Raw genomic sequence first — 122,385 nt, 5'->3', positions numbered from 1 at the left:
GGAGCAGCCCCCACCATGCCTGTCTGAGAGCCAACTTTGCCATCAGACCACAGGGATGAATGGGAACCCAGTCAGCCACCCCAGCAGGTGGAGCTGTCTGGACCAGCAGCACAGGGGCCCAGAGCCTGGGCTGCTTTAAAGTCACATGAGCAAGGATTCTCCTGGCTGCTCTTGGCCTCTGTGTCAACCACAAGCTCTGTGGTACAGAGTACCCAGGGTGGTCGTGACAATTACGTGAGAAAGAATGCAAGGTACATTGGCTGACCTTGGCAGGTGGAGGGATGGTCAGTGAGGACGATGGTCCTCGGTCGTGAAGGGTGGTCAGTGAGAACATGGACTGCTTCTCTGTGGGATCGTTTGAGGTGGAGTAGGAGTTGGGTCCTAGAAGCTTGGGTCTCTGTTCCCCAGATAGAAGGTTCGAGCTGAAGAAATTCCGAGGTAGGGCTGGAACAGGGCCGTTTCTGCTGTGCTTGCACCATGAGAAAGTGGGTCCCACCGCTAAGGGCTCGAAGGGTCGAACTCATTTGAAACACGATTAGTGTTGAGTTTGTGTGGTCCTTGCTCATCCCAAAAGCAGGTATCACTGTCCCATATTAGGACAAGGAGGCTGAGCTTCAAAGGGAGGAGGTGGTGGGGCAGGCGTGCTCTGCTGTGGGGAGCACACAGCCCGCACCCCAGCCAGCCAGACCTAGTTCACTTTGCTCACTGCAACAGAGGAATGGCTTCTTTTCAGTTGGTGTTATAGGTTAATATTTTTTCCAAGCACCTAATAGGAATTTTTCCCCCAACTCTTGCTCTGGAGGGTCCTAGGGCTCATGCAGTCAGTGTTGCCATGAGCACAGTGTCGACCGTCTCCACTCGACTCCAGTGCCCTGCAGCTGGCGAGCCATGGGGGCTGCAAGCTGTTCGCTATGTCTGGGTGTGCGCTGGCTTCCCCTTGGCTTGCTCACCTTCCACCAAGGAGAGGTCTCCCCTGGCCTGGGTGGGCGGGTGGGCGATGAGCTCCTGAACAGCCTGCCCTGGGCCTGTCAGAAGCTCTCCCATGGGCTGTGCTGGGCTGGCCAGCGTCTGACCGCCCTGCCCAGGCCTGTGTTTCGTGGTCATGTCCTTGCTCTGGGGCTTTTGCTCTCGCAGGGTCTGGGCTGGGGGTGGTTTACCAAGAAAGTGGGCGGGGCGCAGGGGCGGCTGACATTAGGGTTCTGTTGGCAGAAAGACAGTCTGTGCTGGGTGTGCAGGGTAAGCGGGAGCAGGGCCAGGGCTGATGGGGAAGAGTGACGCGGGGGGGGGGGGAGCCGAGGGGAGGCCATGCTAAGGAAAATGAGGCTGAGGTCCAGGGGGCCCGCTGTGGATGGAAAGGCAAGCTGCAGGCAGAGGGAGGGCGCCTCAATTCACGTGAGCATTGTGTGGCTTTGTCTCACTGTGACCACCTGGTCTTGAGGAATCCCACTTCTCATTTCCTCTGTACTTACTCTTCAGACTCCTTTGCTAACTCTAGAACATTCTTTGTCCCGTATTCCAGCCCATGAATCCTCTCTGCATCGTGATCTTTCTACTGAGTGTTCTTTTTGGAGGAGAGAGGGGTCATTTTTTATTGTAGTGATGGCTCTGTAAAACAGTTTCCAAGCCTCTGCCTGGTTCTTTTCCATGTGTCCCAGTGTCCTGCAAGTGCCCATCCCTGCTTTATGGCATATTTCAACCCCCCCACCCCTGCCATTGTGGCTGAAATTTTCCTTCCACGTGTTGTGATGTCATCCTCTGACCACTCCACTTGCTGTTCCCTTGGGTGCGAATTTGGTCTGGCTGCTGCTGACCTGCTCCTGGGGGTGCCGGGCTGAGCGTTATCTTTAGACCTGAAGTTCTGCCCCAGGCACCTGGCCTTAGGGGAGAGACCTACCCCCAGTGAGTCCCTGAGGGAGTGGGGGGCACTCCTGAGGCAGGCTGGACTGCACAAGACACTGCCTGAGGGACCCTAAGACCAGAGAGGCTCCCAGCAGCATGGGGCACTGTGTGCAAACCTGCAGTCTCCTTCCTACCTTCCTCGAGTGTCTGCTCTCCTCACAGGCCCACAAGAGCCACTGCTGGAGGCCATTGCCATCCTCTTTCTGGACATCATGCCCCTGGCTCCCTGGACACCGCTCTCCCACCTGGCTGGCTGCTCCCTTCTCCATCTCCAAAATGCAGCTGTTTCCCAGAGTTCTGTCAGTCCTGCAAGGGTCACTACTGCCACTTGCCACCCCTTTTAGTGCACGTGGTGGGAGTGGCTGTGCGGGCCCCCCTGCTCCGTGTGTGCCCTTGCCATGGCCAGTGTGAGCCCCTCCTCAGCTCTCACTCATCTCTGGCAAGATGTCTGGAATGTTCCAGATGTCTTCTCCTTCGTCAGCACGGATGGCCCCAAGGAACCACAGCAATGGGAAGCCCACCCCACTGCCCGTCTATAGCACGCAGGAGAAATCCCCCTTGTTGAAAATGTTGGTATTTCAGAGGGTTTGTTGCTGGAGAGTGACTCCACCTGTGGCCGAGAAGCTGGTCCTGAGGAGGGTGCCTCTCGATCAGAACTGGGGACACGTGTGCTGTGGTGTGGGGCGGATGGGGCCGTGACTGGGAGCTGCAATGTTGCCAAGCTGTTGTGAGGCGATGGAGTGATATGGTCAAGGCCAGCCCCGGTGACTCACGGGCAGATGGTGTGTGAGGCGTAGCGGGTCTGGTGGGAGCAGCAGAGTGTTGGGCACGGGCGGCATCAAGCAAGACAGTAGGAGGGGAGGAGCTGGGCCACGACAGTATTCCGGGGTTTCAAGCAGCAGGGAAGAGGAGTGGCAAGAGGCTGGGAATGCAGGGCCTCACAGGGCTGGGAGCACTGCAGCTCGCCCCAGAGAGTAGCTCGGGGCCAGGACAGACCATGACAAGGACAGTGTCAAGGATATGGGCATCGCTCCCCAGTTGTGTCGCTTCCGCAGAGTTGGGAGAGAGTAGGCAGGCGCAGCTGGGCAGGAGGGAAGCCGGGGCCCAGCAAGACACCGTGGCCATGGCCGTGGAGCTGCGAGCAGATCTGCATTTTTGAGAGTCAAACTGCTGAAGAGACCAAGAGCCCAGGACTAAAAAGTGTGGGACAAGAGTCTTGAAAACCACCTTCCCTTTTGCAGGGAAAAAGCTGAGAAGGCAGCTCAGTACCCTTCCCCCAACCCAGGGCTTTTTACTTGACACCTGGTTCAGGAAGAGAATGGACCCTCCCAAGGGCAGAACCAGGGCCACAGAGAGCCCCCACTGGCAGGACTGGGTCCCTTGCAGGGTGCAGGGTGCTGGGATTGCTATGTGGGGGCGCTGCTGGGCGCCTCCCATGTTCTCCCTTCTGCAGGTATGTTGCTACAGTGGCCCTGTCCCTGTTCCCTGCAGGACAGGTGACAGGCCCAGCTCACAAGTTTCTGGGTTGAGTGGGCCCCACTTAGCCCTGGTGCACAGCCCTACATTCATGGAGACCACCGAGATGCCAGCTGTGGGCTGCACCATGACAGCAGGGGGACAGGGCCGTCTCCTTGGGGAGAGGGGGGAGGGTCTAGAGTGCAGAAGAATCGATGGGCTATTGGTGACCCAGCGGCCAGGTGTGGTGGTGCTGGGGTTCCTGGCCCACCATTTCTGGTCCTCCCATGTCCCGCCCCCCTATAGAGAGCAGGGCTCTGGGCCTGGGACTGGCCAGTGGCGCTGCCCTATCAGGCTGGGCCCATGTGCTATCGTAAGCAGAGCCTGGGCTCAGCCTGTGGTCTCAGTGGCTGCCTTGCTCCCACAGCCCACTGCTTAGTCAGTCACCTGTCATGGCAGACGCCTGAGTGGAGTCCCTGCCTTGTTTCCCCTTCTGGGCTGCATTTGTACCCGTAGCTTCTGCTGCACCTGTGAGATGTCTGCGGCCCCTCGCGCCTGGTTATCCAAGACCAAACTCACCCCCACCACGCACCCCTTTTTTCACTCCAGGTTGGGATGGGGGCCACTGCTGAGAAGGGCCCAGATCGAGAATGGTGGCAAGTGACAAGTGGTCAGCGGGGAGGGAGCAGAGGCCTGGCCCATGAGAGGGCAGGGGTGGCCTACTGCAGGTCCTTAGAACCCCAGGCTGCAGGGCAGGATCTGGGGCCTCTCAAGGCAGACTGAGGAGCGGTGGAGCACAAGGAAGACCCTTTGGCCCCCTCAGTCTTCCCCTGTCAGAGGACAGGCCATCCACAGCCCTTGGCCCCCACCCCAGGGGAACCCACTGCCCACAGAAGATGAGTCGGGTGAACAGGCTGGGAGGTTGTTTGCAGAGTGGAGGTTTAATGGGACAGTCATGGTGACCCTGTTGCAGAGGTCCCCTGGTAGCCCAGCTTGGACTGCCAGGGCCCCCAGGCCTCTCCCAGCACGGTGGGCCTAAAGAGAGCACCAGCCCCACCTGCCCTCTTCCTTGTGGGGTGTTACAGCCACAAGACAGACTGTCCTGTCCCACTTCCCCTGGGGCCCAGGACCCCGTGTTCCCTGAGGGGCTAAGGCTTTCTGGGGACCCCTCCCCAGGGAGGTCCACCCTCTCCTCAGTGTCCCCTGACCCTATGCTAAGGGCATGTCTGTGTCCTTGTCCTCTGCCAGGGGCCAACTGAGACTGCCGATCCCCGGGGTGGGGTGCAGGGCTCCGTGGTGTGGAGGCGTGCTGTGGGGACAGGGCAGCCTGGATGTCGCGGCAGATGTAAGGCACAGTGTGGCAGTAGCCGTGGGGACTGTGGGGCTATCACCCCAATGGCAGTGCCCAGCGGTCAGTGTCAAGACAGGGAGGCATGGCGTGTGCTGGCTGCTGCGGGCCTGCAGTGCAAGAGAGCTGGGGGGACCAGGTCCACGGGCAGCGCCAGCCAAGAGGAGGTCCCTGGGAGAGTCCGAAGGAGGAGGCATGGGCCCCGGGGAGCTCCTGGCCAGAGTCGAGGCACAGTCATGGTGTGCCCGGGCCACAGAAGGCACAATCGTGGTGTCTGGGAGGTCAGGGCTAGGCAGACACGTTGACGTCCCTGAGAGATATGGCGCTGCTGGGGGCCTCATCACCAAGCAGCAGGGCCGGCGCGTCTGCGTCTACCTCTGAGTCCGCTCCGGCACCCGCATACTCCACGCTAGGCTCCGCGCTGGGGCCCAGGCCCTGGGACAGGATCTGCTGGATGGTCCTGCGCAGGTTGGGGTGCAGCCGGCCCTGTGTCTGGTAGAACACCTCCAGGGCAAAGGACTTGAGCGCGCCAGTGCAGAGGTCCTCGTACAGCGGGATGGTGTACATGCGGGACATCTGGGGAGGTGGGCACACTGTCGCCCTGGCCCCGCCCCAGCCCCGCCCAACCCCCCACAGCCAGCCTGCCAGCCAGCTCCCAGCCTTGCCCCCAGCCAGCCCCACCCCAGCCCCGCCCCCATGGCCAGCCTGCCAGCCAGCTCCCAGCCCCAGCCCCACCCCCAATACCAGCCAGGTTCCCACCCCCCCACCAGCCTCACCCCCACCGCCTGCCCAGACCCGCCTGCCCTCACTCATGCTGCCCAAGGCCTCTCACCTCATACACCGCTGTGGGCCTTCTGCAGAGGCCTCATTTCTAGGGAGCCTGGACTCAGGGGCACTGAGGGGGACAGCCCGTGTGGAACGGGGGTGGGGGGGTCTAGTGCCCCTGGAGGCCTGGGATCCTCAGACAGCCCTGGGACCAGGTCAAGCATGGGACTGCCTACAGGCCTAGGGTCACGGAGGCCTAGACCTCCAGACTATGCTCCCAGCTCTCCCTCTGGAGGACTGATGGGGTCCAGGCTCCTCCTACCTGGTGTGCCGCCCCCCATGGCAGCCCAGCAGTGTGGTGGCAGTGTGTGTGGGGGTGTTTGTGCAGGGGGCTCGCACCTGGCTCTCCAGGAACCGCCGGACCCGGTGCAGGTCGGGGTAGTAGTCATTGCGGACCACGATCTGCAGCCAGCGGATGCGGATCTCGGCGTTCATCGAGTCCAGCAGGGACGAGTAGCACTTGGACAGGCTCATCACCACCTCTGGGAGGCCACAGGCAGGTCAGGGCTGGGCAGGCACACCCCACCCCAGACACCCTGGCAGCTGCAGGACCCACCCTGGGGCAGCGGGGACCCATCCAGGAGCCGGTCCAGGAACAGCGCTGTCTGGAAGGTCCTCCACTTGGAGATGTCAATGGCACTAGCTGAGGCGGCTGCCTGGTCCAGAGGCTCCGCGGTCCACAGCTGGAAGAGGGCTTCCACCGGCCGGGTCAGGCTGGATCCCTGAGACAGGTCCGGCTCGGCCAGTGGGGGGCCCGTGGCATTGAGCCAGCGCTCAAACTCCAGCCCTACAGGGGAGAGAGCGTCCTGGCATCCCCCTCGGTGTGACTGTCCCAAGGCCTGGGAGATAACATCCTGGGGTCCCCACCCAAGCCAGGAGACCCAGATGCCGAAGGTGTCCCTAGGTGTGGCCGTCCCAGGGCCTGGGAACCCCAGGGAGAGGCAGCTAGGGCAGGCTGGGGTCAGCTCTGGCACCTGCCACATTAAGCCACAGGAGTGGCCTCTGTGAAGGAGCATGAGGGGGTGGTACAGAAGAATCAGGCTGGTGAATAAGGTACCCCTGTCCCTCCATGCCTCTCATGGAGACCAAACAGTGAGGCACTTTAAACACAACCCTGGCACCGGGGGTGTGGTGGGGGGCCATGTGTATGGGGGGTGGTCTGCACCATACGGGGACTGGCCAGCAGCCAGCTGATAAACCGACAGTATGCTCTAAAACCCTGGGCCACTCTGGGGGCAAATGCTGCCCAACCGCCACCCCCAAAACTCTTGGTGTACTTATGAGCCACCTTGTCCAGACGGCCAGCCACACCTCGTTGCTCTCCACCAAATCTTGGCCTCTCCCTAGATCTCAGACCCCAGTCTCTGCTTTGGGACCCCAGCCCTTAGAGCCCAGAGACATCTTTATGGGCATCACACAGGTGGGCCAGGCCTCAGACAGCCCCAACACAAACCTTCCCCTGCCCAAGCAACCATACCCCAAGCTCTTTGCACATACTGCCTAACTCAGTCTGCTTGACCTAAGTGGTGCCTCCTCAGGGAAGCCTCCTGGGCCCCACCAGGATAGGAAGCACAGGCTCCTCTCCGCACCCACGGTGTCCCCAAGTGTGAGGCTCACACCATCCGGCTGAAAGAGGGACAGCTGAACCCAAGGGGCCTTTCCCTAGGCAGAAGCGGCAGCCTGTGCAGTAAATCTCCGTCATCCTCACATCCCCTCTGCTCCCCTGGTGGGCCGAGGGCCAGCTGGCCACAGACACAGGGCAGGCAGTGGGCCTCACCTGCCCGGCAGTCCACGCTTTGCTCCTTCAGCTCTGGAAAGAAGCTCAGGAAGGAGTCCAGCAGGTCCTGAGCTACCACGCTGGTGAACTTGTACTTCTCCACGTAGGCCTACACAGGTGGAGCAGGGCTCAGCAGGCCTCGGGACTGGGCATACCATCCCCCACCAGAGCAGGGTGGGCACAGAGGCACTGGGTGGCTGTATGGGCCTAGTCAAGTGGCTGAAATGGGGAGGGAGCTAGAGAGAGGAGGTGGTGTCCTGCCCTGCTGCACCCAGAACAGGAGGCAGCCCTGGGAGATGGGGAGGAGCTCAGGGTAAGCGGCGGGCAGGGCCTGTCCTGGGGAGAGCGCTGCTTACCCGGAGAAAGTCGTCGAAGCGCTGGGGGTCTCCGCAGAGCTGGGACAGGTAGTACACGAAGCAGTAGCCCTTCTCATAAGTAAACAGGTTCATCAGGTGGCTGGGGTTCACCCCTGCAAGGGGAACACCCATGGGTCTGGGCAGTGTCCCTACCCCAAATAGGTCTCCCGGGATGGGGAGAGGGACCTGGGGGGGTCACATGCTGTGAAGCAGGAAGGGCCAAAGGCCCTCACGTACCTGGATGCCCAGGAGTGCAGTAGGGGTGCCTGCCCTGCCCAGGGAGCCTTGGCAGAACCCGAGGGCCCACATGACATGGTGGCCAGTGCTCAGAGAGGGTGGCAGGCTGAGGGAGCCTAGGGTACCTGGCCTGGCCTTGGCAGGGATTCAGCTAGAGACGCTCTGGCCAGAGGATGCAGGGGGTGGCAGGGTAAAGCCCTGCAGGGTGATGTCTGCAGGACCTGGGGCGAGGCCTGTTGGGAGTGGGTACCTGGCTCCAGCTTGACCTGCAGCTTGCTCACTGGACTGTCCTCCCCAAGGAGTTTCATCTGCCTGTGTAGGGCATCCAGGCGGAAGGCCGTCTCCAGACAGGTGAAGGCAGCCCCTGGACGGGGGCAGGGGGACAGTGCAGGCAGCCTGAGCACCTGGGCAAGTTTGAGGCTACTTGCCCCAGCGGCTCCACCCTGAGCCCCATGGAGCAGACCCAAGGCCACCCTGCTGGACACACACATGCTGGGGGACAGGCTGGGCTCTCAGCCCCTTGGTGGCACCAGCCTCCTGCTACCCACCTCCTCTGCACCCCACCCCACCGCCCAGGGCCGGTCACAGGCAGTACCATAGGTCTCGGTGGTGATACGGCGCTGGGCGTAGGTGGCCAGGCCCTCACTCAACCACATCTCCTCCCACGTGGCATTGGTGACAGCGTTGCCGAACCAGCTGTGGGCCACCTCGTGGATGACATCGATGACCAGAAACTCGTCACTCTCCAGGATGGAGGAGATGATGAAGGTGAGGCAGGGGTTCTCCATAGCCACGATGGGGAAGGAGGGAGGCAGGAAGACAATGTCGTACCTGTTCGGGGTGGGAGGGTGGGCAGATGACCTGAGACCGCTGTGGGCCTTGGTGGTGCGTGGCTCTTCCTCCCCAGTAGGCCCCCGTTCACCCCTTGGGAGGGCGGGACTTGCCCTCTGCCTCCCCGGGACATACCTGCCCCACAGGTACGGCCCATACAGCCGCTCGGCTGCACTCAGCCACTGCTCCACTGCACCTGACAGCTTGCTGGTGGCCGTGGGCAGGAGGCACGGCTCGGCCCACACCCGGCTCCTAACACAGGGCGGAGAGGGCGGGCAGAGGCTGACCGGCCCCCCAAACCCGCTCCCCGACCAGGCCTCCCCTCTCCTATGGGCCCAAATGCCCTGCCTCACTTGAGGGCTACCCCCCTGCAGGCCCTTCCCATGGCAAAGGCCAAGCCACATGCTGACACGGGGGCTGGGATTCTTCCATCACTGACTTGAAAAAACCCACCCAGGCTGGAGGGTGCGTGGGGCTGTGGTGTGGCTCTGGCAGGGGGACAGGCTTGAGGGGGACCCTGAAGAGGCCAAGAGCCCCCAGCTTCTGGGTCGGGGATGGGAAGGTGCGAGGGGCCTGGCAGGGATGGGCTCTAGCTGAGGCAAGACAAGGTGGGGGGTGGGGCTGGTCCCCACGCTGCGGGGTCCCCCCGGGGCAGCCACAGGTGCAGGCCCCGTGCCCTGCCCATGGCAGGACTTCCCTAGAGCCTGGGCTCCCTCCGCGGCAGCCACCGCAGGAAGCGAGCAGCAGTGGCCCTACCTGGGCCCGATGTCTGCCGGCTGGAGGTCCCCGGCCACGAGGGCCACGAGGTAGGCGGGCACGGGGTGCTCCATGTGGAAGCGGTAGACGCCCTCCTCCTCCACGTAGGTGCTCTGCGTGGCACTCATCAGCACCTGCACCCCCGACGGGGCCTGCATGCGAGGAGCCCCCACCCATCAGGGCACCCTGCGTCCTGGATGGGGAACCCCACGCTCTGGTGGAAAACCCTACAACCCGGGCCAGGGAACCCCAGATCACAACTAGGAACCCCAAATCCTCCAATAGGGCACGCCCTATCCAGGACAGGCAATCCCATGCCCTCTGTCAGGGTGACCTATGGCAACTAAACACCCCAGGTCAGGAAACCCCATTTCCATTGCAGGGAGCCCCACATCCCCGACAGGGAGCCCCGTGACCTGGGCTGGACAGCCATATCCCCGTCAGGGCACCTCTCATCACAAAGAGCCCCCATGCTCTGCTGGCAACCCCTCTCCATCTGCCTCCTCCCACACTGGGCTTCTTCCTGGAGGGTGGTGAGGAGGCAGGCCAGGCCGGGGGATGCTGACCTTGACAACGGCCGAGTAGGTGCACTTGACTGCGGGCGTGTCGAAGCAGGGGAAGAAAGAGCGGTTGCACACAGAGTGGCCCTGGGTGAAGACGAAGGGCTTGGCATTGCCATAGGTCAGCTCAGGGTCCAGCCACCAGATCTGCAGGCAGGCGGTGAGCAGGCCATCAGCTGGGGCCACCCTCCCTACCACAGAGAGGCACGAGGGCCCCTGTCCCACGGAAGGGGTCACATGGGGATGCCAGGACCTCCCTGCCAACCATGCCTCACTCCAGGAAGCTGGGCAAGTTTCCTGGAAAGAGCAAGGCCTTATGAGCAGCCCCAAACCTGTGGTCCTGCTCAGGCTTCTTGGCCCAGAGCCTCTGGGGGCAGCAGACAGAGAGGAAGACAGCGAGGGCCCAGGAAGAGATGGCCTGCTTGGGCTCCTCCAGGGCCAACAGCTGCTCCTGGTCACCATCGCCTACCCAGCCCTTAGTGGACCCAGAACGCGGCCAGCAGGAGGCTGGGCACCCAGAAGCCAGCCCAGGGGGGTCTCTTGGCCCCAGCCCCTGTTCCAAGCTTCCGAAGGGAAACTGAAGCAGTGTCAAAGACTCAAGTCCAAGTTCTTACAGGCCGGCAGCAAGGAAAAGGAGCCGAGAACGTGAACATGGGAGAAACCGGTGCTTCCTGATGACCCCACATACCGGAAGGGAGCTCCTGAGCCCAGGGCCACCCCTGAGAATGGGACCAGGCACTTGGAAAGGATGGGCCGGGTGGGCCAGGAGTGGCCATGGGAGGGCTGCTGGGGCCTATGTGTGGCCCCTGACTCTGTTCTCCCCACATTCCCCTCTGCTGGCATGTGATCACTGGAGCAAACTAGATTGTTCCTTGTCTGCTCCAGTGACCAAGCACACAAGCCTCCACCCAGGAACTACCCCCCACCCAGCCTCTGCAAGTGATGAGACCGTGGAATCCATGGCTGTGGGCGTTCATGCTGAGATCACAGGAGCAGTGGACCACCAGACCCAGGAGGGGCCGCCACCCTCCTCCCCCGCACCACCACCACAGACCACGGACCCAGGTGGATTTCTAGACCAGGCAGGGCTGCCTATCTGGTTCCGGTCAGATCCTGGCCAATGTTCACCAGTTTCTTTTGGAAACTTCCTTTTGGCTGCTACGTCTCTGTCCCCTCACTTCGGGAAGCCAGCAGTTGTATGTTCTTTTCTGCTGACCCCCCAACTCCTACCCCAGGCTACTCCATTTGCGCAGAAGGCCTGTCCAGGGAGCCTGTTAGAAACTGCAGAGTCCTGGGCCCCGCCCCAGAACCACCAGGGACCAGCACCCAGGAATCTGCGTTAAGGAGACTCTGCAGCAGATCCTGCTTCAGATGGTCCTTGGCCCATGCTGGGGATAGGTGCCCACAGTCCCCCAGACCTCTCTCCCACCACAGCCTCCCCTCCCACTGACCCTCCCTTCCTTGGGGCTATCTGCAGGTGGCGCCCAGCTCTGGCTCTCTGTTCCCACCACCAGCATCCACTTCTCAGCCCAGCCAGAGGGCCCAGCCAGCACTGCTCTCTCCTTAGCCTAGTTGAGACCAATGGGGGCCACTCCCTCCCTGGGAGCTGGGGGCTGGCGCAGACCCCGCAGGCAGACAAGGCCCGGCCCTGGAGGTGAGCCATCAAATTCTTTCAGGGTGCAGGGGCCAAGGGGCTGGGCCCAGGCTGCTGACTCTGGACGCCGCAGGGCAGGCAGAAAGCTATTCTTGCTGGGGTGGGGGCAGGGTATGGTGTTCAGGAATGGGATGCAAGAGACAAATTGCCTCTGGAGGAGTGGGTCCCCACTCCCAGCAAGCTGCAGCCTCGCCTGGCACTGGGACAGGTTCAGGGATCTAGGTCTGAGTCCTAGAACAGGCTAGGGAGAGAAGAGCCTGAGCCCTGAGGTATTCCTGCAGGATGGTGGGGGCCTGGGGTCAGAGGCCAGAGCCTCCGTCCTCTGCAAGTGACCCAGATGGCGGGCCACGCCCCAGTCCCCATGCCCACAGCTGCATCATCTGTGGGGACCATGACGCCCCTCTCCGCTCCAGTCACCCAGGGATGACGGCTGCTCTCACTGGCCTGCCCCAGTCTCCAGCGGCCTGGCGTGCGTCCCGGCCCCACCGTTCTACTGGTCATGGTCTTGAGTGGACCAGATGCAAAGGCTGCAAGCTCCCAGACTGAGGTCAGGGAGAAGCACGTCTCTGTGTTCTCACTGCCATGCGGGAGACACATCTGCCACCCGTCAGAGCCCCAGATTACCCGTGCAGGCGGCAGGGGCCAACCAAGCAGGCCAGCAAGCTGGCACACTCGGGGGAGCTCAGGGCACGCACTGTAGTGGTGGGGCCTGCTGAGGGTTCCAGGAAGCCCACAGATGTGCGTCTGGTCTGAGCTCTTCCCATCTGGATGTCACCTTGGTGGCTCCTGGCCAGATGCCACCACCCCACCTGTCCCTTTGCATGATACAGACAGTGACAGATGGAACCCCCAGGGCCTCCCAGAGCTGTGTGCACGCTGTGTCCGTGGGGGGAGAGCGGTGTCGCATGTGTGCTGTCCACATGGGAACCCAGGCAGGCTCCATGCTGCAGGAGTGAAAGGGCCTGCTCCGTCTTAAGGGCCTCATTGCGGCAGACCTGAGCCACCCGGGCTTTCTGGCAGAGCCTCTGGGGCGGTGGGTGCTGGGCGCCCAAAGCCCTGCAGAGCCCATGTGCCTGTCTGCGGGGACACCCAGCAGCAGCCCCCACCCCCACCCCAGTCCTCACTCACAAGGCCCAAGGCACAGAGCCAAGCCGGACCCTGTGTGGCTCTGGCAGCTTGGTCTCTCTCGCCACCTCCAGAGAGCAGATAAGCTGCCCCCAAGCGCTCTGAAGACCTAGGTCACATGGAGGCCCTTGTACGTCTGACACCACCCACCGGCCCGCCCCTGGTGCCAGGCTCCGGCAGACCTCAGGACTGGCTCGAACCCACTGGAAGCTGTCCTCATTCCTGGGCAGGGACAACCCCAGCACTACTGAAAGGAGAGGTCTCCTTGGGTGGCATGCTGTCCCTTGCCCCCACTCCACTGGGCCAGCACCAGGACTCTCACTGTTTCTAAGGCTCCTAAAAACTCCCCAGGCATCCGCTGGCAATCACTGTGGGCACCTGAACAGGACTCCGGGGCCAGGTGGAGGGGTGCCAGGCTGGAGGGCGCAGGCTCCCTGGGGCCGGGCTGGCCCCGCCCTCTCTGCAGGTGCCCCAGGGGTAGACCGCCGGTTAGGGTCCCCTTGGCTGGCAGCGCAGGGAGAGGCCGCCTGGAGACCACCCTGAGCCCTGGCCCCGCGGACTCACGGCGGGGGCGTCCGTCGAGGTGTAGCGCAGGATGACCTGGAAGGGCTGGTGCGCCTGCAGCTCGGGCGGCAGCGTGACAGTGAGCGAGGAGCCGTAATCGGTGAACGGGTCCACCCTGAAGGCCAGCGGGCAGCAGGCGGGCTCGGCGCCGGGCGCCTCGGGGAAGGCGGGCAGCGGCGGCGGCGGCGCGGGCCCGGGCTCGGCGGCCGCGAACGCGAAGGCGCAGGGGGGCTCGTTGGCGGCGGCGGCGGGGGCGCGGCGGAAGGCGGCCGAGTGCAGGCGCAAGGCCGGGTGCGCGTCGAGCACGAGCGCGCGGGGCGCGGGCCGCAGCGCGCACAGCTCGAGCACCAGGCAGCCGGCCAGCTCGCGCGCCTCGGGCCGCAGCTCCAGGCCCAGCTGCAGGTGGCGGAGGCGGAAGAGCTGCGCGCTGGAGGCCGAGGCCACGTCTAGGGCGGGCGGCGGCTCCGGCGGCGGGCGGGCGGGCGCGGCCTCGGCGCCGGGCGCCTTGCAGCAGCAGCACTGCGCCGCCATAGCCGGCCGCGCTAGGTGAAATCCATGGGCGGCGGCCGCGCCGGGCCGCGGACAGCGGGCAAGGGGCGCCGGGCGGCGGCGGTGGCGGCGGTGGGGCGCGGGCACAACAGGAAGTCGCGCCGGGAGCCGCCCGGCCCGGCCCCGTGCCGTGCGCCGCCCCGCTCGGGCTCCGCTCGACCGCCGCCGGGGGCGCTGTGCGCCGGGCCGGGCCGGGGGAGCCGGGGACGCGGAGCGCACGGGACCCGGGCGGGGGCGGGCGGGGGAGTCGTGCTCTGAGGATACTAGGTTGGGGGCGCTCTGCTTGGGGGCAGGGCCGGGGAGTGGGTAGAGGGAGGCGCCGTGCGTGGGAAACCTGGAAGCGGGGCCTGCATGTACCAGTGCGCGGGCCATGTAGGGGGTTCGCCCGGCTGGGAGCGGGGGGAGCTGTGCGCGGGGCCGACTAGCAGACCGGGGGTCCTGTGGGTGTGTTGTGTTCTGGAGGACCAGGGCGCACAGCGGCATGGGGGCACCGGCTGGCCAGGCGGCCTCCCAAGCCCCGTGCTCTTCTGCCTGGACTTCTCAGGGTTGTTGCGTGCGGGTTCCTGGGGGTAACGGCTGCCTAGTGCAGTCTCTGCTTCTTCCAAGCCAGGAAGTACATACACGCCCCCCCCCCCCCCCCATGAGACCAGTGGTCTGTGTTGTGGCCCATGCTGGAGCTTGGGGGCCTTAGGGCTGTGCTGTCTGATAAGGTGGCTCTAGCCACGTGTGGCTATTTACATTGAAATGAAATACAATTATAATTTTAGTTCCTCCCTGGCATAGCCTGTTTCAAGGTCTCTACGCGTGTGTAGGGTACTGGTCAGTGGCAACTGTGTTGGTCCGAGTGGATAGTCCATCTTCACAGAAAATGCTCCAGGGCCCCCTGTGGAGCAGGTGAGTGCTGGGGCCTTAGCGGGATCCACCCTGCTCCCCACCCCACACTGCAGGGTTGTGTCCGGAGACCAGGGTCCTGTCCAGAGACCGGGGCCCAGAGGAGAGGGCTACACACCAGGGAGGCCTCTACCTGAAGCCATGGAACGAATGAGGCCACCAAGTTGATGCTGTTATCATGATGGAAGAATTCAGATCTCCGGGGAAAAGGGGCTCTGGGGCCTGGAAGGGCATCCAGGAGCCTCACACACTGCTCTCCTCTGCTCATCCTGGAGTAGCATTTAATCCTCCTGGACTCTGTCTTTGCCTATAACCCAGGCGGTGGCTCCTGCCTTCCTCCCTGGGAGCAGGGGAGGTGGTGGGAGCGAAGGCTGGTGGGAGGGAGGACCATCTCCACCGGTGTGGAGTACTTGCACTGAAGCATTGCTTCAATTTTCCCATGCATCCTCTTAGTTGAGGTAACACAACTCCGGACTCCCCAGGAACCCCAGGGCTCCTGTAGTCACTTGGAAGAGGAGATCAGTTCTATGTCTAAGACTCAAAAGAGAAGAGAGCTGGGGTCTGATTGGTCCTAATTCACATGGCCCAGCGCCTGCCCATGTGGCATGGTCCTGAGGCACTGGGCAGAGGGTTTTAGATTATACTCCCAGATTTAGGAGCTTTTCTGAGCCCCTTCCCCAGGCCAGTTGGCTGGGGCTGGAGGAGCATCAGGACTACACGTAGGTACCCAGATGAGCCTGCCCAAGTCCCTTCAGTCAGGTTGACCAAGAGCTGGTGCCCTCAGAAGCCATCAGGGGCTTCCTGTCTTCCCAGTTCCCTGGACTTGGAGAAGCAGGAGTTACCTCTCATCCCTTCTCTGCTGGAGGGCCCTGCAAGGGTCCCCAAGGTCAACTCTGCACACAGGACGGGTAGAGTGGGGCAGCCTTGCTGGTCCACAGCTGTTACCCTCCCCCCTTCTCCTGGGGTAGGGATGCCTGCTACCCATTTATGAAAGGAACCAAAACAAGCCAGTTTTAGAGCAAACAAAGCTGTTTTGTGGGACCAAAGTCAGCCCACTGAGGTACCTTGTGAACTGTGAGGCCCACAGGTGGAGGGGTGTGGTTGTCCTCAGTCTCCACCCTGTCCCTGTCCTGCAGGGGACAGTGCCTTCAACACAGCCCTGTGGCCCTTCCCTGTAGCCAGTCTGTTCCCCAGCAGCAGGAGGCAGCATTGCACTCCAGCCTTCTGGAAAGCCACTGTCTAGGGGAGGGAGGTTGGGGGCGGCTGCAATGCACTTCTCCCCTCTCCCCACCCCGACCTGACCCAGGTTGACGAAGGCAGAATCAGGGCTATCAGACGCTGGGGTTTCTCCCATGGAAACTGTCTTCTGGTGATCAAATCCTGGCTGGCTTGGGTGGGCTGAAGCAGTTGACACTGCCTATGCCCTGCCTTCCCCTAATGCTCACTGGCACCCCCCTCTAGGGGCACTGTGCCCGGGAGGGGTCAGGTCCCTGGCCTCACCTGCTGGGAGGCAGATGTGGAGGCAGGCAGAGGTCCTCAGGAGAATGGGGCCTCTGGTGAGAGTGTCTCAAACAGAACCAGTGGGTAAAACACAGACGTCTTTCAACCCGGCCCAGCACTGTCGCCCTTGCACCTTCGTTACCCAGAGCCACAACAGCCAGCCAGCGGTGGGAGGGTGTCCCAGCAAAGATGCTGTGAGTGTGCTGGGTTAAAAACTTGGACTCAGGTCCTGGGAAACGGCTCGGCTCACCTCTAAGCCACTGTAGCCTGGCCTGCTGAGTGGAGACGGTGATGGCAGCTTCCTTATGGAAGGGGTTGGTGGCAAGGCGATGTGAGCACTGAGGTGCCTGGAGAGAGGTGGTCAGCAAGTCCTGTAGAAGGTGGTAGAATGTGGCTTGGCCGAGGTGAGCTGCAAAGGGGTCATGACAGGAGCAGCATTCAGGGGCGGGAGCTGGTGACGTGACACTGTGAGGGGCTGGGTGTTGGCCTACAATGTGTGGTATATGCTTGCAGCCAGGGACCGACAGAGGCTGTCATTCCTGCCACAGTCAGGACCCAGGTGCAGGTCTAACGGCGGGGAGAGGGGGCCCCTTTCACGGCCATCCCAGTGTCTTACAAGCTGTGAGCTTCCCATCCCGGTGACTCTGGGCTCTGCTGGGTCTGAGGTTTTGTTCCCAGCTATGACACTTCTCACCAGGGACACAGGTGTCCCCCAAGATGGCAGGCTGACACACCACCTGGCCATTCTGAGCTTTTCAGGCCACGGAGGCAACATGCACATCAGGGGCTGCTGGACTGGGTGGAGTGACTGGTCCTGATTTGAAGGAGCAAGGGGGCTGGGGCCAGGAGGAGTGTGCTGAGCTTGGGACATTCTCCCGATTCCTCCCATCCTCCCTGCTGAGGACGTGAGGGAAGCCACAGCCCCAGGGCCACCCCGGGCCCTTTGGAATGGAGCCTCGAGTCACCTCACTGGGAAAGACCAGGACCAGTGAGGTGCAGGCTGAGGAGAACATAACACGAGTAGTGGGGATGGGAAACAATACACACTAATTACGATGTTTTATTAATTACATTGATGTGTATAGAGAGGCATATATTAACCAGGGTCTGTATTATCTGTAATTCACATTGTAACCCGGTTTCCCTCCCCCCCATCTTATTTGAGGGTGTCGATGGTGATTACTTTTCTAGGACAGCCTGTAGACCCCAGGATGCAGGTGAGTTGTGTCTGAAGCCACGGGCTCAGATGCACAGGTGGTGAGTGCAACTGTGACGTGAGGCCAGGGCTCGGTGCTGTTGTGGAAGCTGTGAGGTCAGTATGGCCGGAGGCGGGCACAGGTGCTGGGCTGTCGCTGGGCAGCCTCACATCCTGGCCTGTGTAGCAGCATTTCCAGGCCGGGTCCCATGCTGGATTCTGATGGGACCAGGTGAGGTTTGGGGCAAGCCATATGGCTCCAACAGGTGGCAGGCACAGGCTTTGCCAGCAGAGCTGGTGTCCTCCCGGGAGTTGCCCACATCAGTGATGGGCAACCAGGACTGGGGAGGGGGAAGGGGTCTCCATGACTCCTGTACTTTCCTACCTCTCGACCTTGGCTCCCTGGCCTTGCTCTGTGTATTAAATACCTTTCTGCCTAAAATTTCTCACGTGGTTTTGATTTTCCTGACCGAAGCCCTATCTGGTAAACCTGCTGACCCAGGAAGGGACGCTCCCAGTCCCCTCTTCAGGGAACACAATCCCGCAGTACTGTCAAACGGGCTCTAGCTGCATTTCAGGAAGAAGCAGAAAATGAAAATTCTGTGCCACAGGAAGGAGGACAAAGACCCCTTCTGGTCGGCGCTTCAACTACCTCCTATTCCATGCGCCCCGCACTCGGGGCTGGCTCTTCTCCAGGGACTGAAGGGCTAGGGCTCATTCTGGAGCTCATCTCCTCCCGTTCCGGAGCACGGTCCCGAGGGCTCCATGGACAGGCGGGGCAGGGACTGCAGAGCCTCCTCGTACTTCTGCAGCTGAGTCCAGAAACCCGGATTGGGCTCGGCCACTGGGCGGGCGCTCTTCACCGCCTGGGTACGAGAGGCAGAGATTGAACGCAGCGCCACAAGGTCCTCTGAGCCCCTACCCCCGGCAGGCCCGCCCCACCTGACGCCTCCCCCACCCCCCGCCAACCTGGGAGGCCAGCCCGATATGGGAGGCCAGTCCCATCTGGACGGTCCGCCCCACCTGGAAGGCCCCCGCCAGGCTGAGGCTGCGGTGCCGCATGAGGTAAGCGGTGCAGACTGCGGCCGAGCGGCTGCGGCCATTCTTGCAGTAGACCAGGCAGGCGCCGCCGGCGCGCACCGCGGCCTCGATGGCGGCGCAGGTGGGCTCCAGGTGAGCCAGCAGGTCCTCGGCCGGGTCGTCAAACACGGGAACGCGCAGCTCGGCCACGCCGGGCGCGCACGGGCCGGGCTGCTGGCGCGAAACGTTGACGCACAGGGTGACTCCCGCGCGCGCCAGCAGCTCCGGCGCGGCTGCGGCGCGTGCAGTCCCGAGGAACAGCGAGGGGGCGACGCGCACGAACGGCGGCGGAGCGGGCAAGGCCACCCCGGGGACCTCGCGGCGGCCGGCTGGTCCCCGGTCCATGACCCGCGCCCGGGTCGCGGCACAAGTTTAGGCGTTCGGGCGGCCCGTGGGGCACCCCCGGGGTCCTAAAGGCCTCTGAGGGTCCCACCCGCTGGGCCCTGGCCGCCTCCGCATTGGCCGGGCAGGGCGGGCTCGTCTTCTGATTGGCGGCAGGTGGGGGTGGTGGCCATTGGCTGGGCTCGTGGGCGGGCGGGCGGGCGAGTGGGATTGGCTGCAGCGTGGCGGGCGGGGCCGGAACAGGGGATGAATGGGCGGTTCCTGGGGGACTCGGAGACCCGGGAGCTGCAGTCCGGCACCGGAGCGCGGCGCTCTCTCCGGCTTGCTGGGCTGGGCAGGCAGCGGCGGGGGCGGACCTGCAGGGCTGGGCTTCTAGAGCTGCAGTGCCTGACCCTGCTCCCGGGGTTGGGCGTTGGGGGTAAGGGGTGGCTCACAGATGTGGCCATCTGTCCCGGAGCGGTCCGGCCGTGGAGGAGGCGGGCAGCAAGGCCCCAGCTGGGCGCGGGGAGGTGGGCTTCTCCTCCAGCTACCGTGCGGAGCACAGGGGGTCCGGTCCGGTATCCTCCGTATAGTTTGGTTAGTAGGCTGCCTGGCTTCGTTTCCTCTTAGGAACTAATAATTGTAATGCCGGTTGAGGTGCCTTTTAGTACAGCGTTATGTTTGTTCCCTTTTCTCTGCTTCCTAATTGCCCTTTGTAATTTCTGCATTTTATTTTCCCTTTTATTGTAAAACAGTTCATTGAAATGAAACTGTTTGCTATTAAATTTTAATCATTTCTTCAAATAGCAGTGTTTTTATTTTTCTTAATTTTTGGTTTTCTTAATTTTGGTTTATCACTCTAACTTTTAAAAACTAACATCGTTTAGGGGCTCCTGGGTGGCTCAGTGGTTTGTCGTCTGCCTTCAGCTCAGGTCAGGATCTCAGGGTCCTGGAGTAGAGCACCGAATTGATTTCCTGCTCAACCAGGAGTCTCCTCCCTCTCCCTCTGGCAGACACGCCGCCCCCCCGCGCCCCGCCCCCCCCTCCCCCCCCCCCCCCCCCCCCGCTTGTGCGTGGTCTCTCAAATAAGTTAAAAACAAAACAAAACACATCGGGGCACCTGGGTGGGTCAGTGGGTTAAGCCTCTGCCTTCAGCTTGGGTCATGATCTCAGGGTCCTGGGATTGAGCCCCGCATCGGGCTCTGCTCAGCCGGGAGCCTGCTTCTCCCTCTCTCTCCCTGCCTGCCTCTCTGCCTACTTGTGATCTGTCAAATAAATAAATAAAATCTTTAAAAAATATATATTAAAAAAAAGAACCCACATCATTTAATGTTGACATGAGTAAGAAGACTTATTCAGGTTTTTCTGATGGCCGGTGTCATTCAGGGATGTCTTTCCCGGATTGGTTTCAGTGAAAGTAGCTGTCTTGCAACTCTGTATAAATGATATTGCACTTTGTTTTATTCTAATAATAGTAAACGTTTTTTCTGATTCATCTGTAACAAAGCATCACAAACTCAGTAGCTTAAAACAACAGAAGTTTATTTTTCCCTTTCTGTTTGGATTTTCCAAATTTCCCTCTTCTTATCAGGACACTTCGTCATTTACTTCAACACATATCCTAATCCAGTATGACCTCTTGGATTATTTGCAAATACTCAGTTTCCCTATATGGTCATTCACAGGTACCAGGGTTTAGGATTTAAGCTTAATGTTTTGGGGGATGCCATTCAACCTGCAACAGATGGTATGGTTTACCAAGTTTGTAGGACTTTACCATCTTTCTCTCTTTCTTTCTTAGATTTTGTTTATTTGACAGAGAGCGAGAGAGGGAACACAAGCAGGGGGAGTGGGAGAGGGAGAAACAGCCTTCCCAGTGAGCAGGGAGTCTGAAGTGGGACTTGATTCCAGGACCGCTTAACAGACTGAGCCACACAGGCGTCCCTCTTTCTCTTTCCATAGCAAAGGAATTTTATTTTATTTTTAAAGATTTTATTTATTTTAGAGAGAAAGAGCAGGAATGGGGGGAGGAGTAGAGGAAGAAGCAGGCTCTGTGCTGAACAGAGCCCCATGTGGGGGACTCTCGATTCTACCATCCTGAGATCCTGACCTGAGCAGAAATCAAGAACCAAAGACACCTAACCCACTGAGCCATCTAGGCGCCCCCCAAAGGAATTTTAAAGACAGTCTAATTTGTGCTTTAAATTCCCAAACCCACAATTGGAGGGAGTGTGGCAGAGAGATGGGACCTCGGGGGAAAGATAAGAGGTAAAGAGAGAGGGGATCCAGGAACCAAGGTGGGTATGAAAGAAGAGATGAATTGGGAGGTAGAGGGCTGGAGGAAGCACTCCAGAACCCTAGCCAGAATCTAGCCACAGGGAAGGGACTGGGCATGGGCTTTGTGTATCCCTTTCCTCTTGCAGCCTGGGCCTAGGATTCCAGGCCCCGCGCCTGAAGAAAGCCCCACCCCTCTCAAAGCCTCCACTGGCTTCAGTTGCAGAAAGCCCTTGAGCTGTTTCCCCCTGCTGCGCCTCTGCTTCCTAGCCCGATTCCCTGCACTGCGCTCTCTCGGGAGAGCTCCCGCGCCGCCAGAGACCCGATCCAGGACTCGTCCCTCCGCAGTCTTCTCCAGTGACGCCTCGGTCCACACAGCGAATCCTTGTCTTCGTGACCTGGAGCACCTCGGTCGTCTTGTCGCAGCAGCGGACAGCTCCCGCTCCATGTCTGCTACAGTCTTGCACGGAACCGACGAAAATCGGCTTTGGAGTCCGGCAGAGCTCCATCAGACCTTGGCTCTGCGGCGTGCGGGCACACGGCGCTGGGCAAGCGAATCTCCCTGTGCCTCGGTTTCCTCCTGTGTCCCACACGCACAGTCCCCGTGCTCTGTTCCCGGAGGCGTTGGAGCTTTTAGCGCTAACCCCCGGGGAAGCCCTGTCCCACAGCTTGCTCCCCGCGCTCTGCTGGATGTGGACGTCGGGGTCCGCGGTGGAGACCTGGCCCGCCGGCTCGCCGCGCCTCTTGCTGGGCTCAGAAGGAAGCCCAGCAAGCGCGGGAGCGCGCGCTCGGGGCCCCGTGAGGTCACAGAGGGACGCCCCTGGGCGGGGCCTGGGCGGGCCGGGCGCGGGGATTGGCGGAAGCCGAGAAGCGGTCTCCAGGGAAACCTGACGCTCTGGGCTGCGGGGCGCGGCGCGGGGCTGCTCTGAGCTGGCGGTTCTGGGCGGACCAGAACGCTGGGTGCGAGCACTCCGAGCCTCGGTGTGGCCCCGCGACAGGGGTGCGGTCGGGATCCCGGCGGGAGATCGTGGGGGCTCGTGGGGGCTCGTACGGAGCTCGTGGGGGGCGGCGGCGGAGGCCCGTGCCTGGGACCCGACGCCCCCTGGGACTGGTCCTCTGACCCCCGGCCCCGGGCAGGCAAGCGATTTGGGACCCGGCGGGCTTGAGAGGCTGTGAGTGTGAGGTCTGGCGAGGGCGGCGTCCCTGCACTTGTCGGCGCATCCTCGCGGGCTGGCTCCAGAGGCCCATGGAAGAGGGGGCGCCCGCTGTTTGTGGCCCCTCTGGGGCCATTAGCAGTCATAACACTGAGCCCAGCACAGGACCCTAAGATGTCGTGGGAGGGTGGCTCCAACCGCCCTTAATGTGGTTCCCGCCCCACAGGAGGGACCGGGACCCCTAGGGGCGCTGGCGAAGGTTTCTCCAGGAGTTTCCAATAGGATGGGGTATCAAAGTTAGGGGGAGGGGGCTTTGTTTCTCTGAGGCGGATGGGGGCTGGGGACCAGTCCCTGGATGTCGCCAGGAGCCCTGAGGGCGAATGTGGGTCCGTGGCTTTGTTTCCAGGTTCGAAGATAAGAGGCATGGAGAACAGTTATTCCTCAGCCTTCTATTTCGAAATCCCAGATGTTAACATCTATGAAAATCAGCCGGTGGGGAGGGGCATCGTGCCTGCTGCCACCCAGGACCAGGGGACCCTGGAGAGGTCCAGGACAATGGAGACGCTCTTTACCAAAAGGTGCGGGGTGGAGTGGGGGCTCCCACGGGGGGTTCCAGCCTGACCCTGGGGCCACTTAGCTGGGAGCCAGCATTGGGGCAGGTGTTAAAAACCGCTAAAAGTTATTTTGCTCCTCAAAAACTCCTCTCTGGAGAGATAGGAAAACCTTAACATTGTATCAGCAACCACTGAGGAAAATTACAACAGTTGGTAAGGAGCCCCCTGCCTGATGTCTGCACACTCCTCCTACCTCACCCACTCTGCCTTTCTGTGTCACCTCCTCATGGCCTTAGAAACATTGGCTTTATACTGTGGCCTTCCCAAGTTGGCACAGCTTCTTCACAGTATGATAACCGTGAGAAGGTCTACTTTGGGCCAGACGCTGCCCTCAGAGCCTTATCTTGGCCTCCTGTGAAACCCACCCTATAATCCTATTGTATTTGTTCCTGGTGCAGACTGAACTGTGTCTCCCTGGTTCTTCCCCGGCACCAGAATCCATGTTAAAGGCCTCACCCCCAATGTCATGGTGACTTGCATTTGTCAACAGAAGCCCAGCACACCCTCCCATGGATCAGCTGTCCTCCATGCCCCCCACCCAGCCCTCAAGATGGGGGGAGTAGATTTAGATGAGGTCGTGGGGTCCCGTGGTACGATTACTGCCCTCATAAGAAGAGGAAGGAGCTAAAGCTTTCCCTTTTGGCCTCACCAGGACACAGTGAGCAGGTGCCGTCTGTGAACTAGGAAGCTGGCCTTCATCGGGAACAGAGCCTGCAGGCACCCCCAGCCTCAGGGCCCCCTCCAGACTGAGAAGCTGGGAGTCCAAGGCCCCCAGTCTATGGGGCTTTGCAATAGTCTGAGCGGACTGACAGAGCCCCCCTTTTGCAGAGGAGGCAAGTTGCTGAGTCATAAGAGGGGAAGGGACCAGTCTAGTGGCAGAACTGGGTGGCCAAGCCCTTGTTCACCTTGCCAGCTGGCCGTCTCCGGGGACCCTGCCTGCCGCAGGCCTTGGAGCTGACTGGTTGCGTTAATGATGCTCCTGACTGATCTTAAAATCATCTCCATTTGTTTTTTAAAGGAACATTTCCCTTGGTTCCTATTTGTTGAATTAAGCAACTAGGGTAGCCGAGTGGGAGGAGAAGTGGTGTAGGAGTTTGCTGGAGCTGCGACAGGCTAAGCAGCATGAACACAGGAAACCTATTGTCTTTCAGTGTGGAAGCTGTAAGTCCAGAGTCAGGGTGCGGGCAGGGTGGTTTCTGTTGACGGTGAGAGGGAGACTGTGCTCCAGGCCACTCTCCTTGGCTTGTAAGTGGCTGTCTTCTCCGTGTGTCTACATATCACCCTCTCTTCATGTTCTTCTTTATGTCCACACTTCCCCTTGGCTGAAGGACAGTAGTCTCACCGGCCCAGGCCCATCCTAGACTGTCCACCTGACAGTGGCAGAGGTCCGTAGACCAGAGACACCAAGATGCAGCATCTCCAGAGAGCCCTTTCGACTTGAGAGGGAGGCAGAGAGGGGGGCCGTGTATGTGATAGGGGGTAGGAGTAGGTCCTCTTTTAAGTCAGGATTTGTACTTTTAGATAGCAAGAGCAAAAAAAAGAAGCAAACTCACCTTGGTGCCCATTCTCGGCCCCATCTCTGCGGCCATCTGTCCGTCTGTCCTACGGGTCAGCTTGCTGCTCCTCTCCTTCGTTAGGCCATTCATGGGTCCATGCAAGTCTGCCATGTGGCCACCTCCTGCCCGGCTGTGCACCAGCTGCCGGCTCCTGAGAGAAGCCCCTGCCGGGAGCACTCTGGGCTGGTGGAGGGCACAAGGCTTGCCCCACAAACAGGTGGAGCAGGGCGACTGTCAGCCTCCAGGTAGCAGAGCTGGGCGTGCCTTCAGGAAACTGGCAGCCATTTAGGCACATGGGACAGACACAGGGTTACACACTTCCTGTGTGATCTGGGGCCATCACTGCACCCCTGTACCTCAGTTTCCCTCTCTGCAGAATGGGGGGTAGCAACAGCATCTGCCCTGGGGGGGTTGTTGGGAGGAAGAACTGAGATGGCCTGTGGTTCTTGGCACCATCATTCCTTAGGCCTGTGTCAGTGTGGGTCCTCCTTCCTCTGCTCTTCACCTCCCTAGAGACATCCCAGAGGCCCCGGAGGAGGAGGAGGAGTCTGAGGGTCCCTCCGGGGAGCAGGACCTGAAGGAGACCTACATCCAGCTGGTCCAAGGCGTGCAAGAGTGGCAGGACGGCTGTGTGTACCAAGGGGACTTCGGGCTGGACATGAAGCTGGGGCACGGTGAATTCTCTTGGCCCACGGGCGAGGTAACCGGCTCCCACTGCTGCTTCCCTCCTGGCCAGGCTCAGCCAGCCACTGCTGTCTCACCTCTTCTTCTTTCTTTCTTTCTTTTTTAAGAGAGGGAGAGAGGGAGCAGGGTGGGGGCGCAAAGGGAGAGAGAGAATCTTAAGCAGACTCCATGCTCAGCACAGAGCCAGACATGGGGTTGATCTCACAACCCTGAGAGCATGACCTGAGCTGAGATCAAGAGTCAGACGCTCAACTGACTGAGCCACGCAGGCACCCCTGGTCTCTCCTCTTCTAAGAGGGACGTGAGGTGAACTTGCAGACCACTGGCAGGAAGGGTGCTAGGCTAACCTCTTTCTCACTGGAGAAGTGTCTAGAGAGAAACTGTATAGACTTCCAGGGTCCCTCTGGGGCTTTCTCCCGGGGAGTGGACAGAAATCCCGCCCTGTGCACACACATCCAAGTGACCAGAGGGTTAAATGCCTGCCCCTTGCAGTTCTACACAAAGAGTGTGCAAGTTAAGAGTTTTTTAAGTTGGGTGGACTCTGATTTGCCCCCACAAAACCATGCAAATTAGATGGGTGCTGGTGGGAGATGGACAGCCCCAGTCCAGTGCCTCTCTACTCAGTGAGTGTCCTTGTGCTGGACGGGCTCCCCAGGAACCATTACTGAGCTCACATTCAACCTCGGGGAGACTGAAAATGGCCTCTGTTGGCTATTGGAACTGAAAAGTCCATCCCTCGGGGTCATGTTGCCCTAGGCTTGGCTGGATGCATGGATTCCAATGACCTTGTTGGGCCCCCTTTCCCTACCTTCATGTGGGAGGGTCCAGAGTGACCCTCCACCATCTGGCAAGCCCACGGGAGCTGCATCACACACTCCTGGGAGAGAGAAAAGGCCCACTCAGGGCTCTGGTCTGCCTGGGGTGTGGGTCCTGTGGCCAAACTCAAGTTAGGGCTGGGGTCAAGGGCAGGAGTCCTCGGGCTGGCCAGGCTTGGTACCATGTGCCTGGGGGCTGGGGTCAGTCCACCACCAACCCCATGGGTAGTCCTCTCCATGACCAGAGGAAAGAGAAGGGACAGCAGGCCGGCAACAGTCGCCACCGCGTTCCTCCAGAGTGGTCTGTGAGCACTGTTGGACCTAGCCTGCTCCTGGTGTGGACAGAGGCTGTCAGCCATGCACCAGCAGCAGTCTGAGGGTTGGAAAGGGCTCAGAATGGGCATCACATTCTTTTTTTCCTCCCAAGGCCCCTGTAGAGGGGCAGGCTCAGACAGACCGGCCCCTGACATCTGTGGGGCTCGGCACAGAGCAGACAGAGGCCTGTACCCATGGCTCAGGACGGAGGCCTTTTTATTTATTTATTTATTTATTTATTTATTAAAGATTTTATTTATTTATTTGACAGATAGAGATCACAAGTAAGGAGAGAGGCAGGCATAGAGAGAGAGAGAGAGAGGAGGAAGCAGGCTCCCTGCCAAGCAGAGAGCCCAATGCGGGGCTCGATCCCAGGACCCTAGGATCATGACCCGAGCGAAAGGCAGAGGCTTTAACCCACTGAGCCACCCAGGCGCCCCAGAACGGAGGCCTTTTAAAGCAAAGCCACTCCAGGGTTCCCAGCCAGGGTCTATAGCCTGACCCTGGGGCCATGCAGGGGAGCCCGAGGCTGGTGGTCTCCCCGCTGCTTGGGCCAACCTGCTGCCTAGGAGCCCAGGAGGATGGAGCTGAGCCTGGGTCGGAGCTCCTGCGTGCAGCCGGCACCCACCCAAACCCCGTCCTGGCTGTGGCCACGCCTGTGCACATTCCCTGGGCACCTGGGTACCCACCCCCGAGCACCTGCTCTACGCGGGTAAGGGACCTCCTGTAATGGACCCTGTGCTCCCCGACTTGGAGGGGGCCTGTGGCTGGCGTGGCTAGCACTACCCCCCGGGGCTGCTCTGTCGCCAGCCTGGAGGGCTTCCTGGAGGGCCCTGGGGGGTGGCGAGGAGTGGCCTCTCAGGCCCGCCAGCTTGGGCTCTCTCCACAGACTTACCGCGGGCAGTGTTACCGCGACCACCGCCATGGGCTGGGCACCTACCTGTGGCCCGACGGCTCCAGTTTCACCGGCATGTTTTACCTGAGCTACCGAGAAGGCTACGGCACCATGTTCCAGAAGACCAGGCTCTTCCAGGTGAGGTGCCCTTTGTGCAGGGGAGAGTCGGGGATGCCCTGTATTAGAGGGGGTGGGCGAGGCTGCTCCACGTGCAGGGGAGGGGCAGGGCTACCCTTTGTGTCGGGGAGGGTTGGGGTCCTCCAGGCCACTGGATCAAAGGATATTTAGGTTCTGGGGAATTTTATTTGTATACTATGTGGTAGCTTTGTTATTTGTGAAGATTAAAACAGCACCAGGAATAAGATACAATATAATAGGGCTCATGAGAAGAAGACGAACCCAGCAAGAAGACAGGCCTCTCCCGGATCCCATTTTCCAGAGCAGGGCTGGATATCAGTCACTGTGTGTCCTTTAGAGTCAACTGTAAATGCACCATAAATGTTTAGTTTTTATACATAAACCAGATCATCTCACATATGGCGTCTTGAAACTTGCCAATGACATACCTTTCCTCCTCTTATGTCCTCCCAGGAAAACCCACCCACGTTGGTTTACCCCTTCTCAGGTGTAGAGCCCTGTGACTAGGACCGCTGTCAACACACAGGAAACTTCCGTCCCCTGACATGACCCGTGCCCCTTTGGGACTGTCCCTTCTCCTGCCCAGCCCTCAGCCAGTCCTCTTGCCTCTGCAAGAATGTGCTGTTAACAAAATACAATACGTAGACCTTTCACTTAGCAAAGGGCATCAGAGATCCACCTGCGTTGCCGTGAGTCCAGAACTCGGTCCCCAGCGCTGAATACTCGGGCAGCGAGCGTCTGGCTTGGCCACCGTTGTCCCCCCAGCCGATGGGCGCTGGGCTAGTTCCAGCTTTGGGCGCTTGTGAATCAACCTGCTACACACATTTATGCACGGTGTCTTGTGCTCGCATGTGGCCCCACCCTCCAGTCCCCCATGACCCTGAGATTCAGACATATTTGCATATGTCAGCAATTCCTTTCTTTTACCAGGAAGTAGTATTCCATGGTGTGCATATGACACAGTCTTCGTTGCTTTGTGGAGAGCCGCATGTTTGAGTTCTTTCCAGTTTTTGGTTCTTATGAATGAAGCTGCTAAGAACACTGGATTACAAGTCCTCATGTGCCTGTCTTTTTCTGCATTTGCATAAATCCCTGGGCGGGGATTGCTGGCCGTGTGTTAGGTGTGTGGCGCATTTTACAGGACACCCCCCAGTGGTTTTCCAAAGTGGCCGTGCCACGTTCCATTTCAGCCCATCAGATGCTAACGTTGTCTTTGCTCCACGTTCTGTCAACCCTTGGTGTCATCTGCTGTTTTCATTTCAAATTTTCTTTCCTAGCTCTTGCTTTTTTTTATATCCTAGTTACAGAATCTTAGCTTAACCCAAGGTGACCAAGACTTTTTTCTCGCCTCCATGTTATGGTCTGGGTGCTGACATTCAGGTCTGTGACCCATTTTAAGGTAACTTTTGCATTTCACGCGACACGAGGATTGGTTCTCCTCCCCTCCCCTGCCCCCAATGTGCTGGTGTCCAATTGTTCCCGGGCCGTCGGTTGAGAAGACTGTCCACTGCTGGCCTTCGCATCGTTGTCAGAAACCCCATGCCGAGACACAGGTCTGGTTGTCTTTCTTCATGCAGTGTCAGGATTGGCCGGTGGGGGGCGGGGTCTGCAGTCCCATTGCCTCCCTTTGCGTGATTTTGGAGAATATCAATGACCATTATTTCATGAGAGGCTGCAAGACGGCGACATTCTAAATCTACAATTCCTCCTCCTTTTATTAACCAGAATTCCTTGATTTATGACACCCTTCATCAGCTGTTTGGTTACTTGGAGGTAGTTTAATGGGAAAAGCAAAATGACCCCTGACCATTTCCCTTTCTTTGCCGGTTGTCAGAGTCATAAGGTGATTACCGTCTAACATTCTTCAGTGGTGATCCCTGGAGCTTAGGGGAGGGGTTTCGTGTCTTTATAAACTCATGGATTTTAACAGATCTGGTTTCCCTCTGTACATCGCAGTTGCTAAGCTCTTCGATGCCCGGTTGGTGCTCTTCGGCCCACAGGAGCCTCTGGGGTTTAGCTCTTGCACTTGACACAACTCCAGCTGGCTTTGGTGGTTTTCTTGCATTTTGCTACGAGGAGTCCCCGGCTTTTCCCCCTGGTTTTTTACTCAACAGCCACGGTATTGTATTTGCATATCTTTCTTCTCGGTCTTAAAAATCTTCATTTCTAACCATTAACATTTCTTACCTGTTTTATATCATAAAACACGTATGACAGTTTCAGAATAATGACATAGCATTGTGACACCCACTGTGACTCCTGAAGGCAACTCGATGTTCGTTTGCCTTCCTTTGGTCCCTGCAGCTGACCCCACAGGAATGTGGAACACAGTCATGGAACAGAATTCCTCTCTGCTCAGTTAATGCAACACCTGGATGTAGAGCTGCACTCACTTGCTTTGCTTTCGTTTTTTAGGATCTGATTTTTTAAAATCTTGCTTTAATCTTGTTTTGTACTTATGTAAAAAACCTGATTTTTTTCTGAAGGCAAACCTAGCAAATGGGGTCCACCCAGAGGAACTGGGCGTCCATCCCTTCTCTTCTCTTTGGCGTCTGCTCTTGTCATTGGTGATTGTTTCTACTGCTTTATTTTCACATGGGCACACACGGGCCCAGGCGCGGTCCTCCCACTTAGGCGGTGGGACGTGTGCTCTGCCCGCCGTTTCCCGTCATCCGGGCATCTTGTGTCCTTATAGCTGGTTGGGAAGGACTGACCAACATGGGAGCTTTTCTCCAGTCTTTGTTGTGCCAAAGGGCCCAGCGGCGAAGCTCTCGCTCGTTAATCATTCTGTGCTTTTATTGGCGATCTTTCGGATACATTCATTCCTAGAAGGGCATTGTTTGATTGCAAATAAATGTGTATCAAAGACAAATTTTTAAGCCTGTGTCGTGTTGCATCCTGTAGACGTGACCATTATTTGGATTGTATTTTATTAGCATTGTAGCTGTTAGTATTATTATGGTCTGCTGCTCTACAACCGTTGTGAATGTATGTGTGACCATAGCTTAGAGGACGTTGGGATTATTTCCTTTTTTTGATAGATTCCTAGAAGGGGAGCTCTTGGGTCAGCTCTTGGGGTATGAGCCTCTGGACTCCTCATAGATCGGCAGCAGCTGCTTTTCCAACTGATTGCCTCCCTGCGCCTCTTGCCTTGCCCTGTCCCCAGTCTTTCCCTGCCCATCCATCATGTGGCTCATGCCTCCTCAGTGACCAGGAGCTTCTAGGCTGCATGTGCACTGCCCACCCCCCAAGCCACTTTCACAGACTGTGTGACACTTCCTGCCCTGTGGCTGCCCCGCAGATTCTTCCAGAAGTCCTCTCCCTTCCTCTTCCCCTGAAACTCCTGCACAATGAAGTCATCCTCAACGCATTTTGCTCGTTCTTTTCTCATTTCTTTGGCCTGTTCTAGACTGCAAGCTCTTGTGGGCAGGGCCGTGCGTCAAAGAGCATTATATCCCACGTGCCCAGCCCTGGGGCTTGCAGCCAGAGAGCTCTGACACAGCAGCCCTGGTCTGTTTCACAGATGAGGGCACAGATCCTGAGAGGGACATAGATGCCCCCGATGGGTCAGGCCCCTGCAGCTTTGCCCAGACTGTTTCCTTGGCCCTCCCGGTGACCTCTGGCTGTCCTTCAGTGCCAGCCCAGGTGACACGCAGCTCTCCTGGGAAGGGGGGTTTCTCTCTGAGCTCCCTGTGCCGGAGCCCTTCTCCTAATTTCCTTGTGTGGGGGGGTTGGCATTGTCTTTCATTCAAGACCCTCCTGGCCATTCCCTCTCCATACATCCTCCGCTCAGCACAGACAACATCCCACCCAGTGGGAGCACCCAGGGAGGCCCAGGAATCACTGCGCTCTGCTGGGTTTGCTGAAAGGGAGGGTTAGCTTTCCCCTCCTCCCCCTCCTCCCCCCTTCTACCTCTCCTTCCCCCCCCCCCCCCACTCCTGCCTTCTCAGTTCATGCCCTCTGGTGTCTCTCTGACCTATTGCCCAGCAGCTCTGCCCCCCATGCTGCTGGGGTGCCAGGGCTGGGCCCCCCAGTGCAGGAAGGGGTTCCCTGTGATGAATCCACACGTGATATCCTCCACATGCTTCTGCGTGGAGACCCCCGAGTGGTATCCCCACTTTCCCAGTGAGGCTGCCCCTGACCACCCCAGACCCACAGCACCTTTCTCCACCAACATGTTCCAAGTTTAGACATTTGCTTTTGGCCCCTGGGCCTGGTGCCTGCTAAGCCTCCACAAATATTTGTTGAATGAATGCATGCATTTCTTAGGATAGTTGAGGTTTTTGATTTGAAGAAGCCAGTTGCAGAGCAGACGGCCCTGCTGAGCTGTCTGTTTGGTGCCGGTGAACCCGGCTTGCAGGGGCTGTACAAAGCAGACCAGCGGTTCGGGCCGGGCATTGAGACCTACCCTGACGGCAGCCAGGACGTCGGGCTGTGGTTTCGGGGGCAGCTCATCAAGCTCTGCACGGAGGTCCCCGGCAGCTTCTCCATACACAACTACCCCGAGTACTCGGGCTTCCTCACGCACGCTCCTGCTAGACTCAGCCTCTCAGGCGAGGAGAAGACGGAGTGGGGCCTGCTCGAGGAGCACGACCCCTTTTTCTATGACTATAAGCGATTTCTTCTGAATGATGACCTAACCCTGCCTCCAGAAATGTACATCTACTCGACCGACAACAGCCACCTGCCCATGACCGCCTCTTTCCGCAAAGAATTAGATGCCCAGATCTTCCTTAATGATATCCCTCCATTTGTTGAGGACGGAGAGCCCTGGTTTATAAAAAATGAGACCCCCTTGATGGTCAAAATCCAGAAGCAAGCTTACAAATACAGGTAAGTCCTCACACTGTTCCTCTTCACTAGGCACCGAGAAGACCAGCTTCTCCCCTCCTCTGACCAGCCTATTCTCGGCGCTAGGCCCCCTGGTGTCCCTGGGACCTGACTGAGTAATTTGCCGGGCTATCTGTCAGGTTAAAGCAAATGTGCTTCTCCTGTTTGATGCAAGCAACCCAGCGATGGAGGAGGAGGGAATGCCATGCTGGGCCTGTGAACTGGGACATGCTGGGTTGCTAGGAGAGGGCTGGGGCAGGCAGGTGCTGGGGCCATCAATGGTCGCACAGCAGACTGGGACGCGGGCTCCTCCCCACCAGCAATTGTTGGAAGGAGCGGTCAGGAAGTTGCTTGATGAGCACAGAGCCAGGGCGGCCCCTAGAAGAGTGTAGAGCCTGGCAAGGGGCTGTGGAAGAGGGTCAGCTCCTGAGCTTGTGGGGCTGAGTTCAAATTTGAGTTCTGGGACACTGTACATGTTTCCTCTGTGCCTGTTGGAACTCGCACACCAGCCTCTGCAGGTTGCGTGTGTGATCAGGTGTCCCATACGTCGGGAATCTGCACGAAGTCCATGCAAAGAGAGGGAAATGCTGTCACCCTGATGGATGAGTATGGCTCTGAACCGAGAGCCAAGGTTGGGGAGCAGGGCAGCAGTAGCCGGGGGGCTGGCTGAGCCTCGGGCTTCTTCAGAACGGCTGGGAAGGATGGCGCTGCTCTGTTGATCGCCAAAGACCCTCTTCCTCTCCATCCCAGCCCTGGAAAAGTTAGCAGCTACCTGATGGAAACTGATCTTTTTAAGTTAAAATTTTCAAGAGTATTTTCATTTGTTTACTTAACTTTGTCCTGTGATATCACTAAACTATTTTAAGATTCATGTTTTGTGAGCGCAAGTGGCTGACTACTTGGGCATTCATGCATCTCCCCATCCCTCCCCCGTCCCTCCCTCCCCATCCATCTCTCCACCCACCTATCCACCCACCCGCCACTCCATCCACCTGTCCATCTGTCCATCCATCATGCAGACATCAGCTGAGCCAGTAATTGTTGGTAACTGGGCACAGAAGCTGCCATAAACCCATAGATTCTTGACTGTGGAGGAGGTTATGTGCACACAGGAGGCTTCAGTGTGTGCTGGTGAACAGGCCATGGGACTTGCGTGTTATCTACTCAAATAGAAAAGCAAATGAGGGGCGCCTGGGTGGCTCAGTCATCAAGCATCTGCCTTCAGCTCAGGTCATGATCCCTGGGTCCTGGGATTGAGCTCCTCATTGGGCTCCCTGCTCGGCGGGAAGCCTGCTTCTCCCTCTCCCCAACTCCCCTGCTTGTGTTCCTTCTCTCACTCTCTCTCTGTCAAATAAAAATCTTTTAAAAAAAGAAAAGAAAAGAAAACGAGCAGAGGTGGGATGTGAGGGCTTGGTGCTGGGCCCCAGACCCATATGTGTGCCCGGCCTCCTTCGGCTGGTCCTGGGAGAGCCCCCTTCACATACACATGAAGAGGCCGATGACTCAGGGATGTATGGGGCCCACGATAAGCTTGAGCATCGCTCCTGGGGGCCACGGTCACACTGCAGTGCTGCGTCCACACTAACTGTGACTGCCCAGTGGGGTAGCCCCCAAGGCGCATGGGGCCTGAGGAGTGGCCTGGAAGGGGAAGAGGAGGGCCTGGGGCTGGGCAGGGTGAGGAAGGAAGAGAAGGGGTATGGAAGGGAGGGCCCATTGTGGGCATCCAGAGTTGGGCCCTCACCACTGAAGCCCGCTGTGTTGCCAGGAACAAGAAGGCTCACACCAGCTGGAACATGGGTGCCATCTTGGAGGGGGACCGGAGAAGCTTTGCACGTCGTGGGCCCAGGGAGAGTCTTGCCGAGGGCATGATCCTTAGGGCCAGGGAAGGGAACTATGACTGGATCTACGGGATCCTCAGGGACGGTCTTGCCAGCGCCGACGTGGCTGACGCCAGGGGCTATACCGTCCTCGCCGCAGCCGCCGTGAGTCCCCATGAGGGGTGTCCCCGGGACTGTGGACCAGTGGCAATATGGGGTCCTTTCCCTTCTGCGGGACTGCTGTCCTTCCAGCCCATAAGTGGGATGTACAGGGTCAGAGGAGAGAAGGCTGGGGACCTTGTTAGTGCGGGCCTTACTCACCTGCTGTCCTCATGAGGCTGGCTTCCTCCCTCTAGGTTCACCGTCACAACAACATTGTCAGCCTTCTGCTGGACAATGGGGCCGACGTGAACAAGTACACAGATGAGGGCCTCACGGCACTCAGCATGTGCCTCCTTCTCTACTACCCGTCCCAGTGCTTCAAGCCCAACATCGCCGAGAGGACGGAGCCCAAGCCCCAGGTCAGCTCCTCGATCTGGCCTGGTGTCTGCAGCACCCATCCCCCAATCTCTGTCCCCCATCCTCCATCCACCTGTCCTGCTCTCCCGGCAGTGGTCCCCAGCCTCCCCATCTTTGTGCAGATCGGCTTCAGGTGGGGTGAAGGGACACTAAGGCCCATGGGCAGGGAGCAGGAGGCAGGGACGGAGCCAGCACACCTGCTCGGGTGTCCTGAGCTCTTGTTGCAATGCCAGGGGATCTGTGTCCCATCCCGGCCACATGCATAGTGGTCAGCTGGAGACCCTCCTGCAGGCCCAGGGAAGGAGATGTGGAGGGAATGCAGGAGGGAGGTCCCCCTTTGCTGGGTGTGAAGAGTGCTGCCCAGAAGTCCCCGGTCAAGTGTTGGTGTGAACTCCTGCTTCAGATTGTTTGGGAAGCACCCCCAGCCGTGGGACCATGGGGTCCCATGGTGGTCCTGCGTTTCACCTGTCCGGGAGCCCCGCCGCCGCCACAGGGGTGCCCTGTACACCTCTGTTCCAGCGCGGGCTGGAACAGTCCGAGGACCTGCTCTCCGCAGGGCAGGGCAACCTCCAGGACCTGTCTCCTGAGCGCCGGCTGCGGCGACCGCATCTCCACACCCCTCAGGAAGCCCTGGACCCTGAGGGTCAGCCCTGTGAGGCCGGCCGGGCCTGGGACTGACCTCCACCCAGCAAGCCTTCCATGGAGGCTGTAGCTTCTCTCCTCGTGGTCAGGGCCCCTCCTGGGTGGGTGAGGGAGCAGCACTAGAATGGTCCCTGGGTGGTACCCTTCTCTCATCTCATCCCTGTCTCCTGAATTTCTTCCTGGAGAAGAGGCTTTTACTGAGTCGTGGCCTATGCCCTGTGGTGGGCAGAGTTCCTCAGTTACCAACCCAGGGACCCTGCCCCTGCTTCTCCTGGGCAGGCCTCGGCTCCTGCCTTCAGTTCTCTGGGGGGGACCACACCAGGTCCCGAGGATTTCAGGGTGGGGGGTAGGTGGGGGGAGCAGGTGCACGCGGGAGGCCAGAGCCCGTGGTTCCCGCTGCCTGGGTGGGGAGGGGGAGCAGGTGGAGGTAAGGAGACCAGATCCCACAGGGTCCTGCCGGCCTGGGTGAGGAGGAGGAGCAGGAGAAGGGGGTTGGTTGGGGGAGAAGGGCAGACCCCACAGGGTCCCGCCGCTGGCCTGGGTGGGTCCTGTGTGCAGGCAGCAGGGAGAGGTCTCCCAGGGAGGCGGGAGCTGAGGAGCCCGCAGGAAGTCGAAGGTGGAGGGTTTGAGAACCAGCTGTAGGGTCCCTTTGCTTTTATGGCCCCATTCTCTTGTATCTGGTTTGTGAGTACTCTCTCCTTCTTGGCCAGAGGTGGTTAACGTACAGGAACAACTTTCAAGTTTCAAGGTGAAGGTGTGAACGGGGGTGGAGATCACTTTGGCCCCTGTGCGGTCACCCCTTCGTTGGGAGTACTGTCCCCACAGCGTCTCCAGGGGGACGCTGGCTGTGGGGAAACCTCATCCTTTATTGGTGAGGCAGCGAGAGCCTCAGAAAGCGTTTATTTGTGCACTTAAAATACTCGTAAAAATCACTCCTCTATTTATTTTTTGAATTTCTTACTCTGAAACCCACGACATGTACACAACGTAAGAGAGGGAATACGTGTGGGAGCGTGCGGGACGGTCCCCAACTGGGCAGCTGCCAGCAGGTGGGCCCCCCCACCGCGTCCCCAGCCTGCCACACCCCCCCTCCCCCACTGCATGCAGTTCAGAGAGAATTCCATTCACATTCACATCAGCGGGCTTTAGTTGTCCCCTAAAGACACATTCTTAGGCCACCACAGACCCCCTCATCTCACCTGAAAAGTTAAAAAGCAAGTTTTGAGTCCTCTGGGATCCCCTGGTGCCCACCCGCCCCCAGCGTTTCTGCCTCAAGGGTCTGGGGTGGGCCCAAGAATCTGCATTCTTGGCCGTGCTGATGGGCCCTGGGACCACGCTTAGACAGCAGAGGCTGTGAACCGGGCATGCAGGAGAGCACCTGCGGGCAGGAAGGTCGCACATTCCCCATTGCCAGTCCTGTCATCTAAATGTCTCTAGGGCTGGGGCGCCTGGGTGGCTCAGTCCCTTGAGTTTCTGCCTTGGGCTCCGGTCATGATCTTGGGGTCCTGGGATCGACCCCTTCATTGGGCTCCCTGCTCAGCCAGGGGCCTGCTTCTCCCTCTGCCCCTCTCCTCGTTCGTGCTCGCTCTCTCTCAAATAAAATCTTTAAAAAAAAAAAAAAGTCACTAGGAGCGACATTAAAAAGAGGTAAAACAGGTGGAATTAATTTTAGTCATCTATTTTATTTAACTATGTGTATCTACAATTGATTCTCTCTGTGTGTAAAATCAGTATCAGGACAGGGCGGCGTTGTGCTTCATCTGCGCACGCGCACCCCAGATCTGGACGGGCCCCAGGTCGAGAGCTCCATTACCACATGTGGCTGGTGGCTGCTGTAGGGCTTGGGTCTCTGTGTGATGCCCCAGATGTTTGCGTCCGTCCCTGGGTTTCTGCAAAGCGTTTTAGTGTTGTCAGCGGAGATGCCTGGAGGATCGCTGTCAGCCGTGAGCGTCGGTTCTTGCTTGAGAAGTTGGCTCAGTGGGATGGATGGGTGCTCCGACTTCTTTCTGCAGATGATTTTTTTTTCCCTCTTTTTGTACTTTCCAAAGGAAGCTTCAGATATGCCAGGAACTCCCAACCATGTCTTCTCATTCCCCGAAGTGGCCAAGGAATCTGTGTATTTAGAGGAATTGGTGCCCAGCCCCGGCAGCCAGGAGCAGAAGTCCACTGTGTCAGGCAGCGAGGAGGACCGCCTGTCTGCGGGCACCCAGCTGTCTCAGGAATCCCCTGAACTGGGGAGCAACCATCAGAAGTGGGACCCTCTGTCACCGCGGGACAGCATCAGCAACCTGGAGAAGGAGGTGGATGGTGTGGTCAGGAGTCTGGACGGGCACACGCTGGGCAGCCAGGAGACGAACTTCGAGTCCAGCATCTGTGTGCGCAACTACTCCATCATGCTGTCCCAGGACCTCCTGCAGAAGAGTGCCCGGGCCCACAGCATGCTGAAGACCTCCTCCTTCAGTGCCCCCGGCTCCACAAATGGCACCATGAGGAAGATGGCGCAGGCCATGACCGAGTAGGTTGCTGGAATGTGGGCATCGGGGCCGAGGGTCCCTTTCGGGGGTGGGTCACAGGCTCAGTGGGCCAGCATCACTTCCCCAGCTGCCAGGAGGAAGCATTTCTAGAGGTGTGTGTCCCACACCCCTGATCCCGCAGGGATGCCGTGGGGCCTGTCCTGCGCACGGCCTCCAAGGTGTCTGTGTGGCTCTGGGTCAGGGGCCTGGCTAGGAACTCGGGGACAGTGGCAGTGAGAATCCAGGGAGTGTGCTCTGGCTGCTGCGGGGCGGGGAGCACCGTGCAGGGCCCACACACATGCACCGGTGCACACCCACAGACATGCTCACATACACATGCCTGCACACACTCACTCCCCCTACACTGTGTGACACATTCACACAGGCACTCGCACACCCGCTTACACAACTCATCACACACTTGACCCCTCACTCTCCATACACACACGCTCACGTGCCCTCACCCCTGCCCTCTTAAAGTGTGTCCCCAGGTGTCCCAGACCCTGTCAGGGAGTCTGTGGGTGGAGGTGATGTCCTGATGTCCCAGACTCACGCAGGGTTGGGAGCCCTCCAAGTGCCGGATTCTGATGCAGCCCAGCACACATTTTTCATAAAACTAGATTGTTTTGTTAATGTGCAATGGGTTTATTGTTACTTTTTAAATGTTTAAGTATTTAAAATTTTTTTCTCAGTTACACTACTGTAGATATGGGCAGATAGAACCTGCATAAACAAAGCTCTTTGGGGTCCTCTGAAGGTGTTAGGGGTAGAGAGGGGTCCCACAAGCAGTACATTTGAGAACGACTGCTCTAGACTCACCCTGCCTCTCCACTGCCTTCTCCCACCTGTGCCGTGAGGGAGGTGGGGTCAGCAGGACGGGCCAGACCCTCTATCTGCCTGCTCACTTGGCCATTCTTAATGCCTCTGTGGCTCCTCATCACCTTGACCTTCCTGTCCAGTGGGGCTGCCGTCCCGGCGGTCCAGGTCCCGGCCAGGCTTCCCCACTGATGCTGGCTCTTTGCCCCTCGTCAGAGCTGTGTGTGTGTCAGTGTGTATGTGCACATCTATGGACATGTGTGTGGTATGTTTATAGTGTGGCCATGTGTGTGCATGCGTGCATGTCTGGGTACGATGTCATGCCCTATGTGTACAAGGTGCTCTATGTTGTCAGCTCCTGGCCACCCGGGAGAGAGGGCTGGTCCCCACCACACGCCCTGGCTCACAGATGACCCCAGCAAGGCGGGGCGGGCACCCAAGGCCGGAGCAGGGCAGGGCTGCAGCTGGACTGGAGCTGGGCTGGCCAGCTTGGGGGGCGTTGGCAGTGGGGGGCTGCCCTGGCACCAGGCAGGGGCTGGGGGTCTTGGAAAGAATGCTGAGGGGCTGTGAATGCTGGGGCTCCTGAGCCTCCTCTTCCAGGGAGTGCTGCTACTGCCTCGGGGTGCCATTCTGTGCCTGTCCCCGCGCCTTGACCCTCACACTAATCCTTGCAGACACAGGAACAGGTGGCAGACCATCAGGCTCCTGCTGCACCGGGGTGCGGACCCCAACCTGTGCCGCGTGCCCATGCAGGCCCTGTTCTTTGCCGTCAAGGCCGGGGATGTGGCCGGGGTGAAGCTGCTGCTGGAGAACAGGGCCAGGACGGACATCCAGCTCCCTGTTGAGGTGGGACCCCCACGGGGGTGTGGAGGGGTCCTGCAAGGCTGAGGGGGTGGACTGATGGGGGCTCATTAGTGGCAAGAAGTTAGAGTACTTGGTTTCAAAATGTCCTCACGGTACTGTTTCTTCTCTGGTGATGAGAACACAGGCTCTTTGCGGTGCTAGGGGCAGGCCCGGGCAGAGTGGGACAGTGGGTGGGGGAGTTGTGGTGGGGACCTGCAGGGTGGTGTGCCTGGGGGGGGTGTGCATGGGGCGGGTCGCGGGGGGCATTGAGGCTGACAGATGTGTCTGGCTTCAGCTGCTGCTCAGTGTCCTGGCTCGGCGACAGGTGGGTCTCTCCTCGCCAGCCCCACTCCTCCCACCCCTGGCCAGGCCGTGCACCCCTTCTCTTCTCTGTGGAGGTGTCCTGAGTGCAGGACAATAGCATGTCTGCAGGAGACCAGGGATAATTTCAGGATAGCCCTCTAGGCTTATGGATGGGACCCCACCGGCGAGATAAGGTGGCAGCCTGTGAACGCCAGACAGATGGCGTTCGCGTGCTCATCCATCCCACTTCCTGCTTGGGCATCTGACCCTCCAGCAGTCCTCTCTGCAGGTGCGGTTCCACGCTATTCTAAGCCTCGGGTGGACACTGAGCAGGCCGGAGAGCACCTGTGTGGCGGGCTGCTGTCCTCCCGACCTTTCTCCACGGGCACCAGCTGTTACCCTGAGACCCTGCTTTGGGGGTTCTGGTTGTGGGGAGCAGACAGCCCTCCACTTCACCCCTGGTCTGCTGCGCGCTCTTGGTGGGATGCTCACACCTCCACGGGGCTGGCCCAGAATGAGCAGAGCCCGGAGATGGAGATGGTCCTCCTGCCAGTGTCTCAACACATGGCCAGGGGCTCCGTGGGTGGAGAACGGACAGGCCTGGGCAGGTTCTGGAGTCGGGAGCCACGTGGCCATCCATGCTGACGGCCTGGCAGGAAGGGCAGTGGCTCTTCTCAGAGGAAGGTAGGTAGGGACAGTTGGTCTAAAGTGAAGACGGGGCTGCTGACTGGCTGCAGGCCCAGCAAACAGGAATACCTTGTCACGTTCCCACATGTCACCATGAGGCAGTGCTGTGGGGTTTCTGAGAGGGTTGGGGCCCTGGGGGTGCCGCTTACCTGGGAGCTGGCCCTCACCCCTACCCATGTTGCCTCTGCAGTTGAGGGCCCTCACCCCCCTGCACATCGCAGCTGCCCTTCCCGGGGAGGAGGGTGTCAAGATAACGGAGCTGCTGCTCCATGCTGTCACGGACGTGGACGCCATGGCCGCTGACCAGGACGACACGTACAAGCCCGGCAAGGTGCGCATCCTGCCCTGCGGGGTGAGGGGGTGCTGTTGGCCCTGGGGGGGCCTCCCCGTGCTCAGTGCTGGCTGCTCCATTCAGAACGTCACTTCTGTGTCACAGTCCCTGACGAGGGCGATTACTGCTCTGTGGGCCCCCAGCCCACCCAGTCTGCCTCTGTTGGCATTCGTGTGCTCCCTGCGTGCAGGGCCACAGTGGGGCGGGGGCCCAGCTCTGCGCTACCTGGGGCCTGTGGGTGCTGGTGGGCTGGCCAGAGGGTTCCACGGGATGGCGCTCAGACCCGCTGTCGGCAAGCAGGGCCTCTGGCTTGTGCTCCACTGTGGGAATGTGTCTGCGTGGGAGGTCACACCTGCAGGTCTCCAGGCTCAGCCTGGCACTTGTGGGGGAGGCTTGGGGGCTGGCACGTGCCCCCCCCGTCTGTACGCAGCTAGACCTGTTGCCTTCAAGCCTGAAGCTCAGCAACGAACCAGGCCCGGCCAGCATCTACCAAAGCAAGCCCGTGGCCCCGCCGGTCGAGGGGGGCAGGACGGCTCTGCACGTGGCCTGTGAGCGGGAAGACAACGATAAGGTGAGCTGGGCGGGGAGCATGCGTGCACGTTCCTTTGTACACGTGTGCGAGTGCCTTGGGTGTGCCCAGGCAAGTGTGTGCACACGAATGTGTATGTGTGTGTTCTGTGTGTGCGTACCTGTGTGCGTGCACACGTGTCTCTGCAAACTTAGACTTGTAGGCCAGAACACACCTGTCTGTGGGTCCATATGTGTACACGTTCTGTGTGTGTGTGCATGGGGGATGCATGTGCACCTGTGTGTCTGTGTGTGAGGGGAGCCCTGCCAGTCCCCATCTCGGACTCGGGACCCTGGGGTGGCCTTGTTCCGTAGAGCCCTGGGCCGTGCCTGTCCACCTTGGGGATTAACTGTCAACGAGGCGGGTACAGGAACCTGTCACAGGGTACCCAGTGGCTGTGGAGGGCGTGGGTGCAGCTGGGAACCAAGCCTTGGCTTTGTGCTACAGGCCAGGGCAGCCTGGGTCAGTAAGCTTCGGAGCACATAGTAAACTGGGCCTCAGTTTACCCACCCATAGAGTGGAAATCGTAGCCGGCCTCTCGGGCCTGTGGCATGGGTGGTTTGCCACCACACAGGGTTGCAATCAGGCATGCCCGTCCTGTTGTGAGGGTGTGACGACCTGCATCAGGGTGCATGTGGGGTGGTGCTGCAGGGGCAGGTGGACGCACCAACATGCCTCCCTGCCCCACAGTAGCCCTGGTCGAAGCCTTGTTGAGCTCAGACCGCCACTCTGAGCCATCATGTGTGTGTTCTGGCAGGGAGGAGAGCAGGGGGACGCCTTCCCAGAAGCCCCTCAGCAGACTTGGCCTGGCCGGGGCTGGGCGGGGGTGTGGGGCCCAACCTGCTCACCGGGTCTGCACACCTGCAGGGGGCACTGGAGCCTGGAAGAGTCCTTGTTGGGGGAATCAAAGCTGCAAGGGCTTCCAGAGCGCTTCTGGGAGAAGAGGCAGGAGAGAAGGGGAAGCTGCGGGGTCCCCAGGGAGAAGGGCAGGGAGGGCACGGATGGGTCCTTCCAGCGTGGAATGCACCCCTGTTGCTGAGGCCGGGCTTCTCCTGTGCTCTGGTGTCCTATACTGTCCCTGGGCCCTGGGGCAGGGGATGTTCCTCCGGCCATAGCTACCATGGGCCAGCCTGGCTCCTGGAGTCACACAGTCCCGACGCTCCCCTCCACTTTGCAAACAAGCCTTAAAGCAATTTGTGCATCGTGTGTCCTTCCTGTTTTGTGTTGGAAATGATGTATGTTGAGCAAACATTTTCCTGTTTGAGGATCTACCCATCTCCCCACCTGTCTGTGCCTCCATCCAAAATTTAGAACTGTCTCCGTGTGCCATGCCAGGAGCCGGTGTGTGGGAAATACCAATTCAGCGACGAACTTGTTTTTATGGCATTTGAGTTAATGATCCGTCCCAGGTGCTCCTGTGAGTCAGGGCACCTCTTTAACCTGTGGCCCCGTTTTTCTCCCCCCACAGTGTGCCAGAGACATAGTCCGGCTCCTCCTGTCCCACAAGGCAAACCCCAACATGCTGTGGAGTGGCCACTCCCCGCTCTCCCTGTCCATTGCCAGCGGAAATGACCTGGTGAGGTGTCCTGCACCCATGGCTGGGGCCCCTGCAGGGTTCCTGACTCAGCGTGACCATCTCCCTAGTCAGGCTTTTGCATTTGCTGTTGGTGGGGGTAGCATGAAGAGAGCACAGTGTAAGGGGCATGGTGGTTCCCCTCCCTGGTGGATGGAGCACCTCAGAGAGAGAGGAGAATAGAAGGGAAGGTGGGTGGTGGGGATGACAGTTCAGCTGGGTGGATGCTCCCTTAGGGTGGGTGGATGACAACCCCTGCTTATCCTGGGCACTGACCCCTCAGGACACTTGGAGAGGAACCTTGGCCAGTTCCTGTCTTCTGCTGCCGCCAAGGATTATGTGTTCACCATCCATGCATCCACCTGTCCATCCATCCATTCCCTTGCCCGCCCCTCCCCATCTATCCATACATCTATCCATCTACCTACCTACCCACCCACTCATCCATCTGTTCACCTACCTACCCACACCTACCAATCAATACATTCTTCCAGCCTTCCACCCAGCCATCCAAACACACATCCATCCAACCCACCCTTCCATCCATCCATCCATCCACCCAACCAGCCAATGACACATCCATCCACCCATCCAACCACACAGCCATCCACTCACCCACATCCACCCACCCATCCATCCATCCAACCACACGTCCATCCAGTCCATCTTTCCATTCATCCATCCATACAACCAACAACACATCCTTCCAAACCATCCATCCATTCTTCTACCCATCCACCCATCCAATCCATCTAATCCATCCATCTATCCATACATCCATGCTTCCTTCCATCCATCTTTCCTTCCATTTGTTCTCCCATCCGTCCATCCATCCTTTCACTATCTGTCCGTCCATTTGTCTTTCCATCCATCCAACTATCCATCCATCCGTCTGTCCATCCATTCTTCCACCATTCCTTCTTCATCCATCATCCTTCCTTCTTTCCTTCCTCCTTCCAGCAATCTGTAATACATATACCCATTCATCCTTTCCTTTAACTGTTGTTTTTTTTGAGTATCCACTAGGGCCAGGCAGACACCATTCTAGGCATTAAGTGTTAAATAAAATAGGGTCTGTGCTCTCAAGGATCCTGCATTCTCCTGTGGGAGACAGACGATAATCCAGAGTGCCACAACATTTTAGGTGGTGGCAAGTGCTCTGAAGACAGTAACAGCTGGATAAAGAGTAGAGAATGATGGAGGGTGCACCGTTGTAGCAGGTGACCAGGGGCCGCTCTGGCCTGTGGTGAGGTGACATATCAGCAGAGACCTGACGAAAAGGGAGGCACTGGGGCGCCTGGGTGGCTCAGTGGGTTAAAGCCTCTGAGTTCGGCTCAGGTCATGATCAGGGTCCTGGGATCGAGCCCCACATCAGGCTCTCTGCCTGGTGGGGAGCCTGCTTCCTCCTCTCTCTCTGCCTGCCTCTCTGCCTACTTGTGATCTCTGTCTGTCAAATAAATAAATAAAGAAATTCTTTAAAAAAAAAAAAGAAAAGGGAGGCACTGTGATGAGGGTTGTGGGGGCTTCTGTGGTCCTTCTCTCCGTCCTCCCTTCACATGTACCTTGAGTCATATACTGAGCAAGTTAAGAGGGGCTCCTGCTCTGTGCCCGGTCGTGTAGGTGGGCAAGGCAGGGTAGGGAGCTGCCTTCTGGGGGACGGAAGCCCTTGAGAGAGCCTCACACCTGTGTGTCTCCTGCTGTCACTCCTGGCTTCCTGCTGTTACTTGGGCCAGTGGCTGGGGACACAGCAGGGAGCAAGTGAGATGTGTCCCATTCTGCATCTGGTCAGGTGACCACAGTGACTCAGGTGCCTGGGGGCAAAGGCAGACTGGTCCCAGGGAGGAGGGTCTGATGGGACACACACCAGACAGTGTGCTGGCCCCTGGGGCTGGAAAGCAAGATGTGAGCCAGGAGCAATTTAGAGCAGAGGGACAGTGTGCAGAGAATGTGCCAGCCCTGGGCTGCTGGGGTGAGTATCGCAGCCATCCATGGGGAGACACTGTGTGCCCTCTCCCTGCCCCAACCTCGCCCCCTGAGCTGGGACAGCAGTGGTACCTGCGTTGGGGTTGGGGGGGAATGGGAAGTGGCCAGGTGTGGCTGCCACTGTGCTCAAGATGGCAGAAACCTCTGGCTACTTCCTCCACGTACGAGGAGAGGGGGGCGGAAAGGGTACTGACGGGCTTCTCTGTGTCCAGATTGTGATGGAGCTTCTGTCCCACGGAGCTGACCCCAACCTGCTGCTGACCAAAGGCTTAGGCAGCGCCCTGTGTGTTGCCTGTGACCTCACCTACGAGCACCAGAGGAGCATGGATAGCAAGCTGGCCCTGGTGAGGGGTGAGGCTGGGGCGGGGGGTGGCATGCAGGGCAGGGGGCCCTAGCATGTAGGGGTCTGGGCACGTATATAGGAACCCTTGGCTTAGGCTTCATTCCTGGCAGGTAGGGTTTCGAGTAATCTTGTTCGGTACTTTAGCAAGAACACAGAATTCGTGCCTTTTATGTTATATGGGCCTGAACATGTGACGTACAAACCCACTCAACAGGCCAGACAAAGTCCTCTGGTTCATCTCAAGGAAGACGTAGGCCATCACTTTGGTTGGGCGGCAGGACCGTGGATTTTCTGAGTAGAATGGGCATTGGAGAGGGATCCTGGTCAAGGACGTGCTGGAACGGCATTGGTTCTGCCCTGGGTGGGGACCTGGGGGGGGGGGCGTGCCGGGCCCCAGGCGGGGGTTTTGGAGGGATGCTATGCCCCAGGCGGGGGTCTTTGGGGTCACCGTGTCCTGGCTGTGGACACGGCTTGCTGGTAGCCTTGCTGTTTCTTCTGGGTGGGCTCAGTGTGACCAGGAGGTACTCTGCTTTATAGGTCCTACACGCTGTGCTGTTCCCTCAGAGTCCCTGTCTGTCCTCCCAGCTGCTCTGGCCCCGCCAGGCCCCCAACATGGCCCCTGGTGCGTCTGCCCCCTCCTCACTCCCATGCCAGGGCCTGTGGTCTCCCACGGCAGTGCGGCATGGGCAGGCCCTCCCGGTGCTGTGCACTCGCCCCTTCCCGCACCCGTGGGGGTACAGCTCTGTGTGGGCTGCTCGCTATCCCGGCTCCTTGAGGGTCATGGTGTGGTTCCCCGAGAGCTGGAGGCACCAGACGGGGTTGAGAGCCTGGATTTCTGGAGGCTGTCACACTTGACAGTTCCACTTTAGGGAAAAAGAAGTAACCCTTTTCCTTGAGATCATGTTTCTGGATCTCATTTTAAGGATCCTCCCTTGATCCTGATCTCCTGTCCTCCAGGCACCCAGAAGTGCCCCACATGTGTTTCTGGGGCCTCTCAGTGGTTCTGGATCTGGGGGTGGGTAGGTCAGCTTTGCTCCAACCGTGCCATCTGCCTCCATAATTATCTGGGAAGTGGAAGGACTCTCTTTCTTGACCGTTAAATCATCTTGTCTTTGACCTTAGGAGAATTTCCCTGGGTCCCCTCAGCCTCTGATGCCTGCCTTGTTTTCTGGTTCATCAGGGGGACCCTCACACACCTGTGGGTTCCTGCCCGTGCCCCTGAATCACCCACCAGTTGGCTTTTCAGTGATTTAATTACATACAACTTACTCATTTACTACTGTTTATCGAACAACAAAGGCATGAAAGTTCGGCAAACAGCATGGGAACGTCATATCCCCTCTTCTAGATGCATGGGTTAGTCACACCTTAGCCGCCCACCTCCCCACCCTCTGGGCTCCCTGACACTCCCCTGTGCCTGCCACCCAGCACTGTGCCGGCCCCAGCTGGGGTTGGCCGTCGTGCTCTCATACCAAGGAAGTCGGCATTATTGGATGCGTGATGGGGCGTGGGACACCGGGCCTCCCCCAAACCTTGCCCTACTGCCATTGGCAGCCCCCCGCCCCCCTGACGTGGCTCATGGTCCAATAGCGTCCTTCAACTCCTCCTGCTCTGCCGTGAGCCTGAAACTTGTCCTGCCAGCTGGCCTCTTACTCTTGGGACGGTGGTTGTGTCTCTGAGGCCCAGATGACGACAGAGACTGTGCAAGGGCTGACTTCCTGTCTGTGCTTCCCCAGGAAAATGCACCCCACCCCCAGGCCCAGCGACCGCAGCTAAATGCCCCGCCCGCGTGGGCTGTGGGGTGCCCGGAGCTCTCCAACAAGAGAGGCATTTAGCCCCTCCGTTCTGGCTGCAAGCAGGGTCCATACATCTGGGGACAGGCTTGGGGCTTCCCGCTCACAGGCATTGTGCTCTGCTGGCTATTGGGGGACTGCTGAGCACCCCCCAGTGACAGCCCACTGGCACGTGGCCGGGAAGTAGGCCACATGCGGTGCGGGCGGCCTTGGCGGGTGACAGCTGGTTTTCATCTGCTCAGAGGGTCTGCACTGAGCCCCGTGGTTCTGCAGCTGGGATAAGATTCAAGCTGAGACTGTAAGACCCTGGAGCCTCTTAGGGACCCTGCCCCCTCCCTCCTCAGGGTGGAGGTGGGCCCCTCTCTTGGGTGCTGTTTGCTGTGAATGAGCTCAGTGGGAAGGAGCCCAAAGTTGCTTGTGCTTGCCGACCAACGCACTTTGTCCCCGCGTGTGCGCACAGGCACCCGCAGTCCCTGAGCTCCCCAGACGTTTGGGGGGGGGCGGTCAGAACGTGCTTGGTGGTTGCTGTCCTCTCGCTTTTGGTCTGGGCACTGGGACTGTAACCAGCCTCAAGTTACAGACCCACGGCAAGTCCCTGGTGTGGTGGGGGGCGGGAGGGGGCTCCCTGAGCAGTGGTCCACCCTCGACCTACCTTATGCTCCGCCCTAACTTGTCGCCTGTGGGGTCAGCACATCTATCCTGTCTGTCTGTCTGCCAACTCTCCTTACACCTGAGAGGGTGGCTTCCCTGCCTTCCCAATGAGGGCAATGACAGCCCTTGCTGGCTGCACCTGCTTTCCGGCGGGGGGCCCTATCGTCGGGCTGCCCCCTGCTACCGCCGCAGTGCAAAGACTGGGAAGCTGCAGGTGATGTGGGCCACAGTGTTGGGCATCCTGGTTCCAAATCCTGCCTTCTGGTGGCCTGGGCATCCACACACAGGTGACTCAGGCTCTGCTCTCCACAGATTGATCGGCTCATTCATCATGGGGCTGATATCCTGAACCCCGTGACGCTCACGCAGGGGGACAGGGTGGCTGTGGGCACTGCTGTTGACTACGGGTATTTCAAATTCTACCAGGTATGGCTCTGAGTATCCTGCTGGCGATGGGGGGGGAGAGGGGTAGGGCCCTGAGAGTCCCTCAAGCAAGGCTGGACCACAGGCCCTTCCTTCCTCGGAGCGAAACCCAACCTGGGCTGCACCCCCAGCACACCCTGCCACGGGGGCGCCTGTTGCCAGCTTTCTGAGCACTGCTCCGTGCTGTCCTCACCCTGGGGAGGTAGGCTCCCCCGGGGCTGGCCCGGATCCCTGTCCCTCCTGTGCTGGGTGACCAGGCGGTGGGCTGGGGCCGTGTGGTCCCTGGTGGTGATGGGATACTGTGCCGCAGGACCGGAAGATCGCCCACTGCCCCTTCCACATGCTGATGCCCGCTGAGCGGGAGCTGTTCCTGGCCCGCAAGAGGCTCCTGGAATATATGGGCTTCCAGCTGCGCCGCGCTGTCTTTGCCAAGGAGAGTCAGTGGGATCCGAAGCTGCTGACCCTGAGCAAGAAAGGTGGGGGTCACAGACCATGATGCCTGTCCTCACAGGCCATGGCACAGGCATGACGCCCTAGGCAGGGCGAGTTTCTGGCTGAGCTGGTTAAGGCTGCCACACCGCCCTCCAGTGGGAAGCAGCAGTGGCTTTGCTCCATGACAGCCCAGTGGCTCCAGGACCCTGCTTTTCTCTCTTGTGGGCCGGGGTCATGGGAGCAGGCCCGACTGCTCCATGGGATGCCAGCAGGGGAGGGTAACCAAAGGACACTCTCGGCCTCATGGGCTGATCAGCTCTGGAGCAGGAGGAAGAGGGACCTGCTCTGTCCTCTGCTTGGAGAGCCACCTCCCAGGGGCTGCAATGGGGACTGTGCCCCTGCCTGGTGTTCCTGGTTTGGGGGGTGTGGCCCTGGGTCCTGAGGCCCCACGTGGGCTGGCCAAGGGGCAATACACGGCAGAGCCAGTCTGAGGGAATGGAGTTTCGAGCAAGAGACTGGAAGGAGGGGCTGCAGGTCATTTGACTTGGAAGACAGGCTTATGGTTGTTTTTTTTTTTTGTTTTTTTTTTTTAAGATTTTATTTATTTGACAGACAGAGATCACAAGTAGGCAGAGAGGCAGGCAGAGAGAGAGGGGGAAGCAGACTCCCTGCTGAGCAGAGAGCCCGACGTGGGGCTCGATCCCAGAACTCTGAGATCATGACCTGAGCCAAAGGCAGAGGCTTTAACACACTGAGCCACCCAGGTGCCCCGGAAGATAGGTTTATGGATCCCCAGAAGGATCTGGAAAAAACTTAGGTGCATGCAGGGAATTTGCTTCTTAGATGTAGTAATGACAATTCTGACAAGAGCTGGACTCCTGGTACAAAGCCATCTGCTGAGAGCCGAGCCCACTTCCCTGGAGAGCAGGACATTGTGCGAGACCAGCCCCTTAGCATGCTGGTCAGCCATCTGTGTCTCCTCTCTGCAGTGGGGTATCCCCAGGAAGTATAGAGTCACATACCCAGGACAGTGTCCTTTGTACTCACATCACCAAGGGGGCTGAGGTTGTGTCTGCCAGGAATCACACAGGTCACTGCTCTGACCATGGTTGCATAGGACAGGCTCTCTCTCTGGGTGGTGGTTGCTGCTTCTACCTAGCTCTGCCTCGGTTGCCGGACCCCTGTGCCCCAACACAGCTTGACTCCTGCACCCTGGCTGTTCCAACTCTGAATTCTGTCCCCTCTGCTCCCTGGTTGCTTGCAGCCAGACCTTGGAATGCAAGAATGGTTTAACAACAGCAAAATCAATGTAATACACCACATTTTTAGACTGAAGAAGAAAACCACGTGATCATTTCAACTGATGTAGAAAAAGCATTACAAAATCCAACACCCTTTCATGATAACATACAACAAACAAGGAAGAGAAGGGCACTTGCTTAACCTGATTGGGGGTCCTACACTGCTGTGATGTACCCACAGCATACATCAGACCCCACGGTAGGGGACAGGATGCTTTGCCCTACTATCAGGAAGAAGACTGGAATGCGTCCTCTCACCATTTCTGTTTGATGTTGTGCTGGAGTTGTTAGCCATCATAACTAGGCAAGAAAAAAAAAGTCATTCAGATTGGAAAGGAAAGACTTAAACTGTCTCTCCTTGCAGAAATTATCCTGCAGATTGAAAATCCTGGGAATCCACTTTTTAAACTGCAACTAATATTCAACTAAACATATAAATATTAAAATACAAAATATAAATACAAAATGATTACACTATTAAAACTAACAAATGCATTAGCTAAGGTTGCATGATATGAGATCAATATGTAAGCAAACCAAAAATGAGATTTTAAAAAACTTTCATTTACAATAGCATCAATAAAAATAGAATACTTGGGAATACAATTAACAAAAGCCATGTGAAACTTGCACTCTCAAAACTACAATATGTTGCTGAAGTTAAAGGAGGCCTCAGTAAATGGGAAGACATCTCTTTATCCGAATCCCACTGCCTCCTTTGTACCAATGGAGAAGCTGATTTTCACATTCATATGGAATTACAAAGGTCCCAGAATAGCTGTAGCGATCTTGAAAGAAAAGAGCGAAGTGGAAAGACTCACACTTCCTAAATCGAGACTTACTGCGAAATGACAATAAAAAGAGTGTGGCACTGGCAAGAAGTCAGACATATGGACCGATGGACTGGAACACAGGGCCCAGAAATAAATACATGTGCATGTCAGCTGATTTTCAACAAGGATGCCCACACTTTGAAATGAGGGCAAGAACAGACTTCAACAGATGGGACTGGGACAAGTGGTTATCCAGACACCATAGAATGAAGTTTGACCCTACCTCACACCACATACAAAACTGAATTCAATTTGGATTGAAGACCTAAATGATCTCTTCAGAGAGAATATAGGGACAAATCTTCAAATCCTCTGAGTTGGCAATGAATTCCTAGCTATGGCACTGAGAGCATGAGTGATGAAAGAAAAAAAATGGATAAATTGGATTTCATCAAAATTAAAAACTTTCATGCTTCAGAGGACCCTATCAAGAAAATGAAAAGATAATCCATGGTGTGAGAAGATATATCGAAAATCATATATCTCATAAGGGACTTGTATGTAGGATAAATTTAAAAACTTTACAACTCCATAATAAAGACAAAAACTGAATTTAAAAATAGACAAGGTCTATGGATAGAAATTTCTCTGAATAAATATCTACAAATGGTGAAGAGCTCATGAAAAGATGCTATCAGTTTCCAGTCCCGTACACACCAAACTGCCCTGAGCTGTCACTCCACATCCACAAAGATGGCGATAATCGGGAAGTCAGTAACAGGTGGGGAAAGCAGAGCACTCCCACCCTGCAGGTGGGAGTAGAAAATGGCACAGCCTCTTCGGAAAGCAGTCTGGCCATTCCTTAAATGTTCATCATAGAGTTACGATATGACCCAGCAATTCCGCTCCTAGGTATACGCTCGAGAGAAATGAGAACATATGTCCACACAAAACTTGTGCTCACATGTTTGTAGCAACATTATTTAGAAAAGCCAAAGTATCAACCCAAGTATCTATCAAAGGATGTATTGATAAGCAAATTGTGGCATATCCTTGCAATGGGATATGATTCATCCAGAAAAAGGAATGGACTGCCAGCGCATGCTAGGACATGGATAAACCTCAAAAAACATTGTTTTACGCAAAAGAATCTAGTCACCGAAGACCACACATACACCATTCCATTCATAGGAAATGTCCAGAATAGGCTGATCCGTAGAGACAAAGTAGGTCAGTGGTTGCCTAGGACCAGGGGGAAGGCGGCTAACAGGGGCCAGGCTCCCATCTGGACAGATGGGCACGTTGTAAAGTTGAGGACAGTGAAGTCTGCACACTGCAAATGTGCGAGCCGCCGTTCTGTGCACTTCACACGCATGGACGGGATGGAATGCGAATGATAGTTCATCAGAGCTGCAACAGTCCCACCGCCTTAGCACAAGGAGGTGCTTTCCTTTCACCCTGCCCATGTCCTTCAAAAGAACTGACCGCAGAGCTGTCGCCCCGCACAGCCCCACTTCCGGTTTTGCATGACCGCCATCTCTCCTGGTAGCTTGGCTCTGGGGCCACAGGGTCCTCACGACAAGGGCTTTGACTCGGGGCACAGTGTTGCAGAGCAGACCCCTGGGTCCACGCTTGAGCCCCCGGCAGCAGCTGCAGTGTGGTGCCAGGTGCTGGTGGGCACAGGGAGCATGGGGGAGGAAGGAGCAACTCCCGCCATCTTTGTTCTTGGGGCCGGCAGGTATTTGGGAGGTTTCTGCCACATTAGAGGTTAGGTGGCCTTCCTGGGTGTGGGGGGGGGGGCTGGCGTGCTGTTTGAGGAGAGGAAGGTGGCGGGGTGGAGTAGAACCCATGACTGTCATTGGGGGGCCTCACTGGCCTTTGGTCCCCAGCCCACATGTTTCCTGCTGCCAGCTGCCTGACAGCCAGCCAGGAGTCTTCACTCCGGAGAGCATCGTGAGCTAGTCAAGGCCAAAGCCTGGCCTCTTAACTGAGTCCACTGATGGCAGAGACGGATGCAGAAGCAGAGGGAAGCCAAGGAGGGGAAGCCCCCTCCCCAGAGGTGGACGCCCCAGTGCCCCAGCCCCTGCTGTGTCCTCCAGCTTGCTTTGGGCTGTAGAAGGCTTGGGGTCCCCCCAGTTCTCTGCAGTGCTGGGAGTGAGCCCACCACAGCAGAGAGGTTGAGGCGGGAGGCTCGGGGCTCCTGCTGCCCGCGGGCATTGTGGCATGGCTAGGAGGACCCATGGAGCCCCTCCCGTGGTTCTGTCGCTGCAGTGGAGCTGACCCCCTACCAGAGGCTGAGGCGGAAAAGCACCAGCCCATCCAAGTCGCTGCGCTCTGAGGAGCAGGAGCTGTAAGTGGCTGGTGGGGCTGTGGGTTGGGCTGCGTGGCCTGGCTGGACCGCCCCTGCCCAGGACAGCCATGGGCACGGGCCAAGAGGAGGGTGGCAGATGGGGTCGCAGGGCCCTCGTGGAAGGGCCCAGGGGGGTTTGAGCCCTGGCTCTGCTTCTTGAAGGCACTTCTGCCGTCACAGCTGCTGGGCTTCCCTGGGGCCCTGCAGCCCTCCCAGCCCCTTCCCCACCAGCCCCACCCTGGGATCACGGCTCTATACACAGCCTGCTGTTCCAGAACAGTCTCTCTAAATAAATGGGCACCTCATTATCCCCATGAGGGTCCTGGAAAGTGCCTGCCCAGGAAACCCAGGTGGGTGAGGTGGGGTGCTGAGCGGGGACAGGCCAAGGGGTGGTGTCCACCCTGGGGGCTCACCTTCCTCCTGACGCAGAGCATGTGGGTGGGCCTGCAGGGTCAGCTCCACCTGTGCTGTGGCCCAAAAGGGTCCCCGACACCGCGGTATCGTGTGTTCTGACCACAGTGTTGTGTTTCCGGTTTTAAAGAGCTGGACATCCCTGGCGGGGATTTCAGGTCCTCGTCCGCATGCGAGTGGCCACCCAGCGAGGAGGACGGTGGGCCTGGCACCAGCACCCGTCTGTGGGGGACGTCAGGGCCCAGAGGGGGGTACCCCTCCTCCCCTGACTGCCCCTGTGGCTCCCATGGCTCCCGTGCAGGATTCCCTTCTTCAAGTTCTGCTCCCAGTGCGGCCGCTCCGTGGGCGTGCGCCTGGTTCCCTGCACCCGCTGTTACGGGATCCTGACCTGCAGCAAGTCCTGCAAGACCAGGGCCTGGGGCGACTTCCACAAGCGGGACTGTGGCTCTCTGTCGGTCATCGGTGAGTCTGCGCACCCGGCCGTGGGGGCTGCCGTGGAGGCTGCTGTGTCTGAGGACCTGGGCCTGCGGGGTGGCAGGGGGGGTGGTTTGAGGTCTGTATTATTCCCCGAAACCTCTCGGATTCCAGCTGCTTTCCAGAGCTCCCAGGTGGACCCACTGTGCAGACAGGGCAGGGCTGAGCATCCCCTCCCCTCCCCCCCTTAGGGGTCATGAGCCCCTGGCACTCTGGAGGTGGGCATGGCCAGGGCCTTGCAGAACCGGGGCACCATCCCTGGGGCTCCTCTGTACACGTGGGGGCCCTGGTGGGCACCAGTTTCCTTGGACCACAGCATCCTTGGCATTGGCACTGGTTCTGGAAGCTTCTTCCTAGCCCACCCTCGCAATGTCCCCTCCTTTGGATGATCTGGGGAGGAGCTGTGGGCACATGCATGGTGACTCAGGACCAGGGCTCCACTGCTTTGAGGGCAGCTGATGGGGAACAAAGCTGTGTGCACAGCTGCCCCCGGGACTTGACCAGGTGGGGAGAGGGGCAGGTGTTGCTTCCCTCTTTCTCTGAGCCTGTCCTTGGTATGGACGGACAGAAAGGCTGGCTGACTACTGCCCTTGGGCCTGTGTCCCGGAACCCTTCCTCTCTGAGCTCTGACACTCTGTCGTCTCCAGGCCCGTTCTGTGAAGTGGGGCTCCTGTGGGGCGCACGTGAGCCTGGACAAGGCTCCCTTGGCCTGGAGAGCCCAGGCTGGGAGTCCCCCTGCTTTGAAGAGACCGAGTCATCGCCATGCATGCCACACATGAGCAAGCATGGCGCCAAGCAGGGCTCAGGCAGGGCTCTTGTCTCTCTGAATGTAGTGGGGAGCCCAGGGCTCGCAGAGCTGGGGGACGCCCCAAACTGTGACAAGCTGACAGGGCCCCAAGGGGGCGCGAGGCTCCTCTGCACTCCTGCAGGGGCCTCTGCCTCCCCGGGGACAGCCCAGGCCCCTCACCTCCTTCCTCCCTGACAGTTCCTCCTCCAGGGCCCCACCTGGAGGACTTGCACCAGAGGGAGGAAGAAACTCAATAACGGAGCAAGTGGCCCTGGATGCCTGAGGCCCGAGAGGGCCCAGCACAGGCCAGGTGGCCCTGATCCCCACCTGCGGGCACCCACAACCCGGAGCCGCCTCCAGGCTGCTGGCCCTGGGTTCTTCTGGCCTCATGCAGGCTGTCTGCACCTGCATGGCAAGGGCCCCTCCTGATCTCAGAATAAAATGGTCCCACGGCGGGTGTTTTTAACCCTCTGTGCCTTGCTCCGCCCGCCCTGCCATGCCAAGCCCGGAGTTTCCGAGGGTCTCCCTGACTGCTTGGTGCCTGGCATCTGTCAGTTGACGGGAAGGGTGGAAGTTGAAGGGTGAATGAGGGTCCGGACTGGAGCTCTAGAGATGACTACCAGAAGGTCCCTCCTGCACACCTGAGGAACGTTTGGGGGCTTCCCAGGGGGTGTCCCTCTGCATTCCTGCTGGAAGGCTCCAGGCCCCCTGCTGGTGCCCGGAAGAGTTGCGGGGGGGTGGGGGGGGACGCGTCCATTTCTTCTGGGTGCATTTATCCAGTGTCTGTGTGTGTCAGGCAGGCTCCGGGGCTGAGACGGTGGGTAGGAGAATTGAAGTGATTGAGACAGAGGCGGTGTGGGCGTGACTGCTGCATGGCGGTGGTGGCGGCGGTGGTGGTGGGTCCGCTTTCACACAGAGGGTGGCAGGAAGGGGACAGGGAGGACTGAAGACTGGGGTGCCAGGCCGCAGAGCAAGAAGGTGGTGGGCATGGCCAGGGAGGAGGAGGAGGGGCGGGGTGGGACAGGTGGTAGAGGAGGTCAGGAAAGGGAGGGGGCGGAGCCGGGGCAGGCACCCCAAGTAGGCCAGCTTTTTGGTGGTCAAGGCAGCCCCACCGGAAGCCATGGTTTTGCCTGATTTCCTGGTGCTCTCATATAAGATGGGGCTCCTTTTGTGGGAAGCTTCCTGGGGGGCTCCCAGGCAAAGGGCTGAGGAGGGCACCTGAGCACAAGGAGAAAGGAGCCTGTGTGCAGCTCTGCAGGTGTGTGGCGGCCAGTCCTGCCCCAGGCTGTGGCTGTGGGGGGGCCTTTCCGGTGAGGGGCCGGGGCCTGGGGGGGAAGCCCATGGAGAGGTGTGGGTAGCTCCCACCTCCAGAGTGCTCCTAATGAGCACCTCTTAATTTTGAACTTGTTAATTATGACATTTAGAGATATGTATCCACACAAAAGCAAGAAAAAATTGGATGCCAATTATCCCCAAACCCGGAAGTTTCCATTGCCAATACTTTGGTGTGTGTGCTGCCAATCCCATCTGTGTCTGTGTACACACACCACACACATCACACACGCTGTCCGTCACACCCTCCCACACCACCCGCCACACCACAGACACGCACCACGCGCCACACAGCACATACCACGCTTGTGATGTGGGAGCGTGATCGGTATATTCTAAACTTAACCACCCATCTTTCTATGCTAGGATATATTTTTCTGCAACGTAATTTTCCCCAAATGAAAATAGTATTATTTTTATTCTGATGATGCATGCAATCTACACCCATTATTCAAAAAGGACACAATAAAATAAATGAAAACTGAAAATCCTCATCGTACTGCTCAGGAACAGATCCTCTGAACAGATTAGATTGTAATTTGTGCCCAGGTGCACACCAAGTATATCACACGCCCCCATGCACGTGCACACATGTGTTTTCATGTGTCCATTTGTTTTTAATTAAATGGCTCCTTCTGTGACTTTAACCTGCCTTCCTGGGGCACTGCGTGTGTCCTACCATTTTCCTGAAGGAACGGAGGCACCGGCCCACCACCTGCCCACTGGACGTCTACCATCTCAGGGCTCACTCATGGATGGGGGCCGCACATACACACACACACCTCCCACCTAGTTTTCCTTTGGGCAGAATTCACAGAGGTTGCATTTTCAGGTTTTAGGAGTGTTCCCATAATCATCTTAGCCTGCTTGCTGGTGAGGCCAGTGAGCGTGGCGCCCCCGGGACATCCGGTCCGTAGGGAGCATTGCCAGGAGCTTCCACTTTCCATCTTCTGGGGACTCACGCAGGAGCTGAAGGTCCTCTCCACACGCGGATGTGGGAACGTGGCATTGAGGTATTTCCTCAGGTCCCTTTCTGGAGACGCCTGCCCTTCCAGCCTCTGGAGAGCTCTCTCCAGACCCTGCCGCCCTCCCTGCAGCCTGTTGCAGGGAGGACCTTCTCTCCCTTTGAACTTCGCTACACGGAGTTGTTCGTTCTGTTGTCAAATCCATCTGTCCTGTCCTTCAGGGTCTGGTTTGCAGACAGATTTAGGAAGCAGTCCCCAGACTAAGATTATACAAGGTTCGATCAGATTTTAATCTTCATGCATTATTATTTAACTTACAATTTTATAGTCAGCTTGGAATTACTGTGTAAGATCTGAGATCCAGCGGCAAGAACTCCCCGCGGGGCTAGTGGTGACTGAATCCCACTGCGGGGCAAGTCTCCCGGGGATGCTCCAGGCTGTGGCTCCTGCAGCCTCAGAATGCTCTGTCCCCGCCATGGGACAGTCTCGACAGTGCTCCCTGTCCCTGCGGAAGACGCTGTTACTCTGTGCTTCTTCAGATGACTTGATTTGGCCTGTTGGGTTCAGAAATGTCTTGTTGACACTTTGTAACTATTCTAATTGTTTAGTGTGATTCAGAGACATGTGGCATCTTCAGTGGCTTGAAGCTTCCAGGCAAGTCTGTGCTGTCTCTGTCCGGTCCAGTCTGACAGTTTCCTGAGCAGAGGCACCCCCACTGGCTGCTCTCCCTGTCTCTCCTCACACCATTCCTGGGGGAAGTCTGCTCAGCTCTCCCCAACTGAGCCACTTCCAGAACCTCCTGCCCCCACCGCCATGACCCTCCTTTCTGTCTCTGCAGCCGGCAGAGGCCAGCCCATGCTGCTCCTGACTCCCTTGTATCCCATCCAAGTCCCCTGCATGGCTGCTCCCCTGTACCCATCGCTCACAGTCCCCCTTAGGACTGCTCCAGCCCCCCTCTCAGCCCCCAACTGGCCCTTGCCCCCACCCCCCCATCCCTGTGGCTCTTCCCCTCCTATTCCCAGAAGGCCACTGTGGAGTCCTCTCCAGCTTCTGGGTCACAGGAGCGTTGGGTTGTTACCCCTGACCGCCATGCTCCCAGCTCCTGAATATCATAGACAAGATAACTGGATCCCTACCATGTGGGAGTCTGCGTTCTAGAAGGGAGAGCCACCCTGTGGGGCAAATGCCTCCTTGCCAGACTCCAGCAGGACAGGAATGGTGCTTCCAGCAGAGTCTCCCGGGCTGCGAGGACACCAGCTTGTGGACACCACCCCTCCCTGGCCCCAAGGGAGGGGTGGCCCCACCAGGAGGGCACAGGCCCACCTCCCCCGTGCCCCTGGGGGTGCACAGGCCCCGCCTTCCCTCCTCCCTGTGGGCCTGGGGTTTCCCTGGCATCCACGTCCCGAACCTGGCCCCGGTTCTCTGGGCTGGAGCCTGTTGCTCCTTCTTCTCCGTTGCCAGTGGCAGTGAGGCAGCCTTGTGTCTACACGGGATGTTTCTAGCCAGTTTCTTGAAAGGATACAGGGGCTGCATTTTAGGGATTGGTACACCAAAGTTAATCATCCCGGCTTAAATCTTTTCCTCTGGACTTCCCTTAACTTACCGGTCTGGGTGCCTTTGTGTGTTTTCCCTTCCGCGTGAAGCGCCCCCGCCTGCCCACCCCCACCCCTGGCCCCTCTGTCATCCAGGACATTCTGTTCCTCAGGAATCTAGCCGCTTGTATCTTGGGAATACCCGGACCCAGGCTCCTCTCCCCTGGGCCTTACAGGATGCTGGGGCATTGGGGCGGGAGGGGGGGTGCGCGCCTCATCACCCTGCTCTGTGCCAAGCTCTGTCGGGGGTGGGGGGAGGGCTGTAGGGAGGCTGGCCCGGCAGGACAGTATTGTGTCCTGCCTGCGGTCCGATCCCCGCCACGGTCGTCCACGGAGACCCCAGACAGAGCATGGCATAGCCAGCCTGTCACAAGAGCAGCGGGTAGCTGGTCTGGTCTTCAGAATCTCCGTGACCACATTGTCTTTACTCCACTTGGAGCTAAGGCCCAGTCCTGCCAGAGTGTAGACCAAGGGGTGCCTGTCTGGCCACCCGTCCTGGGGAAAGCTGCAGCACACTGCTCTCTCCTAGAAGGTTCTGTGACGCTGAGCCCCTCTCTCTCCCTGCTTCTGCTCTGTGAGCATGAGGTGTCCCTGAGGCTCTGGGGGGACCTGCCTTCCTTCCCCTTTGACCATAGTGTGCACAGCCTGTTGGCTCCCTGCGAACATGTTGTTGGGGTCACTTGGGCCCTGTTGCAGAGTCAGGATCCCACCGTGCCCAGGTCAGGCCCCACGCCAAGCCACCTCCCTGTCCCCATGCCCCTGCTTTGTGGGCTCCACTGTCATGGGGAGCTGGCCTCCCTGGGACTTGGGAGTGTGGGAGGACAGCAGTGGGGGTGTGCACTCAAGAGGGGACAGGGCACAGGGCCTGGTGACTTGTGAGGGCCTAGTCACCTTGGAACAGGAACGCCTCAGCAGGCCTGGCACAGAGGTCTGTCTGGATGCTCCCCTGAGCCTCGGGACCGTGAGGGCAGGAGTGTAGGCCAGCCGGGCAGTGGTGTGGGAAGGATGAGTGCTCCAGGGACAGCCTGCTGGGGCAGGGAGACAGAGCGCAGCATGGAAACACCCAGCATGTGGGGGACACCCGTGGGGGATGGGCGGCAGAGAACGTACCCTGTGTCTCCAGGAGCTGTGGGAGAGCCCTCAGGGTGGACGTGGTTAGTGATGGAAGTTGTACTGGGGGTGGGGTGAGATCTCACAGATGGTCCTGCTGTGGGGAGTGCTTGTGGGAGGAGGGGATGGCCTACAGAACAGGGAGCTGAGTGTGAGACTTCCTCCTGCTCTGCTGGACTGTGGAGGGGATGTGTGTGTGTGTGCATGTGTGTCTGTGTTCATGTGCGTGTCTGTGTACATGTGTTTGTACATGTGTATGTGTGTCTGCATGTGTGTCTATGTGGACATGTGTGTCTATGTGTGTCTGTGTGCATGTGTCTGTGCATGTGCGCATATGTCCGAGTGCGCATGTGTGTGCTTGTGTCTGTGTGTGCATGTGTGTCTGTGCACGCATGTCTGTGTGTGCATTCACGTGTTCGTGTGTGTCTCCGTGTGCATTTTTATGTGTGCAGGTATATCTTTGTGTCTGTACATGTGTCTGTGTGCGTGTGTCTGTGCATGTGTGTGTATATGTCTTTGTGTCTGCGCATGTGCCTCTGTGTGCTTGTCTCTGTGTGCATGTGTGTGTCTCTGTGGATGTGTGTGTGTCTGTGTGTGCGTGTGTGTGTAGAGGGTAGTGCTGAGCAGGTGGAGTGCTGGATTAACAGGGGGCTCACCCAGGCAGCTCCTGAGGGCTAGGTTTGTTGAGGCTGTTCTGGGACTAGCCCACCCACCTCCTCTCTCCCTACCACTCCCCACCTTCCTCTGGCTTGGGAGTGTGCCTAGACAACCCCCTTGCTCACCCATCCCCTGACCCTTGCTCCTGTCTTCCTGAACCTCTGGGCTCTACTTGGCCACTCACCTGGGCTCTTGGCACCCTCTCTCTGGTGGGGAAAGACATGCCCTGCTCCCTTCCCCGGTGCTAGGAGGCCACCGCCGGGTGCAGGTGAGCTGGGGCAGGTGGGGAGCAGGATGGCAGATGTGTGTGGGGTGCCCTCTGTGACCAGATGTGTGGCTTCACAGCTTGGAAGTGCCCACGGCTCCAGGGGACCTGGCCTACAACGGAGCCTGGCTCAGTGGGGAAGCAGAGGGTCAGGAGGGCACTGGAGAGAGAGGGCCCGGCAGTGGGTGGGTGAGGCATACTCTGGCTGGGGAGCCAGCGTGCAGGGCCGTGGGCACGTGGCATCTGTGGCGGTGTGCTCTGGAGAGGGCGAGGCCCAGGAGGGGGAGCGAGGGCTTGATGGGCTCCACTTGGATCAGGGGAGCCCACAAGGCCGGGCAAGGATGAGACATTTGAGGGGAAGCCCCATCCTCGGGGTGTGAACAGAGGGCCAGGGCTGGGGAGATGGAGGGACCAGGCTGGTTGCTATGACCACTCCCCGGGCTCTTGGGAGAGCAGGCAGCACCCTGAGGGGTGGCCAGGTGAGGTCAAGGAAGTCTTGGGAGGAGATGACGAGGTAGCCAGGAACGGAAGTGATCCAGGGCGTCTGAGAGAGGAGCAGCTTGAGATGAGCTCAGGATGGAGAGGGACGGTCCGTCTGGAATGTTAGTGATGGACTCCAAGGGCCTGGAACCCACGGTTGTCAGGGTTCCACCCAGAATCCAGTGTTCTCTGACCTCCAGAGAGACGGTCAGTGGGGTCCCTGGTCGGTCACAGGAAGGACACAGACAACACAGGGCCAGGGGCTGTGGGTTCCTTTCCTGCCACAGACTGGAGGCTCCCCCCACCCTGTCGTTGGGAGGCAGGCACTGCCCTGTCCCCTTCCTTGGGCCATGGCTGCAGACTGACCACAAGCCAGTGTGTCTGGCTTAGTTTTGTTTGTGGTTTGGGTTCTTTTATTTTGAAGAACCCACCTCCCCCCCACACTTGAAAAGCTTCACAGCCCCACAAAACCTGTATCTGGGCTGATTCCACCTCGAACATCTTAAAAAATCCACAAAACAATACAAGGATCCCTGAGCTACCACCACTCGGGGGGGGGGGGCACCTGTCCACACAGATGTCCGCCCTGAGCTGTGCTCATCCCATGCCTGGTTTTTAAAGAACCGGAATGAAAGGCAGCCAGCCCTCCACTCCTGTCCCCTTAGATGGTTTCATTTTTTCCTTCCTGTGTCCCTAAAAGGCACGTGGGACTGCTTTCTATTGTAAGATTTTACTCTGCATAGCGCTTTGGAAAATCTCTTTCTGCATTCTGATGACAAGGAAAATTGAGCACTTTTTCATATGTAACTAATGATTATTTATCCTATTTATTATTTACAGATTTATTTATTTGAGAGAGTGTGGAAGTGCGCGCACACAAACGGGGGGAGGGACAGAAGGAGAGAGAATCCCTGACTCGGGGCTCGGTCTCGATTGTATGACCCTGAGACCACAACCTGAGCCAAAGTCAAGAGTCAGATGCTCAACCGACTGGGCCGCCGTGGCCTTCCCGCCATCCTCTTTATTATTTCTCCGGCATTTGAAGTCCCGTGTCTGGGATTGGGCTCCATGGGAGTGGGATTGCGGTGCATGTTCTCGCCGGGACGGCTCTGTTCTCGACGGTGGGAGCCTCTGATGTGTGCCATGGCCTGTGCTTCCGTGTTTGGTCCGTCTTGTGCAGGACGGAACATTGGTGTGGCCACCGATGCCCATGGCGCCCTTGAGGCTCTGTGTCTCCAGAGACGCTTGCTGTGCCCTCGGGTCATAATGTGCCCTTGTCTTCTCTGTACTTGAAGCGTGGCTTTCCACAGTTTGCTTCTTAGTCTGTCCCTAGTTCACACGTTGATGGTGTGAAGTAGGGGACTGCTTGAGCTTCGCCATGCAGCTAGTCGAGGGCCCCCCGCAGGTTATTTTATGTGCCCTTCTCGCCCACCACCTGGCAAGCCCTTCATCTGCTCTCCTCCTCAGACTTGCCTTTTCCAGAATTTTCTCTGGTCTCTGTAGTCTGGGGGCTGCATTCAGGCTGCCAGCCTGTGGGTGAGGTGCAGGGGGCTTTCCTTTCTCTGAAACAACCAGCTCACTGGGCCCCTGACCTGCCTGCCCCCCACAGCTGCCCAAAGGCATGGAGCTCCTGCCAACCTGCCTCTTGTGCGGGCACCACCTCCTGTGGGGTCCTCATTTTCTGTGGGGAGGGCGCTTGCTTTCTGTGGGGGGTCTCTACCTCTCATGTGTTTCCTGCCTCCTGTGGGGTCTCCATGTCTGTGGGGTCCCTGTCTCCTCTGGGCGTCCCCATCTCAGCTCTGGCTGATGCTTTTCCCAGTCCGCTGCTTTCTTTTAAACAATGGGCTCGTTCTAACCCGAGGGCTTCCGTCTCTCTGACCCCACACAAACTTCTGTAGACCGTTTGTCCCGCAACCTGACGCTCTCAGGCTCTGGCTCGGCGTGGTGGGTGTCTTTGGGGCATGCCGTAATTTTTAATTTGAGTTCCCATTGCGGGTGATATGGGACCCCCCTCTCCCAAGGTCCTCTCACTCTGCCTGGGTCAGGGAGTCCTGCCTGATACCGGCTGAGGACCAGCGGGACTCCCGCTCTGGGGAGATGGTTTCTGGGCAGAGCCCTGCCTGGCAGCGGTGCCCCCCCATACTCCAGAGCCCCGTGACGGCTACCGGCTTTGCAGCGTTCCTTGCCTCGTGCAGTGTGCAGCGCGCAGAGCTGTCTGCTGAGCTGTCCGCAGGGGCGGGCTCATCGCTGTGAGCGTCAAAACCAGACGTTCGTTTCCTGGTGTTTCCTCCCGAGGCTCATGCTTGATTGGGACAGTTTGTCTGGTTCCCACTGCTGCTGCTGTGTGGTTTGAGGCTCCTGAGAAGTTCCTGGCTGTCTTGCTTCTGTCTTCCCGGGTTGGGCCCGGAAATGGGTTTCTGCTAGAAACCGTGCAGGGTCCTGCTTGCGTTTTCAGGCCCCGCAAAGGAAGGAGGGAAGCATTTCCCTTCCCCGAGGTTGCCCGTCACTGGGTCCTGTCCACCCGTGCCCCGTCACCAGCCCTACACCCACCCCAACCTTTGACAGATCGGACCCGCGACTTGCCACCTATCTTGTTCCCCGCAGGAGCATAGGCCCCTGGTTCCAATCCTTCCACGTTCACTAGAAGATCCGTTGTCTACCCTGAATTAGAGCTAGCCCTTTGATTATACGTGCGATTTCTGGCCAGAGGGCTTGTCTCCAGGTAAAGGAGTGCTGGTCTTCTGGAGGGAAGGAGGACGTGACTTCCCACGCATGTGTCCATGTGGAGCCCCACACCGGCCTGCCCGCTGGAGGGGCTGGCTGCTCTTGGCCACCAGCGGGGGCTGGTCCTCTTGTCTGCAGCTTCCTGGCTGTCTCCAGGGGAATGAATTGGGACCCAGAGCCAGGGAGTAGCCTCTGCCTGACCTGGTCCCCACCTGCCCCTGGCTGGTGCTGGAAGCCCACCTCATTTGTGTCCTTCCCCCACAGGGAAAACAGAACTAGCCGTGTTCACTAAGAACTTCCAGAAGTCTTCAAAACACCTGGGCAAGAAGGCGAGCCAGAAGCCTGAGCCCCCAAAGCCACCAGGCCGGCCGAAAAACTACTCCACATACAACCAGGAATGAGTGTCTGGTGATCCACGTGTTCCGTGGACTCTGGAGGCTGTGTCCTAGCCTGCCCAGGGAGGGAGGCCGTCCCCCCACCCCCACCCGCTGGGAGGAGTCAGACCACCCCGCCATCCCCTGGCTCTAGGGTGGGCAGGCTGGTGAGCCCCTGGTTGCTGCTGGGCCACAAGCCCTGGAAAAGCCTCGTTTCTCCCTCCCAGGGAGCGCCACCTGCCACTCCTGCGCAGGAGAGCAGGGTCCTGGCCACTGGCTCCTCTGCACATAGGCCCACAGAAGAGGCTGTGCGGGGCATTTCCAGGCAGACTAGCATGGCCGCACTTCCCAAATAAAGTGACCTTGCGGCAGCTCTTGCTTCCGGGCGGAGGGGCACCCTAGGGAGTGGGGTGGGGCTGGCAGCTTCGCTCCGGGTGCAGGCCCTGTTCAGCCCTGGGGACAGACTGGACCATTGGGATGTCCAGACAGGCCTGGCCTCAGAACCACGCAGTCCCCATGCTCTGGCCTCCTGGGTGTCTCGGAGGCTACCTGGAGGAACTGGAAGCTTCCGGGGGCCCATGAAAGGATGTGAGTCCAGAGCAGGGAAGGAGGAGACAGCAGGTGGGTCCTGGCCTCCTCCTCCTCGCAGGCACTGCGTGGGCCCAGGGTGGGACGGGGAGACCCAGACCAGGGGTGCTGTCCGGGCGCAAGAACCCCCGCCCAACGCGCCCTTAGTCACATCCTGCTGTGTGCGGCCCAGGGGCACGCACCCGCCCAAGCTGTGCAGGAGGGGTCCGCGGCAGCCACACAAGCTCTCCAACCTTTTATTCGTACAAGGACTCAAGAGCATAGGACGCCAGTTGACACCGTGCAGCAGGACACAGCAGGCCTGGCTACCGCCTGGCTGGGGACTGTGCTGGGCTGGGCCATCCCTGCAGGGAGACGTATAGTGTAGGCCCCCAACGGGACAGCCATGTGCAGCCACATGCTGCCATCCAGGCACGCGGGCAGCCGCTGCCCCAGCGACCCTGAGAGTCCAGCTGGCCCTCACCTACAGGGAAGGAGGCCCCAGACCCTGCCCCAGGCCTGGCATGAGCAGGGTTACTGTGGGGTGGGAGTGCCTGTGGGAGTGTGCTGCCCGGTGGGGCACAGGCAGGGGGCCCTGGCCAGCGTGGGAGGTGAGGCAAAGCAGTGCTAAGTGGCCTTGTCGGGCCCTGGTGCTGGTTAGGACTGCTGTCCCTGGCCACAGTGGCTCAGCATCCCACAGACCTTCAAGTGTCCTCTTGCCTGAGCCCTTTTCTGGCGGGGTCCAGCCCCCTCCCCAGGGCCCAGGGCAGCTAGGGCCAGGGAGGGAGGGAGGTCGGTCCTGAGCCTGGGGGAGGGTCTCGACAGCCCGAGTGAGCAGGGGTGGCCCCCAGGTCCGGGAACCCCCAGCCCTTCCAAGCTCTGGGAGGAGGAGCTGAAAAGCAGCTCTGAGTGAACAGATGGAAAGCGTCTGTGAATGTCTGTACGTTTGGAAAAGCCCTTAACTATCAAAGCCCCCAAGGCCCCGACAGCTGGCGGGGTCAGGAGGGATCCAGGTGGCCCTCTGGCTCGCGGGGTCAGGCTCCCTGGCTGAGCTGAAGTTTCACCGGCCACCCAGATCCTCTGGCTAGGTGTGGCCTCCAGCACTGCCTGCATGACCCGGAGCATGGGGCCCCGGGTCTGGTGGGGATGAGGCAGGAGCACAGGCGGGCAGGCCCTCTGCACAGTCGTGGGGCCCTGTGTTCCAAGGGGGTGCCCATGTCTGCGGAGGGCCCGTCTGCTCTCCTGGGGAGGTCAGGATCAGCACCCCCAGCCCCGCACACAGGTCACCCAAGAGCAGTGCCCAGAGGGAGTGAGGCTGTGCCCATGGTGGCCCCTGTGCACCCCGGGCCTTTGCTGCTGGTCCTTGGAGAGAATGAGGTCCATATGGACAGTCAGCAAGGGTTCCAGCCCAGGTAGAACTCTCCTGGAGGCTGAGGGGCTCGGCGGATGTGTGTGTGCGTGTGTGTGTGATCACGGGGGCCTAGCTGTGTCGGAAGGTTCATGCATAATCTCAGAGGTCCACTCGCCCCTAAATGGCAGACACCCCGCTGCCCTCCCGGAGATCCTGAGGCACCCAGGGCTGGGCCTCGGTTTCTGACACCTGGAGCCCAAAGTTCTCCGTGGGAAGAGGCAGGAGAGGAAGGCACAGGCTCGCTCTCTCCAGCGGGATGCTGCTCAGGGAGCTGGGGGGAGAGGCGCAGGTGGGCAGGCAGGAGGTGGCCACCAGCATCCCCCAGGTCCCTGAAATACATGGCTTTTGGGGACATTGTTCCTGGCTGACCTGAGGGCCTCCTACAAAACTAAAAGCCAGGGTGGCCAGTGGAGCCAGGAGGGAGGGCCAGCGCCCTTGCCCCCTACCCCCTCCAGTGCAGTCACAGAGCCGGGGTCCCTCACTGTCCCTCCCTGTTCTGCCCTGGGGCCTCTAGGCCATGGAGAATTAAATATCATCTGTTCTGCGTTTTGGCAAAGTCAGTTCTTGGCCTCGGTCCCTGGGGCCTTGGGCAGTTACCGCCACGTGGGGCTGGCAGCTGAGAGGACCAGGGCGAGGAGCAGCAGCAGCAGGGACACGCAGGACTGGGGGCAGCTCGCAGCCGCGGTCTTCTGGCCCTCCTGTTCCGACAGGCCCGGGAGGGCGTGGGTCAGGGTTGTCCGTGAGCTGGAGCTCTTCTTGCTGACCCTCCGGTCACAGAGGTCGTCCGGGCAGCTATCACCACTGCCCGAGCCACTGCTGTCGTCACCTGGGGAGGAGAGGATGCTTCAGCAGGCCTGCCCTGCCATGGACCCTGAGCCGGGTCCCAGAGCCCAGCCTCCAGCCATGGGGGCCTCCCGTGCTCCACCTGGACCTGTCAAGGCCTGATGGACATCCTGGCCAGGCAGCTGTGCTTGGGGATATGGGTGTGTGTGTGGGGGCGGTGTGTACCTGGTGTCCATGCCCAGGCAGCGGCAGCAACCAGAGCCACCATGTGGGCCCAGGGGCTGGGAGGGTCCCTGCTCTGTGCCCTTCCCACACACCACCCTGTGGCTCCCAGTCCCTGGGGCCCCGTCCGCACTGGCGTCCTGGAAGTCCACGTCGTTGCCACTGTAGGCGCCTCGAAGCCGATTGGTCATGACCTTCAGCTGCATGATCTGTTGGCGGACGGTCATGTCGGGCTTGGTGATGTCCACCTCCACCTCGGGGTTGTTGATCTGATTGGCCAGACCATCGCCCATCACTTCTGGGAGGTACCTGGAACGGCCGAGGACAGGCCCTGGGTCACTGTCTGCTCCCTGCAATGGGGTGCTACTCCAGCATGTCCTCCCACTTCCTCTTCTCCTGTCTAGCTGCTGGCAAGACTGAGACCCCCTGCAGCCTGTCGGGGTCCGCCAGGAGCCCACAGAGCGTGGTGTGGATGCACCGAGTGGGGCACATGCCACCGGGGGCTGGCCCAGGCCCTTGTCTGGGCTTCCCATGTCCCACTGCGTGCCTGGTGTCAGGCATGGCCCCGGGCACATAGCACTTGGTGACATAGGCCAGATGAGGGGCCTGGGTGAGGCTTCTGAGGCCAGCCGGCCTATGGGCAGCTGGGTAGCACCCACCTGCCTTTGGCCATGCCGTTCCAGCAGCGGTCATCACTGGCGCTGCTCATGGCCAACTTCTCGCTGCACAGCACACCGGGGAGGCTGATCCAGAAGTCTTGGGCATCCCGGAGCTGTACCTTGGCCTCCGAGACCTGCAGGGCAGCGGCCAGGCCATGGGGCACCCCGCTCAGCCTGCCCTCCCGTCCCCTGCCCACCCCAGGCCTGGCCGGCTGAAGGCTGCTCACCAGCTTCTCCAGCGTGCCAGTGGGAGGCTTCTCCTGTAATACCAGCTTGCCTGGGTGCCGCTTCTCCTCGGGCCCAGAGCCCTGGGGGTTCACCTTGGGGTTCCCACAGCCCTGGATGACCTGGGGAAAGACCATGGGGTTCCTGGAGGGGCACAAGGCCAACTCTGGGCTGCCCCGCCATGCCCACTGCACCTGTCTGCCCACACCTTGGCTGTGAGTATGTCCTTGTTGTCCTGGAGGGCGTTGATGGCTTCTGCCAGCCACAAATGGACGTTGCCGATGACACTCTCTGCTCCCGAGGGGCCCCAGAACTTGTCGGTGATGAGCACCATGGAATCTGGCCCAAGTGTGAACACAGGCACAGAGCGTTTTGTAAATATGCACGCTAGCTACCTCACGTCAACATGCTAGCTCTCGCACGTGCTGACACGCACACATGCCGGCCCACCAGGTGTCCGCTCACGAACACGTTAGCTCTTATGTGTGCTGGAAGGTGTGTGCCCGCAACATGTGTATGGAACCTCATGCGTGTGCTGGCACAAATTGCACTGGCCCCCCATGTGCCCGTGCCAGCTGACACGTGCTCAGACCACATCCTAACACGCACATGTGAGCACACGTCAGCACATGTGTGCGGGCCAGCCGCGCCAGCACACATTAGGGCATACACCGGCTGGCGTCTGGGCCTGCTGGTGCACCTCCCCTCAGCCACGTCTGCACATACGTGCAAATGTGCACGAGTGTCGGCCCACTACGTGTGCCACACGTGCATAGTTCAGGTATGGGTGGCCTGCCCTAGGTCACAGGTGTGTTGCATGTGTGCACAGCGGGGCACTTGCTCGGGGGTGGGGAGGGGAGGGAGGATGGAGAGCCATGACCCCAGAGGGCTGCATGCCAGGTAGGAGTTGGGAGTCACGCTCTGTTCCGAATGGCCTCCCTGTCCCATGACTCCGGGCCCCTCCCTCTCCTAGGGCCATGGCCCATGCTCCAGAGGGTGGGCCTGGCTGTGTCCCTGCACCTGCAGACCCCTGCTCTGGCGCGTAGCGGGGGGGGGGGGACGGCTCACCCAGAAGGTTCCTCCACTCGGCATCGAGGTCGGCCTGGTTGGCCAGGCAACCCTTGAGCACGTTGCGGCAGTAGTCAGGGCAGGGCCGGGCGCCGGGGACCCCCAGGCAGGGTGCGCAGTATGCCAGCTTCATGACGGCCCTCGTGCACTCTGGGCCCAGGGGCACCTGGGGAGGCAAGGCCGCCTGAGTCCCACCTGGCAGCTAGCCGTGTCCAGCCCTCCAAGGAGCCCCAGGGTGGAGGGCTTGGGACAGAAGTCAGGAGGCTGCAGCTCTGCCCCAACCTGTCTTGGGGACTCTGTCTCATCTCAGAGGGTCAAGCAGGCTCCCAGGGGTCGGGCCATCCTCCTCACTGCAGCCATCCCAGTGCGCAAGTCCCTGGAACAGCGCTGTTCCTGAGCCTCATGAGAAGTGTGGGTGTGCTTCCCCTCCATTTAGATAAGGGGACCGGGGCTCGGCTGGGAAGGGGACTCACTAAGGACCCCAGTTTGAGAGGGAGGTGGCTCACGCCCAGGGCTGTGTGGGTCTGACTCAGGCAGCCTCTTGGGGGAGGTACCCTGCTGGCCCTCAAGGCCTCAGGCCCAGCCTGTTCTGGCCTCCGGATGTTGTCCATCCCACTTCCCCGCTCCCGTCCACCCGACCCTTGCGGTTGGATCAGCATCCAGCCCCCTGTTCTTCTCCCCCCACCCAATCCTGCTTGGGACCCAGCCTGACAGAGGAAGGACTGGCCGCTGCCCACATCAGAGCTCTGTGCCGGTATGGGACGCGAGATGGGACGCGCTGTCTGCAAGCCGGGGGCAGAGGGATGGGGTGGGGCTGGAAGGCGGGGCCGCTGTGCGCACCTGGGCCACCTTCCGTACTACGTCGCTGGCCACGCCCAGGCCCTGCACGAAGGCTCGAGCCGCCACGAAGGCGCGGGTGGCGCGCAGGCGCAGTTCGCGAGGGGCCTCCCCGAAGGGCCGCAGCGCGTCGGCCTGCTTGCCCAGGCAGTCCAGGTAGTCGTCGGGGAGGAGCAGCTGCGGGTGCAGCTGCCGGAAGAGGCGCTCCAGCAGGCGGGCCCAGAACTCGGCCAGCGTGTCCTCCAGGTGCAGGTTGGCGCCGCGGTAGTAGAGGCGCAGCTCAGCGTACAAGTCCCGGAAGGCCCTGGCGCTCTGCGAATACAGCTCGCCCAAGGCGCCGGGGAAGGCATCCTGCAGCGCCCGCTCCGACTCGTTCAGCAGGTGCTGGAAGTGATCTGGGCCCCAGGAGGTGGGTGTGAGACCTCCCAGGGTCTCCTGGCCTCCTGCCCACTCCCCAAGCCTCAGCTGGAGCCGGATTCCTGGGGGCGGGGGCTCTGCTCGCCCCCCCCCCCCGCCATGCTCTGGGAGAATCAGAGCCCAGGCTGTGGAGGCCGGAAGGGCCCTGGGTGCCCCAGGACTCTCAGACCTCCCCCCTCCTCAATGGCCTGGGGTGCAAAAGCCTGCCTGGGGGTCCCTCCTGGGCCTCAGGGCCTCCAGCTGGGACTCCAGTTGACATTTTGAGGCTGGGGACAGACACAGGGTGCTTCAGTGACCTACTGGGATCACCTGTAAGGTGGGTCCTGAGCCAGGGGGTGGGATCCACCTCCATTCTGCCTGCTGCCCCCCGCACTGCCTCCAACCCCCATGTGTCTGGCTGTCCTTCACTTTCTCTTAGATGCCCTCCCTTGGGTTCCATAAGCCTCAGCTCTTATCATGCCCCAAGAAGCTGGCCTGCCTGATGGCCCAGGGAGGGTCTCCTGCCACCTTTGGGATGTGCCCAGGACCTGGACAGGCGTGCTGAAGCCCTCTGGGAGAGAGCAGGGCATGAGCATGTGGAGCAGACCTCCATGGTTTTGGGGAAATGCCCCTGCACCCTAAGTGCCCAGAATGGGACCCCCAAGAGCTCCCACCCCCTCTGGCAGGGAGAAGCAGAGTCTGTAACCATACAGACCCTCCACTCAGATTTGTCCCTGAGAGCTATGGCCACCCTCCCTGCACAGGCCCTGGGACCCTGGGCAGTTGGGCTGGCTGGGGCAGGAGATCCTCCACAGCACCACAGGTGGGAGTGGACGGCTCCTGGTCAGGCTGTGGAACAGTGAGCAGGCGTTCAGGAGCTGAGATCATGGACCTCAATGCCTCTTGGGACTGCCTGGTGACTGCAGACACACACTCTCCCTCTTCTGTCTGCTCAGGCTCGCCAGAGCACCTTCCCCCTCCAGTTAGACTTTAGGTTACTTTCTGGGGGCCCCACCCCAGCTCCCACCCCATTCCCCTGAGGTGACCACTATGGGCATCATCATACCAGCCAGCTCCATGTTGTCTCGGGCACTTGCTCTCTGCCTGGACCTGGTGTGAGACCTGGTGAGAGTCTCCCAACCAACCAGCCCCTGCCCTGGAGACAGGAAGGCCACACCCGGGGCCCCAACTGCCTCTTGCTCCCATAGCAGGGCAGCCCTAGCCTCAGTCCCCTGTCCTGGCTCTGCACCACCAGTGGCCAGGGCAAGGCCTGTCCCTGTCTGCTGGTGACAAGGAGGCACTTCTAGAGCAAGAAGGTCCCCACTGAGGGGCTGGGCCTGATCTCCCCAAACGGACACGTGTACTGCTGTGCACACCACAGGATGCATGAGGAGGCCTGCACACAGCCTTCTGCTCCTGCCTCGCCCGGAGAGCTGCCCTCGCGCCCAGGTCCCCCCAAGCCCAGGGGCCTGCTCACCATCGAAGCTCTGCAGCTGGGTGGCGAGCGTGGTCTGCAGGGCGCGGCCGCTGTCCAGGAGGGCGGCCTCTAGCTCGGCGCGGCTGCGGTTGGCCAGCTTCTCCTCCATCTCGCTCGTGCAGCAGGTGTAGCCCTGGGGGCAGACCCTCAGGTGCTCTCCTGTGGGGAGGGGCTGCTGTGAGGGAGAGGAGGGGCCCTGGAGGCTGGGCAGACCCTGAAATGGGGCGCAGCTCCAGCGGGGGCCCGGGTTGATCGTGCAGTCCCCAGCGCAGGACACAGGAGTGGGGCTGCCCTCTGCGTATGGCCTCCAGGCCCTCGGGGGCAAAGCCAGCGGGGGTGGCATAAAGCAGGGGTGCAGGAGGCTGAGCCCTAGGGCAGGAATGTCCGCTGTCCTCCCAGTCCCTGAATGCCCCCTGCTGCCACACGCAGGTGAGGCGGACCATCCCAGGGGTCCTGGCACAGCTCAGGACATGTGTGCCCCAGCACAGAATGGCCTTGGGGCCCTGGGTCTGTGCAGAGGGGTGGACTGTCAGACTGCTGGTTCCCCAGGGCAAGCTTTCAGGCCTGCAGGGTGCCCTTGGCCTGGGCTGAGGAATGGCGGGGGGGGAAGGGCTCCCCCTCACCACGAAGGGCAGGGCAGGACCATCAGAGCCTCCTCCTACCCCCAGTCCAGAGGTGCACGGTCCCAGTGAGGACTGCAGGCCTGAGTGGGGCTACTGACTGGGGGGGGTGGGGTGCCTGGTGAGAAGTGATCCTGCACGCGGGGGCCTGGACACACCTGGGTCCCCATCAGGTGTGTGCTCCTTCCTCTGTCCCCAAACCCCTCCTCACCCCTCAAGCTCCCAGCAACGCACCACCCACGCTCTGTCCCAGGGGCAGGGCCAAAGGCTCAGTGCACACAGCCCTGTGGACACACCGTGGAGCTGTGCAGGGAGGTGTGTGGGTCACAGAGCAGGAGCCTTTGAAAATGCGGCGGGGCCAGTGTTAACAACCACGGCGATTCTGAGGTGGGTGCTGGGACCCCATCTTACAGATCAGGAAACAGGCTGGCGGAGACTCGATTTCCTGTCCAGTTCATGCTATGCCACGAGGAGCCAAGTAGCTCGGTCAGGCTGCCTGCTGTCAGGCCCCCATAGCCCTCCCCTCCCCTCCCCACCCTACTGGCCGTGGTTCTGGCCCCAAGGCTGTGGAGGAGGCTTGGCCCCGAGTGGAGGCAGCAGTTTAACCTGAACAGGGTCTGTGGAAGGGTCACCCTGTGTGCTGTTGTGGGGGGCTGGATCAGCCTGGACAGAGCCCTGGGGGTCCCGAGGCTGACCCAAGGGCTGGGCGCTCCCAGATGACCCTCAGAGGAGGGTGAGCAGCCCCGGCAGGAGGCCTGGAGGGCACAGGCAGCTTCCAGCAGAAGCTGGGCAAGGGGGGTTGGGAGACAAAGGTAATTATCCTGAGGCTGAATTAATCCTAAAGAGTCAGTGGGAACCACCAGGTCAGACTGGGCGCTCACTGGCACAAGCCTGGGTTCGGTGAGCAGCGGACAAAACAGAGAGGCCATGTACACGCCCTGTGCTGACCATGTGCCGTGTGATGCTGCGCGGGCTACAGGCCCCTGCACACTGGGTGGGACTGGAGGGAGGGGAGGTTTGGGGGTGTGGAGGTGGAGGGAGAAGGCCAGTCTCTCCTTCCCCTTCCCACATGGGCCCTGAGCAGTCCCACTCCCCAGGCCCAGGTGCCCTCAGCTCTCAAACACCTGCACCCTGCAGGGACTGCCCGTCTGGGGGACCACCACCCCTGCTCCCAGGGCCTGGAAGTGATGCTGGTGTGTGTCTGAGGGGGGCTCTGGCCCCCACCTTGAGCTGAGGGGGTGTGACAGTTGGGGGTCTGAGACCTGACCCCCAGGGTGAATCAGGGCTTTCAGGGCCACCTGGGGTCAAGGGTCAGAGTCTGGCTCCCCAGGGCCTGACATTCCTACACCCCTTCTCATGAGGGCTGGGTGGGCCCAAGAACGCCTCCCATCGGGGCCTTTGCTGACTTGCGGTGTGGCCCTGGACCCTTGTCAGCAGGCAGCAGGACACTGTGCAGGATGAGGGTCCTCTTTATGGGATCCCCGTGCACCAACTGGCAGAAAGCTGAGCTCCCTGTCTCAGCATCCTCTCTCAGGATCCTCTGCATACAAGGGTCTGGGTGGGCTGGGCGGTGAACTGGGGGCGTGCCCTGTGACGGGGGCAGGTGCCAGCCTGGGCTCTGCTGTACTGGGCACTCAGGCTGGCTGGGTGGGCACAGGCTGCCAAATCGAGAAAGCACTGGAAGGCCATAGGGATGGACAGCGTCCGTGACTGGCTGCCCTCTAGTACACTGAGGCAACCAACCAGCTCCCCGAACCTGCTAGCATATGTGGACAGCAGAGAGATGGGGCTGCAGACGAAACCTGGGGAGACACAGGGAGCACCCCCCACACCCTGTGGGCCAGCTCTGAGTGGGCCCCTGGGCACCACCAGCATAGCCCCCACTCTCACCCCAGCAGCCTCCCTGGAGCCTCCCCATCCCTGCCTGGCCACCTCGTCCAGCCGCCCGGTGGCCTGCGCCGTTCCGGCTGCCCCAGCACAGCCCCCGTCCCTCCCTCCCTCCTCGGACACACGGGAGTGAAGACACGGAGCCAGAGCCCGGGCGCCGGCCTGAGGCCCCGGGCGGGCTGGGCTGAGGCAGCTCCCAAGCTGGCTGCAGGGCGGATGCAGAGGCTGGTGCAACAGCGACAGTCAGGACGCAGAGCTCTGTGCTTCCCTCCTGCCCACCCTCGCCCAGCTTAGCCTAGTGTGCATATCAATGATAGCCCTGGACGTCAGCCAGATGGACGTGGGCTCTGCAGGGCACCCCCTGCACCCCCCCAAAAGCAAGCCTGCGCCTCCTGGTCTCCTGGTCAGAGCCAACTTGTGCCAAGGTGGTGGGCTGCCAGGAACGAAAATGAGCTTCCTGCCCCTGGCGGTGTGCAAATCCCACTGGTGGCATTTTGTACTCTCATTCCAGACCCTCTGCCCCCAAACCCCCACCTCTCCTCTCAGCTCAATACCTGCAGAGGAAGGAAGGCTTGCCCAGGAGGGAGGGAACGCTCCCCTAAGCCCTGGGAGGCATCGGCAGGTCCTCTCTTCCCACTGATCCCTCCACCAGCTGGCCAGCGACCATCCCTCCTTTCTCCCTCAGTCGCTTTGCTGTTTTTGCAAAAGCTGGCCACAGCCTTCCCTAGTTTGTGGGACATTTCCTCCCATGGGTGATCTAAGTTTTTGGAGGGGAGGGGAGAGGACAGTTCCTCCCTCACCCCAGTCTCTGTGGTACCTCTCCTCCAGGCCCTGCCCCTGAATTCCAAGATGCCCTCTGATCCTGCTCCTCAGGGTTAAGTTTTTGCACCCACTTCCCTAACCCCATCAGCAATGGCTTCTCTTCCTCAGCTGCAGATCACCCATGTCCATCTTCTCCCCTCCAGACCCAGACTTGCTGGGGTCATCCCAGATCCTCGACTTCTCTTCACTAAGCCCCTACCAGTCTGGGGCTCCAAACATCTTCAGGGCCCATACCCTCCTGCCACCTGCTGAGCCGCGGCTCCCACTGTCCTGTCTTAGCAGCCTCCCAAGAGCATCCCCACCCCGCAGCCACCCTTGCCAACACTGTCACCCCAACGCTTTAGCCCAAGACCCTCACCCCGACAGTGCTCATTCTGTCCAGTGCTGGACACAGACCTCATGTGTCCAGGCCACGCCTGGCAGCCACCTGTGGCTGGTGGCGCTAGAGCCCTCCCAAGGAGACTGCAGAGGGAAGATGGCGCCATGCCAAGCCCATCTCTCCAGAAGCTTCTATGGCTCACATGAGAGTATGCAGCCTGCTGCTCAACCTGTCTTTAAAGCCACATCCCAAAGACTCTGCACCAACCGACCCAGCCACCCCTAGCACACTGATTCCCTGTAGACAGTTCGCCTGCACTGGCCGCCTTGGGGCTGAGACACGGTTGTGTGGACAGCCCCAGGTACCAGGACACATCACGTGAGAGGCCCAGGTCTGGAAGAGCAGGAAGGGCACTGCTTCCCCACCCCTCCCCTTTCCTTAGTTCTGGACCCTCCATCAGGCCTTGCTGGCAGGCTGGGGGTGGCCAGGTAGAGAAGGCTTTCCCAAGCAGTACTCTTCTCTAGACCACCGCCCCCCGGCCCCGCTTCTGTTCCCAGCTGCCATCCAGCCCTGGTGGCCACAGGGTCCCCCTGGTATGGCCTCCAGCTTGCTGGGGGTGGGAGGCACTGAGCACATAGAGGAAGGTTCCCTGGTCACTGTCCACACAGGAGCTCCAGGCCTTCCTCTCTCACCCTTCTGTCCGGAAGGCTCTGCCCCTGACTGGTCCCTGAAAGAGGGCCACACTTGATCATCCGGAAGAGTGGCCCCGGACCTCCCTTGCAGAGGACATTTCAACCGCAATCTCTTACCCTCCCTCCTAACACATCAACAGCAGCCGTAACCCCTCCTGCCTCCACCAACCCAACCTGCTTCTCTACCCCTCACCCACCACCCAAAGTCCCCCCCCCCCCATTTCAGGCAAACAACAGGGTCACCAAGGAGCCCTCTGTCACTTCCACCACGCACTAGGACCCAAAGCCGAGGGGCATCGCTGCGTACACTTCCTCCCTTGTTGGGTGGGAGGGGTTGGCTCCCCAGGCCTCCAAGGGGCTCCTTCGCAGGCGATGGAACAAAGGCTGGGCGCCTGGGTGCCCTGGACAGTCGCTGTGGGCCCCGGCAGAGCCCTGCGCCCCGTGGGGCAGGAGCCACAGCTAGCAGGCAGTGTGGAGATGCATGGGCGCCCGGCAGCACCGCGGGGACTGGGCGCTGGTGCAGTGCGCGAGGTGGCGCCAGGGGGTGTAGGGGCTGCAGCAGGCAGGCAGGGAGGCAAAGAGCAGTAGGGGGGCCACGCAGGGGAGGGGCGGGGGGGCTGCGGCAGGCGGGGCAGGGTGGGGGTGCGGGAGGAGGGCAAGCGATTGATGGGGAAGGGGCTTGCTGCAGTGGGCGAGGCAGCATAGGGGACTCTTGGGGGCTGCGCGGCAAGCGAAGGGGAGGGGGATGGGTTTGACGGAAGAGGAAGGGGGGCTTGCTGCAGGAAGGGGGCTGCGGCAGGCGCTGGGAAGCACAGGAAGGGATGGGGGTGGGGAGGGGTGTTAGGATGCTGCCAGGCAGCGGGCAGAGAGGGACCTGGGGAAGGGGAGGTAGGGAACTGGAGGGGAGAAGAAGTGGGGTGGTGCTGGGGTGCGGCGGTGATGGGGTGGGCATGGAGACTGGCGATGGGGCTCCTGATGGGAAGAGGTGGAGAAGGGGATGGGACGTGGAGGAGGGCCCCCATGCGCTTGTGGTGGGGATGAGGGTAGGCGCAGGACGGACAGAAAATGCGGCCAAGGCGGTGGTGATGGGGGACAGGGGTGGGGATGGGGATGTCGAGGCGGAGGGAGTGAAGGTAAGGGTGACAAGCCTGAGGATGGGGATGCAGGTGGGGGGCGGGGAAATGGAGATGGCTTGGGGCAGACGGCTGGCTGGAGACCCAGCCTGGATCCCAGCCCCGCAGACGCCACCCGCGCTGTGGCCCGAGAGCCCTGCGCGGCGGTGGCGGTGGCTCCAGCGGCGGCGTCCCAGGCTGCGGTGGCGGTGACGCTCCGGGCGGCGCGCGACTCCGGGTGCGGGCGCGTGGGGGCCTGGGGACCCGGCCGGGGGAAGGAGCAGGAGCAGGACCGGGCCGGAGGGCTCGGAGGCGGCGCGGGCGGACGGGAGCCGGGGAGGAGCTGCGGCCACCGCGGCGCCGGCAGCCCCGCCACCGCACTGGCGCGCACGGCGAGGGCGGCGGCTCCAGGCGCGGGGACGCGCCTCCTCCCGCAGCTCCCGCCCCGCCGCGCTCGGCACCGCCCCGTCTCCCAGGAACCCGCGGGCCGCCTGCCCGCGCCCCCTGCGGCCCACAGCCCCCTCGCTCCCCGCGGCGCGGCCCCTCCAGGGGAGGGCTCCCCAGCTCCGGCCGGGAGGATGGGATCGGTCCCTGCAGCACAGCCTGCGCAGGCCTGGGGCTCGCTGCTCAGGAGTTAGGGCCCATCCCAGGAGGCTGACTGGGGTCTGGGTGGGGCGGGGTGTCAGGTTTTTCCCTGGGGATGGAGAATGACAGCTGGCCACCTGGGAGCCCCTCTCCTGCTGACAGTGGCCAGATCCCCAATGCTGCCTGGGTACTCAAAGCCACCATCAGTTACCCCACATCCCCTACCTAACCCCCCCAGCCCCCCAGTCTCTCACCTGGGTGACCTCGGCCTCCATCCCCACTGCTGATGTCCTTCCCCTAGGAAACAGTAAACCCAGCCTGGGCACACAGTCCACCGGCCCAGCCCCTACCTCCTCCCTGGGCGCTGTCCCACACTGGTGCCTCTCCCTTCCTCCCAGGACACCAGGATACCTCTCACCAGTATCCTCTACTCCCTGGAGCCCTGGCTCTGGTCCTGCTTGCCCCTGGCCACCACTTCCCCTGGAGAACACCACCCTTGCACCCACTCAGGCCAGGCTCCTCTCAGCAGCGCCTCTGTGCTCCTGTCAGCCAGCCAGCCTGTGGGGATATGTACCTGGCAAGCAACTCTTGATCCAAGTCCTCTCTCTAAGGCCTCAGCATCTCTGGGCCCCAGAAGCCGGGGGTGGGGTGGGGTGGGTGGGTTCAGAGGTAACTCACAAGGCTGCTCTCTGTGCTGCCTGCTTCCTGCTCGAGGACCTCCTGGGCAGGCCACCCTGCCAGTGGCCACCAGGCTTGGGGGTGCCTTGGCAAGGCAGTGGGCCTCAATCACATGGTCACAGCTCTGGGTGAGAGGATGGGTCCCCTCCAAGTAGCCTCCCCAGCATTCAGCTTCAAAGTTCCCAGCTCATGCCATGGCCTCAGAACAAATCAGGATGAAGGGGACCCTGGCTTTGTGCTACTTAGGACCCTAGGTCTTGGCTGCAGGGCAGGGAATGCTTGGGGCCCAGGGTTGAGTGTCCCTGGAACCTCTCCCATCGGGCCAAAGTTAGCCCTGTTTTCTCATCCTGGGCCCAAGTTGGGCTGCAGAGAGCATTCTGGTGGGTATGTGCACAAGCCAGTCCCTGCTGGGGCTAGGCAGTGGTGGGGCTCTACCTACCCTCCCTTGGGGCCTGGGCCAGCCGAGGGGACCCTGTGACAAGTCCACAGGGAACAACCTGGAACAGCAGGAGGGAACAGAGCAGCTCAGAAGTCCTCTCAGCTGTGCTCCCTGCAAAGACACAGCGCAGGCCCACCCATCCACTCCGTGAATGCCCAACATGCAGAGGCGGCACAGACTCTCAGCTGCGCCAGAACCCCGAGCAGACCTTCCAACTGAGGAGCCCGTGGGGGCACCCTGTGACCTGGGTCTGCTCTCAGCTCAGGCCCCATAAATACTGGGGGCTAGAAAGACAACTGGGAAGGGGCAGAGGGCTCGGCTGATCCCCTGTGACCCAACCACTTCCCACAAAGCTTGGTAGCCATGTCCAAAGTCACAGCCAAGCTTGGCCTGGCATCCCAGCCCGTTGCCCCTACCCAGCTCATGACCTGCCACTTCCACTAACTCTGGTTCTCGGTGCCCTTCCCCCTGGCTCAGCCCTCTTCCCATGCCCACTCAGCTTGCCCTCCGGGAAGCCTTCCCCGCTCCCTCGGGCCACCGCACCTGCTCAGGCCGGCAGCCACCCCGGAGCCTTCCCTGGGTCCCAGCTGGCTGCCCTCCCAGGCAGCAGGAGTGCCACACTGCTGCTGGGAGCCTCCACTTCCCTTCTCTTGTCTCCCCGCCCAGCACCCAGGCCAGACCTGGGTCAATAAACAACTGGGCACGAGAGCCATACAGAGGGACTCTTTGTCCAGCGCTGCCATTCAAGGCTTAACCCCAGCCGGGCCCCAGAGTGGCAGTCTCAGACTTCCCTGACCTGACCCTCCCTGGGGGCCGCAGGACAGCCAGCGGCGTGCTGGGGCCGGGGGGGGGGGGTTCGGGGTGAGTTTGCTCCCCACAAGGGCTCCCTTGTTCTGACAGAGACCCGGCCACCTTGGCAGGAGATGGAGGATGGGCCTCCCTTGCCCCCATGTGCTGTAAGACCGCCCCTGATTCCAGTCCCAGGGGGATCCCGGAGCGGGAGGGTGGAGGCGGACGTGGGAGCAGGCATGCTCCCACCAACCCGGCCCGCCTTTCCCTGGGGACCCCGGTCCCCTTCCCTGGCTGCTGGGTGGCTTCCTACAGCCTGGGCAGCACCTCTGCCCGCTCTGCCCTGGCTGCCCTAGCGAGGGGCTAGAGACAGAGACCAGGACACAGGTAAACAGCAATTTTAGATAACCTGCATTATTAGTATAATAGAATATATTTATATATTTTTTAGTATAAAAGAATCTGGCCCCGAAGAACTGAAAGCAAGGATGGGAAGGGAATCTTGCATACCCTGTTCGGAGCTGCCTTACTCCTAACAGTCAAAAGGTGGAAACGAGCTGAGTATCCACGGAGGGAGGGATGCGTAAAAAAGTGTGGCCCGTCCACACAACGGGATATTCCTCAGCCATAACCAGGACCAAGTAGGACACCTGCTATGATGTGGATAAACCTCGACCCTGAAAATGTGCTGAGGGAGAGAAGCCAGACTTGAAACAACAGATCCTGTCTGACTCCACTGACACGAGGCCCCTGCAGTGGTCAGACCCACAGCGACACAGAGCAGAAGCATGGGCGCCAGGGGCCAGGGTGGCGGGGAGTCCGTGCTTCATGGGGACAGAGTTCTAGATGAGGAAGATGAGAACATTCTGGAGATGGAGGCTGGTGACGGGTCCAGGACAGTGCAAATGCAAGTAATGACCCTCAAGTGTACACAAAACCAGCGAAAGTGCAAGTAATGGCCCTCAACTATACACAAAATCAGCGAAAATGATTCATCTCTTCATGCACATTTTATCATCAAAAAAGCAAGCCCCCCCATATGTGTAACACATTTACACTAAATATGTGGGGCACACTTTCCACTAAAATCTTATTTGTTGTTTACTTCAAATTAAAATATTCAGGACAAACCTCTGCTGTAGGGTTACTCACTATCCCGAACACCAATTTAACTGGATAGCTGGTAGCTCTACCTGCTAAATCTGTCAGCCCTTCTGGGGGTGTGGGGAGAGGCCTCATGGAAGCCACACAGATTCCCTCCCTGCAATGATCAGTCACATGTCCCCCGCTGGGGTCCTCAGACCCATACCCCAGCCTCCTCAGAGAATACTGGACCTATCCCAATGAACAAGAAGATACCATTCTACCCATCTTACAGATGGGAAAAGTGAGGCTGGGAGAGGTTATGTGATTTGCTCAATGTTTCAGACCTGCTGCCTAATGCCACTGGCCCATGGGCCTCCCTGCCTTCAACGAGGTGGGGGAAACAGGAGCCTTGGGACCTGAAAGTCCCAGGTATGGACATGAGGCCTCTCCTGGAACATGAGGCCTAGTGGGCCTTGCTGGAGCAGGTCTGCCCACTTCTGTTGGGGGAGGGACACCTGGCTGGGTGCTCCTGCCAGCAGCACAGACCCACCACCACAGACAGCCCCCGTCAGGCCCTGCTGAGCACACAGAGGGCTCCCAGACTGGGGCCAGTCTGGTGGCCTCCCCAGAGGTGGAGCCCTGACCTCTCGTGGGTCCTGGGAGCGGGTGGGAACGTTGGGGACCATCCCATTCCCTGGCTTCTCCAGCTCAGTTTCTCAGGGGCCAGTCAAGCTGTAAGCATGTCAGAGGAGGGCCAGGGCCTTCAGGAAGGGGGGAATTCAGGTCCCCCAGGCATCCAGCATCTTGGCCCTGTCCAGCCCTGAGCAGCAGGCAGAAGGGCATACAAAGAGGCACACATTTCTGGACAGAGGTGGGACGGTTCTGCCCAGGGCAATCCTGGACCAAGGGGACAGAACGAGCTCCCTTCCCAGACAGTGGCCACAGGGATGCTGAGAAGGCCCCACCCCCTCTGGTGAGGAGAGGTCCCTCTAACGCAGGCCGTTAGACTCCAGGCCCGGCTCCAGGCCGACCGTGGGTGCAGGTCCTGCCGGCACCATCTCCGATCTCCCTCCAGTCTTACCCAGGGCCTGTGCTGATTTCTGGTGCCTCCACCCACAGTTCTCTTCTGAAAACTGGCTGCCACCCTCCAAGGCCACCCACAGTCCCTCGTCATGGGCTGCCCTCCAGGATGGGCCCAGCCAGCTCTTCCCGCGGTGTTCAACTACCAGTGAGCAGGGCAGGCCAGGCGGGAGCCTGTGTGGGAGAAGGAAGCGGCAGTGGGTAACTGAGTGAGGGCAGAACACTCCTCCAGACTAGACCTCTGCCGCTGGCCGGGGTCCTCCGCTTCCCCACCATGGCACCTCCCCTCCTGTACTGCTAGAAGGCTGGACTTGAGGACAGAAGGCCTATCTCCCCAGGGCCCTGCAGCACGGGCTCAGGCTGGGCACAAGAGGGCACTGATTCTCACAACTGCCCCGTGCGGCAGGCACTGCTATCAGCCCTCTCTTACAGAAGAGCACTGCGGGGCTCAGAGAGGTTCAGGGATTGGCTCAAGGTCACACAGTAAGTGAACGTGGAGCTGGCACTTGAACCCCAGCAGACCTGGTTTTGGGTTCCTCTGGAGACATGCTTCTTTCCTAACATGGTAGCCACTGGGAATGGCCACTGGATTCGAGGGACAGTGGCTCTGGGACCATGCTTGTTAGGCTAGCTTGCCATCTCCCTCAGAGCAGGGGCCTCTGCCTCGTGTGGCACTGCTGACTTTCTGCAAAGAGCCCGCTCCTCCCTTCCTCTTCTAGCTGTGGGCAGGGTGCTCTAAGACCTCCAAACAGCCCAAGGCAGGGATCCTGGAAGGGCAGCCCAGGAGGCTGGGCCCTGGGATGCCCCATGGGGAGGGGTCTTTGCTCTACAGCCCCAGGTTGGGGGTGTGACTGCAACCCCCCTGCGTCTGTCTGAATTCACTTGTTGGTTGTCTTAACTTCTGACTTATAAAGGAACACCTGTCGTTGTGGCCAGTGGACCTACGGCTCATGGGAGACCCCCGATTCCTGGCTGGACTCTGAGCCTGTGGCACGGTCTGTGGCTGGGTTTCGGCAGGGAGAACAGCTCCAGTGTGCAGGAGGAGCTCAGGGAGCACTTGCTCAGGGATGCAGAGAGACTCAGGCTTGAGTGTCCCCATCACCCGCTCCGCCCCCGCCCCCGAAGCCTCTCCCAGGTGCAGTCTCTTCTCTGTGCCGAGCCTGCGAGACTGTGTGCAGAAGCCTGCCGACCCTCCACAGGTGTCTAGGAAGCAGAGGAGTCTGCAGCGGATCACAAGGGCAAAGTCCGCAGCGATCAGAGGATGAGAAAACCAAGGTGTGGCGGCGCGCGTTGCGGGCCTTCCTGGGATCCACACGACTGGGCAGCACGTCCAAGACCCACTGGGATCGCCAAGTGGCAAGGAGCTGCCCACAGCAAATGGAAAGAGCTGTGAACGCATTGGCAGCTTCTCCTGGCGACCACATCCCAGACTCCTGCTGTTGCCGTAAACGCCGCATTTTGGTTAGAGGTGAGCACAGACACGCTGTCACTTTCTTGGCCACCTTCACCAATTCCTTGACTTCTTCCCCTGGGTCTCTCCACGCACCCCAGTTACAAACCCTCGCCTCCAATGACCTGCCTTCACACCTGTGTCCGTCCACCCCACCTCGCCCTCCTTCTACAGCGGACCCCACCACCCACCCTTCATGGCTGTCCCGCCCTGGGGAAAGACAGGTGCCCCCGCCCCGGCACTCCACGGGCCACTCCCTCCACCTTGCTCTGAGCTTCGCTTGAAGTGCTTCTCATGAGGGGCTGCTGGGATTTCTGGAAGCCGCCTCCTAGCTGTTTAAGAGTGTCCGACACTTCTCAGGGTCCCTGGCCACCCCAGCCCCACCCCTAAGTCTCTGGGACAACCAAAAATGCCACCTAGTAACTGCTCCTGGTCGGAAACACCACCTCGTCCTAGGCCTGGGGCTTTAGGGCTGTGTGTCTGGCCCTTAGCGGCCCTCATGTCCCCCAGCCCCCCAGATGCACAGCGACAGGGAGGTGCCAGTCCTTGGGTCACTTGGAGGGAGGATGCTGAGACAGCTGCAGTATTGGGCCTGTGGCGTGGGCAGCCCGCAGCAAGCCGGAGGAGGTCAGGGAGGGTGGAGCTGAATGACAGCCTCATCCTTTTAAAATAACTCTGTTGGTCCAGTGTGTCCCATGCTCCATGACAACCGGGGGTGCAAGCGATCATCTGAGCCAAGCCTGGCAGTGGGTGGCATCATCTCTCCCCAGGGCCCGGAGGGGCCCACAGGTGGGCGGGATGGATTCCCTTGGCCCCCAGAGCCAAGGATGGGCACTCAGGGCTCCGATCTTGAGGACACAGTCAGATGTCACACACAGCTCCCCATGGTGGCCCAAATGGCTCCACATGGCATCAGGCACCAAGGACACTCTCAGACACAGGGATGAGCCTGGATGGCTACTTGCAGGTTGGGAAGTGGGTCCTCAGGGTTGGCCTGAAGGTAGGCACTGGCCACTGAACCCCAGATTCTCTGCTGATGGGGAGGGAGCCTGGGGAGGCATCCTAGTCAGGACCCAGCTGCCCACCCGGAGGGAGCTGTGCTGGCCTGTCCCTCCAGGTGTTGGCAGCACTGGGGACTGACCAGCTGGGGTACAGATGAGGCTCAGATCTGACCAGGGTCTGCAGGCTCTGGACTGCTGAGTTTGGGATGGGCTGAAGGCCCCAACTGAGTTTCTTACTAGCTTTTGATCTTCTGGGAGGCAGAGCCCCTGGCTTTTCATCACGTGTTCCAGAGACCAGCAGAGGGTGAGCACACACGGATGAATGGACGGCAGGGTCGGGAAGTTCTTGTCCCCCCCCCCCCCCCACCTGGCCAGCCTCCTTCGTCCCTCACAGCGGGGCAGGGCAGGGGGGCTCAGGCACTTGGTGCTTATCAGCATGACCAGCTCTGACCTCAGGAGGCCCTCCTGTAATCCCAGTGGTCACAAGGGCATTGACTGGGCCTCATGTGGGGCTGTAGGTTTCCTGGCCCCTTTCTCTACTGGGCCTTCCCCAGGCCTCCCTCCCCTGACCATGAAAACCAGGGCCTATCTCTCCTTGCACCTGCGGGTGCTCTGGGGCCTCGACCCCTAGCTCTCTGTACTCTGGCTGACCTCATCCTTGCACTCGGGACCACCTACCCAGCACCCATGGGACAGGGCCACACAGTGTCCCCTAGTGCCCCACTGAGGCAGGTGGGCATGGCCTCTTCCACTGCTTCCCCCACCGCCCCACTCCTCTCCAGGGGATCCCTCTCACCCATCACTCAGTACCCACACCAGACGTCACTCGAGGGACAGGACTCTGAAATCTGGGGACTCCTTTCTGGGACCCAGTTTCTTCATCCACAAACTAAATGACTGGACCAGATGGTCCTCAGCCCGCCCTGCAGACACTGTGGGAGGGACCACCGAGCAAAGGACTAGAGGAGGCCAGGGCAAGGCTGAAGGAAGCAGGATCTTGGCACCTTAGCAGGTGGGATGGAAAGGCTCAGAGCTGAGGCTCCTGTAGGGCCCCCTTACCTGCCAGCTCCAGCCCACTTCCTCTATTCTGGTCCTTGGGTCCCCTGCAGGGCCCTGGGGGGAGCTTACAGCACAGCACCCCTCCCCCCACTGAGGGTCCCCTGCAAGGCCCCGGGGGAGCTCACAGCACAGCACCCCCTCCCTGTGCTGAGGGTCCCCTGCAAGCCGACCCCCCTCCACCCTGTGCTGAGGGAAGCTCTCCTCGGGGCTGTTAGCTGACCCTCCCCTAGCACCACTGCCCAGTGCTGTGTCTGGTTTTCTGTCTTCCCACCCTCAGCCCCCACCTGGCGGGTCCTCAGACAGCCTGGTCTTCCTTGTGAGACACAGCGGGGATGGCAGGCAGGGCCCCGGGCCTCTGGGGGGCTGAGGTCAGGGCAGACGGCAAGGGAGCAGGATTGATGGAGCCCCTCGGGGCTGCTCTGTCACCCAGCCAAGCCTCCAGAACCCAGGGAGCACTTAGCGCAAATGAGCAAATGAGCAGCGCCCCTGGGCTGCCCTCCACCTCCCTGCCGCTCCAATCCCTGCTCTGCCTCCTGGCCCTTCGGCCCCACTCCCTCCCCGCTGGCATTCCACGTGGGGGCTCGCCTGCCCTGAATGCTCTGTCCCCTGCTTGGGGGCCCTCCCGCTTGCAGGTGGGGACCCCAAGCCTGCCCGAGGAACACTGGTATCACTGGGTAACAACCACGTCAGCCAAGTGCCCCAACCCCACGAAGGTGGAAAGGCTGGCCCCCTTTGTTGCCTGCCCTGGTTCTGGGCCATGACACAAAGGCCACATGCTGGGGGCTCATTTAGGCACTGAATATCAGAATGCGAGGCCCCCCTGCCCTGACTGGGATAGAGAAGTTGAGGGTCACAGGGGCAGGAGACAAGCCACACACCCGGTGGCAGTCGGGGCCCGGACCTGTGGTCTCTAAGCGCCCCCACCCCAGGGATGTGCCCCAAGAAGCTTGCGGGTGGGTGGGGGTGCAGAGCAGGCCAGGAGTTGGCCTGACACATTGCCGGGTCACCAGGGCCCCTGAGCCTGTGGCAGACATGGGGACCTGGGAGGCATAGCCCTCTCCTGAGGGGCCATGGTCACAACACACCCAGGGCCCAGGATCACGTAAGAGCATGGAGCAGATGTGCCGGGCCACCGTGGCCCCTGATTCACATGCCATAGTCCTAACCTGCAGGATATGGGACGGTGCCCATATCTGAGTACACAGTCTTTGCAGAGATCACTGCTTAAAACAAGATCCCACGGGAGTCGGTGGGCCCCTAATCTGACAGGACTGCTGTCTTCACTTCTGTAGGGTGAAGTCTGGAGGCCGCACAAGGAGAAGGCCTGCAAAGAGGAAGCCAGATACCTACAGGCGGAGAAACCAACGCCAAGAATGGCCCACCCACCCCTGGAGACGCCCAGGGAGCTTGGAGCAGACTCTGCCTCTTGGCAGTGGGAGGAGTCAGCCCTGCTGCACCTGGATCCTGTGCTTTTAGCTTCTGCGCTGCCAGAAGAGAACCTTATGCGGTGTAAGCTGCTGGTGTGTCTTCACATGGCCCTGGGAAGCCTGTGCGCTCCCAGACCCCCGGCACCCAGCACAGGCCTGGCACACGGGAGGTGCCTGGAATCATTTCCTGCTGAGGCCTGCCCAGACTTGGGGAGCACCGCAGGGAGAGCCCCAGAATGTGGGCGGCTGGGGGATGCCCAGCGAAGTGGAGTGGCAGGGCCAACCCCCCCCCCCCCCCCGGAGAGGATGGAGCCGGCCATGTGCCATGGGTGCGCACCAGGAGGACCCACTTGGTGGGAGGGTGTGTGCCAGGAAGGTGAGCCAGCCAGGAGCTGTTGGGAGGTGACCCCAAGGCCGCGGGCAGTTAAGGGGATGGGATGAGGCTGACCTGGCCACCTCGGGGGCTCCTAGACCCACCTAGGACTCTACGATTCTTGCTGGGAGAGCACGTGTGCACCCTCCCACCTAGAGCTTCCCTGGCATCCACCGCCTGTCTGAAGATAGTGGAGGAGGCTGGTGGCCTGGACCCTGCCCCACAGTGCAGAGGACAAGCTGGGAGGCCAGGCCTGCCCTCATCTCACACCTGGCTACTGTGGGCTCCCACCTGGAAAGGTGGGATAAGGCCTGAGGTGGGATAAGGCCCCCATTTGTGCGCCTCTCCTCCCCAGGAGACTTCTGGCAGCTCAGGGCACTTGCCCAGGCCTGTCTTAGACAAACAGCGGCAAGAAAGGCGGCCAGCCACTGTGGCAGTGAGGAGGCAGGCTCCAGGGTGGGTGGCCTCGGGCTAGAGCACTCCCACTTCTGGGCCCGTTTCTTCTCCTAGATGTGGGCAGTGAACTGACCCCATAGGACTGTGCGGACAGCTGCACGTGATCAGGGATGGTGCCAGCAAGGAGACAGTGACCGGCAAGGTCTGAACTAGGTGGCAGGGTCCAGTTGCTCCAGGCCCCTGACACAGGTTGGAAACCCGTGTCTTGGTGTGAAACCACACTGCACCAAAGCAGGTCTTGGGAAGAAGACTCTGGGTTACGAGAGAGGTGCCCAGCCTCTCACTGCCCGGGTATGTCCAGGCCTGGGAGTGGTGGATGCTGGTCCCACGCCCGACCTGATTCCTGGTGGCCCGGGGTGAGCCCCTCTCCCGGCTTTTCTCCTGTCCAGGGCCGGCTGGGCAGACACCTGTGCCTGTGGGTGTGGATATCCCAGCTCGGGCCTGGACACGCCCACACTAGCCAACTGGGCTCTCCTCCTGGCTCTGACACCCGGCCTGCTGCCGGGCCAGTGTGTTCCCAGTCCCTCTCCCAGGAGGCCTCTGTGGCCCCAAAGGCCTTCCAGCTCAGGCTTACACTGTTCCTTCATTACTGCCAGCATGGAACCAGACCAACATCTCCTGTCTCCTAGGCTCACTCACCCCTGGATCAGGCATTTCTCTGTGACTCCTGGGGGACCCGGCCCAGTGTGGTACTGCTCCTGGCTGCTCCTTGCACTGGCCAGTAAGACACAGCCGGGCCAACCTATGTCCGCCCAGGGGTCACTTGATTCACGCCCTGGTGCTTAGGAACAGCCCTCGTTAGCAGGGCAGGAGCAGCACACCACGAGGCAGCTGGCCTTCAGCACACAGGCGTGGAGGACCAGGCGGAGGACAAAGTCCGGCTACATGGAAGGCCGATTCACCCACAGCCCTGTCCTGATGGAGACAGGAAGGCCAGACCAAAGGCTCAGGGGGAGTTTGGCTCACACAGGTTCCTAGCTGGCCTCAGAAACGAAGCCAGGCCCCAGAGAGGCATCAGGAAAAGACAGCTGATGGTCAGCTGTGACCTGGCCTGGGATTTCTATTCCAGGCCTCTGGACTGGAAGGGCTTGAGACCTCCAGAAAACTCGGGAGCCCAGGACTGGGGAGCAGTGAATGCCACAGGCTTTGGGGTCAACAGACTGGGCTGCCATCCCTAGTGGCCTGTCTCATGTGGCCTACGTGCGCTTAGCAAAGTTACATGGCTTCCCTGGGCCTTGGTTTACTCATCTGTAAGTCAGGTCTAAGAACACCTGTCCTCATCTGATATGTCAGGGAGACAGAAGCAGGAAGAAACATGCACTGAGTCTTGGTCCTAAAAAGGGCTCTCAAGCGTTGGACGCCGCTGACTGAGGGGGTCTGCCCGGGCCTGCAGAGCCTCGGGGCAGGGGTGAGCGGCAGAACACGCACCAGGGCCAGCAGGCAGTGCATAGGGCCAGCGTCCCTCCTGGGGACCTTCAGGGGGCTTGTGACTGTTCCTCTGTCATGCGTGAAGATGCAGAGGTAGAGAGGCCAAGCAGGGCAGGAAGCTGGCGCAACAGGACTGCCTTCTGAACCCAGGCCCAGGGAGGATGTCCCTCCTCTCGCAGGAGCACAGCACCATGTCCAGCAAGGAGCTCAGACCGTTGCATCATGCGGGTGGCCCTTGCGAATCCTGGCTCCCTTGGGCCTCCCCACCACGTGCCTCCCCCCCATCTCAAAGCTGGGGATGATGAAACCACAGGTCCTCGAACAGTGGAGGGCCAGAGTGGCGGCACAAGTGGGGGCCAAGGACAGCCTGGAGACTCAGTCCATGAGCCAGGTGTCTTGGGAGAGCCCCCAGCCCCCAGCTCAGGGACAGATGCTGGGTGGGTTCTCTTGGGCCCAGCCAGGATAGCCCTCCCAGGGGTGTGGGAGGCAGGGCTAGGACTTCTGAGGGCTTTCCCCTAGAATCCCTTGCCACCCCTGCAGTCAAAGCCGGTGCACAGAAGCGGTGGTTTCTGTCGATGGGCCCAAGTGTGGTCCCCGCTGTGGCTTCCACAGTCCACAGGAACCTTCCCTTGCTGGCAGGGGGGCAGAGGGGCAGCTAACTGGTTCTCATTGCATGGACAGGTCCCTTTGGCTTCCAACCCCCAGTGCTGGATCCCTAGAGTCCTCCCACTTTGCCCAGGCCCTTGGTCAGCCCCCACCCACCCTGCATGGCTTGGCAAAGAGCAGGACACAGGTGGGTCCCCAGACTGAAAACCTCCCTAGTGCCGGGAACTGGGCCAGCTTTTGTGGCTACGGCAGAGAAGTGTACAGACGGAGATGGTGCCTGTCCCCAGCAGCCCAGGAAGGATCAGAGCCATGCAAAGGACATCACTCGAGTGTCGGGAGGCCAGAGTAGCACTGAGAGATGTCCAGGAACCAGGAGCAAGCTGGGAACCAGGAGCAAGCTGGTCGGCACCGCTGGGCCTATGTGCCTGTGTGAGCCAGCATGGGGCTCGGCGTTTGCCCCATGCCCGGCAGAGGGGCCCCGGGCAGGCTTGGACTGGTGGCCCTCACTGGCTCTGAAGCACACTGGCCAGAGGGAGGGTTCCCCTGTGGCCTTACCGGGCTGCGAAACCCCCAGGACCGCTTCCTCCCCTGTGAAACAAGGACAGCTGTCATCACCAAATGCCAGGCCTGGCCGCCCCAAAATATCATAGGAAGTCCCAAACGGGAGCCGTGGGAGCCCCGACATTCCCCACTCTCACAAGCTCACCGACATTTCTGGTCCCCCAACGGAGGCTGGAAACACAGCCCGCAGACCCAGGGCCCTCTCCTTGCCTCCCTGCCTCCCCACCCTCCCCCCCTCCACCTGGGCCAGCTGAATCAGGGTGGCGACCCCAGGGCTGGGAGCTGGTGGCCGGGTGCCTGGGAGAGGAGACAGAAGCCAGGGCTCCCAGAGAGGCCGTGTGGCTCGGGGCCACCAGAGGGCGCCTGGCCCACAGAGGCCAGGCCCAGTTGCAACAGGAGGGGACACAGGGCTTGCTGCTGCCCCGGGAGGTCACCCTGTATCCTTTGCTCCACGTGGCGCTGGCACTCATCTCAGTGCCTGGCCCTGTAGAGCCCTCTGGAGTTGCAGTGCTCATGGGAGCTTTAGCTGCAGGGGGTCAGGGAGAGGAGTTCCTCTGAAGCTCTTGACCCTAGGATGGAGAAGGCATGGGGCGCCGGGAGAAAGGGGCCCTGGCAGGGAGGACGGTGACCCTGTCCGGAGTGCAGTCCCCAGTGTTCCAGGCCCGGGGGGGGGGGGGCAGCACTCGAGCCCTGACTAGCACGATGCTAAGACAGCTGCTGAGCAGCCATCCTCCTCCACCTGGACAGACAGACAGACAGCACCCCATGTGCACCCATCACACTCACAGACTGAGATGCACTTTGATTGCCCTGGATCCCTACTCCACTGCGTCCAACTGAAGGGGAACAAAACTCAGCTCCCAGCCCCAGGCCAGCCCCACCTCTGCATCCCGTTTGCCCCACTGTCTCCCAGTCGTTGGCAGCTGCCCAAACTCTGCCACTCTGTCTCTCGGCCTAACCAGGACAGAGGCCTGTGGATTCGAGTAAGTTTAGGATGGTCCCTAAGGACACAATGGCCAAGTGGCAGTGGATACAAGAAAGAGAGGCACAGGGGAAGGCTTCCATCCAAGATCTGGGGCTTGGTGGGAGCAGTGGCTCAGTGGACCTTGAGACCCAGGCATGGGGCAGGATCCAGCAGGAAGGCCAGGGACACCCAGGCAAAAGTTCCTGTTTGTGCGGGAGGAGGGGCAGTGGTGGGCAGAGGGCCCTGAGCTGGCCCCAGGCACCCAGGCATGTCCACCTGTCCCACCAGAGAGGCAGTCCTGATACTGACAGGAACTCTCAGCAGAGGGAGACACAAGAAGGCCTGCTTTGGGGTCCCTGTGGAGTGGGGGGCTCTCCAGAACATTGGAGAAGGGGCAGATATGTCAAAGGATCTCTCAAGGCAGCTCTCTCTGTTTCCGACCTTCTGGGGGTCAGGGGGTCAGAGCCTGGCTGCCTTCCTCCCTCTCCCCAGAGAGGCAGGGCCATGGGCCTCACAATGTTCCACACCTCTGTCATTCAGAATTTCTGCAGCCGTGGTCATTCCTCGTCCCCCCGGGGTCACCATTTGAGCAGAGCTCTTACTTGTACACGCCTGCCTCTAGTTTGGGAGAAATCCCCTCCCTGGAGGAATGCTGGTCTGCTCTGCTGCTGCTCCCCGGTCCCAAGCACACCACACAGTACCCAGCGCGCTTCCCCACACGTTTGCAGTTTGAGGAGCCTGGGGGTCGGGGTGGTCCTTTGGACACTGTACTCCACCCCCCACCCTCACATACGCTGGCTCCAAAGCTCCTCCGAGGCTAACAGGGAGAGGGTGAGCAGGACTGAGGGGAGCTGCAGGCCTGAGGATGCCTGGGAGGGTCGATGCTCTTACAAAGAAAAGACATGGCCCCTGGGCAGAATCCAAGGCGCCGACCACCTGCAGCTCGACTCCCGGCCACAGGCAGCCCGGAGTGCCCCGCCAGCGGGCCGGCGAGCACAAGTTCCCCAGGCAGGAATCCGTGCTTACAGGCATTCCCGCTCCAGGTGGCAGAGGTCGTGCCTCACCCCCCACCCCAGGCACCGGGCTGGCACTCCACCTCGCAGGGGCCCCACTCCCGCCAGGAATGGGGGACCTCTAATTGAACCCAGCTAGGCTGCCGCTGCTGGGGATCCCACAGGAATCCTTAGGCCCGACCGGAGGTGGCTCCCGGAGAGGCCCTAACAGCCAACTGGGAGTCCCCAGCCCGAGACCCCCGTCAGCGGCGCCCGGACAGCCAGCCCCGCAGCCAGCCCAGCGCGCCCCGGGGCTCCGACTCCCGCCCGGCCACCGCGCAGGGCCGAGCCAATGGCCGAAGACGCCCAGCTCTAGCTGTGGCCCTGGAGGACGCTCCCCGGCGGGGACGGCCCGGCCCACAGCCCCACGAGGACAGCTCCGCTGGGGAAGGGGCCGGTGTGCATGCTGGGGGCTGGAGGGCGGCAGAACAGAGCGCAGGAGATCCGGGCGGCACTTGAAAGCGAGGGCCCGAGGGGTGCAGACGAGCGAGGTACAAGCGGCGCGATCTGGGCGCAGGGCAGACCAGGGGAGAGCACGAGAGCGCAGAAGAGTCCCCGGACACGCCGGGGTCCGGGGGCCCCCGGGCCGCGCCCTCACTTACCCGATATCTCCGCCTGGGGCACGTCGCTTAGGCTGAAGCCCTTGGCGCCGTAGATCTGGCGGACTTCGCTGCAGCTCCGGCTCTTGCTGGCAGGGTCCCCGCGGGCGCAGGCGGCCAGCGCGGCGGCCGCGCAAAGCAGCCACCAACCTCGGGCCCGCAGCTCCATGGCGGGGCCAGGGCGCCCCGGCCGCACGCCCGCCCGCGCCTCTCTCGGATCCCGCCCGGGGCCGCGCAGCCCTCGCCCGCGAAGGGCAGAGCCAAGGTCCCGGCGCGTGCGGCTCGCGGTCCGCAGGCGACGGCGGTCGAGAAGGCGGCGACAACAAAAGCCGGCGGCGCGGTGCGCGCGGGGCGCGAGGTCCGGCCGCTCGGTCGGGCGGCACAGAGAGCGGCGGGCGAGCGCGCAGTCCCGGCTCGGCACCTCCCCTGCGGGCGGCCCGGCCCCTCGGCAGCCGGGGAGGGGGCGGGGCGGGGCGGGGCGTCAGGGGCGAGCAGGGGAGGGCAGGGGCGGGCAGGGGCGGGCAGGGGCGGGGCGCGACGCGGGGCGGGGAGCAGCGCGGTCGGGTGCGGTGCGGGGCGCGACGCGGGGTGCGCCAGGCGCTTTTCCAGCTCCGCGGGCCCTGGGCCCCGAGGGCTCGCGCGAAGCTGCGGACGGCCGGAGGGAGGCGGGGCCGCCGGGGAGCGCGCGGGCAGTGGCGGGGTCCCCGGGGGCGGGTCCCCCCAGTCCAGCGCCCCGGGCGGCCGCACCCCCTGTGGGGGCGGGGGCGGGGGCGCTGAGGCAGGGCTTCCCCCGCCGGACGTGACGTCACGCCGTCCGCGCGCCTATCAGGGGCTTCCCCGCCCCCAGCCGAACTGGGCCTCCCTCCGGTCTCCGCCTCCCTAGCTCCCGCCCTGCCTCCGTGCACCCTGGCTGCGCGCCCCGCTCGTCCCCTCCCGCAGCGCCTCCTTCTCTTCTGCGCGCCGCCCCCTCTTCTCCTGCACCCCTTTACCAGCCCCTCGCCCCCTACGTCCACTGCGGTCGCTACCCCCCCCCCCCACGGCTCCAGCTCACACCTGAGGTTTTTGAGGGGGCGGATGGGGGGCTGTGCGCTGGAAACTAGCTGGGAGACCAGACCCCACCCTTCCCAGCCCTGCAGACAGGCGGCCGACGACTTAGTTATTGGAGACTGTCGGCGGGCTTTTGGTCCCTCCGCGTGGGTCCCGGAGAAACAAATGTGACCGAGGCAGAACGTCCCTATTGGCTTGGGGCGCTGGGCGGTGGCAGGTAGCCTCTTGGGCCAACAACGGGTCAGGTAGCCTGGGACCTGAGGCGAGCATGCAGGCCAGAGGGCTTGACAGGGAGCTCCCGGTGAGGCTGGTGGGACTGACAGGCCCCGTGCAGGCTGGTGCAGTGAGTGGGCAGCGCCCCTAGCTGCAGAGGGAACCGGGCATGCGGGGGTCGGGTGGGGGGAGTCTGTGAAAAGGGAGGTAAGAAGACCAGGACGCTGGTGTCTGGAGGGCTTCTCTGTTTCTTTCTTACCCAGGCTGCTGGGCCTCTTCCCTGGCCTCCCGCTCTCCCCACTGCCATGTGGGCAAAGGCCTCAGAGACCACCAGGCCATGAACCTGGATGCCTAACTGGCAGAAACGGGAGGAAAGCAAATAATCTGGCACCCCTGGTGGTACCCCTGAGGAGGACCCTGAGATGACTGGCAGCGTGGCCCTGAGTGCCTGGACTTGGACCTCCCTGCTGGGAGCAGGCCCCTGGGGTGCCGCCCACACCTCCCTGCCTGGCCTGCAGGGTGGTGGAACCGCCATCCCTCCCCTGCCTCCCTGAGGGACTGACTCAGCTGCCCCAGAAGGGGCCCGGGGTCTCTTCCCAGAGAAGGCTGCTCCCTTCACCCAGAGACACTGAGACATTGTATGGAGGGAGGCTGTGCGGACCCGACCCAAGTATACAGACCTCCTGCCCTCCCCACGCACCTGCTGCCTCATCGTGTTAGTGACTCATAGAGCCCCCAACCCCCCTACAGCGTGCACATACACACAGGCTTACTTCTTGCCCACGCCTGGCACAGCCGCCTGGACACCTCTCCCTGCCATACCACATGCCTGCCTGGCGGAGGCCACCCCTGGGAGGGTTAGGAGCACTGGCCCAGGCCAGTGTCTGTAGGAGCTCACCTCTGGCCGTGGCCATGTGCTTCCAGGTCTGGTGGGAGCCAGGACTGAGGCTTCAACCTGCTTGAGGGTCTTCCTGTCTTGTTTTGGTGATCACTGTTGCCACCTCTTAATCCAGCCAGACTGGGAAATTCCTCAGGGTGGGGTCAGTGTCCAGGGTATTGCTGGGACTTCAGACAGCAGTGTGGCCAGAAGGTCCACGGGCCATGCTTCTGTGGCAGGTTTCCAGGATGGCCCAGCTGGGGTACCTCCAAGGTGTGGCATGGCTCCATCCCCTCGAGAAGGGCTTCTGGCTCCCTGAATCGCTGCAGTTAGCCCTGGGGGCAAGGAGAGGAGCTGAGACGGGGCTTCTCTGTGGGGGTTGGCACGTGGCCAGGAGGGCCATAGGGCCGCACTTGCTGGAGAGCATTGATGACAAGGAGCAGGGAGGCTGAGCGCAGGGGGCAGCCGGCAATTTGATTGTAGACATGTGACCCCTAGGTGGTCACTGCTAGAGGTGGCTCTCCCGAAGGCTGCCGATGTGGGGACGGGGGCTGTGGGGGCATATTGTGGGGGAGGTCCTGGCTGCACCCCGGAATCCCTTGCCATCTTTCTGTCCAGTTTTCTGCCCCACAGAGCCTTCCTTGCCCCCCTCCCCCCACCAAGGGGCATATTTGGGTTTTACAGACCTGAGCTCCATCCCAGGTCATCTGCTCCGAGCAGCTGCCTCACGTGCCAGCCAAGCCCTCTTGTTCCTGAGACCCAGGCTGCCTCAGTGGGCCACCCTTCCTGCCAGATGAGGGATGCCCGTCAGCCAGGCCCGGGCACAGCTTGGCACAAGCAGCTGGGGGCATGGGGACCAGGTCCGGGTCACACTAGGGAGGGACCACCTGAGCCTGCCAGGTCCGTGTCACCCTGTTCACCAGTCCCCCCATGCCATCACCCACGGCCTCTGTTGGCTGGGCAGGAGCTGCAGTGGGGTTGGGGGGGTTTGCCAGGGGATCCCTGGGGGTGAGGGTGCGGGGCTGACAGAGCCCTCGCTGTGTGTGCCCCTTGGCCCAGCCACGGGGATGGGGTCACCCCTTCCTGCTTGGGGTGTCGGCCTGTCCGCCGTGTGGGTGCACACGTATGGCAGCAAGGTGGAAGGTTCGAGGGGGCCATTTGTTTGCCCACTCATAAAAACGAAAATTGCCTGGGTCCTTGAGCCAGCAGCATGGGACAGACACTGGATTGGCCCTGCTGCCAAGTGAGGAGCTGGGAAGAAAGAGGCCATTTAGGGTCATCTCAGTGGGGCGCCTGTGGGGTCCCCCACATTTCCTCTTCTGGAGGAACGACCCAAGTCCTGGAGGGCATGTGTTGCAGCTCAGGATCCCTCTGCCCTCCGCTTCCTGCCTCTGCTTAGGAGGACCCTGGGCACGTGGGGCCCCCGATTTCGACCTAGGGGTGTGAGCCCATTGGCGGTGCTGCTGGGGAGCAACAGGGTTTTTTCTCTGTTGGGCCTCATGATTACTTTTGGTAACCCCGCAAGCAAGTTTCCAAGTAGACCAAACAGTCAAAAGTTGCTTCCAACCACGTGTGCCTGCTCAGAATGTTATTGCTAGCTGTGTCCCCTGACAAGGGCCGAGTCCTGCTGGTGATAAGATGCATGAGGTCAGAGGGCACAGGGCAGGGGTGACTGGGCTGGAGCACCCCGATCCATGGGGGCCCTGGGAGGTGGTGTGATGCCCTGGGTCAGAGCAGAGGACACAGGGTCCTGTAGCTCTGGAGGACGCTAGGGACCCTGTTGGGGGGAGGGACAGCCTGCTGGAAGCAGTGGGCACAGCAGGGCGTGGCTGATGGACAGGGTGTGACCCTGGGCCTGGGTGAGGCTTGGCCGGGCAGGGCTTTCTGCAGTGGCACTCAGAGTCCCTGATGGATAGAAGCTCAGGCTGGCGGGCTCTGAGTGCCTCTGTAGGACCCTGGAGACAGGAGGCGAGCTGCTCTCTGGCCTCCACTGCCCTGCCTCAGGATGGTGGCATTTGGGAAGAATGCTTTGAGTCTCTCATGTCAACTCATTGAACTGTTCTCTTGTCCTTAGGAAGGACCTGGGCCCAAGACCACCCCCAGGGATGGCTTCAGTGTGCAGTCTCTGAAATGTGGCTTTGGTCTGGCCCTGCTGGATAATCAGTGGGACTCTAGAATCTAGAATCATCTACCCCCTCCCCCCCACCCCCCACCACTAAGCCTAGGCCTGGTATGCACTCCAGAGAAGCTCAACTCCGAGTCCTAGCTGCACAGCACCCTTGCTCCCCAAGCTTGGCAGGCGGCCCTTTGGGGCAGCATCTGGGGGAAGTATTCTGCAAAGGTGGTCCTACCCTTACCGAGCCCTGCCTCTCTCCAAACCCCAGCTGGGGCAGTGGACTTCAAGGCAAGGCTCCCTGGCAGCCTGCTGGGCTCAGCAAGCCCTTTGATCCTCCAGAAGTCTGGGCATGCCTCTCTTATCCATGGCCAGGGGAGGGAAAGCCGATGGCGGTGCAAGGCTCGGTCACCCACATGGGGCGGCGGCCGGCCACACCTCAAGGAGGAGCTGTTGGGGGCGGTTTCTCAGGTCTGAGCACACACCCAGCCGGAGGACAAGGCCCACACACTCAGCTCTGGCCTGGGGCTGGTTGCGGTCTTCCCCGGGCTGCCTTCCCCTCTCTGGCTCCTGGAGGAAGGGGGAAGCCCAGTCCTGGGGTGCCCAGGCACAGGCTGACATGTTGGGACACAGCGCCCATTTGCCCGGCGCACAGACAGGTATGCCTGGCCCCCTTGGGCGCCCGGGCCTCGGAAGCTCGCTGCTTTCCTGCTGGGCTGCTGGTGCTCCCCTCCACACACCTCCACGGTCCTGCGCTCTGTGGCTTCTCAGTGTGCCAGCCAGACCAGCTCCAATCACAGCCCGCGGGCAGAGCAAAGCCGGGGAGCTTGGTATGGCTCTGCATTAGGTCTGGCCTGCTCCCGGTCTCATGGCTGGCCCGACCGTCCGTTAAACCAAACCAAACTCTTCACCATTCTCCAGACGTGTGTGGATTACCCCCAGAACTTCTCTCAATCTCAGGGCAGGCCTGAGAGGTGGCCTCCAGCTGCAGAGGTTGGGAGCTGAGGGTCTGTGTTTCCCACAGATGTGGCTCCTGAAACCTGGGGGCGGGGGAGTCACTCTTTGCTGGGTGAGGCCACCCACTGTCCTTTTATCACCCTTCCCAGGGTGTGGGCAGGCCTGCCCCCAGCGCATGCATGGTGTCCAGGTGCCCTCTGAAAGCCCAGTGAAGGACATCCCTCTGGATGAGCTGGCTGAGGACAGGGCGGCCCAGGCACCAGGCCCTGTCCTGCCCATACTGTGGTAGCCAGGGGTCCACCTCGAGGCTGGAGGAGGACCTGGTTTCTGCTTGTCATTTTTATTTTTTTTTATTTTTTATTTTTTTATTTTTTTCCACTTGTCGTTTTTAAAAAGGAACAAACCAGCATCTAAAACAAGCTACTTCCTTGTTTTTAAAGTACCATTGTTTAAAACTGGGTGAGCTGGGTCTGGCTAGATGCTCCCTGGTGCTGGGCATGTGACAGGTCTCAGTGGCAGCCGTGTACCCCCTGCTGTTGGCCTCAGGGCTGTCCAGCAGCATCTGGGTCTGGCGGGAAGTCTGCTGCCTTGGCACGTGCAGAGTGTCCCACCGCTCTCCACGGTGTCTGAGGCGTGACCTCATGTGGTCAGCCCCAAGCGCTTTCTGAGATCCTGCAGGTGTGGGACTTGTGCTTACCTCGTGGGCCTAGATGCCGAAACCTGAGAGACTTGGTGACTCCACGAGGCCACGTGGCCACTGAGCTATGCTCAAGTAACCGACCTCCCTTCCTGACCTTTGCTGTTCCTGATGAAGGGGCCCTGGGATATGGGGCTGTTGTCCCCAGGGTCTTCCTCAGGGAGGCTGCCAGAGAGCGTGAGGGAGTCGAGGTGGGAAGCCCTTGTCAGCCAGCCCTGGAGGAGCAGAGAGCAGTAAGGTCCCGTCTCTGTCCCCCACAACAGGCCAGGAGCCACAGGGGCGGGCGGGGAGGAGGAGATGGCTGTGGATCCCGGGGCCTTGCTGGCAATTCCGAGCAGGGGCAGGGAGGAGGACCTGAGGAGGACCCAGGCCAATCTCGGGCCCCATGAGGCTCAGAATAGCCTGCACTGTAGGAGGCTGGCTGGTACAGGGCAGAACCGGGGTGTGGGGAGGAAATCTGGGGGCTCACAGCGAGACCCTTCTTCGGAGAGGGGTCCTGCCAGACGAGGAAGAGCTTGCCACCTTGGCACAAGTGAGGCCGAGTCCTGAGATGGATCCTGAGGGGAGACACTGACAGGTGGAGATGAGAGAAGGTTCCAGCCCCCTGTGGCAGGTTGAGGGGAAGTGCCGGGTCTGCCTGTGGGTGTGTGTCTGTACAGCAGTAAAATCCTGCCAATGGGAGGGGGCATCTGATGCTGACCCACCAGCCCACCCCAGGGACACAGGGCTGAGGTGGGGAAGTGGGACCCCTGAGGCCTGCGGGATGGGGCAGTCTTTTCAAGATAGGGCCAGGCGACTGGCCTCAGAGGCAGGGGAGAGGATGGGGATGGTCTGACCAAGTGGGTGAGGGAAGTTGGGGCCCCCCAAGCACATCTCCATGGATAAAGGAGGCAGGGAGCCAGAACCAGACACAGCTGAGGAGCTAGGGAAGAGGCCGGTGAGCACAGCCTGCTGCTGGAAAGTGGCCCATGGGGTCAACTCGACCCACGTCCCCAGCCCCTGGTCAGTTCTGGCCCACTTTTGCTGGGGAGGAGCAGGTGCTGGGGGGAGGGTGGCCCTTCCCCAGAGGCAGCCCGTGGCATTGACTCTTGACTCTTGCCTTTCAGTGAGGGTCTGGCAAAGCTGTTCCAGAGAAGGGGACAGACAGGGCAGCTCAGCCTTCCTGAGGGCCCTTGATCAAAGGGCTACCCAGGGCTGATTCGAGGGCTGAGGCTTGTCTGGCTAGGGAGGGACAGGAACTGGAGGAGGGAGCTGGGGTGCTGCCCCGCACCCCCCTGTGCCCTCAACCTTGGCCCAGGAACCTCTCAGGGCGCTGGCCTTGCAGGGAGATTAGGGGACTCTCTGGCAGGTGGGGGCTTTCTGAGAAGGTACGCTGAGGTGTTCAGCGAGGAGAGGGTGGAGCCAGGGTAGGGCCAGGCCTCCAGCAGCCCCTGACCCTGAAGACACAGCCCTGAGCCTCCCCAGAGCCCACCCCATCACTCCCTCCAGCATGTGGGTGCCTGGCTGAGCTACCCGGGCACCACATGTGGTCTCCTCCTGCCTCTGCCTTCATGTTCTTATAGGAAAAATGGGCACAAAACATGGTTGTTCCCTGGTTGACCCAAAAACACCCCAACAAAACCAAGGGGCTGACACTTCCCAATTTAAAAACTTCCTGCATCACTACGAAGCAAGTCGAAACAGCCTGATACCTGCCTAGAGGTAAACCTCTAGACCAATGGACAAGAATGGAAAGTTGGAAACAAGGCCTGATACATTGCTGGTCCACTGCTTCTCGACAAGGGGGCCAAGACTGTCCAATGAGAGGAAGACTCGTTCCTTCAATGGATGGTGCTGGGTCCCTACCTCACACCACACACAAAAATGAGTTCGAGATGGATCAGAAGGACCTGCACAGAGGAGCCAAAATTATAAAAACTCTCAGAAGAAAACCCTGGGGAAATCTTTGCGGCCTTGGACTTGGCGACAGTTTCTCAGCTATGACACCAGAACCCTGGCAGCCAAGAAAAAGCTAGATACATTGGACTGTCAGCATTAAAAACTTCCGGGCAGAGAGAGAGTTGGAAAGACAGCCCACACGTGGGAGAAAATGTTTGCAGATCACATCCTTGAGAAAGATTTCATATTCAGGATCTAGAATGGACTCTTCTGGCTTCGCAACAGAAGGTCAAACAACCCTCTGAAAAATGGGCAGAGGACTGGAGCAGACATTTTTCCAAAGAAAATATGTAAATGGCCAAAAACGCGTGAAAAGAGGCTCCATGTCGTCAGTCACCAGGGAACTGTGACTCCAGGCCCCAGTGAGATGCCTATCATCCCCACTAGGATGGCTGGGATCAGGTGGAAAATAGTGTTGGCCAGGGTGTGGGAGGTCTGGCATCCTCGTGCCCCGCTGACGGGAACGGGAAATGGGGCAGCTGCCATGGGAAACAGTTTGGCGGTTCCTCGAAAAGGAAAGCATAGACTTAGCGTTGGATCTAGTCATTCTGCTTCTGCGTGTATACATGAAAGAATGGAAACCAAGTACTCAGACAAAAACTAGTGCATGAATGTTCACAGCCTTAGTCACAGTAGTCGAAACTAGAAACAAGCACATGCCCATTGACTAATGAAAAGATAAGCAAAGTGTGGCCCACCCACACAATGGAGTATTATTCAGCCACAAAAAGGACTAAGGTTCTGACGCACACGGCGGCATGAACAAATTCTGAATTCGTTAGGCTCCGTGAAGGAAACCAGACACAAAAGCCACGTCGTGCGTTCCACTTACAGGAAAGGTCCAGAGTGGGGCAGCCCACAGACACGGGAGGCAGTTGAGCGAGGCCCTTAGCTGGGGGAATGGGGAGGCAAGGAGTAACGCCAAATAGGTAAGGGGCTTCTTTCTTGGAGGATGAAAATGTTTTTGTTTTTGTTTTCTCTTTTTTAATTTACTGGAGAGAGAGAGCATGGGCAGGGAGGAGAGGGAGAGGCAGGATCCTTGCTGAGCAGGAGCCTGATTCAGGGATTGATCCCAGAACCCTGAGATCATGGCCTGAGCCTAAGGCAGACACGTAACGATGGAGGCCCCCAGGCATCCCCAGGGGTGAAAATGTTTTACAGCCTTACAGAGGGGGTGATCATACAACACTTAGAATGAGCTCAGTGCATGGACTCGTACATTTTCAAATGGTTAATTTCATGTTATGTGGATTTTACTTCAATAACAAAACAAAGCAGAACAAAGCTGGGCTGTCCTGAGTCTAAATTGAAGTCTTGAAGCGGGGTGGGACACCCACATTCTTGCCAAGGTCCCGATGTGTGTGTACCAGAACGTGGACAGCCTGGGACTGGGAGCAGCCTGTCGGGGGTCCCCACCGCAGCTTCAGGACCTGGTTGGATTGCGCTTGTCAGTGGGACACTGGAGTCTGTCCCAGGAAGCCTGGGGTTGCAGGGACAGTAGGAGCCTCTGGTGGGCATGGTTGGGATGGGGGGAGAGGAAGTTCCTTGGGAAGAGCTGAGATTCTCAAACTCAGAGTCAAGGGCCAGGGGTTCTGGGCTCTGCCTTTGGTTTCCCATCCACGTACAATGGATTGCTACCTTTGCAATGCACAAGATCCACGCCCTCCCAGTGTCAAATTGCCACAGAGGCTTCCCCACGTGCACCCATCCCGTTTCTCACCAGCCCAGAGAGGTTGTGGGCCACACATAGCAGACCGGGAGTGTGGAGAGGAACTGGCCTAGGCGTCAATTACTCTGTTCACCTCCCCTGCAAGCCAGCCGCCCAGCCCAGGCGGGGCCATGGGGGAGTGTGGCTGCACCCCTCAAGCCCCTTCCCTGTCCCCACCTCTGGCTCCTGAGCTCAGAACTCTCAGTAGGGCCTGGGGCAGGGGAACAGTCCCTTTGCCCAGGCTGGCAGCACCCGAGGGCAGCATCCCTACCTGGATATTTGCCCCATGCCCTGTCCAGACCCAACAGCCCGGCCCCAGGATTTGTGTCTACCAGGAAGACTGCCAGTGACTGGCCCCTAAGAGCCTCTCTCTTAAGTGGGTGAGACACACCCTCAAGGCCGGGTTCAGAATGAGGCTCGAGTGGGAAGCACAGACGTGTCCAGCTTCTAACATAGAAGTGGGTCACCGGATGGCGTGCTTTCTGCTACTCTCATTGCCTCAGGAAGACCCCCAGCCCCAGGCCCCACTTCCTCTGGCCTCAAGCTCCTTCCCACCCTGTCTGCAGATTTTTCAGAAGGAGCTATTCTCGACAAGTGCCCGATTCTCCAGCTGCACCCTCAAGCCATCTGGAATTGGGCACTGTAAGGTAATTGTGGGATGCGAAACACACAGAGGCCTCACCTGCTGGCCATGCCCCCCTCCAGTGCTCAGAAACACCAAGGAGTGACCTTGGAGGCCTGCAGTGATACCACATGTACCGATTAGCAGGAGCACTTGGAACCCCGGCGCTTCCACGCTGACACGCCTGACTGGACCCGCAGTGGGGCTGTCCCGCTGGCAGCAGCCCCTATTGGAGAGGGGGAGGGGCTAAAGGAGGAGGAGGTGAAAGTGGCTGAAGATGGCTGCTCTCAGCCAGATCTGGTTTGTGTGACCAACACACCAGCATTTAAAGTTTTCTAAAAACCTAAAAAAAAGCCCCAACAAAACTCCAAACTCCAGTAATGCATGTCTACGTGATTCCTGAAACAAAATTCCGAATTCAGAAGTATATGAATAATAAAGACAGAAAGTCCCTGTTCATGCTTTCAATTCATAGCCTCCCTCCAGTGTGATTGAGGTTAACACAGCAGGCATGCCCTTCTAGAACTTTCTCTGGGCTTTTATGTGGCACATCTGTTTGGGCTGAGCAGGCATACTGTTGGACTGTTGGGCAGCTTTCTTTTCTTTCTTTCTTTCTTTTTTTTTTCTTTTTTAACTACGCCCAAAGTCCTCGTGATCCTTCGGCATTTGTACCTATGGATCGCCTTGGTATTTGCAATGCGTTGCCTACATTCTGCAAAATGGCTGCATTTTCCCTCGGTGAATCCACGCCTCTGCTCTAGAGTGTTGTTATTTTGAAAAAATGACATTAAAGCGGCACCAGGGGCTTTCTGTGAGCACACGTCACTGTTTCTACAGGACAGATGCTCCAAAACATGTCCACTGAGCTATGGGATGTGGGATAGTACTCTCAGCAGATACTGAGGACAGAGGAGTGGAGCGCGTTTCCTTCAGCCCATGGCCTGTCTACGCAAGCATGCCGCCATTTCCCCCTTCATCGTTGGTCTTTGTCTTATTGATCACGGAGGAGCTCTCTGTGGATTAAAGATTGGGCTCTTGCCTGCAATCCATGCTGCAGACCTCCCTCCTCCCCCCTCCTCCACGGATGATAAGCCAGTAAATAGCTCCCAACATACACAGATCTATTTCTGGGCTCTTATCCTTGGATTTCTCTGTATATTTCTCTCTGGGCGGAGGCCACGCTGGCTTGAACATGGTAGTTTTACAGGACGTATATTTCTTAGCTTTGAAAATTTCTTGCCTATTCATTCAAATGTTCTCCGCCTCAAGAACTTTGGCTTCAACCTGTCAAATCCCATGAATAACAGATGGGAATTGCCCTGAATTGGTAGATAAGTGCTTAGGAGAACCGGTTTTTTCCCCCTCAAAATTGAGAATTCAATGTGTTTCAAATTTCTCTTTTTATTCACTTTTTTATTGCTTTTCAGTAAAGTTTTATACTTTTCCTCATCTAGACTTAAATTTTTGGATTTATTTTTAGACGTTTTTGACTGCTAGGAGCAGTATTTTTGACAACGTATTTCCATGGGTCGTTGCTGTGTTCAAGACAGGTGGTAACTGTGGAACACTGATCTTCCAATCTGACTCACAATCTGACTAGATCACCCAACTAATTCAATTCTTTTCTGTGTTTTAAGTTGGCTCCATGCCCACCATGGGGCGCGAACTCACGGCCCCAAGATCAGGAGACCCTTACTCCGTGGACTTAGCCAGCTGGGCGCCCCAATTATCTACTAGTTTTAATAGGATTTCAGTTAACTGTCTTCTGATTTCTTGGTAGCGCCTACAATTAGCCAGAACTTGACCTTTTAATTTCCAAATATTTCTGTCTTTTCTTTCTTTTTTTAACATTATTATCTTGCCTGAGATCTCCAGTAAAATATTGGTGGATGAGGCAATGTTTTAAAATACTGACAATTGGGGCGCCTGGGTGGCTCAGTGGGTTAGAGCCTCTGCCTTTGGCTCAGGTTATGATCTCAGGGTCCTAGGATCGAGCCCCGCATCGGGCTCTCTGCTCCGCGGGGAGCCTGCTTCCTCCTCTCTCTCTGCCTGCCTCTCTGCCTAGTTGTGATTTCTCTCTGTCAAATAAATAAAATATAAAAAAAAATTAAAAAAAAGTAAAATACTGACAATCATGAAGACACTTGTTTTTTTTCCTCCTGACTTCTTTTTAAAGTTTTACTCCTCATCATGATGTTGGCTGAAAGTTTCTAGAAGAAATCTTTATCAAGTTAGAGAAGTTCACTTCCACACTTTCCATGCTAAGATGTTTGTTTTTAAAATTTTAGTGGGGAAGGACATGGAGTTTTTCCACTTCTTCTTTGATGATCGTATTTCTCTTCTCTCCTCTCACTGTCATGGATTATATTCCTAGAGTTGCTGATGCTGAACCATCCCGTGCTCCAGGATTAAGCCCGACTTGAAATGGAAGCATCTTTAACAGCATCCTTGCTGTGGTTTGCTACAGTCAGCCTCCAAGCCCTTCAGTTCTGACGGTCTGGCTGATTTCTGCTTGGGGGGCTTCCATGTCCTTGTGTCTGTGGGGCCCGTGCCCATGTCCCTATTGTGGCCGGCTGTTGGGGCTGTATGTCCACCGTCTGGCAAGTTCTCTGTGGAGCCAGCGGCGTCCCATCCTCCCTCTGGGCTTCCCATGGCCTCTTAGACTCCTTCAGCATCACACATGCTCCTGAGAGTACCGTCTTGCTGCAGGGAGCCTGGTGGCCTGGGCTTTCCCAGGGTAACCTGGAAATGGGGGCGGGGGGGGTTTCCAGGTGGGCTTCCACACCTTCCACCTGCTGAGGAAGAGGGCTCCTGCCTGGGGCCTGCCGTCCATCCTCCCCCATCTTTAGACAGTGGGTCACTGTGTAAGGCTGGCTGACAGAGATGGCCCCTAGGCTTCTGCTCCCTGGGTAGATCTGCACGATGAGGCATGTGGAGGGTATGAGCAAGCTCACCCCCTAGTCTGAGCAAGAATCACTGCTCAACGTTGTGGACACTTGTCTCCTGGGCCAGGCTTGGTGGCTGGTGGTGACACGAGGATGTGGGGCCCATCTGCAGATGGCACGGGGCCCTGCAAGGACCAGTCCCATCCTCCACTGAAGGCCACAGAAAACATGCTAATGCAGGACGTGGGGCCTCAGGGAGGAGCTTTGTACGCTCCTGGCCATGCGTCTGCATATTGGGGCTCCTGCTGCTTGTCCTGGAGCCCCGCTGGGGTTCTTGGTCCCTCCGGAGCTCCGATGCTTGGCATCTGCCCATGGAAGAGACCATCCTCTATCCTCCATCCCTCAGTGCATTTTCCAGGGGACTTCTCACGAGGCAGGACTCAGTCCGGCATTGGCTGTGACCCCGAGGCCTTCTTCATGCTCCCTCCTCGGCCCACACAGCAGTCAGCAGCCCTCCCTATGTGTCCCCAAAATACTGAGCAGAGCCTGCCTGGGCCTTTTGGGTGAGTGGGAGGTGTCGGCTGGTCTGTGTCTGTCCTGGCACACCACGTGGGGGTGGGGGGCTCTGGCAATTGGCTGGCAGATTCCTGACCTCTGCCATGGACAGCAGGGTTGGGGGCAGGCCTCAGAGCCCAGGATCCCTGCACAGGCTGGGGTGTGTGGCCCGGCCTCCTGGTCACTGGCCCTGGGGAGGGGTTCCTGGCAAGCCCCACCTGGCTACCTATGTGGCCTGGGCTGGCATCTCACTCCCTGCAGGGGTAGCACCTCATTGACAGACAAAAGTAAGATAAATAGGAAGTCACCAAACTGAGGAGGAGGCCCCGGGAGTCTGCCCGATACGGAGCAGATTCTCTAAGCCGTGACTGTGATGGCTGTGGCAGGATCAGCAGCGCGCAGGCCGAGTTTCCCTTGAAATGTACAGTGGTTTTGTTTTGTTTTGTTTTTTTTTTTTTTTTCTTCTTTAAATTATAGGAGGAAGGAGTGCTTGGCACACTACAGCTTGGGACTTGCCAAGCCCAAACTATTTGAAAAAAAAAAAAAAAAAATCAAGAGTTTTTTTTACCCAAACTCTAAAAACCCTTTGATTCTGCTTGAAGTTCAAGGTCTGTGCAGATGGCCCTGAAGCTGAGCCCTGCCACTGGGTGGAGGCGGAGCCATAGGCCAGCCCCCCAAGGTGACCACAGTGTGGCCCTGGGAGGTGGCTGAGGTAGGGTTCCACCCCAGTGCCTGCCCTAGCAGCTCTCCAGCGAGGGAAACCAGAAGGCAGTGGCCAGTGCTCAGTGGGATGCTCCCAGACGCCCACACCCTCCTCCCCCAACCCGAGAACACAGTCGTTTGCATTCAGAGGAGGGCGTGGATGGTTCCAGGCCCCCAGATGTCTAGGGCTCTCCCATATGGGGGTCCAAAGAGACAAGGCCCAGGGTTCCCCAGATATAGGTTGGAGGGAACCGTCCACCCAAGACGCCCTCACTCTGACACCAGTGGCAAGTCTGTGGTCCCCAAGACCACCCTCAAGTCCTATGAGTCAACTGAACGATGCTCAGAACTCGCACTCAGGGAAAGGAGCAGCTGGGGGAGGGGTGTGGCGCAGAGCTCAGGATGCACCACACAAGAAGCTTCCCTGTCCACAAGTGGAGTCAGCACAGTGTGCCCTCCAGGCATCAACCTGAGGTCAGCATGCACGGAGCATGCCGACGGGGCACCCCCGTCCCGAGTCTTTACTGGGGCTCTGTGGCCCCATCACAGAGCACGATTGACTGTGCAAGCAGCTGAACTCATTCTCCAGCCCTATTTGAAGTCAACTGATATTGACCCAAAGACCCCACCCAGAAGTGCACGGTCACTGCCTGGTGTGCCCGAGGCCCCGGGGGAAACAAAGGCACTCCTACTGGGCTGGATATCCCGAGGACTCGAGAGCCCCTCCCAGAAGCTGAGGGCAGACCTCGGTTGGGGCAAGGCAGAATTCTCCACTCCGGAGACCTGCCCCGGGAGACTAACCCAGCTGCTTCTGCAGTCCCCAGGCTGTGCTGTTCCCTAGCTCGAGCCCAGTGACCTGAGCCGGCTCTGAGGTCTGCCCTCCACTGGATTCCTTGGAAGTGGGGGCGGAACCCGCAGGGCGTGCGTGCTAGGGGCTCCCGAGGGCCTGGGGTCTCTGGTGCGGGGTTGGCCTGCCTTCTAGCCCAGCTCCACCTCACTGCAGAAGGCAGGCAGCATCCCCCAAGTCCTCATGGTCACCAGAGCCAACCATCCCCCTGAGGATCCCAGATGCATGACTGGGGGTGAGTGCCGGGGCTCTGCCTCAGGAAAAGGACCAGGAGCCCCATCCTGAGTCACGGTGGGTCAGAGAAAGAAGAGGCCACTGGCTCCCTGAGTCCAGACCCCTCCCCCACTTTGTGAGAAGGAAAGGGAACAGTGGAAGCAGATCGTTCCGGAATCTTCCAGGAGAGAGGCTCCATCCACCCTGGGTGATTGATGACAGAGCTGGGGCTGCCTGCCAGGGATGGATGCAGGGAGAGGTGCCGGCTGCTAGGCATGGCTGCAGGGGGCTCCCTGCCAAGTCTCGGTCCCACCCCTGCCTGCAGTGCAGGCCAGCTCCATCCCCACGTGGTGGACAGTCCAGCCACACAGGAGGCTGGGGCTGGTGGCTGGTGCAGCGTCCTGGACCAACCAACCAGTCGGGTCTCCTCCTCCCTCCGCACAGTGCCTCCTTCTGGGCACTGATGAGGGCTGGCTCCATCAATGGTTTGCGGACTTTATTTTTAGCCGGAAATGCTTAATTAAAAGAATAACTTACACGGATCCCCACCTTGATCTAAAAAAATGGACCAGACTGAAGCTTGCTGTGCTGAGGGAGGGGAGGGGTCCCCACACTCCAGCCTTCCAGCCCACTGTGTCCCTTAGGGCTCACAGAGGGGAAGACAGGAGGACATTTATACACATACTAGGAGATTTTTGGAGGCCTACCTGCCCCAGGGGGTCTTCTCTGTTAAGGAGGTCAGCTGACTCCCTTCAGCCTTTCCTGAAACTCTTAGATTAGCACTTAGTTGAATCCCTGGTGTCTATGGCTTAGCCAAGTGGACACACATGACACTGAATGTTTCCCCAGAGACATCCTGGCTCCAGAGCACTGGGGGCACACCTGCAGGCGTCTCTGCTTACCTGGATCTCAGGATGGACCAGGGTTTGGCGGGCACTGCCCCCATGCCTGTGCAGGGCTCTGCCCAAGGGCGGACTGGGACCCTTGTCCCTCCTGAGCATGGTGGGGGGATCTGGCCTGATGAGAACACAGTGATGGGGCTGAGCAGAGAGGGAAAGGGACCGGTGAAGGTGCGTGTGTATCCAGGGACTCTCTCCCTGGTGCAGAGGACCTGTCTGCTCAGTTTGCTTTAGACGCCCGTGGCCCCCGCAGCTATCCTGGGGGTGAGGAACGGGGGTAAGACAAGCCTGCAGAGGCCTGTGTGGTGCTGCTTACCTTCAGGGTAAAGCCATTCATTCATTCATTCATTCTGCATTAAAGGCACCTGCTCTGTGCCCCATGCTGTGAACCCAAAGGGCTCTCGAGCTGGAGCCCTGGCCTCCCAGCAGCAGCTGCAGACCATTTCAGAAGCTTTTTAACTCAATACGCCCCGTGATGTTCTCATTTCCCTAAATCTTCCCACGTGTCTGTGTGCACGCGCACCCCTGCACACACGCGCCCCAATGCGTGCACGTGTCCTTGGACCTGCCCTTCTTGATGGATGCATGGATTGTTCCCAGTCTTGTCCTCAAGTCATTTCTCAGAAGTTGAGGTCCAGCTGAAGGGTCCTTCCTGTCAAGGAGGGGGTCATTTTGGTCTAGGGCTCTGTTGTCTCCGCCCCCGGGGCTTTCACTGACTGACACCCCGGCCCCGGATTCCTGGCTCTGGCGGGCATCCACACACCAGTTCACTCCGGGCGGCGGGGGTGGATGGCCTCCGCGTAGCTTTTGTCCATGTCTTCCTTCTGGAGCTGAGCGGAGGGCCCTCTGCTCCGGGGCTGTCGTGTTTCCTACCACAGTCTGCTTTGTGCAGGAGCCTGTGCCTGTCGGGGTGTCTGCCTGAGCTGAGATGCTAGCCTTCCTTCTCGTTACTTAGTCCCCGCTGTTCTTACCCTGGAGGCCAAGGCAGAGTGGCAGCGGTCTGTTTGCAGGCCTCCGGGTCCCCTTCCCCACTTGGAGAATGGGTGAAGGACGGGTCTGTGTCAGTCGCTCCTCACCTCTGTCGATTTTTAGAAACTCTTTATTTTGGGGCGCCTGGGTGACTCAGTCCTTGTCTGCCTTCGGCTCAGATCATGTTCCCAGGGTCCTGGGATCGAGCCCCTCATCAGGCTCCCTGCTCGGGGGAGGACTGTTTCTCCCTCTCCCATTCCCCCTGCTTGTGTTCCTTCTCTCGCTGCATCTCTCTGTGTCAAATAAATAAATAAAATCTTAAAAACAAACAAACAAAAACCCACCTCTTTATTTTGAAATAATTGTAGACTGACAGGAGAGATTCCATGGACTCTTCAGCCCTCCTGTCCCCACTGGTCACACGTTACATAACCACAGTGCATTTGTCCAAACTGACCTTTAGCCTGGGTACAGTCCTATTCGCTAAACTCCAGACACAAGACAGGCCATGCCGGGCCTCCATGCCCTCACCCGCCATGGTCCTCAGAGCAGGCTTTTTATGCCCCCCCCCACTCCCCAAGGCAGCAAACTTGCACTCTTCCTCAGTGCTCCAAACGCCAGTGGGTCCATGTCCCCAATGCAGGGATACCTACCTGGCATCAGGCAGCGTCAGGAGCACGGGTGGGCTCTCCTGCTCTACCTGTCCCCGCAGACCCCAGCCGCTGCGGCCCTGAGCCACAGAGAGTCTTTCCCTAGCCCCCTGTGCTGAGTCCCCCTCTGCCCCCCAGGATTCAGCCAGGCCTGGGGCAGGTGTGGTCCCCAAGGGCATGCTCCCCCTGGTGTCTGGACTCCTGGGCCTTCTACATGGCCACCCCTCTCCCTACAACCCCGAGTCCTTAGCACTTTGTAAAAATGTCGGGAATTTCCTGCGAAGAGCCCTGCTGCCTGCTGCGGTGGGGGCTGAGGTGGGGTGGGGTGGGGAAATCGTGTGAGTCTTGGGTCCCCGGAGGACCTGACTCTGTCGGATTTCAGTCTCCAGGGTTGTCTCCCCAGCTCAGGACTCATGGCTCCCTTCCGTGGCTGGAACAGCAAACAGTAGTCACTGTGCGTGGCCAGTGTGAATCTCTTTACCTTGTTAAGACATAAAACACAGGATCTGATAGGAAAGAGCAGTTTCATAGCCAAAGATCACATCAGAGATTAATGCAACTTTTTGTAAATCTGGTCTTGAAGGTTCGAGCCTTTGATTTGTTTCCACATGATATTGTTTCCGCATCTTACTTCCACTACACAGGGTCTCCTTGATGTTGTGTGTGGAGCGAAACTTGGGGATCTTCACTTGAAAACAGTGCATGGAGCAATCATTTCAGGTTGACGCATGGTTCCCAAGCGCCCAGGACACACCCCACTTGTGAAGGCTCCACACTGTGGGAAGAACTTGATAACTTGTGAAGGAAATCACGGCAGGACTCATGTCCTCCCATGGTCCTGTCCCGGATGCTGGGGTCCGCTCCCAGCCAGTGTTTGTACCTCCGGGTTATGCGTCCCACCCACCGCCCTCAGCCCTCTTCAAGCTCTGCCCCTGGGGGAATTCTGGCCCTGGCCTCCCCTCCCCCCAGGCCACATACATACCTTCCAGGCTGGGGCCCAGGACTCACATCTCCCAGGGAACCAGGTGCTGGGGTGGCCATGAAGGAGGCCAGGATCCTAAGGCGACACAGGACAGTGGATGAGGCTGGGGGGTGGGGGTGGCGGGTGTGTGAGCAGAGAGGCCTGTGGGGGGGCTGTGAGACGTCCACGGGGTGGGCAGGAGAAGTGATGGTGGGCTCTAGTGGGCGTGAGGATACCACACTGAGGCCTTGGCTGGGGGGGTTCCAAAAGAGGGGAGGGTCACAGTGGGGGCACGAGGGAATGAGGAGTCTGAAGGGTCCGGGGTTCATGCTCCTGGCGAGATCACCCAGGTGGGCAGCTGGAGCTCTGGGCCCGGCCAGTGGGTACTCAGCTTGGCAGAAAGGCTCCTGGGTCCAGTGTCAAGCCCCTCTGTGCCAGAGGACAGGGGTGTGGGGACCCTGGTTTTGACGGGGTCCCTCTGTTCCCTTGTCTGCTCAGTGAAGACACGTAGCAGAAAGGAATCATTGAGAACCAGAGGGCAGAGAGGGAGGTTGGTTGCCAGCGGCTGGGACCTAGAGGGCAGGACCCTGAGCCGGGGTTCGAGAGATAGCAGGCAGTGGACAGGGGAACCAAAGCTGCCATGAGTTTGGGGAGAAGAGAAAGGAAGCCCCATACTGGGGACTTGGAGCCCAACCCCCTGGACCCTGCCTGGGGAGGAGGACAGGCAGGAATCTCTGGGAAGACCCGGGGGACACACAGCGCAGACCATCCCTGGGGCCAGAGTCTGTGGGCGCCGGCTTCAGGGAAGGGCGGGCCTGGGGCAGCCTGTGGGCTGTGTGGGCAGGCGCTGTCTGTTAACCATGGTGGCTTGGCCTGTGCTTGGGGGACAGGGCGAGGGTCTTTGGGGACTCCATCCTCTCCAGCCTCAGACTGCCTGCCTGTCCCATGGAGGGTTCCTGGGCTGGGAGAGGCAGAATCTGCTTCTACCAGTGGAGCCTCTGCCAGAAGGACCTCCATGCCCACTCCAGCCCCACTATGGTGAAATGCTTGGGCCCAGGGTGGCCTCTGGGAGGGAGGAGGCAGGAAGACCATCCCCAGCTCCATGTCCACGGGCTGTGCTGTGGGCCTGTGTCTCAGGGACACTGACTGAGGTGGGGCTGGCGAGCCCTGCTGTCCCCAGGAGGCTGGGTGGAGCTGACAGGTGGAGGCGCAGGGTGGGGTCCCGTGCCTGCCATCGTGGACCTCCTTGCTGGCTGGGCTGTGTCCCGACTTCAAGTGTGTGGCCAGGCTCCTGGGTGGTCAGAAACCCCACTGCCCCCTCCAGTTTCTCCCTCTGGGCCCCCTCTGGCTTCCCTGCATCTCGCTCTGGGTTTTACTGGAGTGTGAGCTGTAGCTGGACGGGTGCGCAGACAGGTGTGTCCCGCGGGGCGAGTTTCGACAAGCAGGATGAATCCCCGAACCAACACCCACATCGGGAGGCCAGACACAACCTGGCCCCTTCCTGGGCACTGTGGCTCCGGCCCCAGAAAGGCAAGCGCTGTCTGGGGTGGGCTCACTTGGGGGGAGGTTCCAGCCCTGTGTGAGTGACATGCTCTGGGGCTCTGGGAGTTTCTTGCGCCTGTGCAGAGAAGTCCGCCCTGAATTAATGCATTAAAACAACACCATTTTCTTCTTCCAGCTCCAGAGGTCAGACATCCAAAGTCAAGGTGTCAGCAGGGCCAACTCCTTCCAGAGGCTCCAGAAGACAAGCCCTCTCCTAGCTTTTTCTAGCTTCTGGAGCCCCGTGGCCTCATCACTCCCCTGCTGCTCCGTGACACATCTCCTTCACTGACCCTGTGGCTTCACTCTTGTAAGGACCCACGTGATGACACCAGGCCCCCGGAGAACCCAGGACGGTGGCCCATCTTGGGATCCTCCCCCTGGCCCCACTTGCAAAGGCCCTCTCCGTATGAGGGGGCCTGTGCTGCTGGGTCTGGAGCAATCACTGTGGTTGTCTCAGGCGGCATGATTCTGTCCCTCTCTGGGGCTGTTGCCAGCATCACTGCTGAGGATATTCTCACCTCTGCAGGGCGACATGTGTGCTGCTGTCTGGTGGGGACACTCTAGGGCTGAGATTGCCAGGCCAAAGGCAGGTGTACGTTCAGCTTCCTGCCGGGACCTCTTGGAGGCTCGGGGCTGGGACTGCGGGACTGGGATGTGTTGCTGTCCATGCCTCTGTCCCTTCTGGGTGTCCCCCCATCAGCTCTTCCAGAGCCCCTGGGTGAGATTCCCGCCAGGTGCAACACGAGGTGTCCAGATTGCAGGGGACAGCCCTGTCCAGAGACCCCGGCCCAGTGTCATGTCCTGTCTACACAGGGAGGGGCTGTGGGCAGGGGTCTCAAAGACCCTTGGGAGACGCAGTCCGTGGAGCACAGACAGCAGGACCTGTGACTGTCCGTGTGTGTACGTGGCCCCAGCACGGTCAGGGCTGGGGGCATCCCCGTCTGTGCACACGGGCACCCCTGAGGCAGGTGCACAGTCTCCCTGGCCACTCCCCAAAACAAGTACTTTGGGGCCAGCGCGTGCTCCTGAGAGGGCGCTTTCAGAAGCCAGGCCGGCAAACACCCCACCCCCAGGGGAGTGTGCATGCCTCCCCCAGGCCCAGGCAGGGGCTCTGACCAGGGTGCGGAGCTGGCTCCTGGGAAGCAGGTCACCCCTCTCTTTGGGGGCAGGCGCTTTATCTGGCAGCAGGCAAATATTTGCCCAGAAGTGAGGCCTCCTTCTCCTGCCTGACTCCTTCTGCCCACGGTCTGGCTCCTTTGATGTTTGTGTCCTAGGTCCTGGCTGGCCTGGGCCCTGTCTGGGCAGGCACGACAGCCCCACCTTCTGGGCTGTGGGGCCGGAGGGCAGGGGCGTGGGTGCTGCAGCTGCAGGGGACCAGAGCAGGGCCTCCTGCTGCCTCCTGGCTTCAGGCTCCCCCTCTTCCAGTTCACACACTTCTCTCCTTTGATCCTGAATCCCTCCACCCACGGCCCTCAGTCCTCAGTGGGAGAGACTGGGGCCGGAGGAGGGACGTCTGGTGTGGCACACAGGCAGCGGGTCTCTGGCTGCTGGTTTGGTGCCCTCCTGGCCTGGCCTGAAGGGACAGAGACCCTGGTCCTTCCCTTAGTCCTTTTTATTTTTCCGGGTCCAGGAGACCAGCTGTCCCGGTGGCTGCATAGCCTGTACTGTCGTGGGGCCTGGGCATCCCAGGAAGTCTTGCCTGCCCCAGCCTGGTGCCCGGCTCTGCAGAGACAAGACCACAGGTGCAGGCTTCGTGTCCAGGATTGCCCATCTGAACAGATGCCGGGAGACTGGCTGTCCCCCATGCCAGGGGCAAGCCTGTCTCCGAGCCGCTGGAGGGCACCAGTACTGCTGCCCACCCTGGTCAGGTTACCTCTCGCCTTCCAGACGCATGCCTGGGGACCGAGCCCACCCTTGAAGCCACTGCCTAGGGAAAGGGCACGGCCCTGCAGTTGGTTCATGCCCTGTGGCCATGTGGTGGCCCTGTGGTGGCTGGGTCCCTGGTGGGGCTGGAGGCCGTGGTGGCTGTGACCACTTTGCTGGAACAGGTTGCTTGGAGGGCGGGAGTGGGGTCTCTGCAGAGTTCTCCTGTGGGCCTGATTCCCCTGGTGGCAAGCCCAGCTCTCATCGGGGGGGTGGGGGGCTGCTGGTCCTGCTCCACCCCACCGTGCCCTGTATCAGGCGTTTGGGACTTGGGTCTGTACCTGCTGCCATTTCCGTGCCTCCCTGCCTTCACACATGTGGTCCCATGTAAAATAACCCATTTTGCACGTCCAGAAGGACTTGGAAAGCACTGCATGAAAGTGAGGAACGGGACTGGAGACGAAGACGTCCGACTTGAAAACCTGTAAATTTTACAGGTGTGCTTTTCCGAAAGCGCATCAGCAGAACGGAGAGCCCACAGCCACCTGTGGGGCAAGAGCAGGTCTTCATCTCCCAGGAGCAGGTGACTCAGCTCTCGCCTCCCCACTGGGGGTGGCCACGGCAGGGACCACGTGGAAGAACGCCCAGCTCTTGGGGCCAAAAACGCCACAGGCTTGTTCTGAATTAGAACCTTTATGGATATTCCAAACTGTAAGGATGGCGATTTCTACGATGAGAATTTTTTGCAATTTCTAAATTTCCAGTATTTTCTTTTTTTAAAAAAAGATTTATTTATTTATTTCAGAGAGAGAGAGAGCAAGCGAGCGCACGCATGAACGGATGGTGGGGGGTGGGGCAGAGGGAGGGAGAGACTCCCAGGCAGGCTCCCTGCTGAGCGTGGAGCCCCAAGTGGGGTCTAATCCCAGGACCCTGAGATCATGACCCGAGCTAAAACCCAGAGTCAGATGCTTACCTGACTGAGACACCTAGGCGCGCCTTCCTGTATTTTGTTTATAATCAGAAAAAGGAGGTATGAAATGCTGAGGTGAGGGATGTCCCCCTCCACCCCCCACCCCCGCCCGTGCAGCCAGGTGCCGGGCCCTGAGAGGGCCAGGAGAGTGTGGGGATCCCGTCTGCAGACCAGGTGCCATGCGTGCTGATGCGGATTGAGAGCAGGGGCCTCTCCCATGGGCCTGGGCCTCTTGAGTCCCACCTCACTTCCCGGAGTTGAGCCCCACTGTGATCCCCGATGTTCATGCCGCACACACTGCTCAGACTGGCCACCAGCCCATCGCGAGGAGGGCCTGGTGTTTAAACTCTTGCTGCCTCTCGTGTGCTTGGGGGGCTTTGGCCAAGTGGTGCCTGGGAGTCCACAGACCGGGGTCCGACCCTGGCCCTGCTCTTGGCTGTGGCTCTCTGGCAGGTTGCCGATCCTCTTGGACTCCACTCCCCTCACCGGACAGAGGTGGGTAAGATCCAGCTTGTAGGGTGGATTAGGGTGGTTGTGGCAATTAGATGACATGCCCAAGTGGACAGTGGACGTGGTCCTTAGGTCGGGGCTTCTCAGCGGATGCAGCCATGAGAAAATGCATGTGATTGCGGACAGAGCTCTGACTTGCTGCACTGGAAAACGTCCGGGGCTGGTTCTCTTCGGCAGAAGTTTGGGGGCCAGGTGGCAATTCCACGGACTCATCAGAGACCCAGGCTCCTCTTGCCTTGCTACTCCACTGTGCTTGGCACAGCAGCTCGTGGCAACCTCATGGTTAAAAATGGTTGCTGGGGCTCCCTCCTTCATGTCTGTATTCCAGGTGGGAGGAAGGGGACAGGCCCAGGGCAGTGGGGACACTTGGAGCTGACTTGGCCTTCTCTCCTGGAAGCCCTCTAGTGCTTTCGTGCTGTGGGTCCTTTGGGCTGCAGGGATGCTGGGAAAAAAGTTTGGCATTGCTGCCCCATACAGCAGATGTCAGAGTTCCATCCTGAGGATGGAGGCCCAGTGAGCAGTGCATGCCATCACTGGTATTATCACTGGGGAAGTGCCCCTTACAGCACTGGGCATAGCGGGCAGCCAGAACTCCCAGGAACGGAGAGGGTACAGCCTGACTGGGAAGGGTGCTGGGAGGACCTGGGCACTGGGGCTTTGCACAAAGTGGCTCCTTTAGTCCCTGTGCAATCCTGAAAGCTGGCAGGCAGTGTCCGCTGCACCCCACGAATGAGGTTCAGAGAAGTTGAGCAGTTGCCGTGAGTGACTCAGCAGCTAAGTGATGGCCTGGCCTCGCCCCAGCTGGCCCGCCAGCACACCCAGCTCTTGCTCCAGCCGCTGCTCCAGCCCCTGCCTGTCCCCTCTGACCACAGCTGACCATGGCTCTGGAGAAGGCCTGCCAGCCGAGTCCCCAGCCTGTGGCTGCTCCCACCTTTCTGGGGACATGAAGGGGTGGCTTGGGCGGGCTGCTTCCCCGAATCTGTTCCAGCCAGGACACGGGCCACCTGTTACCTTGCCTGTCCAGTGTGGACACTGGGAAGGAGGCTGGGGCTCAGGACCTCAGCAGGTGTACTATCTTTCTCCCGCACCCTACTGAGGACCACCCTCCCTCTGGAACCAGTGCCCTGCCTGAGCTCACAGACTCCAGAGACAGGGCAGGGGTTGGCAGGGGGAATGGTGCACGAGTCCCTTGGGGACTGATGGAGACGTGAGCGTCCTGGGCTGGGAGGCTTGCAGGAATATGTTTGGACACAACGGAGGGACAGCGCCTGCCTGGTCTTCTCGCCCCAGACTTCATGGGATGCCAGTGACGCGGGCCCAGGGGGACACCGTGATGCGGGTGGAGCCTGCTCCCTTGTTTCTGCTCCATGATGTCCGTCTCCCTCAGCAGAGCTGGCCCACCCTCCTGAGCCCCCGTTCTCTGGGCACCAGGCAATGCCAGGCGTCCACCTACTGTGCCTGCCCCTTGCTGGGCCACTGCAGGGGTGTGGCCTCCGTGCATGGCTCTGTACTTCAGTCCACCGCAAAGGGACTCAGACACGCTGCAGGGCATTTGCCGCCGGACACCAGCAGGGCTGACATTTTGGGGTATCTATGGCAAGGCCTCCCCCTGACAAGGCGCTTCTGTCCTGCTTCTGTGGGCAACAGATGATGGGCTGTGGCTCCCAGGCCTCTTTCCTAAGTGCGGGCCGGACATGCCAAGGACCTGGCTACATCCCTCTGGTCACACCCTATTTTTAGATGCTCCTCAGGAGATGGGGCTTCGGGGAGTTAATGTAGGCCATGGGGCTGGCATCCTCCCAGGGGTTCAGGCTGTACAGAGGAGGATTAGGGAGCAATGCCGGGCAGCATTTCCTGGGCTCACTTTGAAGAAGTGAAAACAATGCACAGGCCATGGGCAGAGGGCTGGCTGAGCCCGTCCAGCCACTGCCAACTGGATGGGCCAGAGAGGAGTGCTCAGCCAGGACAGCCCCAGGGCCCTGTAGTGGGACCCACCCTGGCTGCGGGGGGACGCCACTGTCCAGTGCCCTCTTGAGGCCTGAGTAGGGGAGATGACTCTGCAGGCGGCTGTCCCTTCTCTGGCACTGCCCAGAGCTAGGTAGGGGAGGTTTTGCTGGCCCTGGGACACTTGCTGAGGCTTCTGTTAAGTAACTGATCTTTCCAGGTCCCGTGCGGGGAGGGGATTGCAAGGCGGCAACGTGCACTCTCTGGGCCTGCCTGCTGCCCCCACAGCCAGCTGCCCCCAGGGCTGCTACAGCCCAGTCCCCCTCCCTCCCCTCGCCCTCCCCAACCCTCACATCCTCCGCCCTTGCTCAGGGTTCTGCCAACCACCACACCCTGCGCTGACCCAGGTCACCAAGGTGGAGACCCTCCGGGGTAGGACCCAGGCCTGGAACGGACTGGGCAGGAAAGCTGCCGTGGGAAGGGATGGGTGGGTCAGGCACTGGCACAGGGTAGGGGGCGGGGCCTGTCCCAGGGGCCCCGCCCTCCTCTCTCCTACCTGACTGCCTGTGGGTGGGAAAAGGCAGTGCGCTGAGGTTTCAGAGGGTGAGGCCTCGGTGAAAGATCCCGGCTCCCTGCCTCTTGCTTGCTCACTGCAGGCAGGAGATGGAGCAGAAGGAGAAATAAGAGAAAAAACCAGTATCTTCAAGCGCAGGCTTGTAGCTCTCACCCTGGCCTGCTGGAGTCCTCAGTGTTCCCTGGAGGGGACACCTTGGGGTGGGGGTGCCTGCGGAGTGAGGGCACCTGTTCTGTAAGCAGGGGGCAGCCCAGGCCATGTAACTGTTCCCTGGGCCCATCCCCCTCCCTGCAGGACCCCGAGTGTGCTCCTTCCTCGGGCAGCCCCTGCTTCTAGAGTTCAGCCTGGGGCTGAGCCTGCGCGGCCTGGGGGGCTGGGACCCACACCCCTGTCTCCCCTGAGACCTTGGGAGGCTCGGGGCTGCAAGGCTGAACAGGTGGCGTCCATAGGCCAGAAGCGCACTGTGATCTTGATCCTGTGTGGGTGGTGGCACTCCTCTTCGGGCTCCTGGAGAGGCCCCACCGCTCAGCAGGCTGGGGTTTGCTTGGCTCATTTCCCTGGGGTGGGGCAGGGTCAGGGGTCCTCAGTCGTGGGTTCTAGGACTCCAGACCCCAGGCTGGCTGCTTGGGTGCTAATACCCAGGGCAGGAGGTGTCTGTGACTTGTCTCTGACCACGTTTCAGTGTCCCCAGTCTTGATGGTCTGACCCCTTTGAGGACCCCTCCATGCCGTTTGGGGCTTCAGGATGAAATCCAAACTTCTCCTCCTCCACCTTGTCACTTCTGAAAACTCACCCCAAACCCACCATCTGGAGTCAGCACATTTGGCCTCAGGCCTCATGAAGGGAACGGAACCTCTCGTTCGTTGCCTGTGGGTGTGGGCCTGAGCGGGGCCCTGTCATGCACAGCCCTGTGTTTGCCTATCGGCCTGAACTGGGCTAGCCTCTGTAGTGGTCAGGACAAAGGATCTTGCTGGAATGACAGAAATCCAGCTCCCAGACTGAGAATCTACCAGCACTGTCTGCCTGGGTGAGCCGGGGGCCTGCTCCCCAAGTCTCCGTAGGTGCGCCACCTCAGGGCGGTTGGGGGCAGAACCCTGGACAGTGAGAAAGTACCACGACAGGGAAGCTGAGAATCCACGCCCTCACCTGGAATCCTGCTGCACTGGGCGGGGGCTTCCCCTGGGGCAGACTGGGTCACAGGCCCCTGGCAGAGTCCCCAGGTCAGCAACTGGGCTGTGGGAGCCATGGCGGGAGGCCTAGAGCAGGGAGAGGCTGTCAGAGAGGCCGCAGTGAAAGGGGCTGGGACCAGTTCAGGGAGGCCCAGCAGGGAGCAGTCGTGGCGGCTATGCAGCTGGGAGGCTTTACTGTGGCTGGCGTGGGAGGCAGATGAAAGGGGCCTGAGCAGGGAGGCCACAGAGCCCTTGACTCTGTGGGCAAGACAGAGGGAGGTGCTGGCGCTGCCCTCTCCGCAGCCCCCACACCAGATGCCTCGGCCCAGATCACCTGGTAACCCGTTCCCCCCATCTGCAGGACTGTGTCCACACTGCCCCGTGGTCACCCTTCCTGGTCTCCGGGGTCTGGGTTCTCTACCCTTGCCTGCTCCAGTCCCTGGGTTACAAACCCTTAAATGCTCCTTTCCCTGCAGACAACCCATCACCTCCACCCCCATGTACTTGAGCGGGATCTGAGGTGCAGATGCATTCTGTGTCTCCGGCCCCAGGCACCTGGGCAGCTCGTAGGCCACACCTTCACCTGGAATCCTGTCTTGATGGGTGTGAGCTCCCACCTGGAGCAGATGGGGTCAAGGTGTTGGAATCAGGGCCTGGCCTGGAGGGAGCAGGGTGAGGGGAGGGTGCAGCGGGGAGGGAAAGGGCACCGGAAGGGAGAGGGGAGCAGCCAGGTTTCTCCGCAGTTCCCTGGTCTCCAGGACAGAGATGGGTGGGAGGGAGCTACAGGGAGCAGCCATGGCCTCTTCCGAGGAGACTGCCCTGCTGGGAGCCACTGTCAAGCCCTCTTTGGGAGCCCTGGGCCTGGAGTTGAAGTAGAGGGGTACTTCCCTTTCTCCCTGGACACCCCTGCTTCCCCTGGTCCAGGAGGGAGGCTGGGCCTCCCATGCGGGGTCCCTACTGGGACCCTCACTGGAGCCTGCCTTAAGGGTCAGCTCTCAGGGACAGCCGAACCACGAATTTCTCTGCTGCTGTCCCCAAATGCCCACTACCCAAGTTCCCAGGGGCTGGTGTGGCTGGGTCCTCTCAACCACCTTGCATGACACGTTTATGGGATGGAGGGTGCCATCAGGGCAGCCTTTCCCCACGGTGGTGCTGAGGTTGGAAGACCCTGCACCCAGGTTGGGGTCCCTTGGAGGGTAGCTCCCAGTCGCTGAGGCTATAGAAGCCAGTGTCAGGGGAGACGTGCAGAGCCCCCCTTAGCAGACCCTTGGCACCTCAGTGTGGGTTCTAGAGCACACCGGGAACTCTGGAAGTCCCGTGCCCGTCCCAGGTCCAGCATGGGCCCCGGTGGCCCCCAGACGTGGTAGGTGCGGGTTTGTCTGAGCCCCTCTTCCTGGCATGCAACCCTCGCCCCAGGGTTCCACCTTCCTAACACAGCTCACATGGGGCCCTTGTGACCTCAGCAAGGTCTCTAAATTAAAGGGGAAACTCCAGTTTGGCTCTCAGATGGGCTCAGCCATTCAAGACCGAACAGCGGGATCAAGTATGCTCTGTGCATGGGTGTTAGCTTCTGATGGGTAAGACGTGTGTTGCCCTTGGCAGCACCGCGTCGGGGGTGGGGGTTTGCCCTGTCAGCCCAGTCCTGTGGTCTCTGATTTGGTTGGAGGGCATGAACAAAGAACTGGACGCTCTGTGGCACTCCTTGGGATGGCCACAGACAGAAGCCTCCAGAAAGTCCCCCAGGTGCTTGGTCCCGTCCAGGATGCCGGGAGGGAGGCCCGTTTCACCCTCCCTGACTTGTCCCCCTGAGCAAGCTGTCCCTCTGCCCTTGGGATCCTTCCTCCCATGTCCGGTCACCAGGGGCGGGGCCCTTCAGTCCTCCAGGACGGGTGGTGCTCGCTCCTAAGCACCCTGTCCAGACACACCGAAGCATCTGCAGCTTCCTGTCCTCGGATGCATGTGGTTCCTTGGGGCCCCCTTCACCTGGACAGGCCCACCCCTCCTCCATGGCCTCCAGGACAGCCTGCTGCCGAGGACCCCCATCATTCCCACCCACACATCTGTCAGCTGGCTTCCAGGATCTCTCCCCAGATGCTGCTCCAGGTACTGGACCCAGTGGAGCCCTCCTTCCCTCCGGACCTAGCTCCTGCCTTATGGAGGCCTGGTCACCTCTGTCTGCTTGCTGCCCAGTCCCCCCAGC

The 122,385-nt window shown here is 59.9% G+C and overlaps 4 protein-coding genes across 4 annotated transcripts; 1 reads left to right on the top strand and 3 right to left on the bottom strand.

The window, feature by feature from the left end:
* Window positions 1–4,276: 4,276 nt before the first annotated feature.
* Window positions 4,277–14,054, bottom strand: RNPEPL1 (arginyl aminopeptidase like 1). The gene is made up of 11 exons (XM_046018183.1): window positions 13,388–14,054; window positions 10,051–10,191; window positions 9,485–9,636; window positions 8,864–8,980; window positions 8,493–8,728; window positions 8,148–8,261; window positions 7,661–7,773; window positions 7,305–7,413; window positions 6,084–6,314; window positions 5,867–6,009; window positions 4,277–5,278 (listed from the first exon to the last, which is right to left on the bottom strand). Exons 1-11 carry the CDS (start codon window positions 13,916–13,918, stop codon window positions 4,991–4,993), a joined length of 2,175 nt encoding a protein of 724 aa, XP_045874139.1. The 5' UTR covers window positions 13,919–14,054; the 3' UTR covers window positions 4,277–4,990.
* Window positions 14,055–17,369: 3,315 nt separating this feature from the next.
* DUSP28 (dual specificity phosphatase 28) lies at window positions 17,370–19,049 on the bottom strand. Its single transcript, XM_046018185.1, has 2 exons — window positions 18,546–19,049; window positions 17,370–18,388 (listed from the first exon to the last, which is right to left on the bottom strand). Exons 1-2 carry the CDS (start codon window positions 18,945–18,947, stop codon window positions 18,230–18,232), a joined length of 561 nt encoding a protein of 186 aa, XP_045874141.1. The 5' UTR covers window positions 18,948–19,049; the 3' UTR covers window positions 17,370–18,229.
* A 3,725-nt stretch (window positions 19,050–22,774) lies between these two features.
* Window positions 22,775–64,718, top strand: ANKMY1 (ankyrin repeat and MYND domain containing 1). The gene is made up of 17 exons (XM_046018182.1): window positions 22,775–22,929; window positions 25,035–25,221; window positions 27,225–27,368; window positions 31,729–32,201; window positions 33,964–34,180; window positions 34,372–34,560; window positions 37,225–37,691; window positions 39,180–39,351; window positions 40,529–40,669; window positions 41,100–41,240; window positions 42,706–42,813; window positions 45,006–45,137; window positions 47,893–48,006; window positions 48,314–48,479; window positions 52,781–52,859; window positions 53,572–53,732; window positions 63,921–64,718. The coding sequence occupies exons 1-17, from the start codon at window positions 22,775–22,777 to the stop codon at window positions 64,055–64,057; spliced, it is 3,183 nt and encodes a 1,060-aa protein (XP_045874138.1). The 3' UTR covers window positions 64,058–64,718.
* A 120-nt stretch (window positions 64,719–64,838) lies between these two features.
* GPC1 (glypican 1) lies at window positions 64,839–93,198 on the bottom strand. Its single transcript, XM_046018184.1, has 9 exons — window positions 92,764–93,198; window positions 71,676–71,834; window positions 69,806–70,197; window positions 68,966–69,131; window positions 68,106–68,236; window positions 67,900–68,019; window positions 67,673–67,806; window positions 67,147–67,322; window positions 64,839–66,834 (listed from the first exon to the last, which is right to left on the bottom strand). Exons 1-9 carry the CDS (start codon window positions 92,927–92,929, stop codon window positions 66,602–66,604), a joined length of 1,677 nt encoding a protein of 558 aa, XP_045874140.1. The 5' UTR covers window positions 92,930–93,198; the 3' UTR covers window positions 64,839–66,601.
* Between the last annotated feature and the right edge of the window lie 29,187 nt (window positions 93,199–122,385).

Source organism: Meles meles, chromosome 9, assembly GCF_922984935.1.
Source record: "Meles meles chromosome 9, mMelMel3.1 paternal haplotype, whole genome shotgun sequence".
In the NCBI taxonomy this organism is placed as follows: domain Eukaryota; kingdom Metazoa; phylum Chordata; class Mammalia; order Carnivora; family Mustelidae; genus Meles; species Meles meles.
Note: the sequence above shows the minus strand (reverse complement) of the source record. Positions and strands in the feature narration are given on the sequence as shown.

Bases quoted from the DNA above. Each gene is read 5' to 3' on its own strand.
- RNPEPL1 (XM_046018183.1), bottom strand. From the start codon at position 13,918: ATGGCGGCGCAGTGCTGCTGCTGCAAGGCGCCCGGCGCCGAGGCCGCG. The intron at 7,414-7,660 runs GTAAGCAGCGCT...CCACCTGTGTAG, and splicing joins GCTTCGACGACTTTCTCCGG to GCCTACGTGGAGAAGTACAA. The intron at 6,010-6,083 runs GTGGGTCCTGCA...GTGGCCTCCCAG, and splicing joins TGGGTCCCCGCTGCCCCAGG to AGGTGGTGATGAGCCTGTCC.
- DUSP28 (XM_046018185.1), bottom strand. From the start codon at position 18,947: ATGGACCGGGGACCAGCCGGCCGCCGCGAGGTCCCCGGGGTGGCCTTG. The intron at 18,389-18,545 runs GTGGGGCGGACC...TCTCGTACCCAG, and splicing joins GCCTGGCGGGGGCCTTCCAG to GCGGTGAAGAGCGCCCGCCC.
- ANKMY1 (XM_046018182.1), top strand. From the start codon at position 22,775: ATGGAGAACAGTTATTCCTCAGCCTTCTATTTCGAAATCCCAGATGTT. The intron at 34,561-37,224 runs GTCTGCAGCACC...TACTTTCCAAAG, and splicing joins GCTCCTCGATCTGGCCTGGT to GAAGCTTCAGATATGCCAGG. The intron at 53,733-63,920 runs GTGAGTCTGCGC...CTTCCCCCACAG, and splicing joins TGGCTCTCTGTCGGTCATCG to GGAAAACAGAACTAGCCGTG.
- GPC1 (XM_046018184.1), bottom strand. From the start codon at position 92,929: ATGGAGCTGCGGGCCCGAGGTTGGTGGCTGCTTTGCGCGGCCGCCGCG. The intron at 71,835-92,763 runs GTAAGTGAGGGC...CCCTCCCCACAG, and splicing joins GCCCCAGGCGGAGATATCGG to GAGAGCACCTGAGGGTCTGC. The intron at 67,807-67,899 runs GTGAGCAGCCTT...GCTGCCCTGCAG, and splicing joins CTGGCACGCTGGAGAAGCTG to GTCTCGGAGGCCAAGGTACA.